Here is a 139,715-nt window from a genome sequence, read left to right on the forward strand (position 1 = left end):
GGGGTTGATAACACAGTATAGTGGATACCACCAGTTCCTGAAAAAAACAGTAAAGTTGTCAACGTCATAAACGCTAATGCTAGGAAGTTCATTCCCCGGGGATATCGTAAGACGTATATATCAGGATGGTCAGCAGAATGTTATCAGCTCTGCACTGAATACCAGGACTCTCCTAATAAAACGACAGCTAATGAGTAGCTAAGGCTCTATGTAAATATAAGGGAGAGAAGTGGCACAAAACTACAGCAGACATGGACTTCACACACTCTAGTCTTAAAGCCTGGAACCTCATGAGAAAACTTGGTAGTGACCCTACCATGAAACGCAGAAGTTCGCCAATGAACCCAAACACCATCGCCTCCAGACTGACACACATATCTGGAGCGAAGATGGATAAGGTACACGCAAGGAGTGTTACGAAGTAAGAACGAGAAGAACACAGTTGACATCCCATCCGGACTATTCCTGTGACTTCAGTACTCAAGAATTGGACAAGGCTCTATCCAAGACAAAAATAAATAAAACTGCTGGTCTGGATGAAATCTATCCTGAGTTCTGAAGGCCATAGGCCCTGGAACAAAACATTGGCTAGTCAAATTATTTAATGAAATTCTACGAACTGGTAAATTACCTAAGTTGTTAAAACAAGTAAAGTAATTGCAGTCTTAAAACCAGGACAGGCAGTAACTGTGTCGTCACATTATCGACCAATTTCACTTCTTAGGGTAATCTACGAGATGCTCGAAAGAATGATACTTAACCGCATCTAGGAAGAAATAGAAAAAGTCATCTCAGTTGAACAAGGAGGTTTCAGAAAGAATCGCAGTTGTTGTGATCAGGTATTAACACTGACAACAGACAATGAAAGAGGATTCCGGAAAATACTGAAGACTGTTGGAGTTTCTGTCGACCTTACATCAGCCTATGACACGGTCTGGAAAAAGGGACTGTTGCTCAAGTTTGTTCAACTCATCCCTTGTCAGAAGCTAGCATGTTTACTAAACATGTTATTCAACCGCCCGCTTGCTGTATTTCTGAACGGTAAAGGAAGCAGATGGAGAGCTGTAAATAATGGTTTACCTGAAGGGTCAGTATTATCTCCCATTCTATTCAATATTTAAATCCAAGTTCTGCCAAGAACAACTTCAAAGAAGATACAGTTTGCAGACGATCTAGCTGTAATTACACAGAGTACGGATTTGGCACACTGTAAGGATGTACTGGTACATGTGTTTTTTAAAGGAACAGAAGTCCCCCACGACTTCTTCCCAAAATATCTGGGTGTCACACTGGATCGATCCTTGTCGTTCAAACAGCATTGCCTGAATCTGTTAAAGCTCTTCGCACTGCTTCACTTTCTCCTGCATACTCTGCTGGTGAGTACTGAGCTCATATGTGGGAAAACAGCGTACATTCGAGCAAGATTGGTGTGCAGTTTAATGATACGATGAGAATTGTTACTATACATTGGGATATTACTCTTACTCAGTGGCTGCCTCTTTTAGCAAACACTGCTCCTCCAGATCTGAGGAGAAAAGCAGCGAAAGTACAGTTGCTCAAGAAGACCTTAGTACATAGGAACTCGCTCTCGTTCAATGCATTGCGAGATCCACCTGTGTGAGATTAAAATCCCGGAATCCACTCTGGACTGATCTACACTCCCATGAAAAATTCAGCGTAACAGCAGTATAAAGACAACAATGGGAACACTATACACCCACCAACGCCTTTCTGATTAAAGACCCAACGAAGAAAGTGCCAGGTTTCGATCTTCTTCGACATGAGTGGTCAAAACACCACCGTTTCCGAACAGGCCACGGCAGGTGCCGATATATGAAGAAAAAGTGGGCATATTGTAAAAGTGCTGCGTGCGAACGTGGCGATGAACAGCACACATTGCTTCATGTTGTTGAGACCTGTCCACTATCAACATTTAAGGACAGTTTACGGGCTCTGCTTGAATTGACACCAAGTGCAGTGTACTGGTTGTTGAAACTTGACATTCCAGTTTAATTATTTCTCTACTTTAACTTATAAGCCCATTGTGTATTTTTGCACATTATGCTTGTAAATGCCGTACGATAATAATAATAATAATAATACTTATCATAAACCAGCTTTGTCCATTTCCTCTAGCACGGCCGACTGGATCCCTCGCTGCGCTCCTTATACCGGCCTTGTCAATCGCTTGTGAAGCCCACCGTAAAGCTGTAATTGGAAAGTTTCACCGTAATGCCACTGGAGCGCTGACCACCTAAGTCACTGACAGGAAACTGTATACCGCAATATTGTCGCATTTCCAGTTTCATGTATATTGTTTACCTGTCGTAAGTGATGGTAATGTGTTCGTAATGAGGTGTTTGTTGGCTTGTTATTGAGATTTGATAGTTATGCGCTAATTTATTTTTTATTGTGTAGTGAGGCGATTTTACTTTTTAAAATTGTGTTTACAAATCATGGAATGTATGATATTGTTGCGCGCATTTTTGAACTTCGAACAGAAAATTTCTGCAAACTAGAACAAATGTAATGAGTGGCCCAAAGTGATTTCTAGCCGTAACTTCGTCCTAAAAAGGATTCTATTTTATGCCCTAATTCGTTTTTTTAAATTGTGTAGTGTAGTGATTAGAAGATATGCTTGAAACAGAAATGACATAAGCATAAGAATGACAAACACCTAAGTTTGTATTATAGCTCCTGACAACCACCCTTGAATTAGCACTTTTATCTTAGTTATCCGTTTCTATCTTCGGGTATTTATTAACCCTAAAGACAGAAAAAGAAAGAAAGAAAAAGAAAGGACTTTTCTCTCACTGAACTTTTATTTAAAATGCTAGTGCAATGTATGAATGTGACTTAATCCAAAACTATATATATTGAAATTCAAATGTAAACTTGTTGGACTCAAAATATGTATGTTATCCATACACCGAATATTTAAGTAGAAAAATTAGACTTATGTTTTGACCACGCCCCCTTCCTGAGAGCAGAACATGAAGAATTTTAAAACTACAATTGAACAATGACTCTTAATCTCAAGATTAACATCAAAAGACAAAGGTACTGCGGTACGTTCTACCGTGTATCTAAATGCTATGGATAATAAAAGTGATTACTATTAACCCTCGCAGGTACGATACGTCAGTTGGACTAACCCATCTCTCCGCAGTTTCATTTTACATTATTTTGACAAATATCAACGAAAGTAACCTTTAGGATTAAACATTTTAACAATATTTACCTAGGCTATGTGACATTCTCCACGCCTCAAAATTACTATAAATCGGCAATCGAATCAATATCTTTTCAATAGAGGAGTATGCATTTCTACTGCAAAAACTTACGCCGCCAGTCGAGCTATGACACTATTCTCCGGACCACCTTTTGAGCAGACTAAAGCGGAAGCGACGTCATTGTCTCGTCACACTCGCCGTGGTTGCCAAATGAGCCGGCGCGCGATTCAAAGTTGTACTCCACCATTATAATACAGCACAGCTCACGGATTGAACCTCGAATGAATTAAAAATAATTGATACATTAACGCATGCGTGTTAGAATCCCATAGTTTTTTAACGGCTTACATCTTTAAACAATTAATTTACTGAATTACATTTTAATGTGAAAACCTACAATCTGCTTTCCAGTCAATGACCGGGTCAGGGATGGAGTAAATAAAGCCCCATCTTGCGGCGAGGACAGGAACTGAGCCGGCTGCCGAAGCCTGTTTCACTCCTCTGGGGCAATGATTAATGAATGACAGATGAAATTAAATGATACTGGAGAGTGATGCTGGAATGAAAGATGACAGGGAAAACCGGAGTACCCGGAGAAAAACCTGTCCCGCCTCCGTCTTGTCCAGCACAAATCTCACATGGAGTGACCGGGATTTGAACCACGGAACCCAGCGTTGAGAGGCCGACGCGCTGCCACCTGAGCCACGGAGGCTTTTAATATACTAACTACAATTTCAATAAATTAGTTATTACAAATATTTTTTTATAAAAATCATCATCTTAATCTGTTTACCCTCCAGGGTTCGCTTTTCCCTTGGACTCAGCGAGGGATCTCACCTCTACCGCCTCAAGGGCAGTGTTCTGGAGTTTCAGACTTTGAGTCGGGGGATACAAGAGGGGAGAATGACCAGTACCTCGCCCAGGCGGCCTCTCCTGCTATGCTGGACAGAGGCCTTGTGGAGGGATGGGACAGACAAGGAAGAGGGAAGGAAGCGGGCGTGGCCTTAAGTGAGGTACCATCCCGGCATTTGCCTGGAGGAGAAGTGGGAAACCACGGAAAACCACTTCGAGGATGGCTGAGGTGGGAATCGAACCCACCTCTATTCAGTTGACCTTCCGAGGCTGAGTGGACCCCGTTCCAGCCCTCGTACCACTTTTCAAATTTCGTGACAGAGCCGGGAATCGAACCCGGACCTCCGGGGGTGGCAGCTAATCACTCTAACCACTACACCACACAGGCGGACTATAAAAATATTATTAATATATATATATATTATATTTTATTATTGACTATGATTATCTAAATATATGACCTGATTTCTTATTGAAATGAGCTGCTACTCGCGGGCGATTTATGAAAAAGGGAGAAAAGTGAAGAGTATATTTGGGCCTATTCGTACTGGAATTAACTTGGAACTGACAGATGAAGTTGGGGATCCAGGCGAAAACCTGTCGCACCTCCGCTTTGTCCAGTACAATTTCAATAAATTAGTTATTACAAATATATTTTTTATAAAAATATTATATATTATTATTATGCAGGAGGTTTCAGCGTCAGCTTAGCTAGTGCCGCAGTAATTAATCTGTGCCACTATCGAGTGGCTGCACACCCAAGTCGGAATCAGAACCGGGGTCAGTACACGAGGTAAACTAATCCCGCCGTCAATACTATTCGCTCGGAAATGCTTATAAACAGACAGAATCATATTTCTCTCGCCGGAAGTAAAAATCTTGCGTTTCTTCTTCAACTGATAACAGTCTGGTGAATTTTTGTTAGGATCCATTGCACAATAATATCCAATAACGAGTAAGAAGAAACCTACAAACGTACAAAAGACTACAAGAATTATGAATTAGCACACAATACGCACATACTGTTTTTGTAAAAGCGAAGCACACTGATAAAATTCTCTCACTGCTTTTTTAAATAGACTATGATTGAAACTGCACCCACGTGTTCTTACTGAGTGAGTAAGTAAGTATGGCAGCTCCGCATTGACTGCACCACTGCCAAAGCTCGCCTTGAGTAGCACACCCCCCTTAACCCCTAAGCAACCGTGTGACAACACCGAAGGCGCTGCCCCTGTCGCCCGCGCCATCCCCTGGTCTCTACACTCACTTCCGCTTTAGTCTGCTCAAAAGGTGGTCCGGAGAATAGTCCGATTACAGTGCTTGGACCCAATTGTCACGGCCGGTAAGGAGCTAGCTAGTGACGCATGAGGTCGGGCGTGCCTCCAGCGCAAACTGGACTGTATTCAAATCACTTGCTCGATTGTGGTTTGCTAATACAGTTTCCCGGGGAGGGGAAGATTCATCGCGAGAGGAACGATAACAAATCTGTTCAACAGGAGAGAGGGGGAAAGTGCTACATGGCTATACTTTTATTTGCCTTGATGTGTACTACAGTATAAATGCATGATAATGATTTTGGAAGAAAGAAACGTGCAGCAATAAATTAAAAATTACCTAGTATGACTACTTTCATTAATCAAATATGAAACTACACAAAGGTCCGGAGTGGCGAACTGCTGTCTAAATTCACATTTGTGGGTCGCGGGTGCGAACTGTGTCGCACATGTACATTTGCTCATGTTTTACGACCGGATGCCGTTCCTGTCGCCAACGCTACATGGGGATGTAATCACTATTGCGTGTTTCTGTTGTGGTTGGTAGTGTAGTGTGTTGATTGAATATGAAGAGAAAAGCGCTTGAAAAAACATGAACACCCAGTCCCCGGACCATAAGAATTAATCGGAGGCGATTAAAATCACCGACCTGACCGGGAATCGAACATGGGACCCTCTGAAGCGAAGGCCTCAACGCTGACCATTGAGCCAATGAGTTTAGGGGAAGGAGCCTAAAATTTAATTTTTACATGTTATTGGTCCTGTCTAAGAGTACTACATAACGAAAGTTATAGAGAATACAATTTCCGATAATTTATGTTTGATACAATTTTACTGTACCGACCATGATGCTTAGTTCATATCAACACCCAGCATTGCTAAAATGGAAATATTGCACAATCGTGTTAACTGGCGATTTTTTTTGTCATGATTGCTTTAAGGGGTAAAACCGTGTGGTCATCGGTCCGTATCGACATGAAAAATTGTATAGATGATTATGAAAATGAGAAAAATCGTAAAGGAATGATCGCTTGAAGAATAAGACAGGAGGGAATCATGAAAGGAAGGAAGGATACCCTTTACTTCAGATGCAGAAATATCAGTTATATTGAAAGCTCATAAAACTGATCAACAATACATTACAATGAGTATTGTTGTGATGCGTATTTGCTCTACTACGTCCTGAGTAAAACAGCATGCCTGAATATTGGCGGAAAGTAGCTGAGGAGTTAGATAACTTTGCACATGCTACATGATTGTCCCATCAACTACGGGTACTACAGCAAGGAAAATCGCAAAGATTACTATTGAAATGAGATAAGGTTGTGAAGGAATGCAATGAAAGGAGGAAGGACTCCTTTTACATTGGATGCCCTAATATGACAGTCAAAAGAAAATTAGATGTGAAGGCCTACAATATCTGAAACTGATACTTGGCTTTCTTTTATACCAGAAAGAAGAGATCCAATCAAGTTCAGCAATAATACAAAACAATATTGAACCGGAAAAGGGGCACAGAGAGGAAGGAAGCGAGTACATCACGACAAGCAGCTGAATGGGAGAGGGATGTTCACTTATGCGCATCTGAATATTGGGAACATAAGAGGTGGACAAAAAAATATAATCGTGTGCATGTTCAGTAATTATCCTGTCAACGATGGGTACTTCAGATAGTATTATAATAAAATGTAGATTTTTGTATGACCAAGGACAATCAGGGTCAACACCAAATGTGTCACCAGGGATCTTTTACAAGCAGTGTTTTACGATATGGAGTGTCGAGTGTACATTTTTCTGCCCTTCAAAAGTTAAGACTACCTCTGCTGTGTTTGAAGCCGCTATCTTAGGATCCGGAGGCCAACGCTCTACCACTGATCCCCACAGAGGCAGCACATAAAGTGAAAAGGACTTGCACTACATAAAAAATAATTCAAAAGTAACGTGTGTTATGAAATAGGTTGATAAAACTCCAAAAAAGTTAATTTATAAACAGTTCTGCCCTCCTCCTGCAAAAGGTTTGTATTTCTGGACATTTGAGGTTTAAATTCTTCACCATCAATATTTGCATGCAGAATTATATTCTTAAGTGCACAATTATTCAAAGCTTGATGACTGAATTTACTTCTATGGAATGAAAAGCAAAATCATACTTGTATATCATAGTTGCAGGCATATGTTGCTTATTTATGGAACATGCAAGTTCCACATACACTTGTTAAAACATATTTATGAGGAGAAACTCAAATGAACATGTTAGCGGACAAGTGACAAAAACAGCCTGATAGAACTGATTATAGAAGGCAAAAATGAACGGAGAAGATTATTCTGGATGCAGAACATCCAACAGTGGTTCGACATCAACAATATTATGAGAACTCTGATACGGAAAAACACAAAAAATAAGAAAACTTACTGAGTGATGGTCGCGAATCTTCTGTGAAGAGATGGCACCAGTAGAAGTGGACAAGGTATTTCTTTTGCAAATGACATTCCTTTAGATGTTGCATGAAGCTATTATACACAAAATATTCTGAGAAAGGCAATAATGGAACCAAATTTATATGCAAGGTTTATTAATTAAACTGTGGGATTAAAACAAGTCTTGTCCTAAAGAAAAGAGTACAGGAAGCATTTATAAGAACATGAATTGTTTTATAAATTTATTTTGATAAATATGAAAGAGACTATTTTTGCCATACACATCACTGATAACCTTGTTTTCAATACATAACAGTGGTTCAATCAGATGGAAATAAATGCTTCAATGAAAAGAACTTCAAGGTACTAGCCTAAAAATCTTTGCACACACCACACAACCAGAATTTGCTGACAAATACACATCTGCAATTTAACTACCCCTGCTAGTAGCTGGACTAATAATATGAAGTTTACACTACCAAACTGAACAAAGCAATTGCAACTTCATTAACCCTCTTAATAAAGAATGTGAGATATTTGTAAACTCTTTCATAGGTGGAGAAAGTAACGTAATAGATTAACAACTCCATAAATGACTATCTGAAGTTGACAAAAACACATCGTAAGAAACTATCAGTTCTCTCAAAATCACTTGTACCCCCCTATAAATCAAATTTTAAAGTTAGGAAAATATGTCTGAAAATTTACATTTAAGAAATTATATGAAAATGCCTTCCTATTTGAAGAAAGGATGCTGTATCATAACCTATGAAAGTGTCAAAAAAGAAAAAAAAATCCAAAACAGACAGAAAGCAATGAAATTCAAACATATAAAAAATAAAATATATTGTGAACTCTATTCTCAATTTAAACAATTATTTTAGGTCACAGAAAGTGACCAATTACAAAAAAAATCAATGATGTGGAGGATGTAAGCAGTGGTATTCAACAAAAACACTGTGATAGAATCACAGCAGCATATATTCATTCCACAATTCCATCAAGAAACAAAATAAGTCCAGAGTACAGAGAGGGTAACCTTTCTTCTTTCTTTTGTACTCCAGTTTTGAGCAGATTACTGTACTTGGTTTAGCTCAACAACTAACATTTATTGTCTGTAATGTAGAATTTCTAACCGGTCATATTATACAAACAAAATCTTTACTTAGCAGTTAATTGGGATGGAAATGTGTAACTACGAATCAATAAGTCAAGGAAAAAATTATTTCCCCGATAATTCCTACTAACATCATTTATATTATCTTACTTTGGTTTTTTTAGGACTTGTAGGTTTCAAACCTTACAACATACAAGCTACTACTGATTCATTATGCAATAATTCTCCAATAAGGAGGAAACAATTTCCATTTTAACCACCACGAGCTTTAAGACCAACAAATACATTTTTCAGAATCATTGGTAAAGGATCTGCTTTTTAAGCAACATACATGCCGGGATAAATGCCGCTTTCTCAAGAAATTTGTTCTCACCTTTTGCTATAGCTATCGTTTGAGAAAAATGATGAAGATTGTCAACAATGTTCCACATCTGTAACCTGTGCCTAAACAATGTTATCTGTGTATAACAAAACGGGTTCTCACTTTTAAGAAACCTCGCTAAGAAATGAAATTGTATTGAATTTTGGGACCAGGAACTTTTGCCCACTCTGCACATATGAAATGACAAGGTACCAATCTCTATCCATACATAGATCACAGAGTAGCCCTCGACAATTTCATGGTAAAATCTGAGATTATACCCGTGTCTCTAGGGTATTAACCTATGGGTTTACAATGCCAGACATTACTCAGTACTCACTGAGGGAAGCCTTTGCATTAATAGTACATGGTTTTAGTTTGCACCCTCCCCTCCTACTGTGTTATCTATATTCCCATTACAAGAAAAAAAAGAAAGGAACAAATGTTTCTATTGCTGAAGATTAACTGGAATTCAAACAAAAGTCAAAAGTCTTCATACCTTCGTGGCAGCCTGTCAATACAGGCTGGTTTTTCTGCTTTAAATATTAAACCTCTATATATATAAATTCATGTTGAAATTGGCAAACCACATGATAAACACCAGAAGAAATATTCAATATGGGAATCGTATCTAAGTTACAAATGTTCTTTTTTTTTTTACTGAGAGGAATTTGGCTTATACTACAATTAAAAAGTATTCACCTTTCTTTACCAGTGGTAGAGATGGATTGTATTAGGCTCTCCATGCCCAATTCTTCAGAGTCACAAACAGTTGAACCAATCAATACCGGTACATCTCAAATTTCTAAGCCATGGCAGCTTTAAAAACCAGTCATGATAAAAGTATATTTCCAAGTAAATATGATACAAACAGTACTGCCTTCTGAGAAATCCTAATTTCTGTGATGAAAACAAGTTTCCCTTATTATAAACATCCAATTATGACAAATGCTACAGTGACAAATTAGTACCAAAAGTAAATGATTCGGTCCTGAAAGACAGCTGCTGTTTGTAATATTCCTATCACCTACACCAGGAATAAGTTATAAAGTTAAAATGTTGTATAATATAAAATGCACAAATTGCTGTCATAGGTAGAAAACTATTTTACTAGAAATGGTGGATCATTTTCTATTTCTGATCACCAACATATATAAAATGATGCTCTGGTGTTGATTACCACTGCTGAACTGGGAAACAAATATATAGGAAGTGTCAACACACCACACCAGTACTACCTTAATCAGTCTTCTGTCATAAGTCTGCATGCCATTTCTAGCTTCTAACCACATCCTGTTTCTCGATCACTTATTCAACTTCATATTCTTCAGTAAGGCACCAACAGCATGAGAGATTAATGCATACAAACATTTTAATTCTGATGTACTTGCAAACTCAAAATATTGTTACAGAACCAATCAACTTTCAAAACTACAAGCATATAATTGACACTTCATTCAGCCTTCTGTCTGTTCCAGTTCATAACTTGAGCATACAAATAAGTAACCTCATTCTCAAAGTGTCCTGTTCTTAAATAAGCATGGGAAGCTATCATTTTTTTTTTTTTCTTTTCTGGATTTAGGAACACAAAATCTCTATATTACAAGTAGATTGTAAAAAAATAATTAAAAACCTCAACAAGAAATATAAGGACAGCACATTTATTTACTGGAACATTTTATATAGAAAGATTAATTACGAAGAATCACTCCAGACAACTACACATTTGTTTGCACGTGTGTGTGTGTGTGTGTGTGTGTGTGGTATATTACATGTTTCTGAAAGATCAGTAATCCACAAAATACTCGCAAGGGTATTTGATTTAATTGCTGTAGCAATGAATTTCATTGTTCGAATCAACGTATCAGAGGGACCTAATATGACAAACATGTTTTAATAGGCTAAAATGATCATTTTAAAGAGGCAGAAGGGGAGAAAGGCATAAAAATCGTTTTCTTAAGTTGCAGATGTTACATAAGAAACAGCCAAATACTTTAGTAAAACTGGGACTGTTTGATAATGCACTAAACTCCTTTAAGATTCTTCACTTCAGAAGAATGTAATCATCTGATATAGGTTATCAAAGACTTCCTTGAGAGGAACGCAACATGTCATATTCAACAAACCATTTATATTATTTCTACTTCTTTAGTTCTTTAAAAGTAGGCCTACAGCATATATTCTTAATAACAGGAAAGATGCATTTTGTTTAATGTTCCAAAATTACTGGTCCTCACATGAGACCCCAGGCTATGTACCAAATTTTGTACAGAAAAATGATACAATGACAATTATAATCAAGAAATCTTTTGGCAGTGATTAAACATAACACGGTAGCCATCAGACACCCAATTTCCTTGTATGAATAACAAAGGGAAAATTTCACTAGGTTAACTGTACAATTTTAGATTTGAATAAAATGTATATCATTTGACCAGTAGTAGTTTTAGAACATCAAATCTTTATGGTAGGGTTGACATCACATGATTAATTCTTCATTTGAAGAACATTTGGGTGGCAAAATGTCTATTTTTTTAACAAAGTTTTTCATTTTTTATTTTCTGGCATATACAAGCTAGGAAAAAATATATCAGCCATTACAGTCTCTGTTTATGATTTTCTATGTAATAATTTAAAAAATTAAACACCAACAACCACAAAAATATATATTCAATTTTAAGAGAAGAAAAGGCAACAAAAAGAAAATTACAAGACAATTTGTACAATATTATTTTACACAGCTTTAATACTAGATGTAAAATGCACATTCGTAAGTGAGAGGGGAAATAATAAAGGTAATTACAGAAAATTTCACAAAACTTCACAGAAGTACAAAATTCTAGTTTTCTTTCTCTCTCTTTCATACACAAGTCTAACTTAATACAGCCAAACAAATATAAAACAGCCAGATTAACACAAAGAAGTGGAAGAGATTCCTAGTCACTTTAGTTTTATTTATGAGTTATTTGTTTACAATTTTTGTTCTTCAGATTTGGAAAATAACAGGAAACATTTATTCCACAGTATTAAAAAAATTGCACTTTTATGCCCACCATCACTAGGTTTTAGCCAATGGAAGCAACCAAACAAACTGACTGTATTTTAAGGGTTATGTAAGCTGCAACACATCACCGAGAAGAAATTTACCCAATGGTATAAATAAGATGTCAAAGAAAAGTTCATATGCCTATTCTATATAATATAGTACTCTCCAAAAGATCACAGTATATGCAACTAGAGGGTAAGTCACTCTCAAGCACATATCACTCCATCTCAATACGTGAGGAAAGGAACAAGGGAACTACCAACAAAATATTAATGACTAAAAAATTCTCACCTGAATTCCTGTGCAAGGCAACCCGGTAGGCTGACGGACTTGCTTGAAGCCTAGCTAGTACACCTAGAAGTATCTCTTTGCACAAGGTCCTTATGTGTTTACAACAGAACATGATTCTTACTACTTTTTTAAACAAACTACCTTTAATGGTTGTGTACTCCTACGAAAACTCTGCAGAAACTTTTGCATGCATTTATCAAATAGACCCTTTTTTAAGTTACAAATAAATCTATTCATTAAGTGGTGTATTGTACAAGAGCACAGCTACTATTACAATGAGAGGGTGCAATATGTATATGGACAAGGAAGACCATAACGCTTCCCACTGGTTATCTGGCCAGGGTGGAGGGCACTGTGTATATACATACATATTGGCAAGTCAAACAGAAAATCTGTCAAATGATTATTACAAATGGAATATTATGCAGTGCTGACTGCACTGTAGGCGAAATAAACTTTCAACTTATCATGTTGTGTTGAGTATATATAGTAGGCCTACATGGCAAAGTAAAAAAGAGGTTCATATCAAAATTATGAAATATTACACCAGAAAAAATGGTAGCAAAAAATCATCTAGGTGTTGAATTCTTGCTCACTGTGGATGTGTTCACTGTTTGACAGCTACTTCAAATGGGAGACGTAAGATTCCTACTAATTATTTAAGGAACCCTGTGTTGCAGCAAGGAAAAGAGAAAAGGGGTGCACCATCTAAAACTGTCAGCATACACTGTAAAAGTAATAAAAATACCACAACATATAAGAAGTCCAATAAATAAATTTAATTTCAGAAATATTTATTATGATGCAAAAGGGTACAACATTATAGTTTCCAAAGTCTTAAAATTTTCTTTTAGAAAGAACATAATATTGACACTTAAAATTTATGCCTAGTGCTGCGTTATCAGAACATTTTATTTCAGGTTACATTTAACCATGTAAGAAATTTTCTTCAGTTGGGTCATTCACTCTGCTGTTGTTAACAGTTGGCAAAGTGTTATGCCGTCAAGATAATATCAACAATTCTGACAGAGAAGCAGTTCATTGCTGTCAATGGCCGCTTTTGTTAAATGATACATTTTTACACTGAAATGTGTGCAACATGCCTGATCTTGTTTAAAGGGGCCTAACATCTAAGGTCATCAGCCCCAGATCTAAATTTATATAGAGTTTCTGCATTATAGAAGGCGTGGTTAGTTGGAGTTATTCCATTCTAGGAATATACGAAAGAGGACTTCTAATGCACCACAGATGCTATATTTCTGACTGTACAACTTGTGTAAAAATACAAACACTGCATTTTTTGCAAACACTAGGCACATAGGGGCCCATAGGATTCAAACGTAGGTTTGGTGTACATTACGGCAGTAGTTATTCGTTGTGTTTTAATACAGGCTCCTCTTTGCAGAGATTCTGTCCTGTGGAATGATGTAGATGTATACTATCTATGCTGGAGTACATCAATGACAAAGTGATCAGTTATGTCAGTGAGCTGGGTATTTTTATTGCTCCATCTGATGTTAGCATAAGACACCAATGAGGAGTGGTGAACACCTAGGTGGTACTATAAACAATCTGAATGGGCATTAGTTCCAAGCTCAAAGTGAAGTTTCACGTCAAAAATAATTGGTCTAGTACTGGAATCGTTTCATGCCCTCTCACACCAGCCTCTACGTGTTTACCTGAAAATCAGTCCTCTGATACTAATGCATGTGTAGGAAACTATCTGCAGCAAACAACAATAGCAATAAGAGACAAAAAGTACAAAGATAATGGCCCAATTGTAATCTTACCATACAAAGTAACCAGTTGAATGAAAAATAGGGTTGCCACCTGTGCGATGAAATTTTGCGTAACGTATTATGAACTGCTGTCCCGTAAAAACGAACGTTTGTTTTTGTTTCTAAATATTTTAAAATCCGTATTTGATTTGAGCGCTATTGAAGTTCAAAGCAGCCCCATGATTTCTTTCTCTTTGGAGCCTCATGAGAAGAAACTCTAGTCATTTGCTGGTAAAATTGAGCATGCTGGGTTATCTGCCCGGTCTTCTGCCGCGTACTTCCGTAGATCTTCCATACCAATTTCCAACGCGATTGCTCATGCTGTTTGAGACTAAATCTACGTGAATTGTGAAAGTATCAATCCCTTCAATTAACTGAAATGATTAATATGGAGGAACTGTATGAAGAGTTTTATCTTATCGGGAACATTCCTGCCAATATTTCGGAGAGTACAGAAGATGCTTCAAGCAAGTGGTTGTCAGTGTTTACTAGTCATGAAGGAAAAAAAAAAAAAAAAAAAAAAAAAAAAAAAAAGTCTTTTGTAATGAGTGTTCCTGAGTCAAATAAATTTATTGAACACATTTTCTCCTTAATGTCTAAGAAGTGGTCAAACAGTTGAAACAGGTGTTTAGTAGATCTGATTAAAAGTGAGGTGTTTAGTAGATCTGATTAAAAGTGAACTACTAATTACAATAAACATGAACATGTCTTGTGGAGAGTTCCATGGCATGATGCATTTAGGCAGTGCAATTTTAAAGTCAGCTAAGTCAAATGTGAAGTACAGGTGGTAAAGTAAGGTAGTTCTAATAATGGTTTTTCTGCATGTTTTGTCATACCTAATGCACTGTACTGTATGTACTGTTAAGAGAGTGTAAGTTAGTTTCTTTTATGAATTTCAATAATTATCTTATTCTGTTAATGAAACTAATTATAATCTAATTGAAATTGGTACCTAACGTTTAATTTTCAAGTATTTATGAACTGTTGTCATTGACGCTTTTACGGCCCATATTTAGACATAATATTGTATACGTTTTTGCTTATTTTCTTGACACGGCATAAGCCCAACAGCCTATACAATATCATGTCTATATTTATGAACTGTCCCTTATTTTTTGTGAAAAATCCCGTATTTTTAGGTACCTAAATGTCTCTTATTTCTTACATAAAAAGTGGCAACCCTAATGAAAAAATGAAAAATTATAACTGTACTCAGTACAAGCCTTTGACCAAATTCTGAGCTCTGAAGACATTTCATTTTTTTTATGATCTCAGCTCTCATATTGTGAAACAAACGATCTATGCAATGCAAAAAGGCTGTCAGTCTTTTACACCGTTGATGTTTCATTTGACAAGAAATAACATGTAATTGGAACTGACATCAGAAAATTGCATTGTGCCTTATGTTAAGTTGCAGACCATAAAAATATGTACAAAAATGCAATGTAGCATTGCATGACAAAAGTTCTGAACCTTTTCATCGAAGATGATAATGTTATTGGCTTTACGTTCCACTAACTACTTTTACAGTTTTCAGAGACACCAAGCTGCCAGAATTTAGTCCCACAGGAGTTCTTTTACATGCCAGTAAATCTACAGACACGAGGATGTTGTATTTGAGTACCTTCAAATACCACCAGACTGAGTCAGGATCGAATCTGCCAAGTTGGGGTCAGAAGGCCAGTGCCTCAACTGTCTGAGCCACTCAGCTGAGCTCGTCGAAGATGAATGCATCAGTTACATGTAACACAATGTAACCAATGAACAGCGTATGCTGTGATTTACATAAATGGATAATTTAATGAAAAATTAAATTTAAAATATGCAGTTCATACCTAAAATAGTGAGAAGTAACTTAAGGACTTCAATTGGATCTCCTGTTAGAGTACAGGTTTAAAATTCTTGTAAAATGATGTTCCTAGAGAGACTGTAAACATAATTTAATTTTACCAACTTTGTAAGTGGTTGTATTAATGTAAAGTTCGGAATTTTTTTAAAGTCAATTTATTACTCAAATATAATTGCTTGAAATTCTTGATCAATAACATTCATGAAATAAGATTCAAATGGTATTTGCTTAGTGATGTGTTTTTGCAACACAAATAATTAAAAAAAACCTCAAGAGCCATGACTTGAATAAATTGACTCATATAGCCTGTATACGTGATGTATGAAGACCATGTGATGAGATTTTTGAGACAAAAATGAAACAAAAATAATTTGGGCATAAATGGATTAATATAACAACTGTGGATTAAATGTTAACACTAGTTATAACTAGTTGTGACCTAACTGTCTTTTCTTCCAATAAGTAAGTTTAAGCAATTAACATTGCAATATATCAGTGTTTCCTTTTATTATATGAATAATTTAAAATAAGTAAAAGGAAAGCAGCTCAGCCCAGCAAAACCAACCATGTCAATATTTCCAGTCTAAGTAATGTGTTAGATTTTGACAAAAACCTACTTCTGTGATACTAAGGCAGAACCCAATGTGAAAAAAAAAAGGAGAGCAAATTTTCGGTTTTAATGCCAATATAGTAAATTTTGCAACCAAGAGTATGATGGCAAAGACCGGAATGATTCTGTTCCCAAAATATAGATTCTGATATGTTCAGTACATAGATATTGAGCAACGAAGTCATTTGCTCCCTGAACTTGTGGAGTAAATAAGAATAAAACTTGTTCCTTTAAAAAAAATTACATTCACAAATGTATGCCACTTTAATTTAGAGGTCACTGAAATACCAGTATCAATATCAGAAATACATTTTCTACACATGCATTTTTAATTATTTTAATAAAAAAGGGCAATTTATTTATCTTGTGTACTTTTTATTGCCTGTTATCTCCTCCAATCCCATTGAATTCTGATGCCTTTAACAGTCACTCAGAGGAAGGGAAGAGAAAATAAATTTAGAGAGTTTCGAATACAATTTCAAAGACAGCACTGTAGCCCCAGAATAAGGAAATCTTATATATCCTTTTAGAAATGTTCGTTATTACGAGGTTAATTATACAATTACCGATCTCAAAAATGAAAGAGATGAAATTTCAAATAATAAAAAGTTTCTAGGAATCAAAGAAAGAGCCTGGGGAAATATGTTCAGAGAGTTAGATCATCTCTTGTACCTACCAACTGTGATGTGAAGTTTCCTTAATTTTATTTTAAAACAGGGTAGGAAAGATGTACATTTACTTATTTTATGCCCAGAAGGGAGCTAAAGCTCCTTGTACAGTGAGTTTCTCTGATCGGTTGGCCAGCAACCGAGGGGTGCCTGCAAGCAGTTGACTCATTACTTCCTTCTCCACGACATAGTAACAAGTACGGGACTTCTCACTTTGTCCATGCATAACAGGACATAATTAAAATTATGATAATAAGCACGTACCTTATGACATCAGATTTTGGAGATTTTCTCCTCCTACATCCATACATTTTTGGCATCATGTTAGGAAACTCCAATTCACACACACATTAGTTTGTCTTCCATAACTGAGGCTATTCCTATCCTGAATATTTCATAGCACGCCAGACTCAGCTCTTCAAAACTCTAGTTTCTTGTCCAAGTCGCAGTAGGGATTTTTTTTTAGGCATATGTTCTAATTTCTCCGCTGTTTTATTTGCTTTCTCATCATTAAGCACACTCTTGTTTTACCCTTTGCTTCTTATCGAGTAAAGAAGCCATTCCTCTCAGTCTGTTCACAAGTTTCTGCATGGTATCTATGTGGAGGATGGTGAACACCTAAAAACTGTGTTCCTAATTGCCTAATTAATTCCCTAAATGACTGTTTTCGCGTAACTGTCGTACATAAATACCCTTTCCTGTACTGTGTACACATGTGGAGGCATTGAGAATTTTACCCCGGAACCATTGCTTCATAATACAAGAAATGGAGCGCTAGATTGACACTTTTTAAATGTTCCAAGCACGGAGCACGACTGAGAAAGAGGGAATTTCCATGCTTTGTTGGTATGCTGTGGAGGGGAGAGTGAGGAGTCAGAAGCAGACAGGATCCGAGTGCTTGCTGGCCGGCTGACCAATGACAGAAACTCTCAGTATCCACACTAATTAAAAATAAATAGCACTACAATGGATATCAACCAATATAATCAATACTATAAATTCAGGTGAAAGTAAGATTACAAATTCAGATGGGGTGTCTAGTATAGTAAAAAAAAAAAAAAAAAAAAAAAAAAACCACCCTCGAAATTAAAATACAAATAAGAATGAAGATTTTAGACATAAATTTTATCTAACTTAAATGCATCATGATAACCAGCTCAGCCTACAGAAATCCTCCATGGAAGTTCTGAAGCTAACAACTGCTTCTCTTTCTACTCCAAATAAGAATTCACAGATAAATTTTTAGTTTTTGGAACATTACATGTTCACATTTGCTTAATAGGTTAACCCACAAAACTATTCTCTAATACAAAGAATGAATGCATAGGAGGTAAAATAGTTGAATTACTGCAAATGGTTACTATAAACCTAGTGAACAGTGACAGGGCATGAAACTGCAAAAGCATTATATACTGTACTTGATATATATATATATATATATACATATTTTTTTAATGCCCAAAAGAGAGCAAAGTAAAATTAAATTATGTCTGAATGTACATTAGCAGGCTGTTTCAGCGTCATTCTGTTATGAACTGAACAATAAATTATATTAAGAGCTTATTAACTGTTGCTCACAATAACAATCTGGCAGTGTCCTACATAAATTAACTATAACTGAAAGGAAAAGTGGTCTCATAAAAACTCAAGTTTCTTATCATCTGCACAAACATGCATGCATATAAACACAAACACTTTCACACAAACTCATTCACACATCACTTCTCATTTTTATTCTTACATATTTATTGTTAATTGAATGGTTAAGATGATTAGTTATAGCACAAGGAAGGCTTATGGGAAAAAATCTGAATTGCATTAAGTTCCATTGGTTAGTTTTACATTTTCATATAATATGCCACAAACAATGTCTGCAATCACAATTATCCCTAGATTTCATTTCCTTTAAACCACATACCAGACAAAAATGACTGCAACCAGTCAACACAGTAAAATCCTCTTCATGAATCCCTGTTGTAGAATCACTATCTTCTCTTTCCATGTGACCTAGATCTATAGGCATTGACCTAGATTTCTAAATAATGTCCCAGGGTTTTATGGAAGTATTACATAGGGAAGGAAATAAAATGTACTGAATTTTCAAAATAAAATGCACCATTTGTAAAGAACACAATTTCTGCATTATTTTTGACACAAAACAATGCTACATATTGAAAAAGAAAATATGTTCTATATATACATTAATCTTTTGTGCAATCATCAGAGCATGCAAAGTTCCGACATTCATGATTTGCCATTCAAGGACAAGCACTGATCTTTAAACATTCCATTTACTGTTCTTCAAAGAGAATTTTACTGTTGAAAGAAAATGCAATTACCATATTGCATTCATAAAGCTTATGTTTCTATGTATCATGGCATCGTCTGTATTCCCTTCATCTTCTAATAATAACCAATACCAACTTATTAACAGTCCTGAGTCTTCACCAAAACCCTTACTTTCTGCTCTTTACGAAGTTTCCAAAAAATATTCATGAGGGAACCTGAGAGGTAATCTGCTACATCTGAGCTTACGTCGTCAGCACATTGGTTAGTAATAGCGACGAAACTTGATATTGGAAATCCACTCCATTTATATTTGTCTGAAAGAAGAAAAACAACCCTCAGAAGGAAGACTCAATAAAGCAATGCAAGTTTTAACAGCACGATAATTGATTTAATGAGATTAATCACAATAGATCAGATTACTGAACGACCTGCATAAGCAGAAACGTATCAGGAAGAAGATCAGATTAGCATTTAAATAACCTCTGAAAATTCAATACACTCAATTCAATTGAATATTCAATACCCTCTCAAATCATGTTCATCTGCCCACACTGATCCTCCACAAACACTCAATTCTTGGCTTCAAAATAATCTAGTAGTGTCAGTCGGTATCATGTTCCCAGATGACACAGCCAATCTGACATTCTAAAAGATCAAGATATGAACATAAAGCCATGATCAGCACCACGGCCAACTCGAAGTTCCGGCCTGCTCCACATGACAGTTCCATAGTGATGATGTCAGCCGTTTAGTGCATTGGTGTGGAGGTACGAGTCTTGTTCTTGTGGTGGTTTGGTAGCACATTGTTGTTATTTCAACGTTATTAGAGGTGTTTGTTTGTGTTTCCAAGTGATAACTGTATGAAAACGCATCAGTAAAAGATATATTTTCAGCAATAGTATGTGTTAAATAATACAGCATTGTAATTTCGGCAGCCTGGTGTTAGGAAGTATTGCTAGGCTATGTGAACTCACTGAGCTATTATGAATCGTCTAAAATACTCTAAAGTTTATTAATTTTATTATTAATATTAATATTATTATTATTATAACGTGTTATAGTATATGCTCCTTTTTGCAAAATGGGACAAACGTGTAGTATGCCTGGATGTACATCCAATTACCGTTCAAATAAGGAGGTCGCTATCGCAACATTTGCGTTTCCTAGTGATAAGGAAAAGCGAGCTAAATTAATTCATGCTATGCACCGAGCTAATTTTGATCCTAGGAAACATGCCTGTGCCTGTATTAAACATTTTGCCGAAAATCTCACAATTCGTGTTGCCACTGCAAACTGACCAGACGGTTCCGTTTTAACTGTGCCTAGGGTAAATCCAAAATTAAATGACGATGCTATGACAACTATATTTCCTGGGCAGGCATCATAGTATGTCCCAACCAACACCTGCCAAACTAAAATCACCAGAAGAAAGAAAAGAGGATATTTTTCATTATGGCGTACTAACCTTCAAGACTATGTGCTCAAATAAGTGCAATATAATCAGTGGCGGCCGGTCAGTACGTGCTACCGGGCTCCAGCACGTAGCTTGGAACTGTCAGGAATATTATTTATGTACAGTACAATTATCCTGGTGCCTTTTCGTTGTTCAGAGTACGATATGAATTTGTGTTTTGTGAAAATCAGGACGAGATCTGTCGAACACCTAGCGCCGTTCTCCCGGGGAACAAGGCTCATGCTCATGTGAAGTGAGCCCTTGCCTGTAGCCTGAAGGAAGCAATACGCAGGCGCAGCCAAGCTTGCAACACTCCCACTAACCGGCGGAGTATACCATAAACCGGGATCAACTTTCACTGATCCCGTCTATAGTTACTTCCTCTCCCGCAAGGGGGTAGAAGTACTCCTGCTACCTTGATGTTGAACGTGGTAAGCGAGTCTGCCACTAGAGAGTAGCATCGTCTGGGCTCGAAAGTAAAGCGTAAGTGGAGGCAATCTATCTCACACATGCTTATTAAAATATCCATCTTCCTTTTGTGCCAAAAATAAGGAATTCGTAGGTGAGTCAAAGAATCTTTGACTGACTCTAAATGTTAACCCGCATTACAATGTAATTTACTCTGGTGAAATGAAATAGCGTATGGCTATTAGTGCCGGAAGTATCTGAGGACATGTTCGACTCGCCAGATGCAGGTCTTTTGATTTGACTCCCGTAGGCGACCTGCGAGTCGTGATGAGGATGAAATGATGATGAAGACAACACATACACCCAATGATGGTTAAAATTCCAGACCCTGCCGGGAATCGACCCCGGGATCCCTGTGACCAAAGGCCAGCGCGCTAACCACTTAGCCATGGAGCCAAACATTTACTCTGGTAATGGAAGGTCTCAATGAATCAGTTGGCAGCTCTTTCAGTTGCTTTGTGCAGTTTTTAATCTCGCGGCTATATTACTGGTGCGTGTTTTTTCTGTCATTGTGTTAGTGCTAAAGTTTATACGGAGATTTATCAAATTATTTATCCACTGCAGTGTATATAAAGTGAAATTAAATTAGTGTTCTTAGTGGGGATCTATATTCCCACGATTCTATTTGCACTGATGTAAGTTGCGCCATTAGGTTAGTAAAAACAATATTTCTCGAATGAATTATTTATTACATGTCATAAACCTCATTTTAGGTCCGTATTGAAAAATTTTTAACAGTTCAACAATAATAAAGGTGTTTCAATTTATTCCACCTATTCAATACTTATATTTTCACTTATAGTTGTTACATAACTAAATTCTTAGTTACATGGGACATGTTTCGCCCTCAATTAAGGGCATCTTCAGCCTAAATACAATAATCAAAAATACAACTAAATTAAAAGTGGAAGTTAAATACAATCATCAAAAATACAACTAAAATAAGAAGTGGAAGTTAAAAGTTTAGTCTGTTATTAAAATTCGGAACAATAAAAATGTGAAAAATGATAAAATAAAAAGATGCTAATGGAAAACTGTCTTATGATTAAACTATAATCTTGTCGGAGACTAAAACTTCTATTAAAATTCTAATTAAAACAGTTCATATAAAATATTGGAAAATCAAACTGGTAGTAATAAAAAGCCAACGACATGAGGGCGTGTACACAAGCATAAACTTGATTGTCATGAATACAATCTTTTCAAGGCCGCTGATGAAATTCGTAGCAAGTAAGGCAGAAGCGTCTATTGAAAAATTGTAAGAGGCCGTTAGCACCGGTAGGTAATAAAATGGCTGAATCCTTGCCAGAAAATGTCAACAGATGCAGAAATAAGTTTTCTGTAAGAGAAGGAAAAGAAGAAATAAGAAATTGAACGTAAGGAGAGAATTCAGTCTTACATAATTTTGAAACAGATGAGGACTTACATGTAAGTGGAAGTTGTTATTTGTTAACTACTGTTGAGTTGGTTGCTGCCCGTCTGTTGGCTCTGAGTCTGGTGTTATAACTGTGCTGCAGAGGCGGTAGTGAACTCGGAGGGGAAGGAATAGGGGAGTGCGGAAGGGAGGAGAGGATGGGTGGAGTCAAATGTGACGAGGCTGACAAAGGGGCGGAGTCAACTGCATTGCTGGAAGTAGGCCTAATATCTGTAGGTATGGGAGGAGTATTAGGGTTTGAAGAATTAAATATATTAGGTATCCTAAATTTATTCGAACTAACTGACTTTAATAATTCCGGCATTAATTCATGTAGCATACTTTTATTGTCCGTGGTTTCATTGAGATTCTTTTGCTTATTGTACGTCTGATCTAAATAGATGTATAAACTTTCTAATTCGTTCAGCATTCTTCCTTTTTGTATGTTTCTAATTATCGCCGACAAGATTATAGTTTAATCATAAGACAGTTTTCCATTAGCATCTTTTTATTTTATCATTTTTCACATTTTTATTGTTCCGAATTTTAATAACAGACTAAACTTTTAACTTCCACTTCTTATTTTAGTTGTATTTTTGATGATTGTATTGAACTTCCACTTTTAATTTAGTTGTATTTTTGATTATTGTATTTAGGCTGAAGATGCCCTTAATTGAGGGCGAAACATGTCCCATGTAACTAAGAATTTAGTTATGTAACAACTATAAGTGAAAATATAAGTATTGAATAGGTGGAATAAATTGAAACACCTTTATTATTGTTGAACTGTTGAATTATTTATCTCGTAGACAGTTGTCGAATAATTCATCTGCTTCCAAATTAATGTTGTTTTTGTTTGTTCTGAGTTATAAATTGTGAGAAAAGTTGTATTATTATTATTATTATTATTATTATTACCACCAAGTTTGAAGTATGCGTTGTTCATCATGGCAATATACAGATTTAAAACAGCGTATTTAGCTTGTTTCTTGTACCATATAGGACGATTTTTTTACGAGCCGCCACTGAATATAATGGTACAATATTTTGGAGACAGCAACAGTTTGCCTAGTGACCATTATACTACTTTTCACATTGTTGTGGAGAGCTACACGTTAACTGAGATCTTGATACCTGATTCAAAGATGCATTTTTAAACAGTAGAAAACGTAGGGATGTTTATTTCCATGTTTTGATACTGGAAGTTGAAGAACCTGGTAATTTCTGTGACAAGTGTGGGTGTGTGCAGAAGAGTGAATGAGTTGTGGCCAATATGTATCATATCATTGCGCATATTTTTTTTTTTTTTGCTACTTGCTTTACGTCGCACCGACACAGATATGTCTTATGGCGACGATGGGACAGGAAAGGGCTAGGAGTGGGAAGGAAACGGCCGTGGCCTTAATTAAGGTACAGCCCCAGCATTCGCCTGGTGTGAAAATGGGCGCATATTTTTTTCTGTTATTCATAAAGAATTAATTCCTCTATGTGCTCAAATAAGTGTAATATAATTACATTTTAGAGACAGTAACAGTTTGCCTAGTGACCGTCATACTACTTTTTCGGATTATGGAAAGCTACGCATTAACTCAGACCTTGATATCTGATTCAAAGACGCCTTTTCAAACAGTGGAAATCGTAGTGATGTTTCTTTCAATGTTTTGGTAATGAAAGTTGAAGAACCTGTGACAAGTGCGGGTTATGTGCTGCTAAGTTAATGAGTGTTGTGACCACGATCTGTCATTTTGGGAAATACTTTTTAACAGTTACCGCATTCATAAATAATTAACAAAATCATGTGCTCAAACAAGCATAAAAGAATGACATTTTGAGAGAAAACAATTTGCCTAGTCTCCATCAGCGTACAGTCCAGGCGAGTACCCTTCAGTCGAACATTTTATGATAAGTACACTAATATACTACCTTAAGTGCATGTATTTGTGTATTCGTTTGTATTCTTTTGTTGGTGTTTCTTCGATGTTATGTGTTTATAGGCTTATTATTGCATTTCCTTTGTCACATTGTGAGAAAAAGTATCGTATCAGCAATATAGGAATTACACGCGACGTCGGAGACTTAGCACTATACGCGTGATGTCACAAATATTGGTAGCAGGCCTCTATATATCAAGATGGCCGTGTCAGCACCCTAATAATTGTAAGGGAGCTCCTACCCAGCCTAATTCAAACCAATCAAAATAATAATAATGTTACAATTATTTTGTGTCAGAGCGTTGATACAATGTGAACAGTACCAATATACATAAACTATTCACATTACACTACACAAAATACACAGCACACCAAGGTACATATATACTGCAGCTCCGAGATAAGGTGTTCCAGCCTGATTGGGATAAGGTACATTTTATTTTCCTTATCATGCCTTAAATTAACTTATTTCTCTTGCAAGAATTATCAAGGGCAGTCTCGCAACTTCGATTTTGTAATTTAGTTGAAAAAGTGCCATTCAGCACACTGATGCATTTTTATTTGGAAGCAGGCAACTTTACCATGTAAATTGTAATATAAAGTAACGTCACTGTATTTTTCTTTGTTGCCTATCTCGGTAGCTCACTGAACTAAAGGAATCTTCAATCCCAAAATAGGTTTTTGAATATGCTGCCACCTCACGGTACACATCGTCATGTCTTTAGAATCTCCTGATGTTCGTTAGTTTACTTGTATTTTCAGAATTATTTCTGTTGAACCTTAGTTCTAAAATGGTAAATTCCTTTATATCACCCTTAAAACCGTGTTCATTTGCTGCACAGAACATCTGGATTAGGTCAGGGTTACCAAGGTACCAGGCTGCCTGCAAGCACAGCTGTCAATTGGATCGCCTTCAGCTGTTTCCCAATATTCCAATGCATCTGCTAATGTAATACTAATTGTTTTGTAGTCCTAAACTGCAATGGTCACTGTATTTGTGAGGAGACGACTTCAGAGTAAATAAAGAAAACAAAAACAAATTACATCTTCAAACCATTTTCCGAGTGTGAACGAATAGTGTGAATGTCTATAAATACGGTTAAGCTGTGTGTTTTCTAAAATCATTTTGAAGGTTAGGATGTTATTTAATGAACCTAAGGAGTTATGTTTAATTAATGATATTTTAAGGAATCTGATAATCTTATTTGAGAGTTCAAGCACTACCAGTTTATGATCCCAGCAAAGTTGTCCAGCATTCTTCCAAATATCCTGTTGTCGGTCTATTCATTTTAATTGTCCTTTTCAAGCGTATTTTATCTTCCCTTGCTTGTTTAATATGTTACTGTCTTTATATGTATAATGTTATCACGTGGTACAACTTCAAATGGAATTACATATATTTTCCATAATTGATTACTTAATACATACATAATATTAGAACATGTTTTGGTCTATTTGACCTCCTTCAGCTGTTAATTAGAATACAGTGAAACCTCGGAATGCAAGTAACTTGGTCTACGAGTGTTTTACAAGACGAGCAAACATCTTAAATAAATTGTACCTTGATAAGTGAGCGAGGTTCCGCAATACGAGCGTCATGTGTGCCTACGTTTTCCCCTCCCTTCTGCCTCTCTCTTTCCTGGAGAGCGTGTAATCATCTCCCAACTGGACTTCAGTTGGCGTGTCTCGCTCGCACAGACAATACCGTACAAGTGTACACATTTTGTTTCTTTCATTAGTGTTATAACTGTTCTGCAACAATGGGCCCAGAGAACGAAAAGAAGGCTAGAGGGGAATTCGGTCGGAAGAAGGAGAGGATTATGATGGAAGGTAAGAAGGAAACTATCGAAAAGCACGAACGAGGTATGCGAGTGGCTGATATCGCGAGATTTTATAACAAGTCTACATCAACGATTTGCACAATATTAAAGAAAAAAAGGGACAGATGAGGCAAAAGGAGTCACAAGAGTATCAAAGCAATGGCCACATGTTCTGGAAGATGTAGAAAGGTTGCTTCTCGTTTGGATAAATTATAAGCAACTAGCAGGCGATATACTATGACCGAGAATTTAATCTGTGAGAAGGCAAAGACGATGTACGCTGACCTCTTAAGTAAATTACCATGTTGTACACATACATCAACAGAAATCGAAGAAAGCTTCAAGGCCAGCAGGGGATGATTTGATAACCTTAAGAGGAGAAGTGGCATCCATAGTGTAGTGAGGCATGGGGAGGCTTCCAGTTCGGATGCTAAGGCAGCTGAGGCATTCACTGCCGAGTTCCAGAGGGTCATTGTTACCGAGTATTACCTACCACAGCAAGTTTTTTACTGCAATGAAACAGAATATTTTTGGAAAAATATGCTGAAGAGGATTTATATTACAGCAGAAGAGAATTCAATGCCCGACCACAAGCCCATGAAAGACCATTTAACCCTGTTATTGTGTGCTAATGCGAGCGGGTATTTAAAAGTGAAACCTCTGCATGTGTATCATTCTGAGAATCCACGAGTCTTCAAGAAATGCAAGGTGCAGAAGAGCCAGCTAAATGTTACGAGGAGGTCCAACACTTGGGTCACTTGTATTTTCTTCACTGAATGGATGAACGAGGTCTTTGGTCCTGTAGTAAAGAAATACCTTTCAGAAAATAATCTGCTGCTCAAAGTCCTGCTCATCCTCCAAGCTTTGAGGACGACTTACTGGAGAAATTCAAGTTCATTAAGGTTAAGTTCCTTCCTTCCAACACTACTACACTACTCTAGCCTATGGATCAGCAAGTTATTTCGAACTTCAAGAAGCTATACACCAAAGCACTATTTCAGTGATGCTTTGAAGTTACCGAAGGAACAAACCTTACCCTCCAAGAGTTTTGGAGAAATCATTTCCACATCATGAGCTGCCTGAAGATCATTGATAAAGCCTGGGGTGGGATCACCAAGAGAACTCTCGCTTCCGCTTCGGGAAAGCTGTGGCCTGACTGTTTTTGGACGTGACTTTGAGGGGATTGTTGGTGACAATGAGCTGCCGATTATCAATGAAATTGTGTCCTTAGGGAAGACCATGGAGCTGGGGATGAATGACATGGACATTCAAGAGCTGGTGGAAGAACATAGCCAGGAAATGACAAACGAACTGATGGACCTGCATCGCGAACAATAGGAGGAGGTTATGGAGGAGATCTTGTCCAGGGAAGAGGAGGAGGAAAAGTCAATGGAATCTTCACTTCAACTGAGATTCGGGAGAAGTGCAAAATGTGGGAAACTATACAACATTTTGTAGAAAAACACCACTCGAATAAGGCTGTAGCAGTGTGAGTGATAAATCTGTTCAATGACAATCCAATGTCACATTTTCATGAAATCCTAAAAAAGAGTCAAAAGCAAGTCATTGGACAGGTTCCTCATTAAAGCTGCACGAAAAGAAAACAATTACAGTGAGCCAATAGATAGCAGCTGGTTCATGCTTTACATGAACGTACTTGCAGTTTGATGATAAATTTATATTCACAATTTTTAAATTTCGGTACCTCTCAGTTTTTTTATCATCTTCGTTATTTAATGATGTTAATAGTACCTTGAAGTTGCTCTTAATTCCAGTAGCTCTTCAATCTGGAAGAGTGTAAGTTCACCTTTGGCGTGTGTTCATATCACAGGTTTAATGAAAACTACTTTCTGTGATTTCTTGGCAGGTAGTCATTAATTCCAAATTTTCTTATTGGCTACTATCACCTGGATATATTGCTCACGTCATCAGCAACTTTCACGCAGATTGGTACTGATGATGTAACCTTTCATCGCCGTCTTCCCTTTGATTGGTTATTCTTTTTAATTTATTATTTAATCTTTTCTAAATTATTTGTTTATTATTTATTTCAGGACCTTCTTAAGAATTTTTTTTCTGTTTTTGTATTCTGTTATTATTCTCTGTAATAACTTAATTGTTAGTTTTCTAGCGCTATTCTTCGCCTTCTGCCTCTGGAATATTCCATCTCTCTACATCAGGGTCTCTCAAACGCCCAAAATCTCACGCATGCAAACTGAGGTGCAGAGTTCCTGTGCACAGTGCATCGTTCCCACTCGGCTCCCCCTCGTGTGTGCTTCTACAATTGTAGTGGGCTAACCCTTGTTACTCTCTTCAATTGAAGATCCTCTTCGTGGTGAGGGGGACTAGTAGCCCCTTACTTGCGATGCCGAATGGAGCCCCATTGGGTAACCGTTCGGTATACAAGGAGGAGGAAGCTAAAGTACCGCCCAACCCTAAGGTGTAATGCGACCCGTGCCGATGGGGTGCATGGCACATGGGAGATGTGTCTTGAACGGAGCCTTCGAGATACTTGGCGCCCTCTCGAAGTAAGTAGCCTTACCCAGGTATGCGGGGCTCTGCCTGGGCGGACATATATTTCCCTAGCTACTTGTGGGACTTGAATGAATACGGTAGCCATCCATAAACCAGAGAGCTCTTCTGGGGCCTCCGAGAGAAACACTAGTACAACAACAACCGAAGGGGACTCTTCGGAGATACCCTTGGATAGTTCATCTTTGACAGAGGGCTCACTCAAGAGGTGGGCAATCTACAGGTCCAGAAGAAGAAGAAACAGCGCTCTGGCGCTGAGAAGAGGAGATATAAGAAGGCCTTAAAGGCCCGGGAGCAGGCCAAAGAGGGCTTAACTCCGGGAGCTGAGGGGCCTTCTAATACCACGACAGTAACAACTGTGGGGGGGATCCAATGGGCACAAGAGGCGGGACCCTGAAAAGGGCCCAGCTTCTAGGGCACAGAGGACCCCACCCACCAAGATGCCAGCGGGGAAACGACTTCTGTCGGGGGCAACCCCAGAAGAAGACCTGCAGACCCGCAAAAAACCCAAGGTGGAATATGCCAGGATAGCTAAAGCTGGGATCAGGATGGCCATAGTACCTGTAGGATATCCTGACCAGCAGCTAATTGAGAAACAGATGGAAGCTGTGGAAGAGGCTATCACCAATCTGATAGACGAGCTTCCGGAGCAAGGGCCCATTAAGCCTCAGTTCCTGGATTGCTATCTGTCGAGAGGTGCGGCCGTCATTATAGCATAGAACAAAGCATGGCTTTCCAGTCTTGTTACAGGTATACAACCGTGGGAAGGAGCCAGGCTCACAATTGTGGGCATGGATAAACTTCTTTCCTACAAGAGAGTCATGGTCTGGATACCAGGACAACCAAAGGACAATAACGTCCTTTTGGGAAGAATGGCACGCCGGAACCATGGCTTAAATCCCACCAGCTGGAGGGTCTATGACCGCAAGGAGGAGAAGAGAGGTGTCCGACTTGTGGTCAGCATGGACTCCAGAGACGTGGAGAAAGTGGTGGGGAAGAAGATCTTCTGCGGGGTGCATGTGGCTACCTTCACCTTGGTGGAGGGCAAGCGTGACAAGCAGAGGACCAACCCCCCCCCCCACAGACAATACCGACACCAACAGGGACAAAGAGCGGGAGCCCGGACAGGAACCTGGGCCAGCCAAGCCTCAAGACTCATCGCGGGAGACGGAGCAGCACGTTCCGGAGACCGCATAAGGTAAAGTATTGCATGAAGGTAAGAATAATTACTTTCATACAAGCAAATATACAACATTGCATAGCGGCCTCTAGGGTACTTATTAGAAGTATCCAGAAGGTCAGGTTTTCGGTTACCCTGATACAAGAACCCTGGCTTAGACAGGGGCATATCATGGGACTAAAATGTGCAGGTTTCACTTTATTCAGTGGAATAGCAGAGAAGCCTAGAGCATGTATATTAGTTAAAGATCATAACACCTGGGCTATACCAGGCTTCATTACTAGAGACCTGGTAGCAGTTCTAGTGAGATATGAAGAGGGCGGACAGCCAAAAGACTTGGTTGTCTGCTCTACATATTTCCCAGGAGACTCTGAATCTCCACCCCTGCCGGAGGAGTTCAAGAGACTGGTGATATACGGCAGGAAACAAGGATTAAACCTCATAGTAGGATGTGACGCCAATGCTCATCACAGCATTTGGGGAAGTAAATATACAAACCGAAGGGGAGAGCACCTCATAGAATTTCTATGTACAACTGATCTTGAGATCATGAACATTGGTGATACCCCTACCTTCATTAATAATAGGAGTGAGGGGATCATAGATCTTACCCTGGGTTCCATGGGAATCATACAGGAATTTAAAGACTGGAAGGTTTCTTTGGAGCCTTCCTCGTCAGATCATAGACACATTGTGTTTTATATAGAGGGCTCCCTTGAGATCCCGTCTTATAGAAACCCTAGACGAACCGATTGGACGTCTTTTAGGGAGGACGTGAGGAGGGGACTGGAGGGAGGACCCTCAAATATAATTAAAAACAAAGAGGAGCTGGAGCTCAGTGTGAGTTCTCACACGGACACTGGTTATCTCTTATGAATTAAACTGCCCTATTGTTAAGGCAAAAAGAGTAACAGGAAGCTTCAAGTGGAATAGTTATCTTGAACACCTGAGGAGAAATACACGAAGGCTCTGGAATAAATGCAGGGAACTTCAGGATCAAGAAAGCCTAGATTCTTACAAAGAATCACAAAGAAGGTACAAGTCAGAAGTCAAAAAGGCTTCTAGGAAATCTTGGAGACAGTTTTGTGACTCCATTGAAAGTCAACATGAAGCGGCAAGGCTTCATAAAATTTTAACCTTGGATAGAAGGGCAAGGCTGGGCTCACTGGAGTCTCCTTCGGGTGGATACACATCCACAGAGAGGGAGACCCTGAACTTACTGGTTGATGCCCACTTTCCAGGTTCGGTAGTCACGAATAGTGAGGTAGAATCGAGCGGATCCTTCAGACCCGATAAAAGTCGCTGGAAGGAAGCCTCAGAGATTGTTACCCCAAGAAGGGTTAAGTGGGCATTAGAATCCTTTGCCCCTTACAAAAGCCCAGGGGTGGATGGGATCTTCCCAGCACTTCTTCAGGAAGCGGGGGGGTCCTTATACCATACCTGGTCAGAATCTTTAGAGCCTGTCTCACTATGGGGTACGTGTACTCCTTGTGGCGTCAGGTGGTGTATATACCTAAACCAGGAAGGTCTACATATACTAGACCTAAGGATTATAGACTCATTAGTCTAACGTCTTTTCTACTTAAGACCTTGGAAAGACTGGTGGACAGACATATCAGGGAGAAAGTATTAAGAGACTTTCCCCTGCATTCTCATCAACATGCACATCAACCAGGGAAGTCGGTTGAGACGGCACTACACCAGCTAGTTTCTAGGCTGGAGAGTGCCTTGGATAAGCAACAACTTGCTATGGTTGTATTCCTAGATATAGAAGGGGCCTTTAACTATACATCTTTGGGCTCCATAGAACGTAGTCTAGAGAGAAGAGGAGTGAGCAGCATGCTCATAAAATGGATTATGGCCTCACTGCAGGGCAGTCAAGTTCTGTTTACCCTCAACGCTGTAATGTTGAGAGCTAATATAGACACGGGGTGTCCACAGGGAGGAGTATTATCACCAACATTATGGTGTCTGGTAGTGGATGAACTACTTACCAGGTTAAATGTTGGAGGAATATACGCCCAAGGCTATGCAGATGACATAAGCCTGATGGCGGTAGGAAATTTCCCCAGCACGGTTTCCAAGCTCGTACAGAGCTCTCTACGTAGGGTGGAAAGATGGTGCCACGAGACAGACTTGTCGGTTAATCCCGATAAGACGGAGCTCGTGGTATTTACCAGGAGGAGGAGGCTAGACGGACTGTCAGAGCCTTTCCTATTTGGGAAAAAATTAGTTAAGACAACCTCAGTCAAGTACCTAGGGGTAATCCTTGAGGCAAGACTGAGTTGGAAGAAACATACAGATTATAAGGTAGATAAGGCCCGCAAGATTATGTGGGCTTGTGGCAGGGCCGCCGGGAAGACTTGGGGCCTAAGACCTAAGGTGGTCCAGTGGCTCTATATCTCTATTGTACGGCCCACGATCACCTATGCATCTTTAGTCTGGTGGCCAGGTTCGGAGAGTAAAACTGTGACCACCAAGTTAAACAGTGTCCAAAGACTTGCGTGTCTAGGAATAACAGGGGCACTGGATACTACACCATTATGTGCAATGGAGGCCATCCTAGGTTTTCCCCCCTTACATTTATATGTTAAGGTAATAGCGGGAATGAGTGCCTATCGCCTCTGGTCACTCGGAGGATGGTCCTTCAAAAACCCGAATAGAGGTCATGCCTCTATTCTTACAAGGCTTCACCAGACTTGCCCTATGACAATGATGATCGGGGATCTGATGAAGCCTAGCTTTAACTTGAATTATAAATTTACAGTGGTGATACCCACAAGGGAGGAGTGGGCCGCGGATGCTGGGGCCCGTCTTAAGTCTGGGGGCTGTACACGGCACGCAGATGGCTCGCGGACGGAGACGGGCACAGGCGCCGGAGTCTGGGGGCCTAAGACAAGGCTCTCCCTTCCTATGGGTAAATATGCTACTGTTTTCCAGGCCGAAGTATACGCAATACTAGCCTGTGCTGTATATATATGGAATATGCCTGGACACAGAAGACACATCACTATTTGCAGTGATAGCCAGCCAGCGCTAAAAGCACTATGTGCAGTTAAAACAACATCAAAACTGGCATGGGAATGCCAAAGGATGTTAGATCAGCTGTGTGAATTTAGCTCAGTTACCCTATTATGGGTCCCTGGGCACACAGGTATCAGTGGAAATGAAGAAGCTGACAAACTAGCGAAACAAGGCTCAAAAGGTTCTTTCAGAGGACCAGAGCCCTTCCTGGGAGTGTCACTCCGAAGCGTGAGACTGGTAATATCCCAGTGCACAAACCAGTCTCACTTAGATATTTGGAAGAGGTTAACTATAGCAAGGCAGGCACGTGAACTTATCAAAGGGCCTAGCCAATAGGACCAGAATGAGAATGGTAGTTGGACTGTTAACAGGCCACAATACCTTACAGAGACACCTACACATCATGAAAATCACCCAGGATCCGATGTGTAGAAGATGCGGTAAGGCGGAGGAGACCGCGCATGTGTTATGTCAGTGCGAGGCTCTTGCAAGCACTAGACACTGATACCTTGGCTCACATTTTGTGAGCCTGGAAGACATCAGGAATGCCAATATCTGGACACTGGTATTCTTTATAGGAGCACTAGGGCTGGACTAGGCAAACCCGTTTAAGGGGCACAAAGGGTCTTCATAGACCTACGTGTGGAGCTCTGCGAAGACAGAGCTCACCCATTTCTTATCTATCCCACTCGGCTCGGACCAATGCTTCGTCTCCGGGCTTCTTGGCTAAGCTCGGCTCTGATTTGGAGCGCTACGGAGCAAGTGAGGAAGAGGGAGACAGGCGTGAGGAAAGAGAGAGACAACACTATTGCTCCAAATCGAGGAGTGGGGGTCTGCACTCTGGTCAACCAAGCAAAGTCGTCTTTTGCACCGTGCACAGTGCATGCACCCTGAGAGGCCCTGCTCTACATTAATGCAAGCAGGAGACTTGCTAGCTTACATTCAGCCACCAGAAGGTCAACTACTCGCCAGCGTAACTTGTGCTCTCGCTGCAATTCTAAACCACTCCAAAATGTCAAGATAGCAGCTAGCATAAACTTCAGTCACCACTGCGTGGCAAAGTTTTTCATGTTCAACGCAGAAATACATCAGAAGACAGTTTGGGCTCTGCATTTAAAGACGATTCATTCGCCTGCCTTTCATTGTATTTGCCAGTAGTATTCAGTCCTCGTGGCTCTTTCTTTTAAAATATTGCCTACGGCTGGTTCGTCTAGCCGCTGTATCACCTGGTCTCTTTTCTTCCGCTAATCATCGAAATTTTATACCTGAAGGCTCTAAATGCTATTTGCTTTTTTAAACCATGTTATTGGACCTCATTTTTTTCTACCTGGAGAAGCGCTACAAATTACGGAAAATCTCTTCAAGACCCTGCGATTTAGTTAAATAGTCTTTTTGAACATTTGTCAATCATTTTTTTCCTGTCTATTTAAATTTAAATTTTTCTTGTAATCTATAATTCACTTTAACATTTTCTTGTTATCAAAACTTTTGTAACTTAAATTATGGTTTGACATTAGTCAGCCTGCAATATAGTTTATATGGTTTTCTTTCGGCTTATGCCGAATTTTTCTAGTTTCAATAAGACATCAGTTTTATTTACATTCAATATTCAGTATCCGTGGCTGTTTAGCTCAAGGCCACGCACTTAACTCCCTTTCAAAATTGTAAAAATTTTATTCTTTTAATGTGACTATTTATTCTTAATATTGTTAAAATAAATAGTGTAAGTGCTGTTCCTTACAACCTGCTTTTCTGTTCTTTCTTTATCCCCAAAAACTATTGATCCTTTCTTAAGTTTTCTCCAGCAGTGATTCTGTTAGTGATATTCGTGCTACACAGTAACTCTTCTCATGTCATCTCTCGTCTTCCTCACATCAACAATGATTCTATTGTAAGGTAAAATGCAGTTTAATTTGTTTTACATTATATTTTGTTTTAGAAATGTTATGTGAATAAATATTTTTGTGTTGTGGACGTAATCAACCACGTTTCAATTGTTTCTTAATGTGAGAATTTGACAAGTATGTTGCCGGAACAACTTATGCTCGCAATCCAAGGTTCCACTGTATATCTATTGGATAAATTGTTGTGATTTTTATCATTAAGTTATAATATTCTGTGAAAAAGGAATATGTAATAAAATGGATTATTTCAAAGACAAGTTCATTTGATACTTTTTAGATGGGCACACGCCTTTCATGGGCCTTTTTGAAGGCTATTTTTTTATTTTTGCTATTGGTTTTACGTCGCACCAACACAGATAGGTCTTATGGCGATGATAGGATAGGAAAGGACGAAGGGTGGGAAGAAAGCGGCTGTGGCCTTAAGGTACAGCCCCAGCATTTGCATGGTGTGAAAATGGGAAACCATGGAAAACCATCTTCAGGGCTGCCGACAGTGGGGCTCGAAGTCACTATCTCCCGGATGCATGCCCACAGCGGTAACTTGCCCGGTTTTTTGAAGGTTGAAAGAAACTTCAGGATTGCTAAGCAAATGCGTTGTTCAATTAAGGTGACTGAGTAGCGAGGGGAAGGAGGAAAGTAGGAGGGAGAAAATCACCAGTGATCATATTACTTAACAGAACACGATCCCTCCTACTTCACCTCTTTCCATCCCTACTTAATCACTTTAATCCAAACACACTTGCTTAACAGTCCTGAAGTTTCTATTAATCTTCAAAATGGTCACATGAAAGAGGCATGTTCTCTTCAAAAAGAAGTGTCAAATTAACATATCTTTGGAGTCATACATTTTATTACGGTATATATCTTTTCTTTAATCGAAGAACATTTTAATTTACTTCATGATAAAATACACTCAGAATCTTTAATATGTTTCCATAACACAAGAACAATTTATTAAATAAACATATTCTAATTAATAGCTGAAGAAGGTCAAATAGACCAAAACATGTTCTTTTATGACCGCATAGGACACTTTAGTCAGTTCACCGTTCAGGTCCCTTTGTAGGGATTGTTCAGGTCTTGCGGTCCTCCCAATACTACTTCAGACGCTCCGATCTTCGGGCCCCTTCCTCGGTTGAAAACATACATGTTCGTGGTTTGTTTCGTGTACGGGTAAAGCAGAGGTATTTATATTTTTTAAAGGTATTCAACGGTGGAAAATATATGATATTCCACTTAAAAGAATAATTATTTTATTTGCAATTCCCTCTTTGGTTGCTTGAATGAGGTCTTCAAGTGTATATTGGACAGAGCATAGCTGATACATGTGTGGGGTAATTTGTTTTACTCTGCAATCACAAAGTTCTCTCTGATTTCCTAAATACCCCCACTTTTTGAGATTGTCCCTAGATCTTCCAGAACCACTCCTCAAAAAATTAAGTGACCTCCAAGTAGCTCAGCTGAGCTGATGTCCAAGAAGTGGAGATTCATGAGGTACCATCCACTCTGAAAGGTGTTGTAATCTACTTCGCCACAGGTTTCAGCGTGCTTTTGCTTGCAATTTGTTTGAAGGCCTATGGTTTCACAAATATCACCGAGACTCTCTTGGAGAACAGCAGACTTTTCGTTGAGTTCCAAGGAAGGAATAGTAGATGGAGAGACCAAAACAATGCCCTTCCACAGGGTAGTATTATCTCGCCTATTATCTTTAACATGTATATGAATGACCAACCATGAACTCCTTCTCACTAGGAGCTTCATTTATGCTCATGATCTGGCTTTGGCTGTGCAAGGTGATAATTTCCAGACTACTGAAGGGATACCAGCACTATCAACTTATTATAAGAGAGAATGATTAGTTCAAAACCCTGCATTACATCTGAAGAGCCGGAAGTTAAAAGACAATCAACTGTAGAGTGGGGGAGGGGGAATTATTGCCTTTTAACGAAGTACGGAGTCACACTGGACCGGGCTCTAACATACAGGACACACTGCACGATTACTGGACAAAAGGTCTCAGCCCAGAACAATATTCTTCATAAACTTTGCCACCCCAGTGAGACGCACATCCAGCAGTACTGAGGACATCTGGTTTGGCTCTTAGTTTCTCCGCAGCAGAATACGCAAGCCCTGTGTGGTTCAATTCGGCTCATACAAAGTGGGTGGATGTAACTTTGAATGAAAATTGCAGAGTAGTTACAAGATGCCTAAAAGCAACCATAATGTGAAACTTCACAGCCTGGCTTTTATTGCTTCCCTGGATATTTGGAGGGAAGTGGCAGCAAAATATGAAAGGTCAAAGGCGGAGAACAACAGGAGTCACCCTCTATTTGGACTTCGACCACTTCCTAAAAGAGTAAAATCAAGATGTCTCTGCCACTTAAAAGAATATTAATCTAGCAAAAGTAACTGCCACATGAAATTGCTGAAATGAGTTATGCTAATAAAAATGTGGATATTTAACAGTTAGACTAAGTTTTGTTTAACTGCACTATAAGAGAAATCTTTCCTCACAAAAAGATATAAAGAAAAAACATTCTTAAGCCCCCTACTTCATTACTACTTTTCCCACACCCCAGTAGGGTTGTGGGAGCAATGGGTATTACACATCCCCAATGCCAACCTTTTATGAATGGATGTATTCAACATACTTCTGTAATCATAGGTAGTGTGATGTGTAGTGGGTGGGGAATAAGACAAACCCAAACATCCAGTCCCCATGCTAGAGGAATAATTCACAAGACGACTAAAATCCCCAATGTGACTGGGAAATGAATCTGAGACCCTCTGAACCAAAAGCCACTATACGAACCCTTCAGTTTTAAAATAACTCAAGATTAGTTGAATATAGAATTATAAAACACAATGCCAACATGAGTATAAATAAAGGACCTACATCTAGAGCAGAGGTGCTCACGCTGGGCATTCCGTCCCGTGGGCGCACAGCACTGTAAGCAGGCGATGAGCATTTGCTATTCAACCACAGTGAGGCTGTGGTTATGTCATAGGATGTGAAGGTTGGGTGAAGTTCTCCCAGTCACTCTCGATCACTGTGATGATACCCAAGTTTGAAATGGAGGCAGAAAATAATGAAGGAAAGAAGGGAGAAACCCACATCATTTTCAATTTACGATGTAACAAATAAGTTATAAGCTACAATAAAGAGTTAAGCATACTCCCTCAAATATTTTGTAATGTACATGATGAATTACAATTTTCACCATTAAATTTAAAGAGGTGCTTTAGAAACATTTCTAATATGGAGTTAAGATGGATAAGCTGTGGCTTGTGGTTGCTTGGGTTTAAGTTATCTGATAAACACACCAACAATCCAATTATGCTAACCGGGAATAACATCAGTTAGGTTATTCATTTCTGTATATCTATTTGGTAGATACATTACATTGTTGATGTACTTTAATCTTGGATAGTAAAAATCTATGTCTTCACTCGTGATGAAACTCCCTGGCTATCTACTATAATCGGAAGCTTGATAAGTTTTAAATACTATTTTCAGAAATTCAATGAACTGGGAAAGTAACAACACTACAACACTGTGCAAAATCAAGCAGTAAACATGCTGAATTATGTAAATATATTGTGCTTTGCTGAATGAATAAGAATTTTACTTTTTAAGAAATGGAAATACTGTCATTCCCATCCAAGGAATTCTAAATTGTAGCCTGTATGCTTAAACCTTGTACCTTTATGAACTGTAACAAAAATGCACAGTTTTCTTTGAATGTATAAATATAAGAAAAAACTGACTTTATATCGAGTGCCGTAAACACAAAACCGTAATATCTTGAAAGGGTTGCTTCTCTTGCGATTAAAGCGTTTAAAAAAATACTGTACCCCAATCAGCATTTTGCTGAGTAGTGGAGAACTTCCTAATCACAACCAAAAGTCTCTGCTCCTTTTTTCCGCAAAGTGTGTTTACTCTCTCTCTTCAATGTGACGTATGCCTGCTACATAAGCTGCCTGCATTTACATCAGGCCATCCCGGTCGCACTGGGCTAGCCTCAACCAGTGCCCAGCTGAGCACCTCTGATCTAGAGCAATTAACTTACATGACAAGAAAATTAAGGATGTCCCCTATAAGGCTGATGTAGATACATTCCATGTTTGTATTGATGTCTAAATCCAATTTCTGTGTTATGTTTGAAAGCTCCGATGTGTTCTGCGTCATTCGCTTTGAAATTCAGCTCGGTTTGAGCAATGAAGAATTCTAGAGATACCTTTCCTAACCCAGGTGTTATGAGTTCTGATGGTATTCTATCTTTAGTTAACACAATATGCGATACTTAGTGTGATACAAATAGCAAAAATGAAAAAATAATTCTTTTAGTTTATTTGAAACTTTAGAACTGCTTTTATAAACAAAATAGAGATTATATTTTGTATGGCCAGGTTTACCCTGCTATCGAACGGAGAAGACTGCACAGCAACCAACTACTATCTGCATTTTAGAAGAAGTTGTGGCAGCTTGTAAGTACAGCACGGGTAACAGCTACTACACTAAGCTACGAACATTAGTCACGATAAACAGTGCAAGCTCCCTGAAAGAGATGCGTGTTCATTATTAAACTGTTTATTATGCAGTACTCCCAGCAAATGTGTAAATAAAGTGCAATTGCACTACCAGTTTGAAATTTCACAGCAGCACCATAGGTCACAAGAATCACCAAGGACAGAACTGAAGTTTCTGCCAGGCCTTGAGACTTAAGTCTGTGCAGCAGCCATACTCACCCTCCACATCCCTTACCCCGCATGCACGCGACTTCTCGTCAGACGATCATAGTAGATGTCAATTTTGGGGACCCTTAGTAGAGAAAATGCTTTTGAAAACCGCTTATTGATACAGTACAATGCCTATTTAGCGTTTTTACAGAGACCTGATTTTATTAACCTTAAATCAAGGTTTTAGTAGAAAGCACATCTTTTCCAGAAATTGTTGGCTGTATTAACATAAATTGCACCCTCACACATTTACACAGTGATAGCCATAAAACAGAGATATTTAATTACAACTTTGTACCGTTTGTGTTGAAGATTATTATTATTTTACAATTGGCTTAACGTCGCACCAACACAGATAGGTCTTATGGCGACGATGGGATAGGAAAGACCTAGGAGTAGGAAGGAAGCGGCCATGGCCTAATTAAGGTACAGCCTTAGCATCTGCCTGGTGTGAAAATGGGAAACCATGGAAAACAATATTCAGGGCTACGAACAGTGGGGTTCGAACCCGCCATCTCGTGAATGCCAGACCACAGCTGCACAACCCTAACTGCACATCCACTTGCTCAGTGACAAACAGTTTTCAATAAAAATATATAAGTAGCCTGGGAACATGTCATTGCCAATCGCATCAAGATAATTATAAACATCCATAGGAACCAGTGCAGCTTCACAACTGGAGTCTCAACTAGTGATGCAATTCAAATTCTCCAAATAATGATGGAGAACCATTGTGCACTTCACAAGAATTTCTACAGGGTTTTCATTGATTTAGATAAAGCGTTTGACTGCGTTCCTAGGGAAATCGTTTTGACTGTACTGCAACACCAAAATGTTCTGGAGGAATATGTGAGGCTTATCCAGGACGTGTATGTTTGACCCTCTTCAAAGGTGAATTATGGTTCTGGTATCTCAGGAAGTTTCCCTGTTGAGGTTGGTGTTCATCAAGGTTCAGCACTGAGCCCAATCTTATTCAATGTAGTTATTAACTATCTCACAGAACAACTGATGACACAACTACCGTGGACCCTTCTATAAGCAGACGACATCGTCCTCGTTGGTGAAACATGCGAAGAGGTTGAGACAGCCTTAGAACTTTGGAGAAAAGCTTTGCAGACGAATGGACCCAGAATAAGCCGTTCTGTTCTGTAATTTCGCCAAGCCAGAAGTTCAAGGTCCACTCAATACAATTTTCTTAGCGGGTGAACGACTGGCAATGATGAATAAATTCGAGTACTGGGCTCAGTTATTACCACCGATACTACGATTGATGAAGATGTGAAGCATGGCATCAACTTTGGATGGACCAAATGGCGTTTGCTGACAGGCGTCTTATGTGACAGGAGGATGCCTATAAAGCTCGAACGTAAGATATACAAGACTGTTGTTAGGCCTGCCCTCACTTACAGCTCTGAGTGTTGACAAGACAAAAGAAGCGTTATCAGCAAAGGCATGTAATGGAAATGAGGATGCTGTGATGGTAGGTGGGTGTCACCCTCTTGGACCAAGTGCGCAATGAGCATACATGAGGATCATTTAATACGGCTCCATCAGTGAGCAATTGGAGGTGAGGCATTTGCGCTGGTATGGACATGTACAACGTTGAGATGAAGATTATCCCGTTAACAGAGCTCTTGCAATCGAGGAACCAAGAAGAGGATGTGGATATCCAAGAGCAACATGGTGGCGTACAGCCGAAAGGTCTTGAATAGAAACGGCATTCCAGTGGTGGAAATATCCAACCACAGGGATTACTCTCTAAGGATCAGAAGAGCTGACCCTGAATGATACTTGGGAGTGTCCATTGTGGGCACACATACGGCCAGAAAAGAAGAATGTAAGTAGTCCGTAAAGTTGTGTTTTTGTGTGCTATGTCCACTTTTATTGACGTCCGAAACGGGGGAGGAGCTTACGGTCAGCTGTTTCCAATATGGCGGCGAGATAGTGACGGGAAGTAAACATGACAGTGATCGGATGTGCGTCTGTAGGATTTATTAAGTGTTCAAAATGTCTTTGGTGTCGTATGCGCGACTGTTGAGAGTTGTCGGAGATTTCACGCGTCCATTGGTGGATGGGGAAGAAATATTCAAGCGTAATTACTTGATATGTGTAGGTAAAAAGTTTGAAACCGAAGATGAAACTGGTGTTGTAGCGTTGTCTTTACAATCATCCCACATCGATTCAAAACCGCACAAAGTTAATGTTGTCTTGAACAAGGAGGTGAAAATGTGAAGTGCAACTGTATATATAAAGCGGGTTTGTCAGAGAAATGTTACCGTTGACACGCTGATTCACCTTAACAGTTAAGCTACTGTAATTTTCCACTATTAGAGGTTATGGAGTAATTTCTTGTTGATTTGGTCCATGCCAAAGCCTTAGCCACGTGACGGGGGAGTTAACCTGTTTTGTAAACTGTAATCTTGGGGAAGAAAGAAAATAATAATTCTACTAAGTAAATGTTGTAAAGCAAATAAATCCTAGGCTTTATACAGGCTTGTGTTGGAACAGCCCACATTAACTTAATGTTCTTCCATTTTTACCATCAGCACAAAATTTAGAACTTAGAACCGACAATAATAAGTACAAAAATTATAACTACCTACAGAATATGCAGACCAAAGTTGGAAAATTATAATTTAAGAGTACTATAACCTCTACAGTCACAGCTGTTTGGGGTTGAAGAATACTTGGTTTGTCCAATTCTACCAAATAATTAGGTTATGGCTTCTAATTTAAGATGACCGGGCGAGTTGGCCGTGCGGTTAGGATCGTAAAGCTGTGAGCTCGCATCCGGGAGATAGTGGGTTCGGACCCCACTGTCGGCAGCCCTGAAGGTGGTTTTCCGTGGTTTCCCATTTTCACACCAGGCAAATGCTGGGGCTGTACCTTAATTAAGGCCACGGCCGCTTCCTTCCCATTCCTAGACCTTTCCTTTCCCATCGTCGCCATAAGACCTATCTGTGTCGGTGTGACGTAAAACAAATAGCAAAAAAAAAAAAAAGTTAATTTATGATGGAAAAATACTACATATTTTCTTTCATTGTTAGAAGTATTTTATAGGCAATTTAAATGCAGCGCTTAATTACTACCAGTTAAAGATATTACTCACATGTAGATAGTTAATTTACTGTCTGCTGTTACACATATGAAGAAGTTTACCAAGAGCGGATTACATTCTATGTGCGGCACAGAAGTATTAGGCTACAAGTTTATCAGTATTTTTGACGTAGCTAAATCTTTGTGAATACAAATTAGAGACAATAAGTATCAATGAGTACAATAAACAGTACCGATACCTACGCTGTGGAAAGAAGTCGTCTTCACAAGAATGCAGACTGCACACTGTCATATATCGCGTAACGCGTTTTCCAATTGACAGCGCGGAAACCCATCTTTCTCTCTGAACTTTTTGTACAGGAAAGTAGTGAACAGATTTCGCATCCGTTTTATACGATTTGCAACCGTATACAGAGCAGTACCTCCTCAAATTTGACAATTTTCTTTCTGTTTCCATCACGACGTCAATGCTTCGCCATGTAAATAAATCTCACCAGTCACTATGTTGCAGCTTCAAAATTCTACCGCGTGGCTGCGCCATCCAACTTTTCTGACGTCAATAGGGAGGGCTCCATCGATGTCATCAGATTTTGAAAGGAGTCTGTGACAGAAAGTTTAAGATTCCTGCCCTAAATCATATAACCCTGATACTTGCACCACCTAATCCTTGAGATCATTACAGCAGTCACATAAGTAGCGTGTTTTCAAATAACTATACATTTTTATATACAAATCGCTTGCTGTAAAACGACTGAATTTATTGGATTCAACACGAGAAATAATCCAACACGCAACATAAATGAAAAGCAAAATCTATATACCAAATAATACCAGTCTCCCTGAAGATCCATAATTAAACTCACCCTGTTTTACTTTCCCCCTTGGAGTTCTCGCCCATATGGCACTGTACAAAGCTTTTACAACAGTACACACTTTCTCCTCTTGACAGGTTCTGGAGGTTCTAATGCAGCCAGAATTGCTTCATCAAATACATTTTTCAGCCCTTTCTGGAAAGAGAAAACATTATTTAAAAAACATTAACAATTATGATAAAAGTAAAGGTCACCTAAAAGAGGTATTTATAAAGTCAGGGGCAAAGAATTACGGATGTATGCATTTCTGTACAATTATCCAAGTTAACACTTGGTTTGAATTAGCTGCTGTACCCATCACTGATGGGTTAGATTTTATACAAATGCAGCACTAACATCTAACAGAGATGAGTGGCACCAGGAGAGAGTACATTTTAAAAATGAGAAATAATGTAATGTTACTGTTGACCAGTAGGAATTACAAGGAAACCATTCCATCTGCTAATCTCTGATCTGATTGAGATTTGGTGCGATGACTTCAGTAGGAATGTTTTATTCAGCAATATCAAAATTAGATGCCCAGTCGTATATTTAGCACCTGTTTTGGGGTGTCGAAGTTTGCTCATTTAAGCACTGCATAGGCAGGAGTAGTGGCAAGAAGCAAGTAGAGGTGGGGCGGCCGGCCAGTTTGTGTGTCATGCTCTCGCTCTCTCTAACCCCCCCACTCCCCCTCCCTGTCTCGCACACCTTACTTCCCTAACCTTGGCAATTGCTGCCGCTCCATGAGGCGAATGCGACTGTTCCACCCTCAATATATTTTGCAGTGTTTGTGGAAATGCTCAATCTTCATAACCGTGCGACATGTATTGGATATATTTAATTGCAATGAGTGGTAAGTTGTTATATAAATGTTATATAGATACTATGTATGCCTATATATAAGCAATTACATGGCGTTACTATTTACTCATGAGTACTTGGTTGTTTTTAACTGTGAAAAGATGTACGTTCAGTCCTCAGTCCTAAGGCTGGTTGGATTCTCAACAGCTCTGCTATCAGCTGTCATAGATAGCTTAGGCATCACTGAAGAGGCGTACTAGGGAAACGAGGAGTGAGGTAGTTTCCCGTTGCTTTCCTCACCGAGCCAGAAGTGGCTATTACACATCAGTCTGCCAAGCCCACTGAAATGCATTCATCAACCAAACCTATGAGCAACATTTTCACACCATTCATAGCAGGAACTGGCTGCATAAGGAATGGCATTACTAGCATCACTCATACCTTAGTCACTTTCACATTGTCAAAGCCAAGGATAAGACTGAGACAGGTCAATGAAAGTAACAAAATTGCTCTAGCCTATAACACAAGACAAAGTGCACTATAAACACTAGGTTCCACCAGCAAAGGTAATGTGAAAAAATGATCTCATCCTGCTATTAATAAGGGGAAAATTGTTCAAAGCCTAATGGTGTTATTTCCCGAAGAAGACCGGTAGGAAACTGCAACGAACAAAGCAGAGGCTGACTTGGCTTTTGAGATATATGGTAGTTTATGTGCATATTCATTTAACAAACCCAAGGGGAAAAACCACATTTTAATAATTTGTTACTGCATTTTTTCAGGTCTTATGCAACGTGCTAAAAACGTGTCTGTTGACGAAATTACAGAAGACTCGCTACAATTTCTTGATCCCGATCATTCTACCGATGATATTATTGAATATGAAAGTGATTTCCTTAACGCCGCGGGGAGCAATGATGAAGATGTTAAAGACAGCATGCCGGAAAAGAAACTGAATTTTATCAACATTTCCTACAAAAAGAAATCCGTAGATTACTGGCGAAATGACTGTGGTAATCAAAGAAATATGAAGTCTGTTATGTACATGTACAGATGGCTAAAAACTCTATCAGATATTTATAGGTAGGAAAAACTTGTACAGGAAGAAGGGACAGAACGTGACAAAACCCAGTATGTCATCCGAGAAACGCTGCGAGATTTCAAGGATTCAAATACAAAATCGTCCATGATTATTATTTATAAAGATGGGCACATCAAGCAGCTCAACAAGTAAATTTTCCTTCTTTCAAGGCTTCCAGTTCGTGGGTTGATAAATTTAAATGGTTTTGTAATATTGGGTCAAGAAAAACTACAAAGTTAGTCATGAAGCGATACTCAACTTATTTCAGCAGCATTGTTGCAATCTGGAATAAATTTTCGAGTGGTGTAAAAGTCGCAATCGGCAAACATGGCCTCTCTAATGTTTTCAACACAGACCAATCAGGGTTCAGTTTCGGATTCTACGGTGGCAGGACTTTACGCGAACATGGGGTCAAGACTGTATTAACCAAGGCACAATCAACGCACAGTTATACTGTGCAGCCTATTATATCAGCAGATGGACGTCCTTTTGACCCAAGTTTGTTCCAAGCACCAAATCTCTATGCCGTTGCCTCTAAATCCAGATAGACAAAATTATATTTCAAGAGCAGCTAAAAAATGTATACATTCTCAATGTACCTGATAAAAGTGTGCTTATCCTTGACTCGTGGACGGGTTAGACATTTTTGTTACACAATCAGTTGTCTTCTCCAAGGTTTACAAAAATGTGGAAATGTGTGTGGTACAAAGCAGAATATGTTCATGACAGGCCAAGACCACTTTGAAAATCTAATTTCATTTTGCTTTCATTCCATGGATTTTGACATTTCATAGCTTCTTGCAGCAAACTGCCTTTAATCAAATGCTCAGGGTGCAATTCTTGTTTATGCCTTAACCACTTTTCCTACAGTATTCATTTGTGTAATCTGTACACTGCACAGAAAGGGTAATGAAAGTTACTTAACCCTTTGCCATGCAAATATTTTCCTTGAGAAATGTACCTTGGAATGCAATTATTTTTTCTACATTTTATGTTATGGATGCTAAAATGGTTACAATGGCACACTGCATCAAACTAACAGCATTTTGTGTTAGAGTTTAACTTATTACAATTAACTGAAGTCTTTTAAGGTATGGTACACCTTGAAACATCCAACCACATGGAGGGCAACTTTGCATTTGTTGCACTTGAAGCAAACTTCCTTCCGGATTCCACGCTCAAAACAGACTACCTCTCCTTGATGTGGCTGATTTACTTGCTGTAGGAGCAATCGTTTAAGGAAAATGGCTCCAGTGCCTTCCCCTTAGTCTCATTGGTGTGCTACCTTGAGATGGAACTCCTATATTGGCGTAATCAGGAAGGGCGACATCTTCCAGAATTTTATTTGCATATGCATTGGTTTCCTTGCAAATTCAATCCCAAAAAGTGTCAGTAAGGAACTCACTCACGTCATATTCTGTAGCATTATCACCCAGACGCCTCCTGACTACAGTATTTAGCTCCCGAACAACTGCACACGCATTGCCTTTCAGAAAATTACTGGCCAAACTCCATTTTAAATTGTTCGATGCGGTGAGGTTATTGTACAAAGTTATCTTCATCCTCAATATCACTTTCACGAGTGGAGTCACAGTTCTCAGACGCACTATCACTGCTAAAACTACTATCAAATAATTCTGAGATATCTTCATCACCACTATCAAGCGGAAATTGCAGAATTCTTTCAGCTTTCTCCTCGCGATGTTTACACGACCTCTTGCTCCGTGGTAGCATTCATTTCATGAACAAGATGACTAAATTTAGAAGCAAAATAAACATTGACAAACTAGCCTTCGGATATTAACATTGGCATCTAAACTCGCTAGAACTGTCTAGGAATGTAATTCTAAAGTACAACATCACATTCGAAAGAAATCGGTACTCAGACAGACTTATTTCCGACTTGAGTACGCGGGGACGGTTGTACCCGTCATTGCATGTTAATGAATGGAATTCTTGACGGCTGTACCCGTCATTGTAGCAGAATGGGTTAATACAACGGAACATTTATTGCAAATAAAACAGTTTTCTACGGAAGATGGTATGTTCGAATTCCACTGTTGGAAGCCCTGAAGATTGTTTTCCGCTATTTCCCATTTTCATGCCAGGCAAATGTTGGGGCTGTACCTCAACTCTTTGCCATCCCTACCGCACCAGTATTATCACCTGCCTGCTGTGCTGAACGCTCCAAAGCGCTCGTCACACTCGTGTTCATTAGAAGTTATGAGAAATACTGAAGGGTCTTGTGAAACCACACTGTACTCCCTTGACCCAGCAAGTTGTCAGGACCATGCTGACACCATTTCCTGTGTGTATTTCCCAAGCACACCTACTTTATAAACATCATCTTTCAGTAAGAGATTAGGCCTATTCTTGTTCAAGTTCACACCGCGTCGTCTAATCGCGGAGTTGTGTTGAAAGGCATGAAAGAATGTGAAATTGAGTGGAGATGGTGAGCTTTCTAGTTGTGGTTCAGAACTGTATTCTGATTAATGTAGTACTGATAATGATTCCAAGAATAATGAGTATGAACAAATATTGCGTGAAGATCAAGGGACAGGACTACAAAGAACTAGTGATATCTGGAATCACAATATTAGTTCTGATGAACTGAAAATATGGGAAAACAATGCCGGTCCAAATCACGATTTACTTTCTGGGAGTTCAAAAAAAGATTTTTTTGAATTATTTGTGGGATCGGAATTTTATGAACTAGGAGCAGGGCAGATGAATATTCATGCTGAATATTTACAAAGAAAAACTGGCACTGTTAATACTACCTGGCAAGACACTAACACTGATGAAATGAGGGCATATGTAGGAGTTCTAATTTATATGGGATTGGTTGTTTTACCTGAAACAGATGATTACTTCCTAGAAAACTTTTGCGTGTGCCTGTTAGTAAAGCAGGCAATGACACTGAAACGGTTTAGGAAACTTGGGCAATATTTACATCTAAGTAGTCATGTAAAGGGCCAACACAACAAGATGAACAATTAGAATATTCTGTACAAAGCAAGACCAGCTCTGTAACTTACCAAAAAATTCAGAATTTTGTATGCACCTGGCTGGGAACTCTCAGTAGATGATGCTATGATAGGTTTCAAGGGAAGATTTATCTTGAAACAGTACCTCCCAGGGAAACCCACCAAATGGGGCATATCGAAGCATGGGGTATTGTTGACTGGAAATGGCTACCTTCTGAAATGCGAGATTTACAACGGGAAGAAAGAAACACGGTACCAGAATTTATTATTAGGAAAGCAGATGGTTTTACACCTGACAGTCATACCGGGGAAAGTGGCATCGCGTTTAATTTCATAACTTTTTCAGTTCTGCAAAACTGATAAATTTTATTGCTAACGCATAACACCTACAGTTGAGTGAAAATGGGGGTAAATAGAAAGGGTTGGCCTGATCAGTTTAGGAAACTTGCACAGATGAAACTCAAGCAGAGATAATGTAGGAAAATGCAAAATGAGGATGTAACAGCAACAATCTGGCAAGATAAACGTACTGTTCTTATGCTGTCAACAAATTCACATTCTGTGAATGATTGTACAGTAAAAAATAAACTGGTAAAGGCAATGAAGAAACAGGAATTTTGGGTCCTTGTACTGTAATAATTTACACAAAACATATGGGTGGCGTGGACATCTGTGATCAAAAAAGAATACTATGGCATTGGGCAACTAAAACTGGTGGAAGTTTATTTTTCATTTTGTGATCAATGTCTGCGTTGTGAACAGTTTCATTCTTTATGATATGAGTAACCGACCACCTCTCACAGCTCATGGAAACAGACAGCTGAACTTCCGGCGCAACTTGGTGCAACAGTTGATCAGGAACTTCACATCCCCCAAACGTACGGGCAGGAAAAGAAATTTACCCATTGGCTGTCCATCCCTTAAATTATTTCATTGTCTTGTGAAGATACCTTGTCATGCCAAAGTGTGTGCTTTGTGTTTACAAATGAAAAATAGGGCAGTTTCTGGGAGAGGCAAATAAACAACATTCAAATGTAAGCAGTGCGATCTACCACTACGCAGGATGGGGTGCTTTTTGGAATATCATCAGGAGTGAAATGTGGTTATTCAAAATTAGGGCGAGTACACATTTACATGCACTAATCATTTAGGACTGAAATGCAAAAGAAATTACATTTATATCTTCATTCGTTTGACTTCTAGTTATTTTCTCTTAAAGAGTGGTATTTATGCTGCTGTGCCTATTGGGATTTAAAGGACTGTCAGAAAACACTGTAATTACGGCTGGACATCTGCCTTTAAATGGGGAACGACAAAGGATTAATTAAGGCCATAGCTGCTTCCTTCACTATCCTAAACACTTTCCCATCCTTGCATTGCAGAAAAAACCTTTGATGTGTTAACGCAACGTTAAAAAAAAAGCTTTCTGCGACAATAACTCGTTTTCCTTACACGGTAGTGCGTCGGTGTTTACATACTATGTATATATGTACGCAGGACTGCGCGGTTTCATTCACCGCATAGTGCCAGTGATTGCTGAGACTAGGGAAGTAATGTGCATGTCTGAGAGAGAAGTGAGAGAACAACACATGAACTGGCCAGCCACCCCACCTCTGCTTCCCACAGTTACTATGCGGTGCTTAAATGAGCAAATTTTGACACCCCAAAAATAGTTGCTAAGTACACGACTGGGCATCTAATTTTGATATGGCTGAATAAAACATTTCTACTGAAGTTGGCGTACCAAATCTCAATCAGATCGGAGATTAGCAGATGGGTTTTCTTGTTAGTGATGTGCTGTACTTTTGTTTTTGAAAGAACTTATGTTTCGAGAGATATTTAGAAGTTTGTGAAAAATGTAATAATCACAAATATTTTCATTATTATTCTTCATACAACTGGCTGACCCTGAACTTAACAACACTTTAGGGAAATTCTATAAATAGTTCTTCTGCAACATCATAACAGACAAAAACTGACCTAATCTGAGATAAAAATGAAATACAAGGCAAAAATTTGAATACAGAAAATTATAATTTAATAATGCAGATAACAGAACTCGGGAATCTGAAACAAGTAGGATGGATTAAGGAAATTAGAGAGGATATGGAAGAACTAGAAATAACTCTGGACGATTTGCAAAACAAAACAGAAAATTTAAAGAAACTGAAAAACATAAAAAGACTTAAACCAAAAGTAGTCAAACGACATACAATGAAAAGGGTATTTACAGATGAGGAATGACAGAAAAGATATATATATATATATTTTTTTTGCTAGTTGTTTTACGTCGCACAGACACAGATAGGTCTTACGGCGACGATGGGACACGAAAGGGCTAGGAGTGGGAAGGAAGTGGCCGTAGCCTTAATTAAGGTACAGCCCCAGCATTTGCCTGGTGTGAAAATGGGAAACCACAGAAAACCATTTTCAGGACTGCCGACAGTGGGGTTCGAACTTACTATCTCCTGAATACTGGATACTGGCTGCACTTAAGCGACTGCAGCTATCGAGCTCGGTATAGAAAAGATCAGAACAAATGAAAAGCTACTGAGGAATTCAGAAAGACAACTTATTGAAGATGACGTGGTCCAATGAGGCCGTGAAAGCAGAAGATAACAGTTTAGTGGCAGGTAGAACAGATTTAATTTGCAGAAAATTATGCACTAAATAAGTCAAATTGTTTTAAGTCCTGTATACTCTACCAATACCATGCAGTCCAACAACACTTGGTGCATTCAATGCATGTGGACAATTTTGAGTACTCCTTGGCTAAACATCATATTTCTTTCACTTTGTCATTTCTAGCCCAGGTGATTGGAATCAAAGCTACATGTCTCACAATGGACGAGTACATTCATGGGCTAGCTAGGCATGTTTACAGAAAAAATAATACAAAAAGTAAGGAACACTCTAGAAATTGTCATAGAATCTAAAATTAAAACAAAATTATGCATTGAAATAAAGACTGAGACACACTTGTAATGAGCAGCACGAATGCATTACGTCAAGAAAGAGAAGGCAATGTAGCAGGATAATATGGACTAGGACAAAGGAATGGAAGTTGGCTGGTATTATTCTGCATGGATTATGAATAAGCCCTGACAAACATGGCTAAAAAACTACAAAACATTTATTTATTTATTTATTTATTTATTCCTGACTTACATTTGTGGCGAAGTTACGGCTCACGGCCCTCTCTTACACTTAACCACTATAAACAATAAAATTTAATAAACATAAAAATGGTAATAAACATAGGAGAAACTGAAAGACACCAAATAAGATTCAGAAACCAAAGTACTGAACCGCTAAGATCTTCCCAAGTGCAGATGTTGACTGATTATTAATTAGTAGTCATGAAGTACTGACTGAAGATAAAAATGAAGAAACAGAAAGCGATGGAATGCTGCCAGTATTGAATGGGGATTAACTGAAGAGGCTCACAGAAACATAACAGATGATGAGTGGTCCTGATTTAACCATGTTGGTTAAAATAATCAATTCTGGTTCTCAAGGTACGAGATTAGTAGAGCTGCTGTTGAGATGACAGGAAGGAAAATAAGACCATACAGGAAGCAATGATGGTAACCAACAAGATAGCAGACCTGGCTGATAAATAGCAGATGTGTAAGAATGCAAGAAGAGAGCAAAAAAGAGTACAGTGCAAAGCAGCGTATGAGAAGTATAAAACTGTGAAAGGTTTTATAACCATACAGAAGGTAGATACTGCATTCAGGAAAATCAAATTAGTGGCCTGATAAATCAAAATCAACAGTCATCAATATATTGAAAATCCAACTTTGCTGCACGAGGCATATACAGAACACTTACGGTCATGGTCTGCCAGGCAGAGACCTGCAAATATTGGCAAACCGATTGAGTTCACAAAAGCTCTGGCGTCTGAATTGAAACTAGATGATGATGGATGGAGTGCAGTCATGACAACCTTGTATGGGATAAAACTTGTTGGTGATGCTGCTAGTGAAAGTGGTGTTTGGTATATGTAAACAGTAGGTCTTACAGTGGTTGTGTTTTCAGGAGATTAGTATGGTTCTTAGTAGAACAAGAGGATAGATATGGCAACAGGAGCAGACAAAATTAATAAATGAAAATGAAAAAAATGATCATAGTGATAAGTTATGGAATAGAATTAATAAAATAAGTAGAGGAGGTAGAGGATATTACTAATGAAGTGTGGGCTGATCATAATTGTTAGGAGTACATGATTCTTGGATAAACAACAGAACGCACATGGATATCACGGGGGGTCTGGAGATACGTATCCCCTTCTTAGATGAAGAAATATTAGAATATGAGGTTGCAGAGATGGTAGGAAAGGCCAAATGTAGAAAATTGGAATAACAAACGAGTTTTGGAAAGAAGCTGGCAGGGTGCAAAATCAGAAAGAAATGGTGGTGGCAGGGGAGGAGTTGGGGAGGGGGGGGGAGGAGTTGGGGAGGAGGATGGTAGGACTTAACTACTAGTGCTTATTTCAGATGGGGTAGGGATATATAATTCCCCTGTAAGTAAATCCCCCCCCCTCCCAAGAAAAATTTAAATTTTAAATCTTTTGTTTGAATTATGTTGTTTTAACGATGATGAACATTAGGAAGTTATTCCAATCGGCCAAGAATTTTATGAGATACTGTTCCTTTTATAAGAAAGGGCAGACGATGTGCGATTTGTCCTGATTTATTGCTTTATTAGTGGAATCTTCCTCTACTAGGGCTATGTGCTGACTGAATAAATTTGTCAGTTTGTACAATCCTTAAGTGAATATTGTCCTATTGGCTACCTATCAGAAACACACCCTTTCTAAGTAGTACAGGAGTGGTGTAAGCTCGAGCTACTTAGAGCAATGACAAGGGAAGAGGGCTTCAAGTAAGTTATATTTTTGCCTGGGTTTCAGATGGACTTGCCCAAGTGAAACATGAACAACAAACTGCAGGTGCAGATTTCTTTTATTGCTAAAGGCCTATATCTATATTGTATTACTGCTGATCTTTTATGAAAATTTGCACAGTAAAAATCATTAATTTCAGTAATAAATTGCGTGTTCTACATTTTTCTCATTATTTTATAACTAAGGAATTCCCCCCGGGGGAATTTTAGTGGGGGGAGGAGGTGACCTTTGAGATAAAATCGTCGGTGGGGAAACCCTCCCTTTCCCCACGATTTCGCACTCTGGAACCTGGAAATATTAGTAAAATTATTCAATTATTCAGTTAGATATTAGAATCTTTGGAATTTCCTAAGGCATTGTAGATATCCAATCTACAAAAAGCGTGGTGAAAGACGTAATCCAAAGAGGCATAACATTATTGGACTCCGTCTGTAAATTATATACAGGAATTTCGGCAAATAGACTGATGAAATGGGTGTTTAGAATTTTCCATCCTCTTGAGAGAGAGTGGTTTCAAGATAGCTAGATTAACAGGAGAAACATTATGATTGTAAAAATAATAATAGTTAAACACACCAAATGGAAAGGAGGAAAACTACATGTAACGGATATAGATTTTGAACAGGCCTTTGACACAGACACCAGGGGCGCACTAGTCGTTACACCTGTTAGGTGTATCTAGAAAGATGATACAAGATTCAACAAGCCATCTGTTCAACATTCAGTCAAGAAGCTTACATAGGCCATTTGTCAGGCAGATCAGCACACAGCTTTTTAAAAACTTTTGCATCTTTATCTTGTTTTGGCATAAGAATTCCTCCAAACCTCTGAGTTGGAAAAGAATTCTTATTTACTACTGTACCTAGTAGGGCGAAGATGATACAGAGGCTTTTATCACCTAATTGCTTAACACATTCACGCCCATCATCTGAGCTGGCTATTTAAAGGGCTGGCCCAGCTATTCAGCTGTTAGTGGCAGAGCAAACAAGAGCAAATTCTTTTCACAAGTTCTAAACTGAACAAGATATGGAAATAAAATTTTCCACATACCTTAATGAAGTCCTCTAGTATCTGTGTAGGGTGTGGTAGGTAATTTCACACTTTCCTGGGTGAATGGGAACACCACACTTTCCAAAAAAATAGCATGTTTCACTATTAATTTTATGTTTGAAGCACACTTTGCGCCTTCTGGAGGGGAACTTGACTTTATTTGATCGTGGAAACTTCAAGAGAATATGCTCTTTTCTCTTCCCATCTAACCTAAATGGCTGATCCTTGGCCGGTGCTTTTTAGGCGGCAAAATCACAGGGCGTTGACTTGGAGCTGATGATGCAGATGGAGCTGAGATGTCGGAGAGAGGTGACTGCACTTGTATGTCGGGTTCACTTTCCCCCCTCCCCGTTTGAGAATTGCCTGGTGTTCCTTTAGATCTTTTGGTATACCCGTATTTGACCGTATTGTTGGTGTAAGTTTTCAACTAGCAATAATCGCACACGCCTGAAGTCTCGCCAGCCTGCTTGGAAGACTGCCGTGAAGATAACATCTAGCGAATTCAACCCCACCTCTAAATGGTTAACAGAGTAGTCTTTATCCCCACCACGGGCAATAGTGGATATTAATAACCCATCCACAAAGCTGGCAGACTTTGATCTGCCACGTTGCACCTGGAGTAGACTAAATCGCAAATGTGGAGTAGGTAAAACAGCATCTACTTTACACACCTGGGGCTGGTCAGTTTCTCCATACTGTGATTGTGGGGAGGTTCGAGAAACAATTAAACATGTAGTGCAGGAATGTCCACTCCGTGCTTTCACTGGCACCATGGAAGACCTCAACTCAGCAACACCCGAAGCAGCGAAGTGGGTGGCGGGTTTGGACATTCACATTTGGTGACATGTACATCACTCGCACTCAGTGTGTACATATGAACTGTCAGAGTTGATAGGTGGATAGCGATGTAAATATATTGTGTTTTCTTCTTGTTCTTTCAAACTTTATAAATTGCTTTCTTTGACTGTATAGATACGATAATTTGTATTTACTTCGTACTCATCTTTCACTGGTTGTGTAAATAGTTTATAGGTTGTCATTATTCATCATACGCCAAATAAATAAATAAATAAATAAATAAATAAATAAATAAATAAATAAATAAATAAATAAATAAATAAATAAATAAATAAATAAATAAATAAATAAATAAATAAATAAATAAATAAATAAATAAATAAATAAATAAATAAATAAATAAATAAATAAATAAATAAATAAATAAATAAATAAATAAATAAATAAATAAATAAATAAATAAATAAATAAATAAATAAATAAATAAATAAATAAATAAATAAATAAATAAATAAATAAATAAATAAATAAATAAATAAATAAATAAATAAATAAATAAATAAATAAATAAATAAATAAATAAATAAATAAATAAATAAATAAATAAATAAATAAATAAATAAATAAATAAATAAATAAATAAATAAATAAATAAATAAATAAATAAATAAATAAATAAATAAATAAATAAATAAATAAATAAATAAATAAATAAATAAATAAATAAATAAATAAATAACCGTATTGTTCCATATACGGCAGTGTTATCTTCCCGTAATTGTTTCACAAGTCCAACGCTATTGTAATAATTGTCCATATAGACTGTATACCCCTGGCCATGATAAGTTTCAAGCAGCTGAAAAACTGTGCCTTTTAAATTCGCACCACTTGCATCATTTATATTGTCCCTATGCGCCATGGTTACACTTCAGAAAGCGATTATACGTATGCTTATGCAATCACAAACCAACTATGCAGCAAGTTGGGCCAGTGCTAGGCTACCTTCAGAAACAAAACAAGAAAAGTGCATTGGGAGGGAAAATCACCATGGCCATGTGGTTTCTGGTGAGTAGAAGCATTCATAATGGTATTACCTTCATCTCTCGCACGTATTTGTGACCAAAATAGATCCCAGCTGCGTAGGAACGGCTCCAATTCAAGGTTGCGCTTATCCGGGCTAACTCGGATACGGTCCACAGCATGTTCACAAGCTATAGGCAATAACTCGGATACGGGCGTGAATGTGTTAAGAGCTTGTTTATGTACATCGCAGGACCTGGCAGCCATGTCCCTACAAAGCACAAGAGTACTTCATAATTCATATTCTGTGAAAGCCACGTTACAGGAATTCACAGCTGAGAGGCTCGGATGGTAGAGCCCAAGGTGGCAGGTTCAGTCTTGGTACCTGAAGGCACTTACATTCATCACCTTGTGTAGGCAGATTTACTGGCATGTTAAAGACCTAATGCAGGACAAACTTTCTGGCAGTCTAGTGTCTCCAAAAATCATAAAAGAACTTTAGTGGGATGGAAATCAGTAGGGTCATGCTTCTGAAAACGGATCATATTGCCTAAGCATGACGCACTGTGATTAGTGACGACAGAAATTTTTTGTCCGGAAAAAAAAAAAAAAAAAAAAAAAAAGATTAGATCCTCACAGCTTAAGGCATTGATCTAAATTTGTTGATTTTTATAATAAAAATCTATGATTTAAATAAGTTGGCTTACAGTAGAACCTCGATAATTAGGAATAGGTTAATTGAAAATCCCGCCTAATTCAAAGAACCTCTTGTTCCCGGAAACATGAGATATGGTTTTGCATGTTATTTAAATTGTTAAATTCAACATTTACCCACATCATGATAGAATGCATCTTCCGGAACATGCAGGGGTAGCTTTCTGCACTTTCACTCCGGTGTGTCTACAGTATACTTCATAATTGCTAAGTTCGAGTGAAATCTTAATTCTTTTGTATTAAGCATTTCAAGCAATGCCACAGTATTATGTAGCAGGCAGTAGCAGAATCCGTGAACACTAGCAATGCCGTCATTTGACGAAAAAGCGTGGCTCACATAACCAATTCGTACACAACGAACAACATTGTCAGTGCCGATAAAACTGCATTTTTTTAATGCCGATCCCAAACGGCCGTATGGTTTTAAAGGAGAGAAGTGCCGGCCGGGAATTCTTACAAGGGTGGGGGTCATTGTACTGTGCTGCAATGTACACGGAAGCGAGATATTTCCTCCCCTTGTCATAGGAAAGTTCGATATCCCACGATGTTTTCAGGACGTGCGGCACTTTCCGTGCAAGTACAAGGCATTTAAAAATGCAAAAAGTACAATAATCCAAAAAATAAAGCCTTTGCGCAGGGGAGCCAGCATAATTTGCCTTCGTCTTTGGATTGTGTGTTTTATCTTTCGTTGTGCGAGGTTATGTTTGTCAGTGATTTATCCAAGTGCATTATTTGAACACTGTAAATCCAACTTGTTGGGCACATTTCGAAAATAGTTTTATCCATGGCTTTTGAATGGTTTAAACCGTGAATCAAGGTGATTACATGCATTATTGGGCCTTAGAATATTTTGGGACGTGGCAATGGTTGGCACCTCTGAATTACGAGTTTGTGGTTAATTCAAAAATACGTTCGAAGTCTGATTTTTGAGTGTCATGACTTCAAATTACCGAGGTTTTACTGTACTTATTCTCATCTTATTACCTGCTGTCCATTGTTCTTTTCTTTTTTTTGCTATTGGCTTTACGTCGCACTGACACAGATAGATCTTAGATTCACAATTAAGTATTTATTTTCCACCTAGTCGATACAATGATTGCTTAAGGCAATTTTTAATGGTCAAAAGTGGTACATGTTTCGTATATTATCAACATCTTCAGCCACATAACACTGTTTAGATGAAAAATGTATAAAATTGACAAAGCATTACTTCCGTGTACATTGAAGCATTACTTTGTCAATTTTATACATTTTTCATCTAAACAGTGTTATGTGGCTGAAGATGTTGATAATATACGAAACATGTACCACTTTTGACCATTAAAAATTGCCTTAAGCAATCATTGTATCGACTAGGTGGAAAATAAATACTTAATTGTGAATCTATTGAAGTGCGATACGGACCATGAAGCTGATTTTATGTAACAGATAGATCTTACGGCGACGATGGAACAGGAAAGGGCTAGGACTGGGAAGGAAGGAAGGAAGCTGCGGCGGCCTTAATTAAGGTACAGCCCCAGCATTTGCCTGGTGTGAAAATGGGAAACCACAGAAAACCATCTTCAGGGCTGCCGACAGTGGGGTTCGAACCCATTATCTCCCGAATACTGGATACTAGCCGCACTACTTAAGGGACTGCAGCTATCGAGCTCGGTTTGTTCAAAATTAATATAAAAATCAACTATTTAAAATCAGTTTGCTTTCTTACTGCTTGAGGTCTAGTACATGTTTGTAACCATAGAGAAATGTTTCCTTATTTACACAGAAGAATCAGAAGTGAGACAGCTTACAGCATTGGCCATATGAGAAATTATAAAATGTTTTCTCTTCCCCAAAGGACTCTTAAATATTCTGTGTGATAAGACTGAACTAGCATGGATATAAATTGAGGTTAAGTGCAAGCAGTGGTTAAATCAGAAACAACACTAGCTTGAAAGGGCTAATTATAGCAGGCCTTCATCCAACTCTGGTAAATACCGTATAATCCCCGCACCCTAAATTTGAAATGGCAATATACGGAAAAAAAAAAAAAAAAACTTACATACTTATTTAATGTTTTTCAAATATATCACAAATATAAATTCAAACAGCTTACAATTAATAAAATCATCACAAAAATCATAAAATCAGTCCAATACTCAGATCATTAACAATTCACAGTCGTCATCTGAAGTTTCACCATAGGACTTTCGTCGCTGGCATTCTTCCACAAACTGTTGTCCTCACTACCGTCTACTGAATTTGAGATTCCACATTTCTTAAATCTTTTGGACACCAGATCGTTGGGAATGCGCGCCCATGCAGTCTTGATCCACTGCATATCAGTTCCACTTCAGCCCTTTTCACTCGTCCGGTTGGTGTTAACACGTGATCACCATCTGACATCCATTCGGTGTACAACTGTTTCATTGCAGTCTTGGAAGGCCAATACATGTACACATCCAACGGGTGTAGAATACAAGTGAGTCCCCCGGGAATTATCGCAAGATCGGTTTTTCCTTTCATCATTTCTTTTACAGAGTCAGTTGTATGTCCTCGGTAACTGTCCAACACACGCATGTTTCGTTTCCGTAACAAAGCTCCCGGGCGATGTTGCCAAACGCACCTCACCCAATCCTCAACTAACGCACTGTCCATCAGCGGGACTCGTGTTCTAACAATAACACTGGACAGCAAGTTTCTTTTCGGAAGGGTTTTCCTTTTCAGAACCACATATGGAGGAAGTTTGGTTCCATCCGCTAATACGCACAACATTACCGTGCATCGTTGCTTTTCGTTACCACCTGTTCTGATGGTTACACTTTTAGATACCCTTTGTATCCACTGTATTTTCCAATGGCATTTCAAAATAGACAGGTGTCTGACCAGCATTCCCAATTTGCGACAGCAAATAAGAATTTTGCTTTTTCAAATGAATAATGTGACGCTGAAAGGCCGTTAATTTTTCTTCACAAGCCCCAGGGAAACGTTGTGAAATAGACGTACGCTCTCCAAATGCACAATCCCATTCTCCGATAAAAGTTTTGGATCCATCCGCGGCTTGCAGTAAAACACTGTGTTTTGAGTGTGTTCTACTGTACTTGTAAAAGTGTTGCAAGAAATTTGCTTTTAACTTAAAATGAGTCATATAAGCCGAAAACTGGATCCAGTATAGGGAGGATTTAAAAAAAACGTCCCATTTCAAGTGGAAGCGCTTTCATTTGACACATTTCACTAGAAACACCTTTTTGTATCAAAAATTTGTGGAATCGTTCTTCAATTTCCGGAAACACTGCACTCCGCCTGCAGAACGCTCTGCGATCGCCGTCACCCTTTATAAGTTATTCCTTCTTCCGCTAATCGTGAAAACACGATTCATCAATATCATACTTCTGCCAACGGTGCGATTTCTGTAATTTCAGCTTTGCTTACAACTTTAAGTTTCTCACGCACAGTAAATTACCGCATACGCCGTTTTGAATCCATCGCTTACTATCGAGACAGCACTTTCACGGGACAGATACGGAATTATTACAAGTAATGAAATTCATTTTATTTTCCGTATTGAAAGAATCTGTAATGTATTGAATAGGTTGGAGTCCAATAAATTCTCTTATATTATTATACAGATACGGAACGCAAATGTGAGCGAGGTAGACTTCCGCAACCAACAGTCTCGACTCTCGCAAAGTACGATATCCAATAATTAATGAAGAAAAGGTTCCACCTAATCGACACTTTCTCTTATTTAGCCTTAGGCTATTTAAAAAGACATTAAAAAATAATCACAGAACATGTTTTGAATGCATTGCATTCATCATCAGCTGTTTACAATAGGCTTAGGTAAAAACAGCTTAAAAATGAAATTGTGATTTATGTTAAACATTAAAAAGCAGATGTTAGTAGAACGCATATAGGAAGGAGGGGGGGGGGGGGGGGGGAGGTTGGGAAGGGGAGGGTGCATTGAAGGCGGTTGTTAGTTGGACACTAAACTTAAAATTGAAAACACTTGTTGGGCTAAAAAGTCTTAGGTTCACTATATATCTTGTGAGTTTTTCAGTAAAATCACTTGCTACTGGAAACTTGTAGATTCTTTGGTAAAATGCTCCTGTTGAATTGTTTGTAAAATGTTTGTCTTCTTAGAACAGCATCTGGTTTACTCCTGTCACTTATCTCTTGTTAGGTGGAAAGGTGTGGCTTGTTGAAAGATGAAGTCTACTGTATGGTGTTTAAAAGACTTGTTAAAAATTGGATCGTCTATATTACGACCTGTAACCGGCAGAAAAAGATTACATCAATTAGTTTTGGTCATCTGGAACGTAATGGCTAGGGAGGCTATTAGTGTTAGGAAGTGTAGAAGTGTGAACTTACCCTTGTCCTGTTTGTTTACTTTACTTCCCGTGCTGCGGGAGTAGGTTTGTTTCAGCTGTCTTCGACCTTGTGTTGTAGTGGTGTACTTGATTAGGAGGGAGGGGGGGGTAGCGATGACGTGTCGTCATTTACCGTTTCGGGCGGGGAGGTGGCCACTGTCCGTGACGTATCGGCCTCGTGATTGCTCAGTGTGTGCACTGGGCGTGTTTGAATCCTTCGTAGTAACTCCATATATCTCAATATGTATTCGAATAAGGAGTTTCTTTGCTCATTTATTTCATTTAAGTTCTTGTCCCCATTAATTGACTTGTCTAAAAATATGTGAATGCTTTCCAAACTGTTCATTAATCTTCCCTTGTTCAGTCTATTGAGAATTACTAGGTCCTGTTTAATATTTGTAAATCTATGGCCTGTTTCACTCATATGTACTCCCATTGTGGAGAACCTTCTATGTTTCTCTGCACTGATGTGTTCTAGGTACCTTATTGTGAAATTGCGTCCTGATTGCCCTATGTATGTGGCCTTGCACTGGTTGCATGTCGATTTGTAAACACCTGGATCCTGGAAACACTCTTCACTGTTCCTATTAACCATGTTATGGTTGAAAAACTTATGTCTCGTATTGTTGTTTGTTGAGAACGCTACTTTGATATCGTGTTTCTTAAATAAATTAGTAATTGCATAAATATTGGGGTTGTTGAAGGTAAACCTCACGTACTTTTTTGTTTGCTCTGATTGTTTTGATAAATTTGTTTGTAGTTTGCATTTAGTAATTAACCCGTTAATAGTTTTTAAATTAAAACCGTTAATGAGGGCCCGTTGCCGGATAAAGGCTAGTTCTTTATTCCTCTCTTTGTTATTTAACGGGATATCAAAGGCCCTATTAATGAAGCTGTGATACGCGGATTTTTTCTGTGAATCGGGGTGTAGAGAATTGTTATGAATTTCAATTATCAATGTTCAATTTTAAGTTTAAGTTTAGTGTCCAACTAACAACCGCCTTCAATGCACCCTCCCCTTCCCCCCCCCCCCCCCCCCCCTCTTACCTATATGTGTTCTACTAACATCTGCTTTTTAATGTTTAATATAAATCACAATATCATTTTTAAGCTATTTTTACCTAAGCCAATTGTAAACAGCTGATGATGAATGTAATGCATTTGAAACATGTTCTGTGATTATTTTTTAATGTCTTTTTAAATAGCCTAAGGCTAAATAAGAGAAAGTATCGATTAGGTGGAACCTTTTCTTCATTAATTATTGGATTACATTATCGATACGGACATGAAGTGGATAATCTGCAAGTACGATATCCCGTGAGATCAGCTATCCGCGCATTCAGCATGCCAGCAACATTTGTGAAACAAATGACGATGGAGCATCCGCAGCAGCTGCTTTCATACTTACCGCATATTCTTCGATTTACCACATTTCATTACCTTATATTTTGCGTTTACATGCCACTGGAACCGTACTGAGAAAAAAAAAAAATTGTTTTCTAGAACAACTAAAACACAATAAGACCTGAATGCCCGTTTACATGTGGTATATTGAGTACGGTAACCGCATTCAAATTTATTTCAACACTCCGTGTAAACGTAGTAAATATTTACGAGAATGGTTTATAACCAATATTTTTTGGGGAAAAGTGCAGATGGTATTCAGGAATATACGGCATATTGTGCATGAGAATAAGATTGGATGAATATTGAATGAAAATTGAGGTTGTGCAGTATACACAGTGATCACAGTTCAGGATATTGAAACAAAATAAAAGCATATGAAACCTTTCACTTATAACAGTTAACTACATCCTGAGTACCAAAACAAAGACTCTACCAAGTTCATCAATAATGCTAAAATTACTAAATATTAACAAGAAAGAAACTCATAATAAGAAAAATCACTGGCATGGCAAGAACACTGCCGCATATACATAAACAGAGCTTTTCCTGCACATTGGTTGGATGTTAGCTAAATGAATGTAGCCATAGTTATCCTGTGGTTGCCTTTAATGCACGAGTTTTCATGAAGAATTGAAACTTGACTGCTAAACGGCATTAGATGACCCATATGTACCGTTAATGTGGAAATAACATTAATTTACACATATGAAGTATTTGAAATAAGGAACGCTGTTCCCAAGGTTTTTCTTTACTTTGTCTCCCAGTTCATTCAAGGTAAAGTAGTAATTTTCTAATAAGAGAGTCACTATATTGAGTGTGTTGTACTGTACTTGTAAAAGTGTTGCAAGAAATTTGCATTTAACTTAAAATTAGTCATATAGGCCGAAAACTGGATCCAGTATAGGGAGGATTTAAAAAAAGGTCCCATTTCAAGTGGAAGAGCATGAAAGCTGAATGCAAATCATGCAGTTTAGAAATGCAGGGATTAGTTGCTAGAATGAAGTTACTATTTCAGAAATGTAAAACAGCACAAAAGATAACAAAGACAAAAATGTTGACACTGCAACATCTGGTAATTAAGATCAAAATCCATCGAGTTCCTTATGCTGCATTAAACATTCAGAATTCAGGAGACGCGTAAGTATGTTGCGACCTGGCTATACTCCTCTATCATCTACAGCAGTAGCAGGACTCCTTGAAGAAATTTATCAAAGTGATATAGGTGTTTCAAGGATTTATTTGAGAATACAGTTTTGTATGAGCTTAGATGGAAGGTCATATGTGCATTATGTGCCCACCGTGTGTGTTAAAGCGACCAGTGAAAATGGGGACGTACATCTGTTAAACACAGTTGATACATCTGGGCATCTCCACACTCATGACTACGAACTTGCAATAAATTTTGTGAAACGATGTGAGAGCGAATTAAAGTATAATGCGAAAAGCTTCATTACAATGTAAGCAATATGGCAAAAAAGAGGAGTGGTCCAAAATAAAGGGAAGATATTGATGTACTGTAATTACTAGAGCTCTGTTTTCCATGCAAATGCATGTTTTTAAATACGCTGGTTACACTTCTCAAACTTTGCAGATATTTGTTTTATGGCATTTTTAGGAGAAAATTCATTCATAATGCATATTTTGAAGATTTTGGGTTTAAGAGCGAATATATGGACTTTTAATATTGCATAATATGACTTTTCTTCTGACATGGCGCATATATAATGTTAACTTTCACGATAGTACCTCTTATGAATGTTGGTGTGCAGAACTAGGGACCCTTTTTCCATGTCATACAGTACGTCTATTACTGAGAGACGCAGATAATGTATTCCTGACATCCTGTGTTACATCCAAAGTCAGTAGATATGGTAGAGGTCCAATTACCAATTAAACAAGCACTTTCTTATCTGTTGCTTGAGTAACATTGACGTAAGCCGGAAGTTCCCATGTCGATCTCTGTAATTCTTAGGAATAAGGTGTCCCAGTTATACATTGCTATAAATTGAATCTTAAATTGTGCATCACTCATTGCCGGCTCATTTGTTCGTCTATGTTAGACGAACAAAACAAAACTCTTATCACACTTCTGTGACTGAGCAGCTTACAAACCTCGATTTTGCACTGAACTCTCCTCCGTTGTTATTCTGGAATTTCTTACTGGGAACTCTCACTCGTCATGTCTTTGTTATTGCCGCAACCGTTACCAGTTATTGAGGACATTCAAAAGTATCTGCAATCATCGCACGGAAAAGTAGCTACGGCAGCTAGAGATAGGTCGAACAAAGTGATCCGTTCAAATCCTGACTTTCAATTTATCAAATATAAGAAGCATTGTGGTGAAAATGCAAAAGATGTACAATCTGACCTCACTTTGTCCCAATTTAAGCATGCACCTGTCACTTCCTGTGATGTAGAAGGATAATTTTCTGTGTGTAAGAATGCGCTGACAGATAAACGGGTGAGCTTAAATCAAGACAATTTGGAGAAATTACGGTAGTAGTTATTGTACAGTGTTTCAACAGGAAATGACTTTTGATAGTGCATATTTTCCAGTTTATTGTGAATGTTTTGCCATATGATAGTGCATGAATGTATGCATATTTTGAGATTTGATAGTGCATGGAAATCTGGGCTCTAGTAATTACATATGGCTGATCTGCTCATATTTTGAGTCTTCTCTCCCAGGATCTTCCCAATGATACCTCAAAGGAGCATGTAGTAGAAATTGTAAAACACTTCTGGAATAATCATATTGACCACACAAAATTTAGGACTGAAGGACAATCGTTAATCTTGCTTCAGGAAGTTCTATTGAATGCGTTGTATGACCGACTTCAATCTTACATAAAAAACTGGCCACAACGTGTGAAGATCATCTTACAATAAATACTTGTAAGAGTGGTAACAAAGCATCCACCTTTTCAATACAAAAAGAATGTTATAATGGTTAAGTTACAGCATTTTACTAGGGAATAGCTTCAATGCTATTGTGCATCATCTTCAGCCAAAATATGAAAACAGGCGTGGGTACATATACACATACATATACAATACACAAAATATTAAAACATTATGCTTAAATGTGATTAAAATGGGGAATATAATGAAATAGTAAACTGAGTTTCAAAAACAACTTCAGAACTTGACAGTCATTATCGAAACAATACATGAAATGGAAAGTGAATTAAAATTGCAATTTGATTATACAATCACGAGTTAAGAATTTAACAATCATAGTTTGTAATAACACACATAACATTAAAACTTAATTTGCTTCAAGTCCAAGTTGAACTTTGTAGTCTAGGGTTCGACTTCCAATAATATCACTTTTTGACTAGAAGTATAGCGAATATTTTGAGCGAACAAAAAGTTTTGTCACTTTTTAACCAGAAGTACAATATTCAATTTGCATATGCCGTCTGAGGCAAGTCTCATTCAATTATAGCTCAAGGTCTTTTTTCTCATCTTTTATAAATATCCCCTTTTCTTTTATACTGCAGGTCCCGCATTGAACTGCAAACTTCTTAAGGACCTTAGTTTGTAACAGGGTCTCCACCTCACATGTTATGTTACAACATTAAACACTAGACCAGAGGCAACAGCACAGCTGTGATGTAACATTGACTTCAATGCTCTCAGCGGAACATCTTAGGTTCTCAGTTCAATACGGATATAAGATGAAATTCTTAAATTTAAATAAATACTTGAAGATTTGTGAAGAAGGTACAAACAAAATTCCATTACGAGAAAGGTTAGTAACCTTCAAATAAAGCAAAATGCTGATGAAGTTTTACATGTTAAAACCAATAGCAATGGACTCCATGTAAGCCAGAGAAGTGACTGTGTTACTGGACAAGCAATGAAAGTGTGGAAAAATACTGAAGTATGCCTTGGAGAAAGTACAAGTGTTAAGGAAATCTGGAATTAATGACACAAAAACTAAGATGTTTGAAAAATGTGAATATTAAGCATTGGGTGCACCACATTTTCTGACTTTCATTGTGCATTCAGTATTAATGAACTCAGAGTATGTTTCACATCCACCCGAGCATGAATGTGCATTTCAATGTTCTCAGGAAAAATAACGGGAAACTTCATTTCCATCAATACTTGCGAGATAACAATCAAAATCTCAACCCTTCATTCCAACTATGTTCACTGATGAACTTGTACAAGGTGAGTCTACTTTGCAGTGGTGAAAATCACAAGAAAATTTGATCATAGACAAAGTTATGCAACTTTTAACAGCTGAAGCATTATCCACAGGTGTAGAACGTGTGTTTTCTACATCCGGTGTTGTTCATTCAAAGTTAAGAAATAAACTTGGTTTAGACAAAGCTAAGATTTCATTTTATTTACCATATGATGAATGCATGTATAGTTTCAGGATAATAGTGCATAGTCACAAGTCCGTACAATATTACAACTCTACGTCTAGTATTCTGACCCAGTCAACTGCTTCATCCAATGTGCGGTGAATGTCCATTAGCGTTCCTTTGAAAGCTCAAATTGGGCAGTCAGCAACAATGTGGTGGATTGACTGAGAATAGGCACCACAATCACAATCTGTAGAGCTAGTCCAACCCCATTTGCACAATAGATAACCAGATCTGCCTTGTCCATTTCTTATCTGACTGATTATTCTCCACTGTCACCTTGGGAGATTGATTCCTTGTACATGTTTAGAAGGATTCTCAACTAGATGTTGACTACTGAAGACTGATCCCACTGGGCTTTCCATGAACTGTTAACATGAAAAGAGGTTCTTTCAAGATATGTTGCTGTATGCCAGGGTGGTTTTCTTGATTTGTCGATGTTCAGTGTTTGTAATATCTTGATGGATGGGTAGTTGGGGGTTCTGCTGAATGTTTTTCCAAACCTTTAGGAGAGCTTTTGATCGTCTTAGGGCTGGAGGTGGAATATTGCTGAGAACAGGAAGCCATAGTGTGTTTGTGCTCCGAATGTATCCCGTGATTATGCACATTGCCTGATTGAGTTGTACATCTATCTATTTAGTGTGAACACTATTGATCCAAGAGGGACAGCAGTATTCAGAAACAGAATGTGATAAGGCTAATGCTGTTGATATTAGAACATGAGTATTGGCTCCCCATGATGTACCAGCAAGTTTCTGAAGAATATTATTTCTAGTTTTAACTTTAGCAGCTACATTTGAGAGATGTTGCTAGAAAGTCAAAGTTCTATCAAGTGTTATTCCCAAGTATTTTGGTGTACTGCAGAACAGCAACACTTGACCTCGGAATTTTATTGTTGGTTTGAGCTAGTTTAGAAACAGGCTTGGTGTAAAGAACACTTCATAGTTTGTGTTTTTTATTTAAAAGAATAAGTCACGAGAAACCCGGTTTAAAATCTATATATTTTAATATACCATGCCCCAATTCAAAATATTGTTAAAACACAGAATTTAGATTGATCCTTCATTATTCATCTTAGGTACTTGTGGCTTTACGTTGCACCGACACAGATAGGTTTTGTTTTTGCTATTGGCTTTACGTCAAACCGACACAAGATAGGTCTTATGGCGACGATGGGATAGGAAAGGCCCAGGAGTTGGAAAGGAAGTGGCCGTGGCCTTAATTAAGGTACAGCCCCAGCATTTGCCTGGTCTGAAAATCGGAAAACATGGAAAAACATCTTCAGGGCTGCCAACAGCAGGATTTGAGCACACACTCTCCCAGATGCAAGCTCACAGCTGCGTGCCTCTAACCACATGGCCAATTCGCCTGGTATATACATTCTAAACAAATACACATACACTTTAATACAAACACAATAATCTTGACTGAAATAGTATTTTTTCTCTAGTAATATAAATTTCAAGAGTTAAAACACCAATTTTGACATTATCATCACTGAAAACTTTTCAACTTCAGTTTATTTTCATTTTGACATAGGTTGAGGGGAAACACCGATTCCATTTTCTTCTTCTTCTGATGATGATGAATCAGAACATGGAAAAATATTATCTGATGCAGAATGACTAGTGGCTAAATTCTGATAGAAATTGTGACAATCTGGACTGATGAGATGTAGCAGCGACAAAAGGTCATTTTTTCTTCTTTGATTGATTGGAGCTGGCCCAGAATAAGTTAGAGGAATGTGGACACTTGACGGTCTTTCTCTTTTATTCCGCCTTAGGTCCATAATTTGAAACGGTACACCTAGATCACGGGAGTATTTAAATTCTACAACTCTAAATTCTTTCTACCGCAGCCATTTGATTTGTAACCACTTTACGGTATTGCCTTCTGTATCCTTTGTCCGTTTAATGAGTTTATCTGTCAGCGAATGTGAAGGGAAAATCATTCTGTCCTGTATCAGTAACTTTCATTGGCACCTTTCCTCTCACAGAACGTACAAAATTATACCAAGTCTCTGGGGCACCATTATTTTAAATGGAATCTGCTTCTTTGTTCGTTCTATCCGAGCATGGTCCACGTCACACTTTAAATGGGTATGAACAGGTAACTAACTTTTGATGTAAACTTTCCAGAGAGGGAAACTGCAACACAAGTATCGGAGTAAATTGCGAGATGTGTCACAGTGTTAGGTATGGACATTATTTTCTTGTGCAAACAAGATGCACTTTGATTTGATCCTCATCCTGCAGCTCCCTCATGCCACATAAAACACTCAAGTTTCATTATTTCTTTCACTGCAGTCTCAACCAGATGTATGCGTAAGTCTTTTCTGGTTTAAATAAGAGATAGCGTCAGCAAACAGTACGCAGCGTATGAATTTGACACATACGTTAGTTTGTTCGTCTAACATTAACCTAATGTAAAACAAAAGCTAAAGGTTTCCACCTATTCAATACTATTTATGGTAAATTTAAAAATGTTACATATATTTCATGAAACTACAGTAGAAGTCTGCTAAAGAGAGAATTCATAACAGCGAAAAATTTACTTGCTATAGCAGATTGTCGTTATAGAAGATTTTTTGGAAAAGTAGGGAAAACCCCCATACACATTAAAATTGGTATGAAACGGCAATCAGTTTGTACAAAATTTGCGTTTTCGCAGATGATACCCACATTACGGCTTACTTGTTTGTATTTTTCGAAATCCGATACTACGTGAAAGTGTATGTTTAATTTCATCCGAGATGACTGAATGCAATACGACCCAAACTTTTTCCTTCAAAACATTTAAAACAGGCTTAAAAGTAGTTTGTAAAATCGTATGAATGCCTTTCTTGTACAGTACGCATTTTTAGTCTATATGATGAACACGCTCCATTGATTAGAACATGCGAGACGTAGTTTCGACAATTTAAACGTGGGGATTTCAATGTGAAAGACAGTGTGTGCTCCAGCAGACCACAAAAGTGCGAAGACAAGCAATTGCAGACGTTACTGGATGATGACCAAACTCAAACTCAACAACTGGCACAAGTATTAAATGTGTCACAAGAACAATCAGCCGACGTTTATGAGCAATGGGGAAGATCAATAAACTCGGTAAATGGATCCCACACATTTGAATGAATGGCAAATACCAAAGTCACTTGCGGCTTCGTCACGAAAGCAAATCATTTCTGTACCGAATTTTGATGGGTGAGGAAAAATTGATTTTGAAAACCCGAAGTGAAGAAAATCGTTGCTGTCATCTGGCGAAGCCGGTCCTTCAACACCAAGGTCAAATCACTTCGGCAAGAAGACCACGCTTTGTGTCTGGTAGACCAGAGCGGTTTTGTGTACTGAATTGACTCTCACTAACACCAAATCAAAAGTGAAGATTGGGGGTAAAACATCAGAGTCATTCAAAATTAAAACTGGACTACAGCAGGGAGATGGGCTCTCACCACTATTATTTCATTGTGCTCTAGAAATGGTAATGAGGGAATGGTTTAGGAAATGTCCCCCAAAAATACCTATTGGCCGAAAAATTGAAACAAATTGCCTGGGTTTCACCGACGATTTAGCATTACCAGCAGTGAACATAAAAGAAGCAAAAATCCAGATATCACAACTTCAAAACATTGCAAATAAAATTGGCCTCAAAACATCATTTGGAAAAACAGAAATTATGCCCCAAAAACCAACATAACTAAAAGAAGTTACCATAAATGGTAATAAAATCAAAACAGTATCTCAATTTAAATATCTTGGAGAAGTAATAACACATAACCTAAATGAAAAATTCTCAATCTGAACAAGAACAGATAGATTAGCTAAAGCACAAAAATTAACATGGGATATCTACAAAAAGAAATGTTTACCAATAAATGCAAAAATAAAACACTACAACAGAGTTATAAAACCGGAAGCTACATATGCAGCAAAAACACTTTTTCACCTGCATAAACAACCAAAGACTGACAGACTTCAGAAAATTGAAAGGAGGATGGGAAGAACTGGGTTAACAAAAAATACAAAGAAGGTGGACAGTGGCAGATAATACCTAACAAAGTCGTGTACAAAGAGCTAGAACCCATTATAGATACTATACATAAGAGACTGGGATTCTTTGGACATATGAAAATGAAGGATTCGAGACTTCTGAAACAACTAGTACAACACAATCTCGTTTCAAAAAATAGCACAACAGGATGTAAATGGATCAGAGAAGTAAGAGAAGATCTGAAAGAAATAGGCCTTACAACAGAAGACACCACAAATAAGATAAAATTGAATACAAAAGTCAAGAATACAAACCTCTGCTTTATCCTTACACAAAACAAAACAACAACACGCATATTTTCAAAGAGCACGAGGATCGGAGCGTCCGAAGAAGTACTGGGAGAACCACAAAGCCCGAACAATCCCTTCAAAGAGACCTGAACGATGGACTGACTAAAGTGATCCTATTGCAAGTAATCAGCTTCATTTTCCATATCAAAATCTAATCACTAAATTTTTACACTATTGAGATTCTTCCACCGTTTTGATACTTGATAAAGTGATCCTATGCGGTCATAAAAGAAGAACTCTCGAAGCCCGGTGAAACCGTTAATGCACATCACTATCACCAACAACTGATTCATTTAAATCACGCATTGATCGAAAGACGACCGGAATGGGCCAAAAGACATGGCAAAGTGATTTTGTTACACGACAATGCGCTATCTCACATAGCAAAACCAGTGAAAGACACCTTGAAATCGCTTGGACAGGACATCCTTCCGCAAACTCCGTACTGCCCCGACCCAGCACCATCTATCACCTCTTCGCATCAATGGGGCACGCGCTCCCAGAGCAGCAATTAGGCCTAAGCAATAACGAGGAAGTTGGAAAATGGCTCGACAAATCGTTTGCTGCAAAAGACAAGCAGTTTTTCTGGAATAGTATTCATAACTTACCTGAAAGATAGGTGAAGTGTGTAGAAGCTGATGGTCAATATTTTGAATAAACAAAAAATGAATTTCCCTTGAATATAATGTGTTTTCTTAACAAAAAACAACTTATGCATACACCTGGTAACAGTTACATTGTACACCCACAGCTGCCTTTTGTAATAAACTACAATGATGTTCATAACAACCAGAACACCTTGAAAGACTAGAGATAGGAAGTTAATATTCACAGGACATGTGCAATAGTATGTTCTAAAGAAATGATTAGCATTTGAACCATGTCAGCCCTCAGGTTCAAGCTCCACCATCAATATCTCGGCGCAACACCACGACTCATAAAATATGCCTGAGTCTTTCGTTGTTGCTATAAACCAAAGGTAATAGATCAGCGTGACTTGAGCAGACTTGCAGGATGCCTTGCAGACATATGTGAGAACCGTACCGTCGAATGAGAGTTTGAAAGAGGGCGCATTATTGGCATGAGAGAACGTGATGCATTCATCTGGGAAATTGCTGCTTGTGTGGGAACGAAGTGTGTCGGCAGTGCAACGGGTGTGTACAGAATGGTTTACAGAGGGCCGTAGTTACAGAAAAGGATAAAGGTTTCCACCTGTTCAATACAATAAAATAGTGAAATTATTAGAATATCACATATTTATTATCTGTAATTTTGGGACTGGTTTCGGCACCTTCCTGTGCCATTATCAGCCAAGGAAATTGTTGCAAGACTTTTTTAATTAGCTACATGAAATACTTGTTCCAGTGTAAGAACATGAACAGAGCCTTCTATGCTAAGTTGTAAATTTTATAATTACGTATGTGACAAACTCTATGTAATTAAAATACAGACTAAATTAATCCTTGTGGGATAACACACACATCATAAAAACATTTATATACATTTTTAAAGCTCTTTGAGTTATCAGTTTGTTGCAACTATTATAAAACTAATTGTAGCACCCAGTTTTGATAAAATCTTTCTTGTAGGGAAAAACTCATACAGCTACAAAGTATGTATGAATAGCCTTAAAGAGTAAAAACAACATTCCTTTAAAAAAATTTATGTCATTAGGCACTTTCTAAAATGCTAAACAGCCGATTTCTAGAATAGTGTTCTCTTTACGTGGGTAAAATAACTTATCAATGTGCATAAACATGCTAGACTGCAATGGTGTATGGAACGACGTCACTGAGGACAGGAATGGCAGCAGATAGTATTTTCGGACAAATCCAGGTTCTGTTTGTTTGAAAATGATGGCCGCATTTTGGTTTGCAGCAGACAGGGGGAGAGGCATCACAATGACTGCATTCACACAAGACATACAGCGCCAACTCAAGGCCTTATGGTGTGGGGTGCTATTGGGTACAACTTCAAATCATAGCTGGTGCGTGTCCAGGGTACTGTGACCAGTTTGACCTACGTAAATGACATCCTGCGGCCCATAGCCATACCCTTCCCGCACGACATCCCAGACGTTTTTTTTCTTGCTCTTGTATGCATAATCTGCTAACACAAAATGATCGTTATATTCTTGATTAATAATATCCTTGTCTTCTTGATTACAAGCAGGACAATGCGCGACCACATGTTGCTGCACGAATACGCGCCTTCTTGTTGTCACAGGATATCATACTATTGCCCTGGCCCGCCCGATCACTGGGCTTGTCACCAATAAAAAATCTGTGGGATATAGTGAAACGATGGGTGCGGCGTTGTGACCCAATGCCAACCACCAAAGATGAAACTGTGGAACCAGGTGAATGCAGCATGGATGGCTATATCCCAGGACGCCATTCGCGCCTTGTACACGTTGATGCCATCATGCATGGAACAAGTTATCAGTGCCTACTAGGCAACAGGACAAATGCTGAACTTACGTGACTGAAATGCTGTTTCTGCAGAACGTACTAATGAACATGTCCTGTGAATATGAACTTCATATCCCTAGTCGTTCAAGGGGTTTGTTTTTTATGAACAGGAGTTTATATTGTTGTTCAGTACTGGTGTTCGCAGAAATTGTTGCATGTAAAATACCAGTACTTTCAATGCATTATTTTCAGCTGCTAATTTTTTTTTTTGTTCTTGTATTACAAGATATTGCAGCTAACAATAGACTCGATCGTACGAATAGGACCGTTAACTTTGAGAAGGCCAGGCCGGTTCGAGAGGACAACATCCTTTTAAGAACCGTAAGTTTAAAGATTTCTTTACACCCATTTCGCATTTTTTACTTATTAGCCCAAGTTTCTCACACAACCTCATTTTTTCCATTACAGATCGGAACTTCATTGACGGTTTCCACTAGGGTCACTTTATAGTTTATGACGTACATGTTACTTCTCTAACAGCTTCTTAATTTTGTCGCTGCCCTCCCGACCATTTAAAATAAGGCAATAGACCTAGCTAACATTGGGAACAATCTTTGAGAATGGGACCACTAAACTGAGAATTCTGCTATTCTAAAATTTTTAATTCATCAGAGTTTTTTCATCACTTATCACATACATTTCACCTGGTACGTTGTCTATCAAACTTGGTTTCTCACGCTTTTTCGCTCCCCTCCTTAGCCATTCGTGGTGATGGTGTTTCTACAGACTGTCAGCCTGGATTTTCATGACAGTGATTTTGTCTTGTTTTTTAATTATCAAACTAAAATTTTTAGACTAAGAGGTCCGCAACCTCACCATTAGCACTTATTGTTTTGTTTCCGTCTGTATCATTTATTTTCTTTTCTTAGTTTTAGCGCACTTTTTGGATTCAATTATGTTTTATATTAATCTTTATTCACTGAATTCATCTCAGCAAGTTATTTATTGTTCCATCTAGTGATGTAAATATTGTATACTAGCTTATGTACCTGTGCTTCACTACGGAATTCTAGTGTACACGTTGTGAGCAAGATTGTATTAAAATGCGTAGCTCGTAACGTTACCCTAGAAACGTGATGGGGAAGTCACCAAACATCTTTTCTCATATGAAGACTGAGTTAGGGAATTTTCACTGTAATATTAGACCCCCTTCATTACCATCAGTCACAATCAGGTTGGGGAGTTTTCAATATAATGGTAGACACTCACTCTCCACCTGCCTTTTTATATCATCAGAAAGACTGTCTTAATGTTTTTCCGAACGGAAATGAACATATATTACAATGACGTCAGTAGGAACGACGCAATTAAAAGCAAGCTTTTAATATGAAATACTCGATCAAATGAAACACCACATATTTTCTCACTTTTAACGAACAGGACTACACTGCCGATCTAACAATACAAAGTTCCAGAGCTGGAATGACCAAGCCGCAGAAAGCCGTGATTCGTGAACACTCTTAGTCTTTTTTCGGTGGGGAGGGGGTTGAATAGTGGAGACTCCCAGGGCAAAAACTATGCCCTTTTACTAATCTGTTTCCTAGGAGTACCCAACGAGTCGGAAAATATCAATTCACTACACTGGCGGCACCCCGGTGGAAAAATCTATTTGCCACGGAGGGAAATTTTTTCCTCCAAGTCAGAGGAGAAACGGCCTCTTCACTGATAATTTGGAATAAAATGAATGTGGAATTTAATAAAAGTGAAGAGGAAGAAGCTTTTCTTAAGAAACAGCTCTTTTCAGGGTTGAATTTTGAGTTATTTAGTGAAGTGTGGTGCTACAATTTGGAATAGCCCTAAATTGTTATTCTAGACCAGGCCATACTACTCACTCTCTCTGCACGCTGTTACATTCAACCTGAGGTCCGTACTGGTTCGAGATTAACACTATTTACGGCCCATTTCCATCTGGCACATAAAATAATATTCAAGATCTTAACCATAGTTTCGGCCTCAGCCACACAGTTATTTACATTGGAAAATACTAGAAGCAAGGTTCAAATACTCAAACAAGAAAAAACACATCAGAATCTGCTACTCCTTACATAGTCAAACAGACTGTTGTGTCAATAAGTTTTAAGGAAGAAGAACCTGTATTTATTATCTAAAACAGTACAAGTCGCATATTATGAGGAACTAAGAAACTGTGTTTAAAAAATGACAGAGGTTTTTATAGAAACATTCATCAATTTTATAGAAAATTTCCTGTGTATCAACTATATCAAACCATAGTCTTTTTAAGCACCTAAAAAACAATTCTAATGCACCAAATAATACTATATTTTTTAACAAGACATGTTATTTGCATAACATAAAGAAGGGTTAATACTAACTAGCCAAGTTTTAATATTTCCATGTAAAATAGGACTTGTTTTGAAAACTGTGGTTTAAATGGCAAAAGTAGATTCTTTTATCAATTTTACATGATTCTATTGTACATAAGGTATACCAAATCATAGACTTTGCCAATTATATATAAAAAATAATTTTAGATGCACTAAATAATATTGTATTTTTCAAAAAAGACATGTTATTTTTATAGTACAATGGGCCTATGCTATTTAGCTATATTTTTAATGTTTTTCATGTAAGAATAGGACTTGCTATTGCATATTTTTAAATTTTTGAATGTTCCTTGCTATAAAAAAAAACAAAAAAACTCAATGGCTGATGATGGCATAGTGGATTGCCGAAACCGGTCCCAAAGATGTATTTTATGATAAGTTAAATAAATATGTGATGTTCTAAATAGACCATTACGATAACGTATTGAATAGGTGGAACCTTTAGCTTTACTAAGCATTGTAAAAACATACTACTACTACTACTACAAGTTAGCCTCTGCCTTAAGTATGCACACTGCTCATTCAAAACGGCAAGTCAGAAAAGGGATCGAATAACTGGAATACTATGAAGAACCAGTGTGTTACGTACCAGCTGTGTCAGAAAATGTATGAACCAGAGGAATGGCATGCTAAAGAAGAAAGTTTTCTAACCCCCTGGCTGTTTCCTACCAATATTCAATCAGGCTATTATACTCGGTATGCAGCAGTAATCCCATCTATCGGAGTTGAGAAGCAGCATAGGAGACAAATAATATCACAACAAACAATGGTCAATGTAATGTTATAGTTGATCAATGTTATGCGCTTGCGATATTGTAGACCTTCACATTTAGTTTTCCTTCGACTCTGAAATACCACTCACCATAGTCGGTACGGTAAAACTGAATAATACATAAATGATCGGAATTGTATTATCTGTAACTTTTGTTATGCAGTACTTTTCGATAGGACTAAATACACAGGTATTTAAAATTAAATTTTATGCACCTTCCCCTAAACTACAATTTCATCCGGGGTGAATAAAATTGTTTATATGTTAGACTAGTTTCTTATTCCCCGACTCTATATACTTATTTTCATTATTTTGTTAACCCATTTTCTCGTGGCTCGGTGTTGATATGCACTTAGCAACAAAAATACAAATTCATGAATAACTGTGTTATCATGGCCGGTACGGTAAAAATATGAGACATAAATGGTCGGAAATTTAATTCTATATAACTTTGGTTATGTAGTACTTACCGATACAACCACTAATAATATAAATATTTAATAAAATTTTAGGCCTTCCTCATAACTGCCATTTCTATCAGCGCGAATAAAATTATTTATGGCTTACATTGTTACGACTTATTCCCTGACTTTGCACACCGATTTTCATTAAATTCTCTTTAGCCATTTTCTAGTGACAAAACTCTTATTTTATATATATATATATATATATATATATATATATATAGAGAGAGAGAGAGAGAGAGAGAGAGAGAGAGAGATTGTTATTGTTTTTATTTTTGTCATACCTCTTTTTTTTTGTTTGTTGTTGCTTGTATTATGTAGATTACTTTAACCCCGCTTATTTCACTGAAGATGGCTCAAACTAGTCAAAACATGTTTGAATTTTATTGCTCCATCTAATGATGGAATTATGTTTTTTATTGAATTGGGAAGATACATTTAATTCTTCCTTTGTAAGTCTTGCTCTTGTATGCATAATCTGCTAAAGCAAAATGATCATCATATTCTTGTTTAATAATAAGGCTTGTCTTCTTGATTACAACTCTTCAGCTTCATTTGAAACATGTCACATGTTTTACAAGTGTATCTTAGGTTGCTTGAATCAGAGTGCTGTTGATCGTAATACACCTCTTATAAACAGGATAAGATGGCACTCGCTCACCTTCCTATTTCTTCTTAGTCATGTACAGTCTGTACATTTTGGTTATATTATGAAGTGGTAGGTATTTGCAACTGGTATGGCGTCTTGAATAATGGCTTTCATGCTGTGGAAAGTTATTGATGTGAGCTAGTATTTCATCCCTTTCTGATCAGGCATTACATTACCAACTATATTAATTTTCTGTCTGTGTATTAGAATATCAACTTTACCTCTTAATTCCATAAGCTGACATAAATAATGTCTTACAAACTTCTATTGGCACTTTATTCACAGGATTTTTTTAAAAAGCAGATATAGTCTTATCATGAGAGCCACTTTTTTCTGTCTCTCCCTGTGATCTGGATACCATTGCTAAAAATCTGATCTTGAACAGCAGGGTCAGAATTTGAAGTTCAGTAAATATCTATTTCTAATCACTTTCTTTAGATTTCTTTGTGTATGCTTTCCTACAACACTTATCAGTTGCAACAAACACCTTTCCTGGCCATACCTTGCCTATCAACAGCTTTTAGCTTTTCTGTTTCAATTCTGCTTAATTTTCTCTTAACACTGATAGTTTCGGACTCATCACTATTTTGCATTAGCATCACCTCCACCACCATCACATTCACTCTCATACAAAACAGGATTAGCTGCAGATGTACTAACGCCAACTGAAGATGTGATCTCTTCCACCTCAGTCTAAGGCACATTATCCCCCCCACTGTCACTGTTACACATCTGGACTTCTACCTTCTCCTTTGTTACTTGTTCTGGAAGTGGAAAATCCTCACATTCACCTTCTGATGGCATGTATTCTGATCCAGAAATTGATGTCAGAGAATTCTGTAGGCAAAAGTGCATAACCTCATAACTGTATGATGAAGGCATGAACTACAGTTCTGAAACCATTGAAGGGTTAGACGCAAGAACCAGGCAGCTCCACTTTTCGTCAAAATGGACATTTTCATATATATCGAATGTAAACAAATAGGCGCACATTTCTATGCAAGAACCATGCAACTCCAATGACTTCCATTGGTGATACAAAGGAACGGGAGCCACATGGAGATAGCATTCATCATAATTTTAATGCAAGAACAAGGCAGCTCCAGGAGCCACCTGGTTTTTCTATCGATTATAGTTCAGTGCATCATCACTGGTGCCGAAGCTTTGGAATAGAAAAAGAAAAACGGAAGAGAGAAAGACTGTATGTTCCTAATGACTATATGAACCTCATAAGAGGGTTAAGCTCAAAATATGTTGTCAAACAAATTGAGAGAGACAGTTTTCTAGACTATAAAAGTACTTTTGAAGAATCCTTCAAGAAGAATGTTAGTTGTGTAGGTAAAGAGAAGTTCTCCATTTCAAAATATTGGTTGTTTATTCATAGTGAAGAATTTTGTGGAACTGTTAAATGTTCAATGAATGCATCAGGTTTTTCTATACAAGAGTTTCCTCTCTTGAAAAAAAAAACAGTACTCCAAAGTTTCCTCACGCGAGTCAGAAACTGTATCCAGAAGCCCTGCACATCAAGGAAGCAAAATTTCGGGATGTAATGGTACTGGCCAAACGCTATGTACCTCCCACTGACAAGTGGTATTACAACAACATAACCATTACAAGTAATAAATCTCATTGTAGGCCGTATTGGACATCAGATATGAACATTAAAACAAGAATAATAGTTAACACCACCTTTCCAATACTAGTATTTTATTCTTTATATTTTCATCCACCCTTATCTTATTCGCTATTATAAATTATTACATCTTCTTATATAATATCCCCTCACCAATAAATAAAACTAGTATTGGAAAGGTGGTGTTATCTATTATTCTTGTTTTAATGTTCACAACATAACCAGCCAATCAAGAGAAAATAATGTGAACACCTCATCTGGAAGTGAATAACATGAACTGTCATACTGTAATAGTGGATACACTTAATATTTAAGGTTCTTAAAATTTCTGTGACTTATTATGAAGTGTTTACATATTGAAATACTGTAATTTATTTTGCAAAAATACAGTTTTTGGTAAGTAAAACCACAGAAATCACTGAATTAAACATTTTCTATGCAAGAACCGGGTGGCTCCAAAATTGCTATAAAAGACAAGAAAATTGAAAATTTTGCTACAATACAGACTAAATGTATCAAGGTCATCATTCATACTTATTTTATACAGTTTTTTCTTGCTCCTGAAAAGTTAGGAAAAATGGAGCTGCCTGGTTCTTGCATCCAACCCTTCAATTATTACACTTACCTTCACTGTCATCGTGCCTTTGCTGGCAGGATGCAGTGTTTACAGTGCACTATGTCTTCTGGTATGGGCTAGAATAAATTTGTTACTTTCACTGACCTATCTCAGTCTCATCCTTGGCTTTGACAATATAAAAGTGACCGAGGTATGAACGATTCTAGTAACACCGTTCCTTATGCAGCCAGTCCCTGTTATGAATGGTGTGAACGTATCGCTCATAGGGTCGGTTGGTGCATGCATTTCAGTGGGCATGGCAGACTGATATGTAATAGCAACTTCTGGCTCAGTGAGGAAAGCAACAGGAAACTACCTCACTCCTCATTTCCCTAGTATGCCTCTTTGGTGACACCTAGGCTATCTATGACAGCTGTTGGTGGAGCTGTAGAGGATCAAACCAGCCCTTGGGCTGAATACCCAACATACATACATACATACATACATACATACATACATACATACATACATACATACATACATCATTGTCATCAATCTTATATGAACTACACATGCCACAATTGTTCCAGCTCTCTCTTCCATAGTGCAAATCTAATACACCAAAGGAAATGATAAACAAAACTACAGTATATTTCCTTACATTAATTTAGCAACAAAACAATGCCAGTCTACAATAAACTCATGGAAACATGCAAAGCATTTTGAACAAAATGAGAAATCTACAATGACATAAACAGAACATATCATGTACTGACAAAACAAAATAATCCAACCAAAACTTGATTTGTGAAACCATAAACTGTAATGCACAAACATACCATTACTTACCAATGCCATTTTTCTGTTACTATAATGAATAGACATATCTCTTTTGGTGGAATATGTAGCACATGAAATACTAACCAGCATCTGGCAAAACTAAAAAATAGCCAATTTTGGACATATCAACTTTTGGTTTTTTACCACAGAATTAAAAAGCCAACAAACTGTGAAACACCCGGTACATTCTAAGTCTTCATAAAATGAGTAAGTACTTACCTGCGTTAAGGCAGAGCACTCCACGTATTTGACTGCCTTTAGTTCTTTAGCTAGCTTTTCTCCCTGCTCAAAAGTTATAGGTTTTTGCTTGTTTTTTGCAAGTTTCTCAATGGTGGCAGCATCGTCTCTCAAATCGATCTGTGTTCCTACTAAAAGGAATGGAGTCTTCTGACAGTGATGAGTGATTTCTGGAACCCACTACAAAAGAAACTTTCATGTCATAGTGCTTGGTAATTACCCCTTCCCCCAAATACCTCCCTCTGAAAGTTCACTTACTTTTTCCTTCACATTTTCAAACGAAGATGGCGACACTACAGAGAAACAGACAAGAAAAACATCTGTCTGGGGATAACTAAGTGGACGTAGTCGATCATAATCTTCCTGACCTAGAGAGAAAAAGGAAAAATGAGAAAATGGGTAGGTAACAAAAAACAGAGTCAAAAAATTACTAATGAGTAAAACTGTTCCGTCAACGGAGAACAACTTACCAGCTGTATCAAAAAGTCCTAAAGTGTAAGGCTCCCCACCGATCATAACAGTAACTGCATAATTATCAAAAACCTGAAAAATTGGGACAGATTTGTAAGCAAAACAACTATCAATAAACAAAGACAGCCATCTTACAAGAATTGCATATTATTGGATTGTAATTCAGATAACAGACTTTAAAATAATCAAATTCATACCACAAAGTTACTTCCATTTAACTCATCTATTTATATACAGGGTGAAGCGTAATTCGCGCACTCGGGCGTCGCAGCGCGACTCCTCACATGCCAGCAATAAAAAAAATGTCTCTTACAAAATTTCGTCTTGCGAGTATATCCGGTAGAAAACGGACGTTAAAGAGTAGCAATCTGGCAACACTGTAACCATATGTACGGTAACTACCGCTGTCAGCACGTTTGCGTCGTGCTGTACAGTTGGTGCAGTGGGTAGAGTTTTTGGTTGGCATGCAGGAGGTCGATGGTTTGATACTGGGTTGAGGCGCATTTTTTATTTCCTAATTTCCACCTGACATTACCTACTATAATACAGTAAGACACCGTTTCTGAAGTCACATGTATCCTACATTTACAACATAATAATAATAATAATAATAATAATAATAATAATAATAATAATAATAATGCAGAGATAAGTACTAAACAGCATGCGGTTACCAGACGCAATGTTGAAAGGCAGAATTATTGGGACCATGGTGATAACACATACAAATTGTAACCGAGTTTGGACATTATTCGCAGAGCACGTTGCTAGGCCTACTGGTAACATAAGGCCCTAACGAAATGTAATGGACCTGAACGAGGCAAGAATAATAGTTGGTACTAATCTATGGGACCACTGGAGGAGGGTACAAAGAAAACAGGTTTCACATCTAGTAGATGAAGTGGTGCGAATAAATTCACACCCACGACGTGGAAAGGGCGCCTTTCAAAGCTGACCAATGAAAACGATTGTTCGTCCATTTCTAGGATCGTAGTTTGTAAGTGCAAATGGTTTCTAGAAGACCCGCTGCAATCGCTGTTGATGATTAAGATGCCAAATACCATACCACCTGGACTACATTTACGAAATAAAAAACATACGCCTCACCCCTGGATCGACCACTCGACCTCCTGCATGCTAACCCAAAACTCTATCCATTGCACCAACTGTACAGTATGACTAACTTCTGCTGACAGAGGTAGTTACCCTACATGTGGTTACAGTGTTGCCAGATTGCTACTCTTCAACGTCGTTTTTCTGCCGGATATACTCGCAAGATGAAATTTTGTAAGAGACATTTTTTTATTGCCGGCATGTGAGGAGTCGCGCTGCGACGCCCGAGTGCGCGAATTACGCTTCACCCTGTATATAGTGGTCCACCTGCCCCTTGTAATCTAGTTTTATGGAACCCACAGCATTCACTATTCTGAAATACATTGGTTCCTCTCCCTAAACCAGGGTAATATAACAAGATGTGTGGTTACGGACTAGAAGAGAGCAGGAATCATGTTGTTGCTATTTTGCTTTATGTCACACCGACACAGATAGGTCTTATGGTGACAATGGGATAGGAAAGGGCTAAGAGTGGGAAGGAAGCGATCATGGCCTTAATTAATGTATAGCCCCAACATTTGCCTGGTGTGAAAATGGGAAACCACAGAAAACCATCTTCAGGGCTGTCGACAGTGGGGTTCGAAGCCACTACATCCCAAATACTGGATACTGGCCGCAATTAAGCAACGGCAGCTATCGAGCTTGGTGTGAGAGATTTTAAGCAGATTATTTATGTCATTGAAGCCTGCACAGTTCCACACACCCTTTTCATTTGAAAATAGAATGCAAGGCCAACAATAGAGTTTTGATGTTCTTTGACAACCACATAACCAGTTTTCAACTGATCTGTATTAAAGTGTCGAACACATCATTCTGTTTTAGTTTTAATACCAGGCAAATCAGGTATTGGTCAGCCATTGGAAATTATATTGCTCTTCGCCTGAATAGCTCTTGAACTCATGTCCTGGATTAAGATTCTAATGCACAGCAACAACCTCCCCACCCTCCACTCTCTTCACTCATACTGGCAGTTGCCATGCTTAGTGACTCAAACCTGGGAATGAGCACAGTCAATGCATTCCCTAGTCACCTGGTAGATCCGCAAAAGTGCTTTTAATTTGTGTGTGCACTTTCTGGCACGTAGATTTGGTGCAGTTTTCACAAAGAACCAAAATGAAATTAAATTATACTACTCATTGTATGAATTTCCCTTCAATTGAAGACAGAAGCACAATTAAACCTTTTTCTCACAAGTTTTAGCACATATAAATATTCCCGAAGAGAATGAACTAGTCAGTTGCGTTCCATTTGGCTGAAGATTCCAGAACACACTGGAGAATTATGAAGGGAGCAAAGTGGAAGAATATTGGTCCTGGATCTCTGGTGTGGCCTGGCAAGCCTCTTGCAACTTGTCTGACAAAGCTTTTTATGGCACATCCTTGCATAGCTCTTGGAAACAGACACATATTTACAACTCTCAACTACCCATGCATCACTGCCACTTTAAAATACGGTAATATTAATTATACACTATATAAAACGTGACAAACTTTAAAATAAATATTAGCTGTAATAATGTGCTTAAATACATTGTTTTTTAAAAATCATTTACAAAGGGAATGGCTAATTCCCTTCATTCCATGGAATAAGCACACCTGGTATGGATGCGCGATGTGAAGTTTCGACTTTGAGGTTTCTCATTACTGCAATGTTCTTATTGCGAGCTTTACGGAGGATGTTACAGCTACTGATCTGCTGGAGAGCAGCTTTCCTCCTTGTGCAAAAAAGATCCAGACCTTTAACAGCTTTGGCAGAATAAATCATTGCATCTGCTGTGTCTCCTGGAAGTGATAAAATCTCCTTGAGCGTGCTCTTAGTAATTTTGTTCGCACCTACAAATCGTTCTGGAATTCTTTCCCGGGGAAATACGCTGATATATCAATGTGGGGCAGAAGGACGAGTTTATAATATTAAAATTCTGATCAGGATGTAGCCAAGGAGAAGTTTCCAGGCATTTAGTTTATCTTTCAATGATTTGATACCAAATACATTAGCATCAGCAAAGTAATTCCCAGGTATTTAATGCATTTGGATCCAGAAATGCACCTTATGATTTTTCCAATTGATATCCAAAAGTTCCCCCTGCTGATTTTTTCTTTATTAATGGTGGTAGCAATAGGTTTGTTTGAGTCTATTTTCAACCCTAATTCCTGAAATCTCTCAACTGCCAAGTTAGTGATTTCGAGAGCTGATTGTCTCTTCCAATTATTACAGTATTGTCAGCAAAGCCCAGAACTGTCAGTAGGATTAACCTATCGCCCATAACTTATCCATATTCATTACATAGCCTACTGTTTTCACTAAGTTCTGTAAATATATGGCTAGTAATGATACTGAATAAAATAGGTGAAAATGAGGACCCTTATATTATCTATGATACAAAATGATATAGTTGTCCTCAGATTGACCTGGAAAAAGGTTGAATTATTTTCTTGGAGATTGTAAATTATTCTAGTTAATTGACAGGGGCATTAGGAAGAACTAAGAATATGCCTTACATGTTAAGTGGCTAACATTGTCAAATGCCGAATCAAGTGCACTTATACCAAGGAAAATCGGTGTTAAATCATGCTTCCCAAGTTTAGCATGTTAAAGGATGGATCTCAAAAAGGCATAGTTGATGAGACAAGAGGGTGACCTAACAAGACCTTTCTCATGCTCACTAAATTGCACAAAAATTCTTAATCAGGCCTCAAGATCCCTCTACGTGATACAGAACATATAGCTATAGGTCTCCAATTTGATGTACGAGCCTGATGGTGAAGTATGGGATGGAAATCTGATATTAACATTATTGGAAGGATTTTTGCAATGATGACAGATACTAGGTTGTCCTCGATTGCTCGGACTACATCAGGACTGGGAGCTGTGTTAACTGTTATTTTACTTGTCGCATGAGTTACCTCCTCCTTGCTAATCATTGTCTTATAAGATTCACTGAGAGCTATCACTAGGCTTTATTCATGCAGTCTGGATCCTCTTCTCGTATGCAACTATTGCGATTATAAAAGAGAAATGATCATCAATATCTTGAACACTTAAATTACAAGTAGTCATTTGTTGGTTAAGATATTTCCTTATAGCTTTTCTCCTTTGCTTCCAGAAGAAAAACTGCATTTCTTTGTATCTATATTTATAGTCCCTTCTCTCGATCTCTTCTGGTCGCATGATCTTTGAATCAGTGCACTGCATTTAGCTTTCCTGGCTTCCAAGTATTTTCGGACGGGGTGTTTTGAACCTAGGAGAAGGCTTATTGATTTGGCCAGGAATTCAACAAATCCATTTACAGCTGTGTCAAAACCATCAAGGTAATCCCATTATAAAACTGCACGTTCCATTATGTAAGGCTTTCTTTGTACTAGAGCATGGGACTGTTCTTTCATCGGGTCTACTTCTTTCAGTTCGGTATCTGGTTGGAGAGCGTGGCTGCTAGCACGCTATCTGGAAACAATACTTAGTCTATACGCCTCTGGATGAGCATGACTTATGCCTGTATTGACCCTGAGATATAGCTTCCCACAATAAGAATGATGCTTGATGCTTGTTGTTTAAAGGGGCCTAACATTGAGGTCATCGGCCCCTAATGGTACAAAATGCAATGGCAATTTAAAAGTACAAAATTCATTAAATGACCAGAATTCAAAACGTGATGATGAAGAATGAATGAATAAATATGAATTTAAAACAATCAGTGGATCCGACCCGCAATGCCTCACCTGTCCAGATACAATATTACGGACTAAGTGACTGTTTCCAAAGCACAATCCTGAATCGATGATGCTTGTTGTCGAAAGAAGTTCAATATCCATATCAACGGTCCCTCATAATGGCACTTATTACTAGTAAAGTAGAACCATGGTATTTCTCACGTTGCGATACTAATCAAAGATAACGTAAACTCACGGTGTTCCAAACATTATGGTACTACTCACAAGTATTGTACGTTGTACAGGTAACGCAGACCTCTGGTATTTCTCACATAATGGCGAATCTCGTAGGCAACACAAACCCAGTGTTCCTCACCTAGGTGTACTAATCACAAGAGCCAGTATTCCTGTGGTGTTCCACACATAGTGGGTACTAATCATAGGCAACGAAGACCCACGGTATTGCTCATATTGTGTTACTAACCACAGGCAATGCCCAGACCCGTGGCGTTTCTCACTTAATGATAATAATCACGGGCAACGTAAGACCGCGGTGTTCCACGGTTAGTGGTACTAATCACAGCTACTGGAAACCCACGCGAACCCCGCTTTACTGCTACGAATCACAAAACTATTGAGTACCTAACAGAGTGGTACTACTCGCAAGTAAAGGCGACCCATGGTGTTCCCTGCATGATGGTACTAATCACAAGTAGTTTCATGGATCTGATGCAATCATTCCTTGGTCACCACTTTTAGTCTCCTCTTACGACAGGCAGGGGATACCGTGGGTGTATTCTTTGTCTGCGTCCCCCACCCACAGAGGGTAGACAAAGAGAAAAAAGTAGGAATCCGTCACTTCGAAAAATGAAGTAACGGACGAAGAAAGGCAAGGGGCACAAAGGGCGTGAAGATGAAAGACTCCCTAGGCCTTCAATGCTCGGAAAAGAACAAGAGTTGACTACGGGAGGTCGGACAGGATAGATGAAAGTGAGGAGCCTGGCACAAGTAAGTGGAAGCAATGCCATGACTCAGCTAAGGGCCCTATGGTCGCCAACCCACACTCCCAAGCTGAGAGCCCCTGGGGCCCCTTTTAGTCGCCTCTTACGATAGGCAGAGGATACCGTGGGTGTATTCTTCATCTGCATCCCCTACCCACAGGGGGTCCCACAATAAGGTTAGGGAGGTCGGTTATTATCAGACTCAACGCTATCAGTGGAGATGGCGGAAGTGGGAAACCAGTAGTGTCTGTACTCCAGAGGAGCAGCTACAAAAGGCGTCTGACTCCATGTTAGGTGCGGCCTAATTTGAACCTGGCAAAAGGTAATAAAATGCCTTTGGGAGTGGCGAACCCATCGTACAAACAGCCTATAAAATTCGTGCAAGTGAATCGAGGCCTCGGCAAATGCTAGGGTGACCCTATGAAGTGACGTGCAGTTCCCAGTGTTCTGGGGGAACTGTGAGAAGTAGTCTACTAGACATCACCAGAATCGGCATCATCAATGTCGTGACTTTGAATGGCAAGGTAGAACTGATAGAATATATGGAGAAGAAAGACATAGCGATGATAGGAATGAGTGAGACAAAATGGAAGGGGAAAGGTCAAAAAGAATTGAAGAAAGGATATACAATATATTGGAGTGGAAGAAAGACGGCAACAAATGGTGTTGATGTTAGATTGAGAGAAGACCTAGCACAATATGCAGACAAACTTGACCAGATCAGTGACGACAGGATAATTAAACTTGGACTTCAGAGTGGAATCCAGGATTTTATACAGGTTTATACACCACAATCAGGGAATGCAGACGAATGTTTAGAAGATTTTCTAGAAGAACTGGAAAGTTGTATTGAAGACAAAGAGGTCATAATAATGGGAGACATGAATGCATATAGTGGAACAGACAGACAGGTAAAATAAGTGACAATTGGCCCCTATAGTTATGGAAACCAAGATGAAGAAGGAGATTTGATAACAGACTTTTGCAGAAGGAACGGACTGTTGGCAATATGTGGTTCAGGGGGAAAAAAAAAAAAACCTCACAAAAATAACTAGATATGGTTGGGGAGATAAAAAGACAAAGATTGATCTTATTCTGGTAGAGGAGAAATGTAGACAACTGGAAGATGTGACAGCAATGCCAAGAGCAGATTTTGGAGACCATTAAATTGTGGTAGCAAAATTAAGACTTGGTAAAATAAGTTAATAGAAAAAAGGAGAAAAAAAGGGGGTGGGGGGGCAAAATAAAGGGATGGAAGTTAAAAGAGAAAGATTTGAGGGAAAAGTTCCAAGAGGATCTGAAGAAAGAAATTCCTAAAGATGGCATGAACAGTGTGGAAGAGGAATGGACAGGTTTCAGAAATAGTTTGGTAAAGTGTGCAAGTAAACACCTGTGGAAGACTATCAGGGAGGAAAAAGGAGATTCCCTGATAGAACAGCAGGGTAAAGGAAGCAGTTAAAAAGAAACAAATGGCTCAGAGGAAGTGAATAGGCAGCAATAGTACAGAGCCCAAACCCAAACCCCATGGCACAACAGCCCCGAAGAGCCATGGCCTACCAAGCGACCGCTGCTCAGCCCGAAGGCCTGCAGATTATGAGGTGTCGTGTCTTCAGCATGACAAATACTCTCGTCCGTTATTCTTGGCTTCCTAGACCTGGTTCATAAGAACATTAAACAGCGATTGGGAAGACAGGCAACAAAAGCCATTATCCTCAATTATAATCACATAGGCTGAGTGGACCTCGAACCAGCCCTCAGATCAAGGTAAAAATCCCTGACCTGGCCGGGAATTAAACCCGGGACCGCTGGGTAAAAGGTAGGCATGCTACCCCTATTTCGTGGTGCCAGCAACAGTACAGAGAATTGGGAGAAATATAAAGAAGCGAGAAAGGTATGTAAGAAAATAGTACAAGAAGAGAAACTGAAGAGCTGGGAAAGTTTCACGGAAACTTTACAGGAAGATGTAAAGGGAAGTAAAAAGGTTTTGTATGGTTTTGTGAAGAATAGTTTAAGAAATAGGGAAGATACAAAATGTGTAAAAAAAGAAACAAGGCAGATATTGATGCAAAGAAATGACATACTAAAAAGATGGGAAGAATACTTCTCAGAATTGCTAAATATTAAATACAGTGAACTAGTAGATGAGGAGCAAGAAGAGAGAATGGGGAAGGAAGAACAAGAAAAGGATATATCGATGTTAGAAATAGAGGAAGCCATACAAAAGATGAAGAGCGATAAAGCAGCAAGAGTGGATGAGGTAACTATGGAAATGATAAAAGCAGCAGGACCAATAACGCTACAGTGGTTGTATCGATTATTTAGAATAATCTGAAGGAAGAGTGGGGAAAGGGTTTAATTATCCCGATATTTAAAAAAGGTGATAAAAAGGAATGTAATATCTACTGAGGGATCACCCTTATTGCCCATGTAGGTAAGATCTTTAAGAGAGTATTGGAAGGAAGACTGAGGAGAAAGCTAGGAGAAATGGAAGAACAGTATGGTTTTAAGAAAGACAGGTCAACGTTTGACTTGATCTTTACATTAAGACATATGATGGAGAAAAGATGGGAGTTTGGGAAAGACATGGTGATGAGATAGATTGATATTTAGAAAGCTTATGACAGTGTGCCCAGACAGTTGGTATGGGACACACTAAGGGGAAAAAAAGGTTAACACAGTGGAAGTGCAAATGATAAAAGCTATGTACAAAAATTGTGTTTGTAGTGTGAAAACTAGTATAGGAAAAACAAAATGGTTTGAAGTTGAAACTGATCTCCAACAGGGAAGTGTACTATCCTCATACTCTTCATGATAGTCATGGATGAAATTCATAAGAAAATTAAACAGAGATTGGGAAGACAGGCAACAAAAGCCATATTGTTTGCAGATGATCCTAGTGATATGGGGTGAGGATGAAATGGAAGTGCAAAAACAAGTACATGTATGGAATCAAGAGATAGAAAAATTTGGGATGAAAGTAAGCACAGAGAAAAGTAAAACATTAGTGATGACAAGGGGAAGGAAGGAAGGAAGGAAGGAAGGAAGGAAGGAAGGAAGAGGAAAGATAAAACCGAGATGAAAATTCTGGAAGTGGTTGAAAGTTTCAAGTACTTGGAAAGTGTGATCACAGAAGATGGAAAGATAAACAAGGAAATGGGGAAAAGAATACAATGAGCAAACAGCTTCTACCAGAGTGTAAGGGGTATTTTGCGGAACCAAGACGTCCCAAAGAAATGATGAACCCATACTAACTTATGCACCTGGATCGTGTACTACAACAAAATGAGAGGAGAGTAGAATACAGGCAGCAGAGATGTAATTCCTAAGAGGTATTGAGGACAAGACCAGAAAGGATGGAATTAGAAATGAAGAGATACGGAAAAGGATAAGAATTTGAAACTTCAAGACAGGATAGAAACTATGGGCATATGATGAGAATGGAAGAAGAGAGAATGCCAACAAAAAGGTTTTTCAGAGAAGTTAACAGAAAAGAGACCACAAGAAAGACCCCAAAAGAGATGGACAGATTCAGTGTGGGAATGCATAGCGAAGTGTGGAGGAAAACCGGAAGATGTACTTAAAAAAAGAAGAAGAGTGGTTGAGAGATAGGCAGCGATGGAGGTCCTTAATTCACAACCCGACCCGGGAAGCTGGAAATGGAAAATTGAGATGATAAACAAAAAGCCATCATGTAGAGCACAATAAAACTTCATCCACAATTCAAGATTCTCAATAACAACATTATTGAAATTATTACCTTGGAGATAACATTCAACATAAACAACAAAAAATCAGATAATCTCCACAAGACTCTAAACATGTTTTATTTGGAAGATCACAGGAGGAACACACTGTAGGCAATGCAAGGGATCACCTCTTTAATGAAAACCATACTGGTTCTAAATATAACAAGGTAAGCAGGGAAAAGGAGTATGTTAAAAATGGCCGGGTTTGACAATCACAAAGATTGGCAACTCATGTTAAGAATCTTGATTAAAATTCTTAACAAATGCAGTTGTGATGCGCACACGATTTTGCCAATCACAACAGCTCACTGAACTCTTTTCTTACACGTGACATTTTGTTAGGAAGGAAGCCATACTTTCCAATGTTGACTTACTTAAATGTAACTTAAAAGCTTTTCAGTCTGTCAAACACACAAGTTAAATACAGTTGAATACAGTTCCCTTTTGTGAACACTGTCGGTTCCGAGGAAAAATGTCAGTTACGAGAGGTGTGCGCTAAAACAAGTTTGTAATAATAACAGAACAGTTTGTATAACGGCAAAGAACATCCACCTTATATAAGCATACATATCTTTATTTTTATTATTCTAAGTCATTTCTGTGTTAGTATTTCGTAGAGAGTTATTATAAGTGATTTTATATTATTACAGCTTCGTGAAGTAATCGTGAAGCTTCGTCTGTATAAATTTAGCACATGTTTAACAGACAACTGAAATGTTATGGTATTTGTCTCACTAATTAGCACCTATACAGTCTTTTCCTTCTCAAACTGACTACCTGAGCTCCGAGTTATGAATAGAATGATGCAAGAAGGGAAGAAAATCCCCAGGTAACTTTTAAGTCAATAGTCTCTGGCAGCATTTCTAGGCAATTAGAATTCTCGGAACAGGCCTATACACCACTAGGTAGAACTGCCTTCCGATGTACCTTCTCGCCCCTTGCACTCGAAATAGTACAGTACAAACATTCAATAGGGATTTCTTTATGTCTGAAGAATGGTTTTAATAGAAAGCACGACATGTGGTCCGGCATAAATTGTCCTGCAACGTGTAAAGTGTCCACGACAAATGGCGATGTCCGCTGTCCAAAGTTCGAGGTGTCCGCTTGAACGAGGCCAATTTAACACTTGTCTTATGTAAAATAAAATCGGTTCTGAGGAAAATTGTCCATAGAGGTGTCCGTTAGGGCAGGTTCGACTGTATAGATATTACACTTACCTGTAAAAAAAAATCACATTATTAAACAAGGTATAAAATATGTTCATTAAGAACCCTTCAATAGTTTTTAAAAAAGAAATGAATCATTATAATAATTTTTATAATAATAATAATAGCAGCAGCAACTTCAATGATAATACTAGGGGAACGCTAGGGGTAAAGCACCTGAAGGGGAAGTACAGCATGTCATTGACCTGACCAGGGTGGGGAAGTGACACGATAGAGGGCAATGGACTGGCAGCCGTTTAAATTTGAGCCAATGAAGGAGCAACGTTTTTGGAACACCACCCAGAGTATGCTGGAGTTGGAACAAGGCAGTACTTCATTAAGATAAGTTCCAAATTTAAAATTCATAGGCAGATAACCATGACACAGTACTAAGCAACTTGCCTAAAATTGAAAATCTGTTCTTCCTGACAACTTGTTCAAATGCTTCTCTAACTTCATCCTATTTCCTAAATACTCTGAATTGTGTAGTGTGCTTTGCTTTACTTTTTCAAAGTCCATGGTAGATACCACAAGTTGGTTCTTTAAAATGCTATGCCAATGTTTCAGTCTCCTTTTCTCCAAAGTTCTCTACTTCCTTCCCTCCTGGGAAGATAGAAGTATCTAATACCCTGGTGAACATTTCAATGCTATGTTCATTGAGGAACCTTTCCTCAAGGTGTTTTGCTCCGCCTTGCAGAAAAGCTTCTCTATCAGCTTGAAAAGAATTGGAACTTCTATTCCACTCTTGAAATTGCACATATCACGCAACTGAAAGGGCTTGAAGAAACAGCAACTCTGAAGGGAAAAAAATAGCAGCAACAAAAGATGGTAAAGCCAATAAATGACCACCTTAAATAACAAACTATTCTAACATTCAACCAAATAACCGTTTATAACAAAGCAATGAGCCAAGATTGGACAAACAACAACTTCACAGATCTGCATCATAAGAGGAGTACACCAAGGATGAATACTTTTACCACTGCTATACAATCTCTATGCCGAATCGCATATTCAAAGAAGCCTTGCATAAAACTGAGCTAGATGTGAAAGTAAATCGAGTTACCTAATATGTCACACCATTGAAGGTCTTCAAGAACTGCTCAACACAACTCATCTAAGTGGATTAAAATATGATCTAAACATCAATACCACAAAAACCAAGTGCATGGTATTTTAAGTACCCATGAAGGTACCTCAATTTCATAAAATAATCAATATATAGAAAGAGTAAGTTAGTTCACATACCTTGGGAGCACCATAACAGAATCTGGACCCTGAAAAAGAGATCAGATGCCGTATTGAGATTTCTAGATCTTTCCAAAAGATGAGGCCATTCTTTTGTGATTATAATCTAAACCTCAAACTCACGCAAAAGCTGTTGAAATGTTACATCTAGTCAACAATGCTTCATGTGGTAGAGACCTAGACCATCAAAGCTTCTTCCATGAATAGAGCAGAGGCCTTTGAAATGTTCGTTACATAGGAAAATGTTCAGAATAACCTGGACAGATTTCATAAAAGTAATGAAGAGCTAAGGAGAGCTACAGCCGATCGAGAGTTGGCTAACATTATCAAAGCCAGGCGAAAAGCTTATTTAGGCCATGTTCTGCAAGGTAGAAAGTACGGGCTACTACACCTGAGATTACAAGACAAGATAGAAGACAAGTGAGGAGCTGGCAGATCACCGATGTCATGGCTCGAAAACATCAAAGACTAGACTGGCATCAACACCAAACAACTCTTTATATTACCTAAAAAAAAAAGAGGGCTATCTCCAGGGTGATCAACATCTGGGGAACCGGATATGACACATGAAGCAGAAGAATCACAGAGTTTTTGGTTTTATGTGACTCAATATCATGATCATACAAACGCAGAAAACAGTTCAGTATTTCAACAGAGCATGAACACAAACTTCAGGAAAATCTTGAACAATCAATCAGAAATATACCAGTCAAAAAAGCAACTTCTGGCCTAATCAAATATTTGCAGAGTGTAACAACAGTTAAATTCTAACAGGCTCAGTGAATTACTGGGTTATTCTCTAGCTCGTCTACACAGAAAATATACAATAAAATGATGATTGTTGTGCCACACCCATACCTAATTGTCTTCATATCTTATTCTCTGATATCGATGTCATAAGTCAGTTAATTGAAAATGGTAAAGGTTCTCTAACTTGATGCCTACTTCTTCCCGATGAGACAGATGGCACCACATGTAATTATGAATTACCAAAGCATTTCTTTCAATCTAAAACTTGCTTTGTATGCTCTCTGACTATAAGAAGAAGGCTTGGGTAAAAAAGATAGATGCAAGGCTATGAGATGATTCTCGTATCTTTTAAACAGTACCACTAAAATTTATGATTTTCCCTATGTAACCCTCTGCTTGGAGTCAACGTACGTGATTTTTTAATTTTTTAAATTAATGATATTTGTTCGTGGCGTCGACCTCAGTAGATCTTTAGCCACTACTTGCACCATACCTGCGTGTAATTGTAATTGCGGAAGTGTAGTGTTGAATGTAAGGAAAGGAACGTTAAGGAAGACACAAAAACCCAGTCCCCAGGTCAGGGAAATTAATCATTTCCAATTAAAAAGTCCTGACCCGGCCAGGAATTAAACCTGGGGCTACCGGGTGACAGGCGGATACATTGCCCCCTACACCACGGGGCCAGACAACGTACATGATTACTTAATATGTTTGGGATTCTTATCCTTCGAACTCCAGGTATTTGTTTAAATTTCCTTTTCCTTGGCTTGCCACAGTTATGCTAGGTTAGTATACTATGTGATCCCTGGTCTGTATTTTGTTCTTTATGTTTATTGTGGCGGACCTATTTACGTGTCTTCCCTTTTACTTTATGTTTACTTGATATATATTCGTTCCTACTTAGGGACGAAAGGTAACACTGATCCTTTTTGATAGGTGTGTGTGTGTGTGATGTGGTTGTTTGTGGATTCTTTTACATTTGAGATCTGTTCACATCCTTTTCGACTGCAACATCTGGCTTGAGCCCACGTTGTGTAATATGTTTGAAACGCCTGTACGATTCACGTTCGCCATTTTATGCGATATGAATGTCTCATAGCTTATGCGTTGTTTGGTTATTGTGGTGACTGGGTGAGCCTTGCCTACGTAGTGGCCACCTAGACAATCTCATCTGTACTCTCGGATCAGGCCCATAATCCATCGACGGATTTTTATCATGCTGTTACGGTCATTATCGCAACGGGCCTTGATACTATATTTTATTCTACTTTGCACATTTGGTCTCTATGTGTATATGTGCAAGTGCGTTGTGTGATTGTAGGATCGGTGTTATTTTTCGGTGCCTTATGAATGTTTGCCTTTAGCTTTATTATTATTATGTGATTATCTTATCGATGTTTCTGGCGTGCTCGGCCATTTTGTTTACCTATTTCGGGATCTTATTTTCTATTCAACTTATCTTTGACTCATGTTTATTTTGCTTCGGTAACTACGGCAAGGCCATTTTATCCTCCTTATGTTCTATAATTATTCTTTCCTGCTCGCTTTGCTTCTACTACCTTAATTTCTGAGAGATTCTGACTCTTTGAGAAAATTGTTGGATGTTTTTTGAGAAGGTTTGACAGGTTGTTGGATTACTTTTGTTTTTTTCTGGAGCGGCGACAATATTTCTTTCTTCTTTAAAAGCCGCTATATTATCTCTGATGCTTTGCTCTAATGAAAGAAATGTTTTGCAAACAAACCTTGTGTACCACTGTTTGTCATTAACTGAACCAATTGGTATTGCCCTTCCCTATGCCTCTGTTGAATAAGATAAATGCAAGAATTTTATGAGATGGTTATTAAAGAGGCGAAAGACTTGTATTATTTTAGAATACGTCAAAGACTATGTACGTAAGTAACTGTTTCCCTTATGTCTCCTCTGTTTATTTTATGCTCATCTTTTATTTGTTCGGGCAACCTTATGATAATAAATCCTATTTATATTAATCTAATCTCTGCTTTGGGTTCACGCCTTTTATACTTTTAGGCATTAGTATAAGAGGCCCGGATTCAGTTCCTGCCTGTCTATAGCCAGTTTCGACCGGTCCACGATATTTTACTAGTAGCTGAGGTGAGTAGGTGGACTGTTATTGATTTTAATTTAGGAAATAAATGGTGCTGACAAACCAAATACTGCAATACTTTCTACATTCTATAATCACTTCCCACATAAACTCATATTCGAAGCTACCTGAATTACCCAGTAGTCTCAATCAATCCTAGACTTATCTCTTACTAACTTACTATGCTCTATTCAATCCCTGCAAGTAATTCCTGGTTTTAGCAATCACTGAATCCTTCAAGGAGGGGAAATCCACAATCCTCCCAGTCCTAAATCTCAAACCATAATACTTACGGGTTTTCTGAAAATATATTTCTAATCTGCTTCATTACAGACTTCTCACTGTTAAGACACTCAATGGCAAAATATGTACACACAAAATAATGCCAACAGTAGCTATAAGAAACAAAAGAAGCACAGTATGTGTAACGAGAAGTATTTTCCATAATTTCGTCCTAGTGTTTATCCATAACAAAGAGAAAATCAGTTCTGTAAGAAAGGGAAACAACCTATGTGACAGTACATGGTAGAATGCAAGCTGACTAGGAACAAAATTGTAATCTGTTACACCTACAGTTTGGATATGACAATGACGGCTTTAATCTAAAGGAAATAAGAGTTGTTTATATAAAAACGTGGTAAAACAGCACTTTCACCTTTCATGCTCAATGGAATCGCCTGTTAGAATTTTCAAAGTAGGCTATCAGCAATTATTTTAAAAGCAGATTGAAAAATAGTTTCTCATAATTGCCTCACAGAGGGTGTTTCCACCAAGGCCATCCCTGCCAAATGTTTCCCTATACAGGTCCTATTTCCTGGAACAAGATACAACATGACTTACAGAAAACCTGTCTCCATGTTGCAGCGGGACTGGAGGAAATACCTACATGGAATGTAGTCTTTTCTGGGTGCAGTCTTAAATTGTTCACCCAATAGGGACCTTGTCTAAACAGTGGAAAGCAAGCCAATGTAGTCTGCGCTTGACGGCAGCAACGAGATGAAAACAGATAACTACTTTCCTATTTCACTGATATCTGGTGCCTATAAAGGTATGGAGGGTCTAGTCGCTAAGAACATACATTTTCTCCATGAAATAAACCTTTTACACTAAGAACATCATGATTTCATTTCAGGGAAGTCTCCTGATACTCTTCACAAAAGTTGATGACTGGCAGCAATCACAGGATAAATGAGGTACAACTCTTACATAGACTAGGAGGTTCTGGACTTTAGCAGTGTGTTATGTTTAAAGGAGCTAAGTCACTGACCTCAGCTGTAGCCTCAACAGCATCAGAGGTTAGTGAAAGGTCCTTTGGAGAGCATGACAAGTCCCAGGAATCAGGTCAACCCAGCACCTTCTCCCCCACCCTATTTTGAAATTCTGGAACTAAGATGGAGTACTAATTGACACATCATAAGTGACACATAGCGACACATGTACGTAGCCAGCACATTAGAATTACCAATCAGTGAGGTGCAAACATGTGAAGTAAACTTGCTTGTTTGTTAATCTGTACAAAGGACAGATGCACTTATTGGTAGCGAATGAGAACTACTAACCTATGTGAAATACAATGTGCTGATTCGTTGTATGGTAGAAAGGGCAGACATCTTTTACAGCACCTTTGCTGTGTTCTCTCTTGGCTTTGCTTCTTGTTTGGTGTTCAGTCCAAGCGTGTGATTGTATAGTTCTGATCAGTTGTACAGGTGATTGTAATTATGGTTTCTTCTATTAATGTTTTAGAGGTACGAGTAGGCAATACTGTGCAATATACAGTAAAATCTCTGTAAGATACTCCAGTTTATTATGCTATTTGTGAAATTATCATGTTAGTTGGTCGTACAAATATAGGCTACTTGGTTATATATTTAAATGTCACAGTACTTTCATAATTCCTTCTCCTGTAGATGCAGTACACTTTTCATTGGGGTAATCACATAAATATGATTGTAAATAAAGGGTACAAATCTCTGCACATGGTTATGAGAGTATTTAGGGGTTACAGTAAGGATGTAAAGGAGAGAGCATATTTGTCTCTGGTGAGACCTCAACTTGAGTATGGTTCCAGTGTATGGGACCCTTACCAGGATTACTTGATTCAGGAACTGGAAAAAATCCAAAGAAAAGCAGCTCGAATTGTTCTGGGCGATTTCCAACAAAAAAGTAGCGTTACAAAAATGTTGCAAAGTTTGGGCTGGAAAGACTTGGTAGAAAGGAGACGAGCTGCTCGACTAAGTGGTATGTCACATGTAATAAATATCATTTTTGGTCTGTATTGATATTTGATTGAAATAATTACAGTAAGTTATTTATTAGACCACCTAATCAATACAAAGTCTAGCCTTGGATGATTTACATAAATTTGTTAACTAATAGTGGTACATGTTTCACCTTCCCTGAAGGCAACATCAGCCATAGTCTTAACCTTAAATTAAAAATAAGCATCTAAATAACATGTAATAATGAAATGAATTTTAAAATCTTGAGGAGATTTGAAATAAAATAACATTAAAAATAATAATGATGGTTTAAAAAATACAATGTGATGAGATATAATAGTGGAAGTATTAACAGAATTAACATTAGAAGGCTGCTAAAATAAGTGCAATGGATAAAACAACAGATTGTTATACAACAAGAAGTAAGATTGCATAAAAATAAAGTTGATAGTCTGGCGGTTATAATTAGATGATGGCGAAAAATCGTATACAATCAAAGTAAAGAAGAGAGAATAAAAGTCAAAGGTTGGTTGAGAGATCCGAAGTTAATCATAATCTTGAAGATAAAAGACGAAAGTCAGAGGCATATGGTGAAGTTGATGATATGAAGTTGAAGAACAGTTTCAAATAGGATCTCTATGGACCATCTCAAAATTTGAAGTAATGCTCAAATGTTGCAAGTTGCGAGTTTGTAGATATTCTAGTTGAAAAGGCATATAATAGTGGAATCATTTGACGGTGACAAAGATAGCTTGTAACGTTATGAGTTAGAAGTATTTGCAACAGTAGACTTCTTGCTACGTGTGTTATAGCTGAAGGTTTGTGTTGGAGTCTACTGTTGCAAATACTTCTAACTCATAACGTTACAAGCTATAAGAAAAAAACATAAAATGAGAACAAAAATTAGAATGAATATTATACAATATGTGCAATCATGAGTTCTTAAATGACAATTGACAATTAAAATGTCATTTAAAATGTTTGCGAAGAAATGGGAGTTGGTACGATAATTACATCAGCAATCTTAAAATGATCTTATAAAACTGAACAAACTAGGCCTTAACCAAATAAATAATAAGAAAGTCTATGGCTAAAGTTGCCGTATCAAGGTTCAGGTTGCTTCCAGCCGAATTTCTGTCAACCATTTTTGTTGCAACTCCTTTCAACATTTCAATAAACTCAAATAATAACACTGAATTCTTGTATTTAACTTAAGTATAGTAACTCGATCAATAACAGACAGCAACCGGTCCATAATATTGTAGCCCAAACAATATGGCAGTCATGCATTAACGTTGGCTTCAATTTTGGCTGCACGTTGGCGAGGTGATCTACCGTATCTTATTCTATGCTCATTGGCTGGCACAGACGATGTTGCTAATATGTCCACGGGAACAAATCTTAGCCTCACTGGGTGAATGCACTGCGGTATGAGACGACATCTCTATGTTATTCTGTGCTCGTTGGCAATTATCTACAGCGAAGCTTCAGAAAAGTAATTTTCTTTAAAATGTACCAAATTCCTGGTTGTGAGAGTTTCGTTGTAATTTTCTTGTAAAAGAGAGGCAACAACATATAGCTGGTATGAATTTCAGCTGTTGAAACTGTCTCGCTTTTCGTAATCGCTGTGAATGAATGCGATATACGGATTTTGTATTTACAGAAGCAGCTAAGATCCAGCCACTATCGCCACAGCCCAGGAATGTTTTCCTAAAAACAGCATCTACAAAAAAGATATAGTAGGCCTAAATCCACATCAGTTTCTCCAAATTACATGATGATATAAGACGGCAGGACGCTTGAAATAACTCCTTGCAATATTCAATTTCTCTGATGGATAAAATTTCAGTATCATTACCATCAGAAACTCACGGTATTGCTAAAATTGTGTTTGATAAGCTCACTCATATAATATTAATAACTTCTGGTTACATAAAACACTGCGTAAAATTTCTAAGAGAGCTTTCTGGTGAAGAAAACGGTACTGAAGAGAAATTCACCATAGAAGAACGTGTGATGCTTTTCATATGCGCCCGTGACATCAAAAGAATATCTTCACTGTACAAAACATTTTACACTAGATGCAGGAGATTAACACAAGAAAATCTCTGTATCTGGTTACCATGCACAGTATTTGTTTCTGCTTATGGTTGTGCTTATTTTCTCAATTTTTTATGTGCATTTGCTTCTTGTGGGCAATTAATCAAGAAATTGAATGTTATAAAGTATTCTACCAATCAGGTCAAATATGTGTGGTTCATCAATTCGACAGACGATTTTTACCCTCTGATTAGTATTATATACAGGATGGTTGTCTACTACTTCTTCTTAACACTAGGTTTACTGCAGCGGTCAAAATGACCATTTTCAGTTTTGTTTTCTCTATCACTCTCGTTATACGGTTAGAACATACAAACCCTTAGGTGGCTTTTAACGATATTTAGTGTACTTTTTGGCACATAGCTTCAAAAAGCCGTAACTCCTTTCTAGTTAGCGCTATGAGGTCATATACCTACTTTTACCGGGCGGTCATTTTGACTGATATTGCAGTAGCTACCCCATCAGACTTATGTGGCATTCATTTAGAACGGGATATCACTCTAACAAGCTATTACAGCGTATTATTTTAGCGCAGTATAGGATAGAACTTATTGTTGTGCTGCGATGGGACAGCCGATGGCTCTTTTCAAACATGATACAAATACACTGACAGGAAAATATAGTCAGTATTTGTTCAGTAATGGAAGGTGTGCAATCATAACGAGCAGTCAATCGTCGTGTTCACTCATTACAAACATTCAAACTAGATTTCCCGATTGTAATTCCCCCGAAGAAGCATGTTCTCGCGTAGTCTGCAAATGGATGCCGAAATTCTGAAGCATAAGCATATAATTTCCCCATCACAATCAAGCGATGAAGCTGGGACTCATTTAGACCTCGATAATTGCGAAGACCTGTATAACTTGACAAACGCAAAGAGTTCAGATAGTGATTCTAGTTGCGTCGAGCCTGCAGAATTTCCACGTGAACATGAAATCACACAGCACCCTTCGACCTCAAAGGTTAGGGAACTACCCGCCAAATGGCGATGCACGCACACTAGCAAAGTTAGACATTTTGTATTTACGTAATTCTGTCCACAGTGTAAGTAAGTTTGGTATTACATTTTTCAGGTGAAGGAAACACTAAGTAAGATAATGAAATTACTAGCAAGGAGCACGATATCAACTACAGAAGGCCGAGCATACGCTGTGGTATGTCAACATATAAAAACCCTATGACGGTTGGCGAGGAAGAATCGCTTTGGATGGAACAGTGCGGACTCTTGTCGATCTACAAAGCCTACCAGGCCGTTGAGGGCAGTAAAATATACTGAGGGAAGTCCGATGTCCCACAGGACATACAAAACCCCACATTGAAGGAACTTGTCTTTTTATTGACGAATCCAAGCAGCGCCACATCGAATGATACACTGAGGTTGGAGCCCGCGAAGTTCTGAACAATCCTGAACGGACACTTCCTTTGGAAGAATTGGACACTGTCATCGGTATTTTATACGCACGCAGAACGTATGGAGCCGACATGAACGTTCTCAATCTGTGGTCACAGAAGTGACATCCTGGAATTTTCTCCCAAACTGTGGCACGAAACCGTTTCCTGGATATCATGAGGTTTCTTCGATTCGATGACAAATCTACCAGCAGGAATCTCCTGAAAATTGATAGATTGGCGCTTGTACCTGTTGTGCGGGACAAATTTATATCTAATTTTACTATTTGCTTCAGACCAAGTGAGAACATTACTGTAGATGAACGGCTCTTTCCATTGAATGCTAGATGCCCATTGATGTAGTATATGGCCAATAAACCAGAAAAGTTTGGTATGAAATTTTGGTTAGCTGTGGATGTGGACGTCAAGTATGTTGTTAACGGTTTTTCTATCTTGGAAAAGATGAAACGCGACCCACCGATTAGACTCTAAGTGAACACGTAGTATTTCGTCTTGCTGAGTTTTTCATCAATCATGGAAGAAGTGTGCAAAGGGAACAAGATAATTGAAAGGTGTGCAATCTCTAAAACAACTGGTCTGTTGTTAAGTTCACTTCAAAGGTGACCAAGCAAAGAGTGTGTGTGTGTGTGTGTTCAGTGCAACAAATAAGTTGAAAAGCAGAAAGTGACATTCACGCAGATATGTATACAATGTAAGGTAAAGTGTGTAAGAACAACATTCTGCCTTATTAGTGTACTTATTTGTTTGTTTATTTATTCATAATAGTGTTTACAAGTCATGCATGATAATTAAATTATGGTCTATGATGTTTTATACTAAATTCAAACCTTTTTCAGACATCAATATCCTCAAGAAACGAATACCTGCCACTATCGGTCAAAATGACCGCTTCGGTAAAAGTAGGTAGAAAGAATGTTTGGTAATCCTAGTGTTAAAACAATAATCACCACCACTACTACTCTCTCAGTCAGATAGCTCTTCAAATATTCTTTTATAGACTGATTGTACCTCGAACCTGACCTGGCAGGGAATCGAACTTGGGGCCTTTTGTTAAGAGGCAGGATACCTCTATGTGGCTGAACCAGTAAAGCAAACAAACATAAATGAAATTTCAAATTAGTTCACCTGTCAATGATACATAATGAAATATTAAATATATAAATTGCAAATACACTTTAAAATACCACCCAGAGTTATTTGTTAACACAAGATACATATTCCTACTACCTCTTCCCTCCCCGCCTCTCAGTGTACTGTTTTTAAAATTTTTTTATGGAAGGCAATAAAGTAACACACCAGGGTCTGGATGACAATTATTCTTTAGTAGCAGTACTTCCATGAGTGCATCGTGCCTTCATTAGTAAACCCTGATGGAAACTTAATCTTTAGTGAAGGTTAGATTCTGACCCACCAGAAACAACTGGGTTACATGAACGCTACTGATCCACGAAATATCACTGTAATATTTGTCACATATGAAAGGTAATCATTGATTTACTCAAATAAAGTCTAAAATCCCAGGTAGATTAAGAAATAATGGAAATATTTAATTTTACAGAATACATACTTTACTGCCTTACAGCTATATACAATTTTTTCTGCGTCGCAGGGCTTCCGTGTTTTGTTTGTGTGTAACACAACACTTTCGTGTGTCATGTCTTTGCTCACGGTAATGCTTTGGTGTCGTGTCACTTCAACTGTCAATTGTTTAATAGTGCTGTTCCTTTAATAAAGTAATATATCTATTGGTCCAGGGATCATGCTATTTTCCGGTTGCTTCGGCATGAGATTTAGATCTTGTAATTTCCTTATTACATGGTGATTTTCGTCGTCAAGAAAAGCGATAACATCCTTAATGTTGTTCACCTCCATTTTGCTTTTTGAACTGTCCGCGCTAGACAAATGCACAAAGATAATAAGAATTCACAGACATTGCACTCCCATTCATCGGTGCCAGCCCTGGACCTCAAGAAACAAACAAAAGACGGCGCGAGCAGCGGAATGCAACATGATGGACTCCTGTTTACAGCTCATAAGTACGTATTCATATTTCTTGCTAGTAACGACGGTATTTCTTAATCTACCTGGGATTCGAGACTTTATTTGAGTAAATCAATGATTACCTTTCACATGTGACAAATATTACAGTGATATTTCGTGGATCAGTAGCGTTCATATAACCAACAACTGCATTTGACAAGAGATTACATCAGAGTTAATTTGATTCAACCGGCAACCTTAATATGTATTACTGTAGAGACTCATCAGGTTGATGTTAATATTAACAATGACTAGGTAGTTTCTTGTGCAACAGAAAGCACTGCACACAAAGAAAATCGCAAAACAAGTATCTTACCCTCACTACTGCACTCTCACAAACCACTTCACCTCTGCCATGCTGACTGGAGCGAGTGATTAAGGGTAGAATTTACAAGTGTATACGAACACGGAGAAAACCAAATCCTGTTTGTGTTTTCATTTATAATTTGTCCAGCCGTTGTCTATACATAACCATCCATAATTTTCCTTTTTTAAACAATTTCTCCATATTACCGAGTTTCATAATCTGCTAGTTCTTTATATAATATAACATACCCTAACACTACAGAAGAAATAGTCTGATTCACTCACCGTTGGCACATACTCTGACGGGAACTTGTTTGTTGTGTACGAGATCAGCAGGCAAGTTTTACCGACTGCTCCATCACCCACAACTACACACTTGATGGTCTGCATTTTAGCACAAAAACTAGGTTACACCTAGCTGAAAGCAGCAATGTAAAACACAGAAACATTAGTGACATTTGTACAAATACTGTAGGCCTACTGCTAATTTGATGGAAAATTGTAACTTAATGTAAAACAATATACATCAGAACGTCTACAAAACTATCCTGAGGCATCTAAAGATGAAAATAACATGCATAAAAAATCATATCAACACGGTCATCACGCCAGAATGACGACAAAATCACATAACCTCCAAAATGTAGCGCATAAGACGGTCATCTCCATCGGAGTATATGAGAAGTACAAAGTTACATCAAAACTTAAATGAATGTTAAAACTCGAACAACTAAGAAATGAAAAGAAAACTATTCTAAAATGCCAACAAACGACGCAATACCAGTATGTTAAAATTATCTCGATCCCTTGAAACACAACCGTACTGCATTGGACGTAGTCAGCATATGTTTACAATATAATATGCTGATAAATCTATTGATAACCAAAATCAAGTTAACTTACAGGAGTACCCAATGACAGAAATGAGTAACATTCCTAAGAAACAATGACTTCATTCATTAGGGGGTGTGTAGTAAACGACGATGTGATAACACGTCATCTACAATTAATCGCTTGGCATTCACACTCAATAGCAGTAACTGCTAGTAATGCGTGGTGTTAAATTTTCCTATTTCAACGACCTTCAGTATGTTAAAATGTACACAGAAAAGTGAAATATGCAGGAAAAGAAGCCATTTTGATTAAAAGCAATTCCGGCCCTCCGTGTTTATTTACTTCCTCTTACCGTGCGAACCAGAATTACAACAGAACACACTGAATGAAGTTAGAGGACTTCACACTATTCTATTGTCCAAGAAACACATTATATTATATTAATACAACTTCAAAACATACCTATCAGATGTTGGGCGTCGACAAACTATTTCCTTCCGTATGTCAGACGACTTGGGAGCCATCTGGACGATTGTCTTTCAACTATTTCCAAGATACGATCGTAAATTCTGCAATCGATAGTATCTAACCCGATGGAAATCCAATCACTCGGAAGTGTATATTTGGTGTCGGCCATAATTACCGAGCAAAAATTTCGAAACAAAATTAAAGAATTACAGATTGTGAAACCTCAAATAAAATAATTGTCTTATACAATTATATTTAATGAAACCTACTGCAATTGACACAGATCCCTTTCTGAATAGTTAAGTATTCTGTATAAGTGAATTGAGGCCTCTTTTATGGACTAACGCAAGAACAAATTTTAAATTAAACATTGACATTGACTTATCTCATTCACATACTTCGCTCAGACAATGTGAAAGTGACAAAGATAACAATAACGATATTAACGCCATTCATTCATATATAGGCCTTGTGCGAATGAAGCTGTATCATACTTGTGGCACCACACGTAGTTAAACTAGTACCAAATACAGTAGAGACAATACGCGACACTTACGGATTTCTTCTTAATTCTCAATCCTAAGATTGGTTGGCAACAATTCGTCTTCTCCACTCTTCTCTGTAATCCGCTAATCTCTTCATTTCCACATATGAGCCTGTTCCTACGTCATCTCTGATCTGTCTTGCATATTGCAGTCTAGGTCTTCCTCTTCCTCTTTTACCTTGAATCTTTCCTTCTATGACATTAACTATGAATCCATTGTGCCTATAGAGATGGCCAATTAACTGGTCTCTTCTTTTTCTTATTGTTGCTAAAAAGGTTCTTTTTTCACTTATTCGTCGAAGAACTTCTCCATTGGTGAGTTTTTCAGTCCATGAGATCTTTTCCATCCTCCTCCATCACCACATCTCAAATGCTTCCAAACGTTTCTTATCACGTGCACTAATAGTCCACGTTTCTGAACCATACAAGGCCACACTCCAGACATAGCACTTAATAAAACTCTTCTTGGTCTCCACATTTAAATTCCTTGATGTAAGTAGTATCCTTTTCTTGTAAAAAGCAATTTTTGCTTGGGAAATTCTGCTCTTTATGTCGACTGAACTTTTTCCATCTGGAGTGATTTTACTTCCTAAGTAGGTAAAGGCATTTACTTGCCTTAGTGGTATATCACTAATTCTGATGTCGACTGCAATATGCTGGCGGTTGCATACCATATTTTCGGTCTTTTTTGTATTAATTTTCATGTTATACTTATCTCTCAATATCGTATTCATTCTTATTAATGCACTTTGTAGTTTCTCTTCGTTCTCCTCTATGACAGCTATGTCATCAGCAAATCGTATCATTTTGATTTCTACTCCATTTATCTTTATCCCTTTCATTTCCTCTTTGCATTCTTCAATTCCTTTCTCAATATACAGGTTGAACAGCACTGGTGACAAATTACATCCCTGTCGTACTCCTTTCTTTATATAAGCTTCCCGTACTTCACCATTTATGTTTATGATGCCTCTTTGGTTGTTATAGAGTTCGTATACTATTCGTCTATCTCTAAAATCGAAACCAACACTAGTCATAATCTTCATTAACATATTCCAGTTCACATTATCAAAAGCTTTTTCTAAATCCACGAATGCAATAAACAAAGGTTTTCTTACGTCTAGCATTTTGTCTATAACCTGTCGTAGTGTTAGAATAGCTTCTCGTGTGCCTCTATTCCGCCTAAATCCAAACTGATCTTCAGCCAAGTGTGGTTCAATTTTATTGTTTATTCGGTTATATATTATTCTTGTCAATATTTTTGACATTTGCGACAACAGACTCAAGGTGCGATGTTCTTCACATTTTAGAGTTCCAGATTTCTTTGGTATAGGGATAATGAGAGACTTTTTAAAATCTTCTGGAATTTCTCCGGTTTCATATATTTCCGTGATCAGTTTAAAAATACAGCCGTGTGTTTCATCATCTAGTCTCTGTATCATTTCTCCAGTTATTTCATCGCATCCTAGCCCTTTATTAGGTTTCAATTCTTTCACAGCCTTGAGGTATTCTTCTTTTGTTAAAGAGGGTCCCATTTGGTCACTTGTTATGTTGTATTCATTTTAAAGTTCATTTATATCAATAGGATCTTCATACAATGTTTCTATGTATCGCTTCCATCTTCCTCCCACTTCTTTGCTCGCAGACAACAGTTTCCCATTTTCACCTAATATGCTGTTACTACGGCCATTGACTGTCCTGAATTGTTTCTTAATCAATTCATAAGCAGTTTCCATGTTTCCTTTCTCCATTCTTTCTTCTATCTCTTTGCATTGTCTCATTATATATTTTTCCTTAGCCTTCTTTGCTTCTCTGTTGACAAGGTTTCGGAGTCTTTTATAGTTTGCGATTCCTTCTTCACTCTTTGAGTTTTTAAATTTCCTCCTTTCCTCTATGAGTTCAAGCACATAATCTGTAACCCATGGTTCTCGTGCTTGTTTCGTCGTTTTCCCTATTGCCTGATGTGCAGCTTCTATGATAGAGTGTTTAAGGCCCGTCCATTTCTCATTTATTGTGCCATTGGGTATTTCTGCGACCAGTGTTTGGTAGTTTTCCTTGATTCTGTCTTGTTTTAGTTTCCTCACATTATATCTGCAATATTTTTTCGCGTTTTTTCTCTTCTTTCTTAGTCTTAAATCAGATTTTAACAATACTAGGTTGTGGTCACTCGCTACATCAGCCCCTGGATAGCTTTTGCATTGTTTGACTTGGTTACGGTATCTTTCCTTTACCATAATATAATCTATTTAGTATCTCGCTTTATCTCCAGGTGCAGTCCAGGTGTACCTTCTTGTGCTGTTTGAACAAGGTGTTTGTGATTATTAGTCCTTTTGCTTTACAAAAGTCTATTAGTTGTTGTCCTCTGTCATTTCTTATTCCGAGACCATACTGACCTACAGACTTCCCATCTTTTCCTTCACCAACAGAGGCGTTCAAGTCTCCAAGAAGAATGATGTTCTCGTTGTCCTTAATTGTATCCATCAACTCCTCTAACTGATCATATATATGATCCACTTCTTCATCTGTATGATTCGTTGTTGGCATGTACACCTGTATTATTATTATGTCAACGGGTTCATTTTCTATTCTCACCATAATTATTCTATCACTGTATTATACATAGCTCTGAACTCGTACACCTACGTTTTTACTTAATACTATTCCTACACCTGCATGGCTTCCTTTGGCTCCAGAGTATATAATTCTAAAGTTATCACTCCAAAAGTCCCCCTTCTCAGGCCACTTTATTTCACTCAGTCCTAATATGTCTATGTCATGTTTAGCCATCTCCTCTTTTAAGTTCTCTAGCTTACCACAAACGTTGAGAGATCGTACATTCCAAGTTCCTTTGTGTTTCTTCCACGCTTTGTCCCTGGCCCCAGCCAGGATTTATGGATTTACGGATTTAGCCCTGTTAAAATGGGAGACAATTCGAAGGTGGCGCTCCTAGTGACTTGACCTGAAAAGTCGCGCTAAATTCAAATATCAATGGAAATGCATATACGAAAATGGATAAATAAATTACGTCTGGAAAGAAAGTGTTATTGAGATATTAACTTCGAAGTTGCTAAAACAATTCTGGATAAATGAATGAAGAATTATTTAAAAGGTTATTATCTAAGGACTGAAATTAGACATATAAACAAGATGTGAAATGGACTGCTGTGAAATGGGTTGATCTTTCATATATGCATTACTTTTTTTTTTTTTTTTTTGCTTTTGCATTCCTGCCTGAAGTGTTCCTGCCTGAACTTTCACGGTTAGATTTGTCCTTTCTCTCACTTAAAAACATTGTATCATCACAATAAGACACTTGTCAATAAAAATATCCTTACACACATGATGCAATGAATTAACATTTAAAAGGTGGACAATTTACCTCTTAACATGAAGCCTACTAACAGAAAGAAAATCTATAAAATCCCAGCTTTAATCTGAGAAGAGGGATAAAAGAAAGAAAAGTATGAAAATGTTGTCGATAGTGATGCTTTGAGGAATATTTACGTGCAATTAGAGTTAAAATGTAACATACCCTTGGCTGTATAGTCGAAGATTTTTAAAGTCGCTGGCCTGGAAATGATTTGCACAGATCATATAATTCTTCTATAAGCGTAACGTCCCTTCTTTATTGTACACCTTATCCAAATCACTACTGTGACATTTCAAAACCCACAGATCACACCTACAACACATCAGTATTGAAGGATAACGGTTGCACTATACAATAAAATATGCGTATTATATGTATTTAAGCCAGTTAAAATATGGGTCGAGCAGGTGAGAAGATTATGAAGCATTATAAAAATCTCTTTGTCACTGGAAGAATATATATGCAAACACAATATTACTTACATTTTCTTGTCACGAAGGTAGCGAAAGAAAGACCGCGCGCATTCTTCCTAACTTCATAGTTACTGCAGCCAAACACAGCACATATCATTTCCCCTCATGTTGAGAGGAGATATCAAGGAATGACACACGCTACTATTTAATTATGTCAACTCACTGAAAAGGACAAAATAACACCAAAAACTTCACACACAAATACGCGTGCTCTTATGGCAGAATCAGTAGTTCTCAGGCTACTCGCTAGAGAGAGCTCTAATAGCTGTCCCTCGATATCTCGCTGAGTGTCGCGTAGTCTCTACTGTATTTGCCAGTACAAAGCTGAAATGGCATCAGTGTACTCTCCTAATCCACTGTCTTTTATAATGGATTTGGCAGTCATTTGCTTTGGATGCCATGAAATAAAATGGGAATTATCATCGGAGATTATGCGTTAAAGAAAGGTGAACATCTTAAAAATATTAACCATGTTATACAGGGTGGCCCACTTAAACATTTCACCGCAGATATATCTGGAACAACAAGAGGTATTGAAAAATGGCTTTCACGGGCACGAAGGCAGGGAAGGGGCGAATTAAAGTGAATACTATGAGCCAGTCAAAAACGTAGGAAAATAGTATTTTCAACATCAACTTACATTTTTTTAAATAGACACCCTGTATTATTACATAAGCAGTCGTTAATATGAAAAATCACATAAGTAATGGCGTTTATTTCATCGTAATAGGTCAATTACAGCCCGAGATATTGCAACGTGAATTTGACGCTTGAGATAAACGAAACGCTTAGCAGTTGCACAACCCGAGATTCCAGCACGAATCTCACGATCCTCTTACTCGTGATATGATTGCCGTACTACAATGCGTCAGGCACTACACTTAATGCTGTTTGCACTGCTATCAAGGGGATGAAAATAAGAGAATTTCGTTACAGTAACTTTGCTGTATGAATTATGTACATTCTAAAGTAGTACAGTACAGAGTACTGCAATGTACTGTGTAGGTAAATAAAACACGCAAGACAGAAACCGTTATTTACATATCCTTTTGCTGTGGCAGGAAACCCTTCTCTTATTTCCATCCCTCCTGATAACAGTGCAAATAGCATTAACTACAGCGCTTGTCGCATCGTAGTACGGCAATCATATCGCGAGTAAGAGGACCGTGAGTTTCTCACTTGACTCTCGGGTTGTGCAACTGCTGCGCGTTTCGTTTATCTCAAGCGTCAAATTCATGTTGCAATATCTCGGGATGTAATTGACCTATTGCGGTGAAACAAACGCCATTACTTATGTGATTTTTCATGTTAACGATTGCGCACGAAATAATATAGAGTGCCCATTTTAAAAAAACGTAAGTTGATGTTGAAAATACTACTTACCTACGTTTTAGACTGGCTCATGGTATTTACTTTAATTAGCCCCTCCCCTGTCTTCATGCCTGTGAAAGTCATTTTTCAATATCTATTCTTGTTCCGGATATATCTGCGGTAAAAGGTTTAAGTGGGCCACCCAGTATACGTAAAAGAAATATCAAGAGTAATATCATGGATCGACATGAGAGAAACAAACATTATCCAACCGCTTTAAGTTGTCAAATGCAAGGTAAGCTTATTTTTTTCATGTTTTTTTGATTGATAATCTATAGATTTCTTGAAGTTAGCATCACGCGGGAATCACACTGTATCTTTTACTACCTCTGTATGTACATGTATGATATTGACCGTGAATAAAAATGTTTAAAATGTAAATGTAATGTAACTGCTAAATATGTATTAATCATTTCCAGTGCCGGCTGGTGGTATCTGAAGCTGGGTGTTGCACCAAAATTTTCAGTGTCACATCTTCATAGCTTACAGAAATAACAATAAACTCTATTACCGCTACGTAATGAACTACATTCCTGCTAAAACTAAATTATATCTGGCAATTACAACCCAGGATGTAAGAGACTAATTTTACACTATAACTAGGGTCACTCTTATTAATAATGTTATTTGCTTTACGTCTCACTAATGACTTTTTACGGTTTTCGGAGACGCCGAGGTGCTGGAATTTAGCCCCGTATGAGTTCTTTTTACATTCCAGTGGATCTACTGAAACGAAGCTGACGTATTTGAGCAACTTCAAATAGCACCGGAACAAGCCAGGATCTAACCTGCCACGTTGCAGTCAGAAGGCCAACGCCTCAACCGTCGGAGCCACTCAGCCTGGCACAGTTAATGTTGCGTCACATGAATTGAAAATCCCCCTGGTGGTGAGGGCGGGAGAATAACACACACGGTAAGAGACCTGTCGTAAGAGGCGACTAAAAGCGGCCCAGGGGCTCTGAACATTGGAATGTGAGTTGGCGACCACGGGTCATGGCTGAGTCCTGGCATTGCTTCCACTTACTTGTGCCAGGCTCCTCACTTTCATCTATTCTATCCGATCTCTCTTAGTCAACCCTTGTTCTTTTCCGATCCCGACGGTATTACGTATGGAGGCCTAGGGAGTCTTTAATTTTCACCTCCCACGTGGCCGTTGTCTTCCTTTGGACGATACCTTCATTTATCGAAGTGTCGGGCGCCTTCCATTTTTCCTCTCTAGTGTTATATAGAGGATGGTTGCCCAGTTGTTCTTCCTCTTAAAACAATTATCACCACCACCACCAGAATTGAAAATTTGCTCTCCTGTTTTTCATTGAAGCAAGATGTTGGTAATATTGTGGGTGGTCTGGTACAGTAGCGTATGCGAGTCCAACACTCGACCAGCTGGATTCCTCGCTGCACTCCTTGTAAGCAAAGAGAATGCATGTAAGGAGTCTCGATTTCAGAAATAGCCGTATGGGCGCTAAAGGTGTAGTTTGTATGTGCCATCTGTCGGCATTCAACTAAACTATTGGAAAGGCTGCAACAGCCGGCAAAAATTACACTATATATATATTATTGTGTTATCCAGTTCAAAAGTAAGAATACGATACATCTATTTATTAATAACGGTGACATTACAGATACATTAAGCTTTCATGTTATTTTCTCCTCTGCATTATTATTACCATATATATTTTACCGAACTAGAACGCACATGTTCGTCGATAGTACTGATTATATAGGCAACTTGCTGAACGTATTTATTATTTATAATATTTATGAAAAGTGTTGTCAATAAAATTTGAGGTTGGTATAAACATAATTCCTAAAGATGTTGACAGGGAGGAAATACCCATATAAGATCCATCTGCGGTGTTAAAAACGTGAAGAATCTGCTGAATTTATTAAGAACTTAGTATATGATACATATAGTATACTTGAATAATATTTTATGTTGATTTAAATGTGGCGTCCGTGGCATGTTCGATCTCTAACCTAAGTTTCGCCCAGTGGGTACCGAACGTTTTACCGATTTATATACATGCATTCACTTTCAAAGCACTTAATCTGTTCAAAGATCTCTAGCGACACTTGGACATTTCATTAGTCGGAGATGACGTCCAGATAAATTCCTCACTCTCCCCTTCTGTCATTGACCTTCAGAAATTGTTGCAGGCAAGCTCCCCGCTCAACTGGCAATCTCACTGCTCACATATTCTGGCCAGGACGAATAGAAATGCATAGTGTGACGACTTCTGCTGGTTGATACGTTCCTAAACTACACGGCGCTAGTGTAGATAAAAGGTGATCAGCTGTCTCCGAACATGTGATAAACATCGTTTTAACCTCTCCCCCCACTCCGCCTGTCTATGTTGTACTCCGAGTGCTGATGTAAATAATTTATTATTCCAATGCCCTGTGTATGATTCTTTTCGTTCGGCTTTTATTTCTCGTCTTATCAGTCTTCAGAAAGCTCTCCCCACCAATGTCTCCTGTTTGCTTACCGATATGTCTCCTGCTATAATACATGCTATCAATCAATATTTGGATGACTCTCATATTCTTTTGTAAATTACTGTCTTTTTATTGTTCGCACGGTTACATACTCCTGCTTCCACTGTTTTTTACTCCTACGCACTTCCTTTGTTATGTTACGAGCTACTTAAGATGTGTACATAGACATGATGCTCAACTTTGTTCTTGTGACCTTCGTAGTGAGACTCATTGCGTGTGACCTTCGTAGTGTGAATAATTGCGTGTGATTTCGCATTATAAGTGTAATATCACGATAATAAGTGTAGTGGCTGGGTGAAATAATAGAGCCCATAACTTCTCCAACAACAACAACAACAACAACAACAACATGTGATTCTAAATGAGATCTGATGTGACTTAATTCGGAATTTATCGTTTGAATAAATGACTTAAAATCGTGTATTAATTATTGTGATGTTTCAGGATTGTGCATTCTGTTTTCTGACCGATGACTATGTTTATGGGCTATTGTGTTTTCGTTCAAATTAAGATATAGTGTTCGTTGTTTTAAAAGTAATAGACTATGTGAAAACTACGTAGGAAATATTTTGCATTTAGTAATAATTTTATGACATTACTTCTGAAATTGGTTCGTCAGTATCTTAACGAATATATCAAACGTGTATGTGTCAAAGAGCTAAGTGATCTTTCATTAATTCACTCCGAAATCAAACTCAGTTGCAATGATCAATTATTATAACCTTAAAACACTATGTTCAACTGTTAGTGTACATGCTACGTAATATAAACATATTATGACTCTGTAGGCACCCACATGATTGTTACGTACCGGTACCGGTATGTCATACACATTTAATTCCTATGTAGCTACTTAAATTATATGTTAACATGCTCAGCTTAATGTATATTACCAGCACTTCACCCCATCAGTCAGTTAACTGTACACATTTGACATTTTCCGAGAATGTTTTGCGGTCGTACGAACTTGCATTTCATTCCTTACTTCTTTTACTCAGAAATAAAATCGGTATCGTATGCAATGGAAAATTAATTTTGGTACCAAGTCCTGAGCATGTTCAGTAAAGCACCCAAGTCCATGAGAAACAGTAATTGAAGGTAAACTATCATTACAGTCTTGAAGTATTTCTCCCCATAATGCTTCTTGTACACTAAAATTTCTCACACCTTCCTCTACATGAGCAAATTATATAAAATGGCGTATGGCCTTTGGTGCCGGGAATTTCCGAGGACAAGTTGGCTCGCCAGATATAGGTACTTCGATTTGACGAGGCCACCTGTTTGTCGTGAAGAGGATGAAATGATGATGAAGACGACACATACACCCAGCCCCCGTGCCAGCAGAACTAACCAATTATGGTTAAAATTCTCGACCCTGCCGGTAATCGAACCCGAGACCCCTGTGAGCAAAGCTGAGCACGCTAACCATTTAAACATGGAGATTGACTCTTCTGTATTGTTTTGCAGAGGACCAATACATGCTGTAAAATGTGTCACTTTGCTTGAATGTTTAACAATATACCCACAGAGGTGATGAATACATTCATTTCTGAACTGGTGAAAGGAACTGTTTGTTCATCTTCCAACTTGATAATAGTGGCTGATCAAAGGTAAGATAGCTGTTATTTTTTTCCTGAGCTGTACTTAAGATTTTGGCATTCACTTTGACAACAGCTTTTGCAATGCCTCTAATCTGACTGCAAAATGATGTTAAGTGTACTATCACTTAAAGGCAGACCTTGACGTGGGATAGGCTTCGACCACTTTGAGAACAGAGTGGGATCTTTTGGGGGTTAAAAAATGCCGTTTTTCATTGGAATGCTTATCGTAACCCGACGTGCAACCCTGGACATTGCAAGTTGTAGACATATTCGCTTGCGTTATTAAATTGAAGCACATGCAAAAGTATACGTCATACTTCTCAAATGCTTAATATTTTTCACTTTTCAGTTCACGAAAAGTTAACACCCGATATTTTGCACTCATAAAACGTATAAAACTACCGAAAAAGACCACAAACTGTTTACACACTTCCACATTAAACCGACAAAAAGAGCGCGTACATGGACTTTTATCGACAGCAGCGCTGTAGGTGGCGGAGAACATGTGTACCATGTCTGTTAACATGTGATTCAGAGGAAGTCGTCACACTATTAATTTTCTATTCGTCCTCTTCTGGCATCACAGTAAAAATTTCCACGTCTAGTTTAAATGTTTAGAATGAAAACATTCCTCGATCGTGTAAGGAATGGAATGGATGAAGCCCCCATATAGCGACGAGAAAAAGGAATTGCGCCGGCTTCTAAACCTTGTCACATTCAATACCGACTCCAATCCCCAGACCATAATATTTAAAAAAACATGGCGGGCAAAGTAGCCGGATTGCTTGTATTGGTCAACGCGAAAATAGCACGGATATATTATACATACGACGGAAATTTAACATGATAAGTGTAACATCATAGGGAAAAATCACTTTTTCACGTATGAAAACACTTCGCCTAACAAGTATGTACCAAATATAATCAACTAGAATCACATGTATTCTACCAGAAAAGAGAACAACAAGCCGATTATTTAGACATTTCAGTTAGTCAAATAACGTTTTCTCTAAGATTCCACTTCGCTGAGTAGATGAAAATACAAACTGTTAAAATTATATTTATAACATCATATGAATGTTTCAAAGTAAATTAAGGTGCAAAATTCCTCAATATATTCGCTCTCACGAAAACTACGAAACATAATGTGTTGCCTTAGTTTTGAAGTGGTGGACAATTTCTTAAATTCAGCACCCAATGAAAGGGAAGTACACTCGAAATAATAATGTTATTGGCTTTACGTCCCAGTAAGAAGATTTTCTACGGTTTTTCGGAGACGTCGAAGTGCCGAAATTTAGTCCTGCAGTAGTTCTTTCACGTGCCAGTAAATCTACCGATACGAGGCTGACGTATTTGAGCACCTTAAATATCACCGGTCTGAGCCAGGATCGAACCTGCCAACTTGGGGTCAGAAAGCCAGCGCCTTAACCGTCTGAGCCACTCAGGACAAGTACAACCCAAATGATTATGTTAACCCAATAAATGGCCCTGGTAATGCTAACATAATGTTGACATATGGCATAGCAGCACTTCATACAATAATGGTAACCTAAGTAATAAAACGTTCAGACACTAAAGATATAATAGGTTTTTACCCATTAAAGAACATGAGTGCAAATACTCTATTGACACTAAACATTGATATTTAACCACATGGACGAGTTTCAGTTCGGTGTAGTCTGCTTGATAACAGATAACCACAGCATGAATCGAAAGGTGTTGGTATTTTAAACCCTGCATTACAAACCCAGCTAATACTTCCAAGTCACTATTTCTTCTGTGTAACAGTATACAGATGGCTCCATCCGTCACACTTATAAGATTTGTTATACTCCAATACAGCCAAACATTTCCGTAGGCAAAGCACGGATTATTGTCAAATATAATTGCAACTAAATCACTCGACACTGCGAAGCTCATAAACACTGACGGAATATCACAATATATAAATTAATATTTTACGAGGAACACGAATAGTTTGGAATTAGAGAAATGGCTTCCCTAACCTCAGACGTATTCTCAAAATGATGTATGCACGCTACAGTTTTCTCATGTACTCCAAATAATCACGATGTATATTCCTAATCCATTTCTCTCTTAATATTCAATTCCGTAGATAACTTAAGAATAGTTGTATGAGAGGCATTGCCATTGTTAGTCTACATCTGGTCGACAACACGATCAAAACAAGCACATTCTCATATTACTACGTATAATTACAGATCCTAAGTGTCTACTGACTCATATAAATACACTCGCACACTTGTATTCTACAAATAAATTAATATTAATCATCAACTATCATGAAATTACACCGAGTACACACGATAACAACAATCCAAGAAACACATATTTCCAACAATTCCGGCTATTCGATTCGCCATTTTTGAACGATCGAGAGTAGCATTAAGGTCGTAGCAAGACCGAATACAATCCGCAGATCTTAATGCTACTCTCGATCGTTCAAAGATGGCGAATCGAGTAGCCAGAATTGTTGAAAATGTGGGTTTGTTTTGGTTTGTTATTATCGTGTGCAGTCGGTGTAATTTTATGAAAGTTGACGATAAATGTTAGTTTCTTTGTAGAATATAAGTGCGCGAGTGCATTTATATGAGTCAGTGGACACATAGGATCTGTAATTACACACAGTAAAGTGAGAATGTGCTTGTTTTGATAGTGTGTTTACCCATTAAAGAACATGAGTGCACTAGGTGGACCAGGTTTTCGTCTAACTATGGCAATGCCTCACATGCAACTATTCTTAAGTTTTCTACGGAATTGAACATTAAGAGAGAAATGGATTAGGAATATACATCGTGATTATTTTGGAGTCCATGAGAAAACTGTAGCATGCATACATCATTTTGAGAATAAGTTTGAGGTTAGGGAAGCCATTTCTCTACTTTCTCACATAAAGAAAAGACCACAAGTCGAACGTCATGAAATGCAACACACCTACTGAAACTATGAATGATTAGACACCAAAAGTAGCGTCATCGCATATTGTAGGTCTAAATGTACTTTCAGAGGGGTTGAAACAGACACGGAGTATAAAAATGTTTCACATATAAAACTCCGGTCAGCAAATACGATATATAGATGTCATAAGAACATTATTAACCTTACATGAAATACTATGCAACACCACAATTAACCACAGCCCATTATGTAAAACACGCAAACAAATTCCTCCAACATAATTTCACCCTCCAAAATTCACCTGGATTGTTGAGTAGGCACAAGTGATATTTGTATAAGTTCATTGTAAAACAATGAAAATTAAGCATATCATTCTTGCACCACCGTTTAAAATTAATTTAGTCTCTAAATCATAAACCTTGGTCAAGATTTTCCCGATCTTTCCGGGACTGATTTAACCAATCAATCAATACTGATCTGCATTTAGGGCAGTCGCCCAGGTGGCAGATTCCCTATTTGTTGTTTTCCTAGCCTTTTCCTAAATGATTTCAAAGAAATTGGAAATTTATTGAACATCTCTCGTGGTAAGTTATTCCATTCCCTAACTCCCCTCCCTATAAATAAATATTTGCCCCAGTTTGTCCTCTTGAATTCCAAATTTATCTTCATATTGTGATCTTTCCTACTTTTATAAACGCCATTCAAACTTATTCGTCTACTAATGTCATTCCACTCCATCTCTCCGCTGACAGCCCGGAACATACCACTTAGTCGAGCAGCTCTTCTTCTTTCTCTCAGTTCTTCCCAACCCAAACATTGCAACATTTTTGTAACGCTACTCTTTTGTCGGAAATCGCCCAGAACAAATCGAGCTGCTTTTCTTTGGATTTTTCCAGTTCTTGAATCAGGTAATCCTGGTGAGAGTCCCATACACTGGAACCATACTCTAGTTGGGGTCTTACCAGAGACTTATATGCCCTCTCCTTTACATCCTTACTACAACCCCTAAACACCCTCATAACCATGTGCAGAGATCTGTACCCTTTATTTACAATCCCATTTATGTGATTACCGCAATGAAGATCTTTCCTTATATTAACACCTAGATACTTACAATGATCCCCAAAAGGAACTTTCACCCCATCAACGCAGTAATTAAAACTGAGAGGACTTTTCCTACTTGTAAAACTCACAACCTGACTTTTAACCCCGTTTATCAACATACCATTGCCTGCTGTCCATCTCACAACATTTTCGAGGTCACGTTGCAATTGCTCACAATCTTGTAACTTATTTATCACTCTATAGAGAATAACATCATCCGCAAAAAGCCTTACCTCCGATTCCACTCCTTTACTCATATCATTTATATATATAAGAAAACATAAAGGTCCGATAACACTACCTTGCGGAATTCCCATCTTAATTATTACAGGGTCAGATAAAGCTTCACCTACTCTAATTCTCTGAGATCTATTTTCTAGAAATATAGCAACCCATTCAGTCACTCTTTTGTCTAGTCCAATTGCACTCATTTTTGCCAGTAGTATCACTTGATCCACCCTATCAAATGCTTTAGACAGGTCAATCGCGATACAGTCCATTTGACCTCCTGAATCCAAGATATTTGCTATATCTTGCTGGAATCCTACAAGTTGAGCTTCAGTGGAATAACCTTTCCTAAAACCGAATTGCCTTCTATCGAACCAGTTATTAATTTCACAAACATGTCTAATATAATCAGAAAGAATGCCTTCCCAAAGCTTACATACAATGCATGTCAAACTTACTGGCCTGTAATTTTCAGCTTTATGTCTATCACCCTTTCCTTTATACACAGGGGCAACTATAGCAACTCTCCATTCATCTGGTATAGCTCCTCCGACCAAACAATAATCAAATAAGTACTTCAGATATGGTACTATATCCCAACCCATTGTCTTTAGTATATCCCCAGAAATCTGATCAATTCCAGTCGCTTTTCTAGTTTTTAAATTTTGTATCTTATTGTAAATGTCATTGTTATCATATGTAAATTTTATTACTTCTTTGGCGTTAGTCTCCTCCTCTATCTCGACATTATCCTAGTAACCAACAATCTTTACATACTGCTGACTGAATACTTCTGCCTTTTGAAGATCCTCATATACACACCCCCCTTGTTCATTAATTATTCCTGGAATGTCCTTCTTGGAACCTGTTTCTGCCTTAAAATACCTATACATACCCTTCAATTTTTCACTAAAATTCGTATGACTGCCAATTATGCTTGCCATCATATTATCCTTAGCTGCCTTCTTTGCTAGATTCAATTTTCTAGTAAGTTCCTTCAATTTCTCCTTACTTCCACAGCCATTTCTAACTCTATTTCTTTCCAGTCTGCACCTCCTTCTTAGACTCTTTATTTCTCTATTATAGTAAGGTGGGTCTTTACCATTCCTTACCACCCTTAATGGTACAAACCTGTTTTCGCATTCCTCAACAATTTCTTTAAATCCATCCCAGAGTCTGTTTACATTTATATTTACCGTTTTCCACCGATCATAGCTACTTTTTAGAAACTGCCTCATGCCTGCTTTATCAGCCATGTGGTACTGCCTAACAGTCCTACTTTTAAGACCTTCCTTTCTATCACATTTATTTTTAACTACCTCAAAAACAGCTTCATGATCACTAATACCATCTATTACTTCAGTTTCCCTATAGAGCTCATCTGGTTTTATCAGCACCACATCCAGGATATTTTTCCCTCTGGTTGGTTCCATCACTTTCTGAATCAGCTGTCCTTCCCATATTAACTTATTTGCCATTTGTTGGTCAGGTTTCTGTCGTTCGCATTTCCTTCCCAATTGACATCTGGCAAATTGATATCTCCCGCTACAATCACATTTCTTTCCATGTCGTTTCCCACATAGCTGACTATCCTATCAAATAATTCTGAATCCGCGTTAGTGCTACCCTTTCCCGATCTGTACACTCCAAATATATCAAGTTGCCTATTATCTTTAGAAATGAGCCTTACACCTAGAAATTCATGTGTCTCGTCTTTAACATTTTCGTAGCTTACAAATTCTTCTTTCACCAGAATGAACGCTCCGCCTCCCACCCTTCCTATCCTATCTCTACGATACACACTCCAGTGCCGTGAGAATATTTCTGCATCCATTATATCATTTCTCAGCCATGATTCAACTCCTATTACAATATCTGGTGAATATATATCTATTAAATTACTTAATTCTATTCCTTTCCTTACAATACCTCTACAGTTCAACACTAACAATTTTATGTCATCCCTACTTGATTTCCAGTTCCCTGTTCCCTTATCACCGCTCCCTAGGCCATCCCGTTTCCCTGAATGTACCTCCCTATTACCCTTCCAAACAAATTTCCTAATTATACGTACCACTGCGGTTTAAATGAAGGCCATCTGAGCGCAGATCCCTATCACCTACCCACCCATTTGGATCTAGAAATTTCACTCCCAGTTTCCCACATACCCACTCCATAGTCTCATTTAAATCCCCAATCACCCTCCAGTCAGTATCCCTTCTACACAGTATTCCACTAATAAAAATCTCCGCTTTCTTAAACTTCACCCGTGCTGCATTTACCAGATCCCACACATCTCCAACTATGTTGGTACTTATATCAGCTTGCCTTGCGTTGTTGGTACCAACGTGAAACACTACCACCTTCTCCTTCCCCTCCTCCCTCTCTTCTACTTTCCTCAACATCTGCCTCAACCTAATTCCTGGATAACACCCTACCCTGGTGCCCTTTCCTCCACACACTTTCCCCACGTGTCTAACGATGGAATCTCCCATGACCAGAGCCTCAACCCCACCCACCTCGTTTGATCCCCTCCCCTCCTGGTCAGCCCTATCTTTCCTGATAACTGCAGAAGCTACTTCCTCCTCCCTTTTCTCCTTCCCATGACCCTGTTCCACCTGTCTTTTCCTATCATCTACTCTACATTTTCCTTTCCTACCTTTTCCCTTCCTCCTACTCCCACACATCTCAGCAACAGTTCCCTGTCCCTCATCTTCCCTCTGTTGTTCTACCTGGAGTGACTCGTACCGATTTTGCACATACACCTGTCCTGAATTCTGATCCTGAATAGAGCTCTTAGCCTGCAATCTCCTTCCCCTTAGAACATTAGACCACCTGTCTTCTACAACTCCTCCCTTTCCTTCCCCACCCTCTTAATTTTTTATAGTAAGGTAAGTAGGCTGATAGGGCAAATGCAAGGATAGGCATCATTAGTTTTAACTTCGGAAGTTTGCGCGGCACTTGAATTAGATCGCCACCTTCTATGGGTATATAATACCTTCCCTAAGAATAAATTTGATTTAAAATGATTAATGCACACATTATTAGGCCTATCATTCGGTTCGAAGTTTTCCTTACGAACTCAATTTTGCCTTAATACTAGGTGTTTTGGAAATGGGAACACTGGAGCTTGTGCCCTACGTCTTACATACATACATACATTAAACTGTAAACATATTGCATAGGTAACTAAAAATAAAGAAAATACTTTCAGAGAAGAACACGAGTATCAACATTAACCTAATCACCACCGATATTGTTGGAATAAATAAGCTCTTTGACAACAAACAGCTTCTTACGGCACTGAAAGAGGATCTATAACATTATTCAGGCTGAAATATAATGCATGATTAATAATATTCAAATTGCCGTAAATATTGGTAACAACACGACTTACACAAATCAAAACAAACGCATGCTACCACTCCAGTTGCCGCCATTATGGACAGTTTCGATAAGACGGTTAAGGTTTGAGGTATTGTATTATCGGCACACTTTTTAGCGATAGATTTACACCCTAGTCAGGACGAATAGAAATGAATAGTGTGACGACTCCCTCTGAATCACATGTTAACAGACATGGTGTATATTTACGCCGCCACCTGCTGTGCTGCTGTCGATAAAAGGTCCAAGTACGCGCGCTTTTTGTCGGAGTTATGTGGAAGTTTGTAAACAGTTTGTGTTTTTTCGGTAGTTTTATACGTTCTCCACTTTTTTACATGAAAAATATCTGGTGTTAAATTTTCGTGAACTAAAAATCGAAAAATATTTATGCACTTGAGAAGTAGGACGTATAATTGGGCAAATGCTTCAATTTACTTCCAAATCTGAATATGCCTACATATTGCTATGTGCCGGGTTGCAAGTCGGGTTACGATAAAATATCGAATGAGAAGTGTTCTCGATGTGGTCGAAAGCTATCCCACGTCAAGATCCGCCTTTAAGTGATAAAAGTCGTATCTGTGATCTGCACTTTGCGGCCGAACTTATTAAAAAATGTGACAGTTTCATTACTAATGGTGAAAAAATGGAAATTCCAAGACAGAGATGGAAACTGGATCCTACAGCAGTCCAACATATTTTTCATAATCTTACGAACTATTTATCACCAAACATCACAGTAAGAATATCTCCATATCAATGCCAGTCTACCAAATTAGATGTTCCTTCCACTAGTGATTATTCCATACTAGACTTCCCTAGTATTAGCTCTGTATGCTCTAGTGCTGGTGATACATCACAGGTTAGTGCTGATAACAAGAGGGTATTGATGTTAAGAAAGAGAATTGACCTTCTCCAGAGGAAAATTACTTTTTAGCAGAAGATTAAAAGAAGGAAATTAAAGGACTGTTGAACTATAAAGGGAGCTTGAAGAAATTAAATCATCTAAAAACATGTAAATACCCTTAATGAAAGACTAAATAGGAAACAAAAGATAATGATTGGTACCATACTGAAGAAGAGCAATACCAGAGGCTGAAAAGGCATCCGATAATATCAGGAACTTCTACTGGAAGTACTGAACCAAACCCCTCCCATTTTAGATACTATCAGACATATTATGATACGAACAACGGGAGAATCTAGGCGTGGACCTCGACTATGAAAGGCTAATGACACAGCCCTGAACTGGAAATGTCCCTAATTTCAACGCAGTATAAGATAAACACTAAGACAACTAACAGTAAAAAATGAAATTCAAATGAGGGTTTATTGAAAATAAAAATTCAAAAAAGGGACAAATAACATATGAAGCCAGCAATCAAAAAGAGATCATCCATACACGTTTAATACCCGTCCAACTGGAGATCATATCATTGATGTGTGACCACATCTTTGTTTTCAAAACACCAGGTTGAAATTATTTATATAACGTACTCACCTTTTTAACAGTAGTCTCGCTACATAATACCGTGATGCAATTACAATCCACACGGATTAATTAAATCATTCTTTCAGCGAGCATAATGAAATTCCAAGCCCACGCGTCTATTATTATTTCCACATCGCCTCAACAATCACTACACATCATAGTTCCCACGCAGCGAGGAGCAGAAAAGAATAGTAAACAATAAACCCAGAGAAACATAAACAAACACGCAAGATCACATCTTAGCACAGAGAGCAGCATCTCTGGACCAAAAAATGAAAATTTCAAAACCAAAGAGAAGCACAGGCATGCCCATAGCCCGAATGAAAATAAACATGGAGGACTCATGGTCAACAAATGGCCAGGACGGACACCAAGGCAGAACAAGAATAACTCTACCCACGACAAGCATTTGGTCAAGAAAAGATTAAAATATTTAATAAACTGATCGATACTTTATCCTTACTCTCCTTTCACACGCCCAAACACGCAACCAAACACATACACACAGCCAGCATCGGCAAATGATACGAGCAGTTGCACCAGTAAAGAAGTTGAACACAAATTCGTATAATGTGACTCACCTGATCACAAATATGGGGTCTCACATATGTTAGTGATAGCGTGCACAGCTCAGGCAATTAGCAGCAATATATTAGTGACCTAACGGTCACGCATACGCCTATCACTTATTCACTCCGTCCGACACGAAATGGATCTCCGAGCCGAGACGCAGGGCATACATTCATACGATGGCAAAGTATTTTACAAAGCAGTGCACCAAAATAAATCAATCAGAGACCCAGCCACGAACACAATGCTATCACGCCAACAACAGGCACGCAACCAATTCTCGCTCTGAGTACAAGGACGCAAATCAATCAACTATGCAAGATAGTGAAGAATGTCTTGCCAACACCGTAAAAGCATGGTTATAATACACATTAACGTACCTGCCATATCAGTAATTTAAATAACAAGAAGCAAGGTAGTATGGGTCATGTTTGAATCTGTTACAAACCCGTTTATAACATAAGAACGCCGCTCCAATCTGCGAAGGCTCCATCTTTATATTCAGTACACATCAAAATGGAAAGATTCACTCCAAAGAGATAAGACAAAGGTCTCGCCGAAAGAACGATCCTCCGTACACACGACCGAGGGAGCTGCCCTCTAGGGTACAATCATGGAAATACATAAGTCAATTGAGGTGAGGCTGACACAAGTTCTTCGCAATATAGAAAACGCCAATTTAATGGACATGCCATATTAGCATGTTTCAGCACTCCTGTTGATAATTAAGTCCCCGAAAGTTTACGGGCAATGTAGACAACATGACCTTCAGCCACTGCCATCAGCATCACATCTTCGCAGTCTGTTGAAAGGCCTGAAATGTTCATACAGTATCAGTCATCATTCAGTCAGTGCAATTTCAGAAGCCTTTAACACTTATGATGATGATGACAACAACAGGTTAGGAATATTAATATTCGATGAAGTTAAACTAAAAGAAGAAGTACAGTTTAATGGCACTTAAATAGATGGGTACGTGGTACAACTATTAAAGCACTGGCTGCAACCTATTGCAATATATGCAAGTCGCAATTCCACACCTGGTGACATACTGTCAAAAATAATAATCCAAGTTATTAATCAACTGGAAAATGCTGGGATTCACATCGTTGGATGTGTATGCAATGGGAGTTAGACAAACAAGAAAGCTTGGCAAAATCTTGATATCAGTGGTAAACTAAATAACTCGCATGTAAACATTCCCAACCCTGTGAGCTCCTCCAGAAAGATTTGGGCATTTTCAGATGCAGTTCATATCTTAAAATGCATTAGAATCTATTTTCTTGCCAAAGAAAATTCTACAACTAAAGCCCACAATATCAGCTTCAACTATTTCAGGCTAGTTTATGAAAATGACACCCTCTAGGAACCTGGAGGTGTGCGAGTATTCCAAAAATAAGCTCATCACATATCAACCGTAACGGTTTTCAGAAAATGAATGCTCGTTTGGCGTTCCAGTTATTCAGCAGAGCTATGGCAAACGCAATTCAATTTTTAGAGACAGTCACATCAATGGTTCTGAAGGAAGTTAAGCCATAGAAATTTTAACAACGGACCTCAATGATGTTTTTGATGCATTGAATGCCAAATCTACTAACGAAGCATTATTTCCTGATTGTGAGAAATGTTACGGTTTGTGTGAAATGAGTGACATCTTAAAAGCACCAAACAATACATTCGCTTCTGAGAGAACTCTTGAGTCCATGCGTGTGACACATAAAAGTACAATAGAACTTACACAGTATTTGTGGAGCCGCGGTTTTTCTTATGTGCTTACAGGCAAATTTAACCAAGACCCCTTGGAAAGGCAGTTTGGTATCCTACGATCCATAAGCTCTGATGATCACCCCACTACAGTGGACATTTTGCATCTGCACATGTTTCAATCAGTGTATGTCCCACTAAGCAACGCTATACCTAAAAGCGGCAATTGCCAGTCTGAGGTTGAAGTACCCTTAACATTATTTTTCAGTCAGATTAGAGCCACGGCAAAAGGTGTTGCCAAAGATAATGCCAAAATCATAAGTACAGCTGAGGAGAAATTTTCAGGAAAGCTTTTTATCAGCCACCCTTATCAAGCTGGGAAGATGAACAAATAGTTCCTTTCACCAGTTCAAAAAATGAATGTTATTCACCACTTCTGTGATTATATTGATAAACACGCAAGAAACGTGACAGACTGTACACCATGTATTGGGTCTCTGAAAAACAATACAGAGGACGCAAAAGGTAGTCCGTTTTCAGCCTTAGCAATTCTACAGGAACATTGTAACTCATCCAACTATCTCATTTACCCATCGAGTTAATTATTATTATTGATGTTTTCTCATGTAGAGGAAGTTGTTGTGATAAATATTAGTGTACAAGGAGCATTATGGGGCAAAATATTTCAAGAATATCTGGATAGTTTACCTTCAATTACTGTTTCCCATTGACTTGGGTGCTGTACTGAACATACTCAGGACTTGGTAAAAATTAATTTTTCATTACATAGGATGCCAATTTTATTTCCGAATAAAAGAAGTACGGAAAGAAATGCAAGCTTGTACGACCGCAAAACTTACCCGAAAATTGTCCAAGGTGTCCAGTTAACTGACTGATGGGGTGAATTTCTGGTAAGATTCATTAATCTGAGCATGTTAACATATAATTTAACTTAAGATGTTATGTAGGAAATGTATGACATAACGGTACGTAACATCATGTGGGTGCCTGCAGAGTTTCAATATGTTCATATTGCGTAGCATGTACACTAATAGTAGAACTTGAGTTTTTTAAGGTTATAATTGATAATTGCAACTGAGTTTGATTTCGTGGTAATTAATGGAATATGACTTAGCTCTATACACAAACACCCGTTTGAAATATTCGTTAAGACACTGGCGAACCAATTTCAGAAATAATGTCATTAAAACATTACTAAATGTAAAATATTTCCTACGAATTTATCACATATTACTTTCAATACAAGAAACACCGTATATTAATTTGCACGAAACACAGATCGCACATAAACACAGTCATCGGTCAGTAAAGAGAATGCACGTTCCTGAAACATAACAATATTAAACACACGGTTTTAAATAATTTATTAAAAAGATTCCGAATTAAGTCACATCAGATCTCGTTTAAAATCACATGTTCAGGGACAGCTAATCCCTGTTTACCTACACCAGCGCCGCGTAGTGTAGGAACATATCAAACAGCAGAAGTTGTCACACTATGTACTTCTATTCGTCCGGCCCTAGTGCTGAATCAGTAGATCTCGGCAATCTTCGAGATTCGTATTGGCAACCTTTGAACACAAACTATAAATCGATTATGAAACGCCGTGCGACATCTGGCGTACACTTTACCGTACTAATACCGTTGTTATTATACACAGCAAGGCCAAACTATAGAATTCATGCTAGGAATAAGATTCGCATCGAAAAATGTTATATAATGTTAAATAATGTATGTGTGACACATTTGTTGGCGTAAGATAGTAAATGTTTTGAAAATTCATATCGATCGATCATATTATCAATTCAATTCAGATTTCACTTCCATACTGTTAGCGTTACTACCGGAACAGGGAGAGCTCCCTCCTTACTCCACAGAACACCACCTTCCTCCATCACCATCGTACAAAAATCTATCGCTAAAACGTGTGCCGTTAATAGTTGGCCTTTTCCAGTTATAGATGTGTAAAATTCATTGAATATTCGCTCGTGTACTTTCCACGTGATGGTGCCGGTAAACAAGAATAATTTCTCTAGCAATGCTATACATGGCATGTTAAACGAGTGTTTTATTAATTATGAAGACAGCAGTTATAATTTTAGCGTTGATTATGATGACAGCGATGTTCATATTGCCGAATTAGACCGTGATGAGGCTGAGATGAGACTGTTGTTTTCGATACTATTCGTGCTAGATGTCTTCGTATATTTTTTACAGGGATGACATAAATAAATACGTAAGAAATAAGCATTTTGTAAGTTCTTTTCGCCACAATGTTTAGCTCTAAATGTCGTGCAACCAGTAAAGTCTTCCAAACGGTTCATTTTCACATGAACTCCTCCAGCTGAGTGTAACGGAACAAATACGAACACTTAGCATTACATAAAGTTCCGAGGAATGTTATTTTCGTTTCGATCTATGGTAAGGGAATGGATTCCAGTTAATGAAAAATGATATGCATGTTACCTCAGCGCTCTTCATGTTGATGGTAATAGTACAAAACCTAAATTTTAGGCCTTACTTCTCGAATAATTTTACTATTGTCACGCCCTTTTTTATTCATATCTTTCGACAAAATTGAATCCATATGCAAATTAATTATCTTCAACGACAACGAGACTAAATACACTATATATGGTGGACCGAAAAAACAATTTCCAATATAATCAAAATTGGTTGGATATTAACAGAGGTATGGTATCATAAAACAGTTTCGTACATAGGTATGCTAGCCTTTACCAAAGACTTTAATATTACTTATCTAGACTCACAGAGCGCGCTGGTGCTTTCGGAAAATTGAATAGCTTCGCGCATCGCCATGTTGCGGACACTTCACTTTGAATGCATGGTTAACACGTGGTGATGTTTACAGTTTCTTGTGTGTTTTTCATAGTTATTGCTATCGATTAGCGGATCCGTAGTTGTGATATGTGATAAAGTGATAATTTGTAGTATTGGCAACTATTTTTAGTGATAAGTGCGAGCTTACATTGATTGGCGATATTAAAGGAGAGTAGGCCTAAGTGAAGCCGTAAGTGCGGAGTGGAGAAATATCACAAGTGAGTAGAAATTGAAATGTTACAAAATTACCATTAACGAGAATGGCCTACAGAGTGGTGGATTCAGGGATGTATGACGTGGCATTCTCAATGTTTAGCCTTCTTCTTCTTGGCGTTTTTCATTTCATTAGGGACAGTTCTTAAGAACTAAACCGCTATTTTTAAAAAGCGCACATTTTGTTCTTGCAGACTGTGTGCCCGTATTAAAATTTCGATAAACACGGGCCTAGAATCCGTAAAATATGATTGATAAAGCTTCGTAATCCCATCTATTTTTAGGTCAAATAATGGTTTCAGATTATTAACAATTATCATAAAAATGATTTATTGATATCATTATCCATGTTTTCACATCTTTATTATGAAAGAATTGTTAATTATGCTGTTCCAGAGAAGTTTGACTAGGCTGACTCTTACTTTGCACTAGAAAACACTAATCAAACTGCCTATTTAACTGTTATATTCATATATGCTTATTATTCAAGCTCCTTTGTCTTTTTCCTTATGTGAATCATAACGTTCCTGTAATAGAAAAGTTAGAACATGTTTTCTATTTTAATTGGTGCTCAGAAAATCTCCTTTCAATTCGAGTTTATAAAATCAGTAGGGCTAACATTGGAATTTAAGGTGAGAATAGTATGAGAAGGAATTTTGCAACCTAAATGATAATTTTTCCTCTCTTAAATTTAATCAACTGGTAAAAATATATTTAATTCAGAGAAACTTAAACTAAGCTAGGTATTCTTTTAATTTTTAGATACATTGTGACGTACCCATTTGGCCCACAGATGTATGACAAAATTATAACGTGGCGGGTCAATTTGATATTAAAATAAATAAATGATATGTCATTGTTTCTCCATAAACAGTATCCCAAGGGCGCCAGTCTTCAAGCTTATGGCTTGAAAACAAAAGTAGATAATTAATAATAATAATAATAATAATAATAATAATAATAATAATAATAATAATAATAATAATAATAATAATAATACGTAATGAGACTCAAAAAGCTCCCAGGGGTGGGGTGACGGGACACAAATTCATTAAGTACACTAACTTGGAATTTAAGGATCATTAATAATAATTTCAGGACATAAAAATTAAAACAGCTATTTATTAAGATGAAAAACGTGACGTAACGGTGTTTTAACGAAATCTGAACTTACGGAAGCAAAAGAAAAATTGAATGAAATTAATTTTAAAAATGAAATGTTGCGCGAAGACTTACAGTAACTTATGCCTTTAGCTCACCAATTGTAGACTCTGTTGTCCTGAAGCTGATGATAAGAGGATCTCTCCTGCCGGCTGCTTCCTCTGTTGTTGGATTCCAGTCCTACTTCCTGTTTTTAACACATCCTACTGTACTCCTTACATAAAGTCGTAATGAGTCCTAGTTTTAAATGCAAAACCACCATGGGTTATGTTCATGGAGAGAATACACTCGTATTCTTCCGTATTACGGAACGGTAGCGTAGCTAAATTCATAATAAAAGCTCTCCTCCCCTAACTAGTCAAAACCGGTCTCCCGTTGACTACCTCTCGTCATTGAGATAACAAGTCCCAATGAGAGTAACTTTTGAGTAGAATATACTCAGATGCGAAGTGAACTAAGTTAAAATCTTCTCCGACGTGCAGACGTAGAATCGTAGTAAGAGTCCCTTCCAAGAGTGAGAATCAAAATGTCCAATAAGAATGTGAATGTGAATCTCATTGTGAATAAGAATGCTAATAAGAGTGCTAATCTGAATCTGAATATCCTCTCCAGCTCTTGTCGGTGGTATATATCGGTTCAAAAGTCTCCTTCCATCAGCCATATCACATGGTCCAGTAAGATTCGAGGTCTCATCCCTTCTCCGATGTATTGCTGTGAATCCATCACGTTGCTTCATTACGTTCATTCACATAGGCTGAACTTTCCCGCTGAAATAAAGCGTCCCGAAGCGGAGATTGAAAAGTGGGTGTTAATAATGTATCAACTGTCTCTTCACGAGGTAGAGAGGGTAAGGTCTCTCGTAACCTAGATGACGTACTTTTCCTGGAATTGGGCTGAAATTAGCCTGCTGACTCTGGTCACCTCACAACGGCTATTGGAAAATTTACTGCAAGTTATAAATATGCATGATGTTGAAATACTTTACCCAATAATTTGTTCGTTCAGAATACGTTATAGCCGCGATACACAGAAATGAAATGATTGAAATGAATGATAAAAACTCTCTCTATATATATATTGTACCCGTAAAAATGTGTTCATATCTTTAAGGCGCTTGACATTAAATTAACGAGCATGATTCTTAACCTAGGGAGTGGCTTTATCATTGGAGCTGGTACAGAGAGAGGTATAGTTATCAATTTGAGAGATTATTTTGATAAATTGAGTTTAATGATCATCAAAACCAAGTTCATATCACCTTCGTACAGCAGCGTGGAAGTGTCGTGGCTGGTTGGTACCTCCAAGTCCTGGGATGGTGCTGGACATCGACTGTGCAGGGACCACACCTGCTCGGATGAGGAGTTCTGGAATGTATGGAGGTTCTGGAAATGGCTCGGCGTTCTGGAAGTCTCGACGTTCTGGAATGTCTCGAAGATTGGCACACGTTCCTGGGTTCGATTCGAGACGTAATTCACACTTGAATTTCCTGCACGGCACTCCACACATTCAGGGCACTGTCTGAACAGATATGACCTTTTAATTATGGTTACTGCACTCTAGATATGAAATCAAAACGTTCTGGAATAATCACTCGAAGAACAAGTACTGGCAGAAATTCAAGTTCATAATGCAAGCTCGCTGTAAGTCAGAATGTTCTAGATGATTACTGTTACTGCAGTCCTAAACGCATAGTTCTGAAGTTTTAAAACATGTTGGCAATGCACTGAATAATTGGCACTCGGAAACTGTCCTGTTCCGTCAATAAGCGAAGTGAATAGCCATTAAAGAAAATAATATTTGAAAGAAAAAGTCTGACTTCATAAATTATGGATCACTCAAAATACTGGAAAGTTCTAGGCTTTCTGGGAACGCGATATGCGCATTCTGAATTGTCACAGTCTTTAAGAATCAAAACATAAGTCCATGTGCAGCACTTGGAAAGTATTGCATATTTCACAATTAAACGTAATGTTGAATGCCCCTAAGTTTCATAGTCTTTACAAAGCGTAAATTCAATGAGGCACTTGAGAAAACAAGTCACATCGTTCACACGAAGGTTTATGTTGGTGGGGCACAAGTTCATCCTACACGCTCGGAAAGTTTCAATGTTCCAGAAATTGATTCAAAAATACAAGTTCGAATAAGTTCGAAACGTAAGTTCAATGTGGTACACAACACTCGTGAAAATTCAAAGTCCTTTCAATCGTCGTCGAATAAGTAAGTCCCTATGTGGCACTTCAAAAAAAACAAAGTTCCAATGTGTAGAAGTAACAAAGTTCCAATGTGCCAAAATATTAATGTCCCAACACGACACTCGAAGAAAATAAAGTTCCGATGACAATGTTCCAGTATGTCACCTTAAGAAAATAATAAAGGCTTGTCGCGACACTTGGCGAAAATAACTAAGTTCCAATGAGACGCTTCAGAAAATAACAGAGTTCTTATATGGCACTTTAACAAAAGATCAAAGTCTAATCACGACACACGAAAAAGAACAAAGTTCCAATGTGTCAATATGGCAAACTTCCAATACGATGCTCGCAGAAAACAAAGTCCCATTCAGGCACTTCAAGAATATGATAAAGTCCCGATACAACACTTAGAGAAAATACCGAAATACTTGTAATTCGCAGACTGTCAACTAGAAGTTCGACACACACAATACTTCTCTTGTCACCCGTGTCACAGAGACGGCGGAGTGACAGACACTGAATTCGTAGGTCGGGTGGTCCTCCTTTTATACACGTTCGCATGGAAGTGTCTAGAACTCGGGTACTATCTACCCTTATAACTTCTATAATACTCGGTGGATTTTCTTGAAAACTTAACAGATGATGTCCATTGTAAGGGCTTTTAAGATGGCAGTGTCAAAATAGCGATAAAGTAGCTCGAAATGTACATTTGAGGATGAGCTGGAACATTACCATATATGGTAGCGGATAGCTGGTTTACGGCGGCCACGTCACTCGCTGGGTACTTCACTGCGTTCGGCGGGCTGCCTACCTTCCATCTCGCGCGAAGTTCAACAAACATACTTCGGACTTCTCTCGTAGCGGCGTTCCCGGTACAATATATATATATATACATATTAATTTAAACATGACCTATCAGTGATTAAATATACACATCTTATCAATTAATTACATAGTTCAATAATTAAAAACATGCAGTGATGTTCCAAACATCACATTCGCCCCTCTGATCCGGAAACAAGTAGTACTTCCGTTAAGGGCTCACACTTACACTTTGCCACTTACGTTTCACTTGTTTTCAAAACAACTGTACATTCATTCATTACTGTATACAACATAACACTATTTTACAAAATTACAACTTGATGATTCCACCTACAACTTAATAACAAATAATATATTACACTTCAAAATGTCCTTTAAAACACAATATTACCACTTAGCGAGTTTCTGATGTCTCACTTTCTCAAATGTTCGTCATCTCTAGTTGATTTCATGAATCCAGTGTATGCAACACTTGACAATTCAATTTATATCTGTACAAAATTCACACAAACAAAATGCAGCGTATTACTCTTTCAAGTGTTTATACGTTCTTGCTGTATGACTATCACTTCACACACGCCAACACATTCACGTGGTTTTAGCCTAGGGTAAAATCATTGCAAGTCTTTATGATGACTTCATATAGTCTACGGGGAATTTACAAAACTTAAACTGCAATATTAATGATCCACGTTCTATTAGATCCAATTACCAGATAACCCATACATGGCATTACATAAAGAGAACAGACGTAACCTTGGTAATGAACTCGTGTCAATCGTATACACACACATCGTGTAGCAATCAAAACAAAACTTGGGAAACTCCACTTTCCAGAGAGCAGCCACTCCCCGCTACGACAGGTGTATATTATACAAGAGATAAGCGTGGCCTGGCTCACTGACCTATATTCCAGCTCTACGGGAAGTCCACCGGATTCGTGATATATTTACGTAAATTCCTAATGTTGTACGCACCCATTAAAATGCAATCGCCGTCAAATAATTTATAAGCACAAGGTCCTAGTTTCTTATGTATACGATAAGGTACTTGATATAAAAGGAAAAACGTTATGTGACTTTATCTTCGCTGTTACATAACATGGGAACTCTCAAAAGAACAAGGTCACCTACCTCAAATTATACACCTAAAACATACATTCTAAATTTACTTAAGGAATACACAATAGCTAAGAATTCAAGCTCCGTAATGGAATACCATTTCTCCGATCCACTTAAACCTCTAGACGCTAATGACACAATTCCTAAGTCTCCCCTTTCATCCTCTTGACATAATACTCCAGCCAGACCATAGTGAGATGCGTCAGTGAGTAACACATACTTCTTATTTGCCACGGGGTACTTAAGAACAACCGCTTGCCTGAAACCTTCCTTTAAATCTTTAAAAGCTTTGTGGTGACCTTCTGTCCATTTCCACTTACTGCCGGCTTTTAACAAGTCTCTAAACGGCTCAAGTAAGTTTGCAAATCTTAGTACAAAGCGTCTAAAGAAATTGCATACTCCAATATACGACCTTAATTCCTTGATATTTCTAGGTGTACTGGTATTCAATATTTTCTCAATCCTTGTACTCTCAGGCGTAACCCCTATCGCAGATATACGGTGTCCCAAAAATGTAACCTCCTGTCTACCAAAAACACACTTATCTAACTTCAAAGTAAAACCAGCACGCTCTAAGTAAACACCTTCTCTAAGTGACACAAGTGCTCTTCAAAGGTCCTAGACGCAATCACCAGATCATCAATATAAACCGTGGTGAAATCACCTGTATCATCACCTAATGCAATATTTAATGCTCTAATTAAAGCTCCAGAACTTGTCTTCGTCCCGTAGGGAACGCGCTGAAACTTATACGAACTGTACTTATGACTAAATGCTGTCAGAGGCCTGTCCTCCACTCTCAAAAGAATCTGCCAAAAACTACTTCTTAAATCAACAGATGAAAACCATTTTATTCCCTCAAAGCCCTGAATTAACTCTTCAATGGTCTGTGATTTTAACTGGTCAGTACAAATACGTCTATTCATATCCCTCCCATCAATACAAAGTCTGACGCTCCCATCACTCTTAGGCACAACGATTTAAGAATTTATATACTGGCTATTAGACACTTCAATTATCCCATCAGCTAACATAGCTTGTGTCTGATCGTCAATTGCCTTGGCATATTTGTGTGGGATAGCATACCGTGGCCCGCTGAAAGGACTGTCATCCAGCACTGATAAAGAATGTTCATAAACATGTGTTTTACCGGGTTTCTTAGAAAAAATCTCAGCGTGTTCACATAACACTGCCAACAATTCGTCCCTCTGGACTTCCTCTAATTTACTGTTACTCGCAGCTTCAAATAAGGCATCTTTCTGATCCTCTTTCAACCACAACTGGCATAAATTAAACCCCTCACTGGGTTTCTCCTTATATCTAGAAACCTCAATAACACTCCACATAGCACAAACATTCGTTTTCCTCTGAATTCCAATTCTCAGTTCGAGTTTGACATACTTATTATCCCACTTCGGATTTACCATTGCATCATCGTAATCGAGCTGAGCCGATTTTAAAGTCAGCCAGTCACATCCCAAGATGAGATCAAATACAGGGTGAGGAATAACCAAACATACCTGTATTGAAATAAAACACTCTTTACAAATCGGCACCGCAACCTGCTTGCATATTTGTTTCGACTTTTTACCAACAGCTGTAATAATGAATGTAGACTTAACAGGCATCTCTTCTATCATAATACCCTGTTTAACTAAAGAGTCATACCATTCTGAACTAATACATGATTTCTGACACCCAGTATCAATTAACGCGTTAACATACGCCCCCAAACTTATAATTGAACCACAGGATTAATCACTTCATCACCCGAATCGAAATAATTATTATCTGGTTCACACATAAGACCTTCCTTAACATCTAGGTCAATTGGCAATAGTTTCATAACACAATTCCTAACTACTTCCTGGTAAGGCTGGAATTCTGACCCATCAGTACAGCCTGCATTTAGTTTAAAGGTTGCGATCGTGTACCTACACTTGGCTCGTTAGTAACTTGTCCTCTGACTTGTTGGGCATTTCCCGTTCTATTTTCAGGTGCTCCACCCCTACCGTTATGCCTTGGCTGAAACTGATTACGATTCTCGTAGTTTGGCCGTCTCCTATTGTCCCTTGGTTTACTATGAGGAACAAAATTATGTGAGTTTCCTGTTCTATGCCCAATGTTTCCTAGTGCGTCAAAACTCCCTAATAACTGCTCCATTTCCTGGATAGTTTTAATTCTTTGCATACACGCTGCTTCGCGTACCCTGTCTGGAAAATGTCGTAACAGTAATCTGACAACATCTGAATCAGCCGTGATTCCGTCTAAATTCTGGCAAATCATAACATGTGAGAAAAAATACTCAGTCATAGAGACACATTCATTATGTTTGAATTTCCCAAATACCACCCTTTCTCTTCCACGGCTTTGAACGTTTTCGTTCCAGTATTTGTCTGTGAACTTCGTCTTAAATTCCTTCAGACTTTTCATGTTACGTTTATAGACTGAAAACCAGGAACGCGTCTCTCCCACAAAAGCATGATCAATAATGTCGATCGCCTCTTCCCAGTCCATACACCCTTCCACAACCTGTTTCCCAAACCGTTTTTCTACTATTTTCAGAAATTCTAGTGGGTTAGTTTAGTTCCCTTTGAACTTCGGTAATTCGATTTCCTTACTGTAAATACCTCCATGACTTTGCCTCTCAGTGTTAACTTGCCTTTCTCTTACTTCTCGTCGTATGCGTGCTTCTGCCATCGCTATGCGATTATCTACCTCTTTATCTCTTCTTTCAATTTCATTCACTACAGTGTTCTGTTTTTCTTTCAAGGTCTTAATCTCCACTGTATTGCCTTCCACTATCGCAAACTTTTCTTTTTGTTCCCTATTGTTGTCTTCTATTATACACTTAACCGTATAGATATTGCTTTGTAACTGATCTTTAAATTCTTTTATTTCTTCCGTTTGGGTATCAACTTTATTATTAATACTTGTCACCTGTGTCTCTAACTCCTTTCTGGTGTTGTTGCTTTCTGTTTCCATTAATCCCAACAATTCACTCCTTTGTTCTACAAATTTCTTTTCTACCTCTTGTTTGTTTTGCTTAGTTGTCTCTTTCTGTTCCTCTATCTGCTTGTTAAATCTTTCATTTTGTTTAAATAATTCTTGTAACTGTTTGCTATGTTCGTCCATCCTTTTATTAGCTTCGACCTTATGTTCATTCAATGCCTTACTTAATTCTCGTTTAGTATGTTCTACTTCATTTTTAATTTCTGATTTAGTTTGTTCCAATTCTTTTTTATTTCAGATTTATTTTGTTCCATTTCATTTTTATTTCAGATTTATTTTGTTCCATTTCGTATTTTATTTCATATTTACTATCCTCTATCTTACTCAACATTAACTGCATCATTTCAAGTAACTGATTATTATTACTCTCAATGTTAGGACTAACCTCCGCCTTTGTCATTCCTACTCTCATTCCTTTCGCTATCTTCGCTCCTAATATCAGTTTCCTCCTCTA

General features: G+C 38.1%; 1 protein-coding gene across 1 annotated transcript; it reads right to left on the reverse strand.

Moving 5' to 3' along the window:
* Positions 1 to 8,006: 8,006 nt before the first annotated feature.
* Positions 8,007 to 106,704, reverse strand: Cdc42 (Cell division cycle 42). Its single transcript, XM_067150446.2, has 7 exons — positions 106,617 to 106,704; positions 105,606 to 105,738; positions 82,430 to 82,502; positions 82,218 to 82,327; positions 81,942 to 82,139; positions 44,173 to 44,316; positions 8,007 to 20,100 (listed from the first exon to the last, which is right to left on the reverse strand). The coding sequence occupies exons 2-6, from the start codon at positions 105,708 to 105,710 to the stop codon at positions 44,227 to 44,229; spliced, it is 576 nt and encodes a 191-aa protein (XP_067006547.1). The 5' UTR covers positions 105,711 to 105,738; positions 106,617 to 106,704; the 3' UTR covers positions 8,007 to 20,100; positions 44,173 to 44,226.
* Positions 106,705 to 139,715: the final 33,011 nt, after the last annotated feature.

Source organism: Anabrus simplex, chromosome 6, assembly GCF_040414725.1.
Source record: "Anabrus simplex isolate iqAnaSimp1 chromosome 6, ASM4041472v1, whole genome shotgun sequence".
Taxonomy (NCBI): domain Eukaryota; kingdom Metazoa; phylum Arthropoda; class Insecta; order Orthoptera; family Tettigoniidae; genus Anabrus; species Anabrus simplex.

Coding starts and splice junctions, on each gene's coding strand:
- Cdc42 (XM_067150446.2), bottom strand. CDS start 105,710: ATGCAGACCATCAAGTGTGTAGTTGTGGGTGATGGAGCAGTCGGTAAA. Junction 82,503..105,605: donor CGTCAGAGTATGTGCCAACG/GTGAGTGAATCA, acceptor CCAATTTTTCAG/GTTTTTGATAATTATGCAGT. Junction 44,317..81,941: donor AGTGCTCTGCCTTAACGCAG/GTAAGTACTTAC, acceptor TTCTCTTTCCAG/AAAGGGCTGAAAAATGTATT.